This window comes from Nicotiana tomentosiformis, chromosome 4 (assembly GCF_000390325.3).
Source record: "Nicotiana tomentosiformis chromosome 4, ASM39032v3, whole genome shotgun sequence".
Classification (NCBI taxonomy): domain Eukaryota; kingdom Viridiplantae; phylum Streptophyta; class Magnoliopsida; order Solanales; family Solanaceae; genus Nicotiana; species Nicotiana tomentosiformis.
This window is the reverse complement of record NC_090815.1, coordinates 3,345,832-3,490,010: the sequence shown is the minus strand read 5'-3', so window position 1 is coordinate 3,490,010 and position 144,179 is coordinate 3,345,832. Positions and strand designations below refer to the sequence as shown.

The 144,179-nt window shown below is 39.0% G+C and overlaps 2 protein-coding genes and 1 long non-coding RNA gene across 4 annotated transcripts; 2 read left to right on the top strand and 1 right to left on the bottom strand.

Annotated features, from left to right (window-relative positions):
• Positions 1-71,494: 71,494 nt before the first annotated feature.
• Positions 71,495-76,592, top strand: LOC138908845 (MADS-box transcription factor 23-like). Its single transcript, XM_070199495.1, has 8 exons — positions 71,495-71,723; positions 73,598-73,676; positions 73,799-73,863; positions 74,332-74,431; positions 74,585-74,626; positions 75,209-75,250; positions 75,396-75,490; positions 76,257-76,592. Exons 1-8 carry the CDS (start codon positions 71,542-71,544, stop codon positions 76,342-76,344), a joined length of 693 nt encoding a protein of 230 aa, XP_070055596.1. The 5' UTR covers positions 71,495-71,541; the 3' UTR covers positions 76,345-76,592.
• Positions 76,593-77,945: 1,353 nt separating this feature from the next.
• LOC108948862 (uncharacterized) lies at positions 77,946-103,145 on the bottom strand. 2 transcript variants are annotated; one of them, XR_011415721.1, is made up of 3 exons: positions 103,033-103,145; positions 102,732-102,835; positions 77,946-78,121 (listed from the first exon to the last, which is right to left on the bottom strand). It is a non-coding gene; the product is annotated as an uncharacterized lncRNA (long non-coding RNA). The 2 variants fall into 2 exon arrangements; XR_011415722.1 differs by having other exon boundaries at positions 103,040-103,145.
• Positions 103,146-132,626: 29,481 nt separating this feature from the next.
• Positions 132,627-137,728, top strand: LOC138910583 (MADS-box transcription factor 23-like). The gene is made up of 8 exons (XM_070201825.1): positions 132,627-132,850; positions 134,731-134,809; positions 134,932-134,996; positions 135,465-135,564; positions 135,717-135,758; positions 136,337-136,378; positions 136,524-136,618; positions 137,420-137,728. The coding sequence occupies exons 1-8, from the start codon at positions 132,669-132,671 to the stop codon at positions 137,505-137,507; spliced, it is 693 nt and encodes a 230-aa protein (XP_070057926.1). The 5' UTR covers positions 132,627-132,668; the 3' UTR covers positions 137,508-137,728.
• Positions 137,729-144,179: the final 6,451 nt, after the last annotated feature.

The window sequence follows — 144,179 nt, the reverse complement described above, 5'->3', positions numbered from 1 at the left end:
TCAGAGGATGCTCAGGGTTTTCTGGAGAAATCTCACCGTATCTTTCGTACTATGGGTATTGTGGATTCCAGTGGGGTTTCTTTCACGACATTCCAGTTTAGAGGAGCAGCCTACCAGTGGTGGCAGGCATATGAGTTGGATAGTCCCGCTAAGGAATCTTCACTCACTTGGACTCAATTTTTAGATATGTTCTTAAGGTAGTATGTTCCTCAGAGTCTTAGAGATGCATGGCGCACAGAGTTGTGCAGCTGCGTCAGGGTTCTATGACTGTGTCAGAGCATGCGGTCCGATTCAGTGATTTGGTGAGGCATGCACCAGCCTTAGTTGCTACTATTCGAGAGCGGGTTCGCAAAGTTATTGAGGGTCTCAACCCTAATATCAGATATAGTATGGCTCGAGAGCTAGAGATGGATATTACATACCAACAGGTGGTGTCAATTGGTAGGAGATTGGAAGGTATGTGGACTCACGAGAGGGAAGCTAAGAGACCCCGAGATTCTGGCACATATAATAATTTTCGTTCCCCAGTTGCTGCCCATCATGGTAGAGGTTATGTGAGTCGTCCTATTTATTCAGCACTTCCAGCTTCTAGTGGTAGTCCGGCTACTCCCAGACCTCAGGTTCCATATTATGCACCGCCAGTGTCTTCTGTACCTCCTGTATAGGGTGCTTTTAGCGGGCAGTCTAGTCGATCAGGCCCGAGCCAGTCCTAAGACCCACGTCCTCTGAGGGCTTGTTTTGAGTGTGGTGACACTCGTCATATTATGAGGGATTGCCCAGATTTAGGAGGGGTGCACCTCCACTGATTTCTCAGGCCCCACCTATTCCACAGGGCCCTCAGGCTTCTCAGGCCATGATTACTACACCTGTTGCCACTCCACCTGCACAGCTAGCTAGAGGTGGAGGTCAGACAGGTAGAGGTCGCCCTAGAGGGGGATGCCAGGCCAGATATTATGCCCTTCCTGCTAGGATAGAGGTCGTTGCATCCGATTCTGTTATCACGAATATTATTCCGGCCTGTCATAGGGATGCATCAGTCTTATTTGATCCAGGCTCCATTTATTCTTATGTGTCATCTTATTTTGCCTCGTATTTGGCCGTATCATGTGATTCCTTGAGTTCTTCTATTTATGTATCTACACCCATGGGTGAATCTATTATTGTGGACCATGTGCATCGGTTATGTTTTATTGTTATCAGTGGTTTTGAGACCAGAGATAATTTATTATTGCTCAGTATGGTGGATTTCGATATTATTTTGGGCATGGACTGGTTGTCGCCCTATTATGCAATTCTTGAATGTTACGCCAAGACTATGACATTGGCTATGCCAGGTCTATCATGGCTAGAGTGGAGAGGTACCTCAGATGATGTTCCTAGCAGGGTTGTTTCATTTCTTAAAGCTCAACGAATTGTTGAGAAGTGGTGTGATGCGTATCCGGCCTATGTGAGAGATGTTAGTATTGATACTCCTACTGTGGAGTCAGTTCCTGTAGTAAGAGATTTTCCTGCTGTATTTCCAGCAGATCTTCCGGGTATGCCACCCGATAGGGATATTGACTTTGGCATTAATTTATTACCGGGCACTCAGCCCATTTCTATTCCACCATATCGTATGTCCCCAGCGGAGTTCAAAGAATTAAAAGAAGAGTTACAGGAGTTGCTTGATAAGGGTTTTGTTCGGACCTATGTATCTCCTTGGGGTGCTCCTATTTTTTTTTATGAAGAAGAATGATGGTTCTATGCAGATGTGTATTGATTACCGCCAGTTGAACAAAGTTACAGTAAGAACATGTATCCATTACCACGTATTGATGACCTATTTGATCATCTTCAGGGTGCCAGGGTGTTGCATTCAAGCTATGATCAGTTGATGATTCGGGATCCAGATATTCCGAAGACTGCTTTCAGGGCTCGGTACGGTCATTACGAGTTCCTTGTGATGTCTTTTGTGCTGACCAATGCCCCAACAACATTTATGCACTTAATGAATAGTGTATTTCATCCCTATCTTGATTCTTTTGTCATTGTGTTTATTGACGACATTCTAGTGTATTCCCGGAGTCAGGAAGATCATGAACAACACCTGAGGATCGTGCTTCAGATTTTGAGAGAAAAGAAGTTATATGCAAAATTTTCAAAGTGTGAATTCTGGCTTGATTCAGTGGGATTTTTGGGAGATATAGTTTCGTACGAGGGAATCAAGGTAGATCCGAAGAAGATTGAAATAGTGCAGAGTTGGTCCAGACCGTCCTCGGTTACGTAAATCCGGAAATTTCCTTGGTTTGGTAGGGTATTATTGCCGATTTGTAAAGGGTTTCTCTTCTATTGCTGCATCTATGACCAAAACTGACCCAGAAGGGTGCTCCGTTCAGGTGGACCGAGGAATATGAAGAGAGCTTCCAAAGGCTTAAGATAGCTTTGACCACAACCCCAGTATTGGTATTACCTACAGGTTTAGGGTCTTATACTGTGTATTGTGACGCATCGCGTATTGGTCTCGGTACAGTGTTGATGCAAGACGGTAGGGTACTTGCCTACGCGTCCAGACAGTTAAAGGTGCATGAGAAGAATTATCCTGTACACGACCTTGAGTTAGCAGCTACTGTTCATGCCTTGAAGATTTGGCGGCATTATTTGTACGGTGTCCATTGTGAGGTCTACACCGATCACCGGAGTCTATATCATCTGTTTAAACAGAAAGATCTTAATTTGCGGCAGCGGAGATGGTTGGAGTTGCTTAAGGATTATGATATCACCATTCTCTATCATCCTGGGTATGCCAATGTAGTGGTCAATGCCTTGAGTCGTAAGGCGGAGAGTTTGGGCAGCTTAGCATATTTACTGGTAGCAGAGAGGCCTTTAGCCTTGGATGTTCAGGCCTTGGCTGTTTGTTAGACTGGATGTTTCCGAGCCGAGTCGAGTTTTGGCTTGTGTGATTTCTCAGTCTTTTCTTTATGATCGTATCAGGGAAAGTCAGTATGATGACCCCCATTTGCTTGTCCTTAAGGATACATTTTAGCACGGTGATGCCAAGGAAGTCACTATTGGAGATGATGGTGTATTACGGATGTAGGGCAGGCTATGTCTGCCTAATGTATATGGTTTACGTAAGTTGATTGTCCAGGAGGCTCACAATTCGCAGTGCTCCATTCATCTGGGTGTTGTGAAGATGTATCAGGACTTGAGGCAACATTACTGGTGGAAGAGGATGAAGAAAGAAATAGTGGAATATGTAACTCAGTGCCTAAATTGTCAGCATATGAAGTATGAGCATCAACGACCTGGTGGATTGGTTCAGAAGTTGGAAATTCCAGAATAGAAATGGGAGCGGATCACTATGGATTTCGTTGTTGGGCTCCCACAGACTTGGAGGAAGTTCGATGCAGTTTGGGTAATTGTGGATAGATTGACCAAGTCAGCTCATTTCATTCCTGTGATTACTACTTACTCTTCAGAGCAGCTGGCTTATGTATATATTCGCGAGATTGTCAGACTGCACAGTGTACCGGTATCTATCATCTCTAACCGGGGTACACAGTTTACCTCACGGTTTTGGAGGGATGTACAGCGAGAGTTGGGTACTCGTGTGGAGTTGAGTACATCATTTCACCCTCAGACAGATGAGTAGTCCGAACACACTATTCAGATATTGGAGATATGCTTCGTGCGTGTGTGATGGATTTGGGGGGTGCTTGGGATCAGTTCTTACCACTTGCGGAGTTTGCTTACAACAACAGCTACCAGTCGAGCATTTAGATGGCTCCGTACGAGGCCTTGTATGGTAGGCGATGCCGGTCTCCAGTGGGTTGGTTCGAACCAGGCGTGACTAGGCTATTGGGTACAAACTTGGTTCAGGATGCCTTGGAAAAGATTAAGTTGATTCAGGATCGACTTCGTACAGCCCACTCTAGACAGAAGAGTTATGCAGATCGGGAGGTTTTTGATGTTGCATATCCCTAGGTATATTGGGCCTTTTGATATTCTTGAGAGAGTTGGAGAGGTGGCTTACAGACTTGCACTGCCACCTAGTCTCTCTGCGGTTCATCCGGTATTCCATGTTTCCATGCTTCAGAAATATCATGACGATCCGTCTCATGTGTTAGACTTCAGTTCGGTTCAGTTGGACAAGGATCTATCTTATGTTGAGGAACCAGTGGCTATTTTGGATAGGCAAGTTCGAAAGCTTTGGTCAAAGAACATTGCTTCCGTGAAGGTTCAGTGGAGGGGTCTTCCGGTCGAATATGCGATTTGGGAGACCGAGCATGATATGCGCAGCTGTTATCCACACTTATTCACCAGCTCAGGTACTTTTGTCTAACTCCGTTCGAGGACGAATGCTTGTTTTAGAGGTGGAGAATGTGATGACCCAAAATGTCATCTTTAAATTTAATAATTAATTTTGTGTTCTAAGACCTCGAAAAGCACTATTTATCATTCCTCGACTTGCGTGCGCAGTCCGTATAATTTTCTGTCACGACCCAATTTTACCTAAAGGTTGTGATGGCGCCCTACACTACAGCTAGGCAAGCCAACTAATAAATTAAACATATATCGATTAGATTTAAATCCAAGAAAATAATAAAAACATCAAATTCTACCAATGTGTATGCCAAGACTTGGTGTCACAAGTGTATGAGCATCTAGTAGATTATACAAAACTCCAAATACTGTCTGAAATGAAATAGACAGAATGTAAATATAAGAAGAGACACTGGTAGCTGCCGAACGGCTCAGAAAGGCAGCTCACCACTATACCTGTCTCAGAACCTGCACAAAAAGTGTAGCAAGTATAGTATGAGTACGTAAACAACGTGTACTATCAAGCCTAATCTCGGAGTGGTAGAGACGAGATGGCCAACTTTGACACTCACTATGGGTCAATAATAATAATTAAAATAAAGCTTGAATATCTAAATCAGCAAGATTCACAAAATATAACAATAACTTATTTAACCAACAGAAATAATTAAATTCCTTCAATTCCAACAAATTTCCAATTTTATCAATTAGTCTTATTTACAGTAATAACAATAATTCCTTAACAAGCAGGAATAGTAATTCTTTAAATTCCAAAGATTTCCAATTTATCAATCAGCTTCACAAGCTACAATAAACTATCAAAGTATCGTGTAATTATTATTATTAAGCATGATTTCTGCCGAGGTCGTACGACCCGATCCAGAATTTCGTATACACTGCCGAGGGACGTGCGGCACGATCCATAGATGCATCTATCCTGCCGAGGCGTTCGTCCCGATCCACAAGAAAGGAGGACATTTTCTTATGTACCTCCGGAATAAGAGTGTTTATTGTAAAATTTATTCGAGAGGATAACAATTTATTTCAACAATTAATTAATCCAAACAAAAATTAAGCCTATGGAAATTTCATCTTTTACTACATTTCATAACAATTCACAATATATACATCAAATAATTTAATTAATAAAGAATACAATTTATACAAGTAATTCATGCTTTGGGTCCTAAACTACCCGGACTTTAGCATTAATAGTAGTTATGCACGGACTCTCGTCACCTCATGCGTACGTAGCCCCCGCAATTAGCAATAATTATTTAATTTAATCACCTATGGGGTAAATTTTTCTCTCACAAGATTAGACAAGAGACTTACCTCGTCTTGCTCCAATTTAATCCACTAGTAGGCCTTTTCCTCGATTATCCAACTTCGATTGGCTCGAATCTGACCAAAAATAATTCGATACAATCACTAAAATTTATATGAATCAATTCTATAAGGAAATACTACATTTTCAATAAAAATCCCGAAATTAATTAAAACTTTGTCCCTGGGACCTACTTCTCAGAATCCGGCAAAAGTTACGAAATCTGACAACCCATTCAATTACGAGTCCACCCATACCAGTCTCACTCAAATCCGACTCCGAATCGATATCGAAATCTCAAAAATTCGTTTCTAAAAATTTTCCAAATTTTAATCTCAAAACACTAATTAAACGGTGAAAACAATGATATATTTGTGTATATAGACCAAATCCGAGTTAGAATCACTTACCCAATGTCTTTTCTTGAAAATCTATCCAAAATCGCCTCTGCTCAAGCTCCAATTTGAAAAAAATGGCAAATGGGACGAATGCCCTCTTTTTATAAAACTGCCCAGACAACCTTCGGAACTAGTCCTCGAACTGGGCCTCAATCGTGGCTTCGATCATAGGCTCGAGTCTGGACCTCGGCCATTGCCTCGACCATGGCATCGAGGCTGGGCCTTCGATCAGGGCATTGAGGCTGGCCTTCGATTAGGACATAGAGCATGCGCCTTCGATCAGGGCATCGAGCATGTGCCTTCGATTAGGGCATCGAGCATGTGCCTTCGATCAGGGCATCGAGCAAGGGCCTTCGATTAGGGCATCGAGCATGGGTCTCGATCCTAGCCCTCGAGCCTTACCTTCGATCATGTCCTCGAGCTGGACCTTCGATCGTGGCTTCAATCTCAAGCTCGAGCCTGAGCCTCGTCAACCCTGGGCTCGATACCTGGGCTTGATATCTGGGCTCGATCACAGCCCAAAATATTTAACAGAAGAGGAAAACTTGCAGCAACTTTTAAGTCTAACTTTTTGATCAGTTAACCATCCGAAACTCACCCTAGGACCCCGGGACCTCAACCAAATATACCAACAAGTCCTAAAATATCATACGAACTTATTTGAAACCTCAAATCACTTAAAACGACGCTAAAACCACGAATTACGCTCCAATTCAAGCTTAATAAAACTTAGAATTTCCAACTTCTACATTCGATGTCGAAACCTATCAAATCAACTCCGATTGATCTAAAATTTTGCATACAAGTCATAAATGACATAACGGAGCTATGAAAAATTTTGGAACTGGATTCCGACTCTGATATCAAAAAGTCAGCTCCCCGATCAAACTTCCAAACAAAAATTCTTGTTTTTAGCCATTTCAAGCCTAATTTCACTATGGACTTCCAAGTAAAATTCCGATCACGCTCCGGGAAATTTTGTCATTTTTGACATTTTCAAAAGCGGGTGAGGCGATTTTTGAGCAAGAAATCACGGGAAATCTTGAGGTAAGTCACATGTGATCATTGTTAGTCAATTATATTCGATTATCATTGAATATTTCGAATAGATTACATGGTTTTGAGGTGAAATTAGAGGATTTGTCCCTACGGATTTCAAAATGAGAATTTGAGATTTGGAGGTCAAGTTGATGTCAGATTTTAGTAAAAATGATATGGTTGGACTCGTAGTTGAATGGGCGTTCATATTTCGTAACTTTTGCCGGATTCCGAGACGTGGGCCCTACGGGCCATTTTTGAGTTAATTTTGACTTTTATTGAAAAATATAGTATTTTCTTATGGAATTAATTCTATAATATTTGTTGACTGTATCGAATTAATTATGACTAGATACGAGTCGACCGAAATAGGAATATCGAGGAAAAGGCATACTACTTGGTTAAATTGAAGCAAGTCGAGGCAAGTGACTGGTCTAACCTTGTGTGGGGAAAATTTCTCTTAGGATTGGTACTGATGTGATAATTGTAATATGTTGAAAGTCGTGTACACGATGTGACGAGTGTGTACATGGGCTAAATGTAAAAGATCATATTTTTAAATTGTGTAGAGCACTGTTGCGCATTAATTAAATTATTTTATCTTCTTATATTCTTCATCATTTATCTGAGTTGTATACTTTAAATTTGCTTGACCTTTTCCTGCTAATTGTTTTACTTGTTTAGTCGGAACTTGGTTTCTTTTATTTTGTGCATTATTTGAAGGTTGGTTTTCTTTAAATTAAATATTATTTTGCTGAATTATTTATTCCTGAATATTTTTGTAAGATTTTCGTACTCACTGTGATGGAGCCGTGAGCTCTTTATTGTGGAAAAATATTGTGTTGATTTATTTTGGCAAATTGATATATTTGGACACTTGAGGTGCAAATTGTGATATATTGTGATATTGATACGCATGCAGTGGTACAAGGTATGGGTATTGAAACGCATGTGGTGAGATAAGGATGGCTTGATACGCGTGGCTAGTAGGGGAAACTACTAGAAGTCATGCGGTGCGATAAGGATGGTTAAAACGCGGGATGCTATTTCGGAAAAAATATTTTCTTTAAAATAAATTGTGAAGGCTTCCGCGGTGAGATAAGGAAATGAGATATTGTGAATTTATTTATGATTTGGGACTACGAGGCGGTACCTCGGGAGTGCCCTTGTTGATATTGATTTATGGCCGCAGTTGCCTTTGATTATTTGTTGTGATTTTTCTTGAAGTTGAAAGGAAATTTTGTTTTGTTTCCACGAGATATTATTTGCCATTATTTTGTGTAATTAAATGGTAACATGCTACTTGATTCATTTCCATTGTCATTTTATTTTATTATATTGTTAAATATTTTACCATGCCAGTTATTAATTTCCAGTAGGGCCTGACCTGAACTCGTCACTACTCTACCGAGGTTAGGTTTGGAACTTACTGGGTACCGCTGTGGTGTACTCATACTACGCTTCTGCACATCTTTTTGTGCAGATCCAGGTATACCTTATCAGACCAGGCATCAGTAAACTAGCTATACGAGGAGACTTCAAGGTATATCTGCCAGCGTCCGCAGATTCCGGAGTCCCCTTATATCTTACTATGTTGTCTTCCTTATTTGCTTTAGACTCTGATGTATAGAGACATAGAGAATAAATTCTTAGAAGCTTGTGACTTATCTCTATCGGGTTTTGAGAGTTGAAATTGTTTGAATTGTAGTTTATTTATTTCAGATATTTATTATTATTCCGCATTGATAGGCTTACCTAGTCTTAGAGACTAGGTGCCATCACGAAATCCTACGGAGGGAATTTGGGGTCGTGACAACGATCCACACGCCAATGCAAGCCTAATGAAACTAAGAAATTCCAACTTCTACATTCGATCCCGAAACCTATCAAATCAAGTCCAGTTAACCTCAAATTTTGCACAAAGTCATAAATGGCATAACAGAGCTATTCTAATTTCCAGAATCGGATTTCGATCTCGATATCAAAAAGTCAACTCCCTGGTCAAACTCCCAAACTTAACTTCCTATTTTCGTCATTTCAAGCCTAATTAATTACGGACTTTCAAATAAATATCCGGACACACACCTAAGTCTAAATCACCATATAAAGCTATTGACATCATCAAAATTCCATTCCGGAGTCGTTTGCTCAAAAGTCAAACTGCGGTCAAACATTAGAAATTCAAACTTTATAAAATCAAACCTTTCATTTTATTTTAGTTATTTTTTCAAAAACTAGCGGAAAACGTGCCTACGCACCTCGGAATAATTTCAAATTTTGTACATAAGTTATAAATATTGTTACTGTCACGACCCAATTTTTCCTCCGTTGGGTATCGTGATGGCACCTAGTCTTAGGGACTAGGTAAGCCTAACAATAATTAAAATAACAATATTATTTAAATAGAATCTTTTAAAATTCACAAAACCGTTAGTACAAGTCATAAGATCTACAGAGTGTTTGCTAGAAAACTTCTAAATACAACTGTCCAGAAATAAGAATAAACAGTGTAAAACAAAAACTGGAAGGTAACTCCGAAGCCTACGAACGCAACAGCAGGTTTACCTTGAGTCTCCACAGCAATAGTCCACACAGCTAGCTAACGAACAAGTACTTGGATCTGCACAAAAATGTGCAAAAGAGTAGCATGAGCACACCACAGCGGTGCCCAGTAAGTATCAAGACTAACCTCGGTGGAGTAGTGACGAGGAACAGTCAAGACACCCACTGGTCTAATAAACTAAACAGATATAAGTACATGAATAACAGAAATATGATGTCTACATAAAGACTATGCAATATGGCTCACAATACAGTAATGGCATTAAAGCAAGAAATAACAAGTATCAGTGCAATATCATGAAAATGACGCAGACAAAGTGAATGGAACACAACCAAAATCCGGAAGCACGAATACAACAAGGACAAGTAATAACTCAGTAATTACAACCGCTTTTACATCAGGTTTTAGTCAACAACTCCACGAGGTACCGAACCTCGGACAATTCACAACTCACGGGTCTTAATACCTGAACCCTAACACTTGGCATCATGTGCCCTCATAACACCTCATAACCACACTGACGACTCGCGTGCCAATAGAGCCATTCTCACATTGAAGGCAAGTAAACCAGGGTGAGCATCTATACTCAACAATATCAAGAACACCTCTTATCCGATAAGAGTGCTTAACTACGTGTATGCTTGTGCAAGTGCCCTAACATAGTCCATACCAGCAAATAAGCATAAGGAAGAAGAAGAACGGACAACACATAGAATATTTTCTAACAGCTTTCACAAGATAAGGCTCATACAGGTACGTATACCACTACACAAATATCAACAACAAGAATAACCCCAGGCCATAAATCATCACAAATCAATCCCTGACACAGCCCACCTTGTCTCGCCACGTGTGCAATAGTAACATAAATGCTCGCCTTGTCTCGCCACACATGCATAATAATGTTTCTACCTTGTCTCGCCACATGCGCAACCCACACATATATATATATATATATATATATATATATATATATATATATATATATATATATATATATATATATATTTCGCCTTGTCATGCCGCATGTGCAAATATCAATAATAACAATAGCACGGCAGAAACCTCGTACAACCCCATAATAACAACCGCACGGCAGAAACCTCATGCATCACAATAATAACAATCGCACGGCAGAAACCTCGTGCATCACCATAATGAATACAACAACAACAATGGCAATAATACAAAGTACGGCAAGTAAATCAACTCAAGAACCTTTAAATCACAGTCTGAAATGCTAGGCGTAAAGGGAACAACTCAACAAGAGAAAACTAATGTGTAGCAACGATCCCACAATATACACCTCAACAACAGGGAAGCTAATATGAGTCAAATAATTCCAAATAAAACAAGTCGACTGAAATATAGGATATCTAAACTTCTTTTAAGGTTGAGGAAATTACGAAGGATATTCAACAATTCACTTAAGGATAAGCAGCGGAAAAACAATCATAACCTCAATTAAGACTGAACAATTATAGGATGAAATAATATAAATTCCAAATAAAGATAAGCAGTTATGAAAAGATAGCATGGCTATAAAAGAGATAATAGTTTCAGTTAAGGCACATATGAATCAAGTAACAATAATAGTGGATCATGAAGCAATTGATTCTAATTAAGCAGGTATATGTGAATCTAGTAATTAAGATATATAATCATAACAAGAACAACTGCATATTCAATGAATACAAGGACCTAAGAACCCTAAAAGGCCAATTTTCCACAAATAAGTCCGTGCACGCACTCGTCACCTCGTGTACACGGACTACAATCAACATAGAAGACTCAAATCATAAGGGGAAGTCCCCCACACAAGGTTAGGCAAAACACTTACCTCGAACCAAGCTCAAACACTCCGTAAGAATGCCCTTTCCTCAATTATCCGACTCTGAATGGTCCAAATCTAACCAAACACAATTGCATATCATGAATACAACAATAATAGACTCATCTAATTAATGAAATCAACATTTTAACAAAAAATTCCGAAATTTGCCCTAAACAGTCCACCCGGGGCCACGCCTCGGAATCGGGTAAAAATCACAAAATATGAACACCCATTCACTCACGAGTCCAACCATATAAGAATTACTCAAATCCGACCACAAATCCCCTTTCAAAACTCAAAATCTTTATTGAAGAAATTCTTCCAATTGTTTTCCAATTTCAACCCCAAAAATCCAAAACTAAATGGAGAAAACAACTACATATTAATGCAATAAAACCAAATTCGAGTAAGAAATCGTTACCCACAAGATTCCTCTGAAAATCCCTCAAAGAATCGCCTTCTCCCGAGCTCAAAATCAAAAATGGAGTGAAAAATGAAATAACCCTCGATTCTAACCCCTTTCTGCCCAGCGATCCTCGCACCTGTGCCTATCGCACCTGCGATCTAACTAGTCGCACCTGCGGAAGTCACTAACTCCCACAGCCACCGCACCTGCGAGTCTTCTGCGCATATGCGGGCATCGCAGATGCGAAACTTCCTCGCACCTGCGATCCCAGGCCAACTCTCAAATTCTCGCATCTGCGCTTCCATCTCCGCACGTGCGAGTCCGCTGATGCACACAAATTCTCCACACCTGCGGAGACTGCTAAGTCCAGCTCTTCCCGCACCTGCGCCTCATTCTTCGCACCTGCGACCATCGCACCTGCGCCCAAGGTCCACATGTGCGATTACACCAGAACTCAGACCTCCCCAAAACCATGGAAATCATCCGCAACTCGCCTGAAAAACACCCGGGGCCCTCGGGACCCCGTCCAGACATACCAACAAGTTCTATAACCTAACACAGACTCGCTTGAGGTCTCAAATTACATCAAAAAAGGTCGAAACTACGAATCGCACCATGAATCGAACTTATAAATTTCAAATCTTTCAACTTCTAAAACCCGTGCCAAAACCTATCAAATCAACCCGGAATGACGTTAAATTTTGCAGGAAAGTCCCAAATAACTTAACGGAGCTGTTCCAACTCTCGGAATCGCATTCCGACCCCGATATCAAAAAGTTCACTTCCGGTCCAAATCTCCAAAAATTTGACTTTTGCCATTTCAAACCTAAATCAGCTATAGACCCCGGATTCACAGTCCGGACACTCCTAAGTTAAAAATCACCCAACAGAGCTAATGGAACCGACGAAACTCCATTCCGGAGTCATCTTCACATAGTTCCAACTACGGTCAAAATCGTAAGACTTAAGCTTCCGTTTTAGGGACTAAGTGTCCCAAATCACTCCGAAACAACCGGTAACCAAATTCAACCATGCACGCAAGTCAATACACATAATATGAAGATGATCAGTGCCTTATGCTGCCGAATGAGACTTAAATTCTCAAAACTACCGACCGGGTCGTTACATCCTTCCCCTCTTAAACAAACGCCTGTCCTCGAACGTGCTAAGCATCACCTCGAAGTCTTGAAATCACTTAAAGTACATACCCAACACACACCCGTGGGTGACCCCACGTCACCCCAAATCCGCATAAGCCTGACGACACCATCTCAACTGTAATTTATCCTTTCTGCCAACACCGATAAACTTTAGAGTCAAAAATTCTCACCTTCTATTTATCTTCAAAAGATCCGATTGTAAATCCATAACCGATATCAGTCTCAACCAGCGGTAATAACTCATGCCTACACCCACAAGGTACGACCACACAACAAAACACACCACATATAGGCCCATAATAACATTTCTGATCATAATAGCTGCCCGAAATCCAAACCAGCACCGGAAATTAGACTCATATCCATTAGTAACCCGTTTCAAAGCTCCATAATGCTGACAATAATGCAAGAAACATGAAGACCTCATAACTATACTCCCGAATCAGAAAGTCACAACTAACACCATCGGGCACACACCCGCAAGCCAAAACTTAAGAAGCACATAATGACAATGACTGAATATGTAAAGAGAAACACATAAGAGAAATATCAAACAAGCCCGTCAGGCACAACTTTCTAACAATACCCTACTACAAATCAATTAAAAAGGAAAAATGAAAGTACATGAACAAATCATAAGGATCTCATCCTGGTATCACCCTCCACCGCGGCACGCAGCCCGACTCAAATATATCAAATCGCATGGAGTCGCGAGGGTCTCGCCCTCAACTTTGAATCACAAGTCAAATACACATCATACCAATGGAAATCCTCCACTAACTCAATTCTGCCAATAAAATCTCAACACTTGTTAAATTCTCACCCCGGTAGAGTATCAAATCACAAATTATAACCAATTTACTCAGGAATCACATCAAACCTGCCATAATGGACAACATGAATTCACGTATAGTCTCGTAACTTTCAATAATGGATAGAAACAAATGATAGACACGGCTATCACTCATAGAATCTCCCAACGGGGTAAACATCTAAACATAATACTAAGTCATAAACTCACCCATAGGTGGGACCACAAGTAGGGGAACTCGCCCCGATAAGCAGGATCGAATCAAAACACGAATGGTGCCCCTCTGTAACAAATCAAAAGCATATCTACATGACATCATATGGCGCAGTGGCCTCAAGCCTACTATATGAAACACATCAACGAGTCGGGCTTTCCCCTCTTGGGCACCCTCTACTCGCCTGAATACTCCGCTGTGACACACCTGTCCAGAGTCTAGGACAATCTCTCACCCTGTGGCTGGTATCTCCACACTCGAAGCAACCTCTCTGCTGACGTGGCTGTGGGAAATGTGTGATACGGGTACTCTGAGACCCATGAGCACCTAAAACACTGTGCGAAGCCTGAAGTGCAAACTGAACTGGCTGACCCACAAAACCTCTACCATGTCGTACCCTGCGTCCAAAATAAGGACCAGTAGATCTCTCCGGTCTATGAGGCCTCCTCACCTCCCTGTCCTCTCTCTCCTGATCTCGCCTGTACTCTCTCTTATGGCCCCGCATGTCCTCTCTCTCCTGATCCCACATCCCCTCTACACAGCGAGCGATACCTACCACCTGCTGAAACGAAACATTTGCCTCTAACTCCCGAGCCATGCTGAACCTAATATCATGTCTAAGTCCCTCAATGAATCTACGGACAAGCTCTCTAACTGTGGCGAACAAAGCAGGTGCATGCCTGGCCAAATCACTGAATCTCATGGCATACTCTAACACTAACATAGTGCCCTGGCGCAGCTGCTCAAACTCCGCGCGCCATGTATCTCGAAGGGACTGAGGTACAAACTCTCTCAGGAACATCTCTGAATACTGAACCCATGTAAGTGAAGCTAACTCGGCTGGGCTACCCAACTCATAAGCCCGCCACCACTGATAAATCGCTCCCCTGAGCTAGAACGTAGTAAAAGCAACCCCGCTTGTTTCCACAATACCCATAGTATGGAGAATGCGGTGACACTTCTCCAGAAAACCCTATGCCCTCTCTAAAGCCAAACCACTAAATGTAGGAGGGTCAAATTTCTTGAACCTTGCAAGTCTAAGCTACTCTTCCTCAGATGTTGCTGCCCTGACCACGGGCTGAACTGGGACCACGGGCTGTGTCGTCATGACACCTGGAACCTGACCAACATGAACTCACTGCTCTGGGGTGTGGGCGGCAGGAGTCTGGGCTCCTCCCCCGATCTGTGAAATAGCTGGTGCAACCGGAATCAACCCTGCCTGAGCCAATGTACCAAACATGCTCAGGAACTGTGCTAAGGTCTCCTAAAGTCCGGGGGTAACAACAGGCGCCTCCTATACCTGCTCCCCAACTAGAACTACTGGCGGCTCCTCAACTGCTGCCCTGGTAGGTGATCTGGCTGTGGCACTTACTCCTCGTTGGCCTCTACCTTTGCCTCTTCCTCTAGCAATACTTGCTCCGGGAGCAGCGTCGTCGATAACTGCAGCTTTTGTCCTCACCATTTGTGAGAGAATGGAATGATAAAAGTTCAAACTCCGAGATCAATAAGCTCGCACGATAGGAATGAAAGAAGTGAAATTGTCCTAATAATTCTGTAGCCTCTCGAAGATAAGTACAGACGACTCCGTACCGATCCGCAAGACTCTACTAAACTCGCTTATAACTTGTAGCACCTATGAACCTAGAGCTCTGATACCAACTTGTCACGACCCAATTTTCCCTCCGTTGGGTATCGTGATGGCACCTAGTCTTAGGGACTAGGTAAGCCTAACAATAATTAAAACAACAACATTATTTAAATAGAATCTCTTAAAATTCCCAAAAACGGTAGTACAAGTCATAAGCTCTACAGAGTGTTTGCTAGAAAACTTCTAAATACAACTGTCCAGAAATAAGAATAAATAGCGCAAAACAAAAATTGGAAGGTGACTCCGAAGCCTGCGAACGCAGCAACAAGTTTACCTTGAGTCTCCACAGCAACAGTCCACATAGCTAGCTAATAAACAAGTACCTGGATCTGTACAAAAATGTGCAGAAGAGTAGCATGAGCAGACCACAGCGGTGCCCAGTAAGTATCAAGACTAACCTCGGTGGAGTAGTAACGAGGAATAGTCAAGACACCCACTGGTCTAATAAACTGAACAGATATAAGTACATGAATAACAGAAGTATGATGTCTACATAAAGACTATGCAATATGGCTCACAATACAGTAATGGCATTAAAGCAAGAAACAACAAGTATCAGCGCAATATCATGAAAATGACGCAGACAAAGTGAATGGAACACAACCTAAATCCGGAATCACGAATACAACAAGGACAAGTAATAACTCAGTAATTACAACTGCTTTTACATCAGGTTTTAGTCAACAACTCCACGAGGTACCGAAACTCGGATAATTCACAACTCACGGGTCTTAATACCTGAACCCTAACACTTGGCATCATGTGCCCTCATAACACCTCATAACCACACTGACGACTCGCGTGCCAATAGAGCCATTCTCACATTGAAGGCAAGTAAACCAGGGTGAGCATCTATACTCAACAATATCAAGAACACCTCTTATCCGATAAGAGTGCTTAACTACGTGTATGCTTGTGCAAGTGCCCTAACATAGTCCATACCAGCAAATAAGCATAAGGAAGAAGAAGAACGGACAACACATAGAATATTTTCTAACAGCTTTCACAAGATAAGGCTCACACAGGTACGTATACCACTACACAAATATCAACAACAAGAATACCCCTAGGCCATAAATCATCACAAATCAATCCCTGACACAGCCCACCTTGTCTCGCCACGTGTGCAATAGTAACATAAATGCTCGCCTTGTCTCGCCACACATGCATAATAATGTTCCTACCTTGTCTCGCCACATGCGTAACCCACATACATATATATATATATATATATATATATATATATATACATATCCCGCCTTGTCACGCCGCATGTGCAAATATCAATAGTAATAATAGCATGGCAGAAACCTCGTGCTACCCTATAATAACAACCGCACGGTAGAAACCTCGTGCATCATAATAATAACAATCGCATGGCAGAAACCTCGTGCATCACCACAACGAATACAACAACAACAATGGCAATAATACAAAGTACGTCAAGTAAATCAACTCAAGAACCTTAAAATCACAAGAAAATATGGAACCAATTCACAAGGAATAACCACATTCTGAAATGCTAGGCGTAAAGAGAACAACTCAACAAGGGAAAACTAATGGGTAGCAACGATCCCACAATATACACCTCAACAACAGGGGAAGCTAACACGAGTCAAATAATTCCAAATAAAACAAGTCGACTAAAATATAGGATATCTAAACTTCTTTTAAGGTTGAGGAAATTACGAAGGATATTCAACAATTCAATTAAGGATAAGCAGCGGAAAAATAATCATAACCTCAATTAAGACTGAACAATTATAGGATGAAATAATATAAATTTCAAATAAAGATAAGCAGTTATGAAAAGATAGCATGGCTATAAAAGAGATAACAGTTTCAGTTAAGGCACATATGAATCAAGTAACAATAATAGTGGATCACGAAGCAATTGATTCTAATTAAGTAGGTATATGTGAATCTAGTAATTAAGATATATAATCATAACAAGAACAACTGCATATTCAATGAATACAAGGACCTAAGAACCCTAAAAGGCCAATTTTCCACAAATAAGTCCGTGCACACACTCGTCACCTCGTGTACACGGACTACAATCAACATAGAAGACTCAAATCATAGGGGGAAGTCCCCCACACAAGGTTATGCATGATACTTACCTCGAACCAAGCTCAAACAGTCCGTAAGAATGCCCTTTCCTCAATTATCCGACTCTGAATGGTCCAAATCTAACCAAACACAATTGCATATCATGAATACAACGATTATAGACTCATCTAATTAATGAAATCAATATTTTAACAAAAAATTCCGAAATTTGCCCTAAAACGTCTACCCGGGCCCACGCCTCAGAATCGGGTAAAAATCACAAAATATGAATACCCATTCACTCACGAGTCCAACCATATAATAATTACTCAAATTCGACCACAAATCCCCTTTCAAAACTCGAAATCTTTATTGAAGAAGTTCTTCCAATTTTTTTCCAATTTTAACCCCAAAAATCCGAAACTAAATGGAGAAAACAACTATAGATTAGTGCAATAAAACCAAATTCGAGTAAGAAATCGTTACCCACAAGATTCCTCTGAAAATCTGTAACAACCCGGCCGGTCGTTTTGAGAGTAATAGCCCTGATCCCCTATTAACTTCTTTCCCCAAATCTTTTTCTGCTATTGTGACTTGCCGGGATGATTGATTTTGAGTTTTGGAGTGTTTTGGGACACTTAGTCCCTAAATGAGAGCTTAAGCCTTAGGATTTGGACCGTAGTCGGAACTGTGTGAAGACGGATCCGAAATGGAATAATGTCAACTTCGTTAGCTCCGTTGAGTGATTTTGGGATTAGGAGCGCGTCCAGAATGTGTTTTGGGGGTCTGCAGTAGATTTAGGCTTGAATTGGCGGAAGCTAGTTTTTTTCAGCGATTTCGGCCGATAGTGGAAATTTTGATATCGAGCTCGGAATGGAATTACGAAAGTGGATGTAGGTTCGTAATGTCATTTTTGACCTGTGTGTAAAATTTGATATCATTCGGACTAGATTTGATGTGGTTCGGCATCGTTTGTAGAATTTGGAAAACTTTAAATTCTTAGGCTTGAATCCGTGATTAATTCATGATTTTGGTGTTGTTCGACGTGGTTTAAAGGCTCGACTAAGTTCGTAAGGTGTTTTAGGATTGGTTGGTATGTTTGGTTGAGGTCCCAGGGGCCTCAGGTGTGTTTCAGATGCTTAACGGGTGAAAACTTGAACTTAGAGGAATTTCTGAACTTTGTTGGTTCTGGTGTTTTCGCACCTGCGAAAAAGAGACCGCAGGTGTGTGAGCTGCACATGCGGAGATGGAAGCGCAGATGCGATAAATTGAGAGTTGGCCTGGGGTCGCAGGTGCGAGGAAGCTTCTGCATCTGCGATGCCCGCAAATGAGCAAGGATTTTCGCACATGCGCAAGATGCGCAGAAGCGGAAGGGCCTCCGCAGGCGCGAGTGCACAGATGCGTCCCTTTCGTCGCAGGTGTGAAAGCAGAGGGGGGCAAGTGAGTTGCGCAGATGCGCATGTTTTCTGCACAAGCGCACCCGCAGGTGCAGAAATACCTGGGTAGTGATTAAAACCGAAGGGCTTCGCGATTTTTATCATTTTTTGGCTTTGCAAACTCGGGTTGGGGCGTTTTTTGAGAGCATTTTCGAGGTATTTCTTGAGGTAAGTTCCTTGTGCTTATTTTTTGGTCAATAGTCTTGCCTTGCCATGTATTTTCCCACCTAGATAATGTGTATTTAAGGTGGAAATTAGAAGTTGGAGGCTAGGGATTTGGAAGTTTGAATTGTGGATTGGAGGACCATTTGGTGTCGGATTTTAGTAAATTTGATATGGTTAGACTCGTGAGTGAATGATCTTTCTAGTTTTGTGAATTTTATCGGATTTCGAGATGTGGGCCCGGGGGGCGGGTTTGAGCCAATTTCGCGTTTTGGCCTAATTTTGTAGTTTTTCTTGTGGGATTCATTCCATTAGCGCGTATTGATGGTATTGTATTGTTTTGAATAGATTCGGGTCATTTGGAGTCGGATACTCGTGGCAAGAACGTGATATCAAGTTGATTTGAGCGGTTCGAGGTAAGTGGCTTGCCTAACCTTGTGTTGGGGACTTTCCCTTTATGATATCTTGATATTATTTGGTGTGTGGGCGCCGTGTACGTGAGGTGACGAGTACGTACACGGGATATTATTGCAAAAATCATGTTTAACCTTTTTAAATCATAAATTGCTTCTCTTATTAATTTTACTAATATGTTTAATTGTGTAGTTTAGACTAGAAAAGCATGCTTACGTGTTTTAACTGCCTAATTGACATTCTGTGCGTCATGTTCAGTTAAGTCCTTATTTGCCTTATCTGTGTCCAGTATAAACTGTATAACTCGATGTGATACCTGTAATTTTATCTTGCATTGCATATTTAAATTGGGACTACGGACGTATTCTGGGAGATCCCCATGTACTGCATATTTACTTTGGGACTACGGACGTATTCCGGGAGATTCCCCAGCACCGCATATTTACTTTAGGACTACGGACGTATTCCGGGAGATCCCCCTATACTGCATATTTACTTTGGGACTACGGACGGAGATCCCCCTGTACTGCATATTTACTTTGGGACTACGGGCGTATTCCTGGAGATCCCCCAACACTGCATATTTACTTTGGGACTACGGATGTATTCCGGGAGATCCCCCTGTACTGCATATTCATTTGATACTACGGGACGGTATCCCAAGAGATTTCCCACTGTGTTTACCTTATTTTGAGCCGAGGGCTCCCTTAACTGTTAAATTTTTGAGAAATTCTTTAACTGTGTTACCATAAATTCTACTTATATCTTTTACTATTTAAATTTATTATATTTACTCCGGTAGGGCCTTGACCTGACCTCGTCACTACTCGGTCGAGGTTAGGCTTGGCACTTACTGGGTACCATTGTGATGTACTCATGTCCTTTCCTGCACATGTTTTTCGTGTGCAAATCCAGGTACGAACTATCAGCCTCGGAGTTAGTGCGTGCTGCTGATTCTAGGAGACTTCAAGGTATTTCTGCTTGCGTCCGCAGATCTTCGGAGTCCCCTTCTACTCCCTCGTCTAGAGACTTTCCTTATTATCTTCAGACTTTTGCATAGAGCTACATAGATTATAACAGCTTGTGACTTAGTGATATTCCGGGTCTTGGGAAATTATTTTGTATATGCCGAGTGGTGCTACTCTTGGCTATTTATAATATGCTGTTTATCCTTAAAATGTTGTGTTTTCTTTATATTTTTCGCAATAGTAGGCTTACCTAGTCGTAAAGACTAGGTGCCATCACGACACCTTACGGAGGGTTAATTTGGGATCGTGACGAGTTGGTATCAGAGCACTAGGTTTGTAGGAGTCGCGAGTCACAAGACGGTTTATTAGATTCTCACGGATCGGTGCGGAAACGTCTGTACTTATCTTCGGGAGGCTGTATAACTGTTAAGAACAATCACATTTCTTTGATTTCCTTGTCGTGCGAGTTATTGACACAAAAAAAAACTAAGATTCTATTCTATTCTTTCTCATAGATGGTGAGGACCCGCAATGGGAGGACCGACGATCAGGCACCCAAGCCCCCTTCCAAAGCCGCCAGAGGCTGGGGTCGGGGTAGAGGACGACCCCGCAGTGCAGCCCGAGCACCTGCGAGAGCTGCGTCAGAGGAGCCCCCAGCAGTTCTAGCTGGAGGGCCAGCGCTAGAGATCCATATTGCTACTCCAGCCCTCCAGGAGACTTTAGCTCAGTTCTTGAGCATGTTCAGCACTCTGGCTCAGGCTGGACTATTTCCGATAGCTCCCGCTACATCTCAGGCCGGGGGAGGGGCACAGACTCCCGCAGCCCGCACCCCTGAGTAGAGGGTCTAGGTTGATCAAGCCCCAAAGTATATTCCTATGCCCCCAGTGGCTCCGGTTCAGCATGAGATCAGGGTAGCTGCTTCTGAGGTAGAGCAGCTCAGACTTGAGAGGTATAAGAAGTACCACCCACCTACTTTTAGCGGACGAGCTTCAGATGATGCTTTGGGTTTTCTTGAGTAGTGTCAACGTATTTTTCGCACTATGGGCATTGTGGAGACGAGTGGGGTTCCTTATTTTACCGCTTTCCAGCTGAGGGGAGCAGCATATCAGTGGTGGCATGCCTATGAGCTGAGTAGTCTGGACGAGGCAGCCTCACTCACTTGGACTCACTTTTCAGAGATGTTCTTGTGTGAGTATGTTCCTCAGAGCCTCAGGGATGCTTGGCGCGCAGAGTTCGAGCAGTTGCGTCAGGGTTCTATGACTGTGTCGAAGTATGCAGTCCGTTTCAGTGGGTTAGCTTGCCATGCACCGGCTCTAGTTTCTACAGTCAGAGAGAGGGTTTGTCGCTTTATTGAGGGACTCCACCCTAGTATTCGGACCAGTATGGCCAGGGAGTTGGAGATAGAGATCACTTATCAGTAGGCAGTGAGCATTGCCAGGAGAGTGGAGGGCATGTTCGCCCAGGACCGAGAGGAGAAAGAGGCCAAGAGGTCTCGAGAGACTGGTCATTATTCAGGAGCTCGTGCACCAGCAACACGCTATGGTAGGGGTTTTGTGAGTCGCCATGTTCATTCAGCTCTTCCAGCAGCCAGCAGTGTCCCAGCTCCTCCTAGACCTCAGGAGCCCTATTATGCACCGCCAGTATCCAGTATGCCTCCTACTCGAGGTGCTATTACCGGCCAGTCCAGCAGGCCAGGTCTGAGTCAGTCTCAGCCGCCGCGTCCTCCGAGAGGTTATTTTGAGTGTGGTGACACTCGCCACCTGGTTAGAGATTGCCCCAGAGCCAGGAGGGGTGCACCTCCATAGGCTTATCAGCCTCTACATGCTCCACCGGGTCCTCCGGCCCTTTTTCCAGTACCAGCTGCTACCCCACCTCCTCAGCCAGCTCGAGGTGGAGGTCAGGGAGGTCAAGGTCTCCCTAGAGGGGGAGGCCAAGCCATGAACTATGCCCTTCCAGCCCATTCAGAGGTCGTTGCTTCAGATTCTATTATCACAGGTATCGTCCCCGTCTGTCATAGGGATGCATAAGTATTATTTGACCCAGGCTCTACGTATTCATATGTGTCTTCTTTTTTTGCCCCACATTTGGGATATCTCGGGATTCATTGAGTTCTTCTGTTTATGTATCTACTCCCGTGGGAGATTCTCTCATTGTGGACCACGTATATCGGTCGTGTTTGATTGCTCTTAGTGGTTTTGAGACCAGAGCCGATTTGTTATTTCTTAGTATGGTAGATTTTGATGTTATCTTAGGCATGGACTGGTTGTCACCCTATTATTTTATTCTTGATTATCACGCTAAAACCGTGACGCTGGCTATGCTAGGTTTGCCGAGATTATAGTGGAGAGCTACCTTAGAGTATACTCCCCGTAGGGTCATTTCATTTCTTAAGGCTCAGCGAATGGTTGAGAAGGGGTGTGATGCGTATTTGGCCTATGTGAGAGATGTCAGTATTGATACCCCTACAGTCGAGTCAGTTCCAGTAGTGAGGGACTTTCCAGATGTGTTTCCAGCTGATCTTCTGGGTATGCCACCCAATAGAGATATTGATTTTGGCATTGATTTGTTGTCAGGCACTCAGCCCATCTATATTCCTCCATATCGTATGGCTCCTCCTGAATTAAAGGAGTTGAAGGAGCAGTTGCAGGAGTTGCTTGATAAGGGCTTCATCAGGCCCAGTGTATCACCTTAGGGTGCTCCGGTCTTATTTGTGAAGAAGAAGGATGGTTCTATGCATATGTGTATTGATTATCGGCAGTTGAACAAGGTTACAGTGAAGAACAGGTATCCTTTGCCTCGCATTGATGATTTATTTGATCAGTTACAGGGTGCCAGGGTGTTTTCCAAGATTGACTTGCATTCTGGCTATCATCAGTTGAAGATTCGGGAGCCGGATATCCCGAAGACTGCTTTCAGGACCAGATATGGTCACTATGAGTTTCTTGTCATGTCATTTGGGATGACCAATGCCCCAGCAGCCATTATGCATTTGATGCACAATGTATTCCAGCCTTATCTTAATTCCTTCGTTATTGTGTTTATTGATGACATCCTGGTATATTCCCGGTCTCGGGAAGATCATGAGCAGCACGTGAGGACTGTGCTTCAGACTTTGAGGGAGAAGAGGTTGTATGCAAAATTTTCTAAGTGTGAATTCTGGCTTGATTCAGTGGCATTCTTGGGCCACATAGTGTCTTGTGATAGGATCAAGGTAGATCCGAAGAAGGTGGAGGCAGTGCAGAGTTGGCATAGACCGCCATCAGCTACGGAGATCCGCAGTTTCCTTGGTTTGGCGGGGTATTACCGTCGCTTTGTGGAGGGATTTTCATCCATTGCAGCACCTATGACCAGGCTGACCCAGAAGAGTACTCCGTTCAGGTAGACCGAGGAGTGTGAGCAGAGCTTTCAGAAGCTCAAGACAGCTTTGACTACAGCCCCAGTATTAGTATTGCCTACAGGTTCAGGGTCATACACTATCTAATATGATGTCTCGAGGATTGGCCTTGAAGCAGTATTGATGCAGGATGGTAGGGTGATTGCCTACGCGTCTAGGCAGTTGAAGGTACATGAGAAGAATTATCCAGTTCATGATCTCGAGTTAGCAGCTATTGTTCACGCCCTGAAGATCTGGCGTCATTATTTGTACGGTGTTCCCTGTGTGATTTACAGTGATCATCGGAGTTTGCAGTACTTGTCCAGGCAGAAGGACCTTAATTTGCTTCAGCGGAGGTGGTTGGAGCTACTTAAAGACTATGATATCACTATATTATACCATCCGGGGAAGGCCAATGTAGTGGCTGACGCCTTGAGTTACCGAGCAGAGAGTTTGGGGAGCTTGGCATATCTTCCGGTAGCTGAGAGGCCCTTAGCCTCAGATGTTCAAGCCTTAGCCAGTCAGTTCGTGAGATTGGATATTTTAGAGCCTAGCCGAGTATTAGCTTGTGTGGTTGCTCGGTCTTCTCTTTATGACCGTATCAGGGAGCGCCAGTATGATGATCCTCATCTTTTAGTTCTTCAGGATAGGGTTCGGCGAGGTGATGCCAGAGATGTGACTATTGGTGATGACGGTGTGATGAGGATGCATGGCCGGATCTGTATGCCCAATGTAGATGGGCTTCGGGAGTTGATTCTTGAGGAGGCCCATAGCTCGCGGTACTCCATTCATCCGGGTGACGCGAAGATGTACCAGGACTTGAGGCAGCACTATTGGTGGAGAATAATGAAAAAGGACAGTTGGGTTTGTGGCCAAGTGTCTCAACTGTCAGCAGGTTAAATATAAGCATCAGAGACCGGGTGGATTACTTCAGAGGTTGGAGATCCCAGAGTCGAAGTGGGAGCGGATCACCATGGACTTTGTGGTTGGACTTCCTCGGGCTTTGAGGAAGTTTGAGGCTATTTGGGTGATCGTGGATCGGCTGACTAAGTCAGCCCATTTCATTTCGGTGCTGACTACATACTCTTCATAGAGGTTGACTGAGATTTATATCAGAGAGATTGTCTGCCTTCATGGTATTCCAGTATCCATCATTTTAGATAAAGGTACACAGTTCACATCAAGGTTTTGGAGAGCCGTACAGTAGGAGTAGGGTTCTAGGGTGGAGTTGAGCACAGCCTTTCACCCTCAGACGGACGGGCAGTCCGAGCGCACGATTCGGATTCTTGAGGATATGCTCCATGCCTGTGTGATGGAGTTTGGAGGGTCATGGGACCGATACTTGCCACTTGCAGAATTCGCTTACAACAACAGTTATCAGTCCAGCATTCAGATGGCACCATATGAGGCTTTGTATGGTAGGCAGTGCCGGTCCCTAGTGGGATGGTTTGAGCCAGGCGAGGCCCGATTGTTGGGTACAAATTTGGTCCAGGATGCCCTGGATAAGGTGAAGGTGATTCAGGAGAGACTTCGCACAGCCCAGTCCAGGCAGAAGAGTTATGTAGACCGTAAGGTTCGCGATTTGGCATTTATGATTGGTGAGCGGGTCTTGCTTTAGGTATCGCCTATGAAGGGTGTCATGAGGTTCGGGAAGAAGGGCAAGCTGAGCCCGAGGTTCATTGGTCCTTTTGAGATATTGCGGCGAGTTGGGGAGGTTGCTTATGAGCTTGCCTTGCCTCCCAGCCTAGCAGGAGTTCACCCGGTATTCCACGTGTCCATGCTCCGGAGGTATCACGGTGATCCGACTTATGTATTGGATTTCAGCTTAGTCCAGTTGGGCAAAGATCTATCTTATGTTGAGGAGCCAGTAGCCATTTTGGACAAGCAGGTCAGAAAGCTTAGGTCAAAGAATATTGCTTCAGTAAAGGTCCAGTGGAGGGGTCAACCGGTCGAGGAGGCGACTTGGGAGACCGAGCAGGATATGCGTAGCCAGTACCCTCATCTTTTCACAGTTTCAGGTATGTCTTTATACTCGTTCGAGGACGAATGATTGTTTTAAGAGGGGGAGGATGTAACGACCCGGCCAGTCGTTTTGAGAGTAATAGCCCCGATCCCCTATTAACTGCTTTCCCTAAATCTTTTTCTGCTATTGTGACTTACCGGGAAGATTGGTTTTGAGTTTCAGAGTGTTTTGGGACACTTAGTCCCTAAATGAGAGCTTAAGCCTTAGGATTTGGACTGTAGTCGGAACTGTGTGAAGACGGATCCGGAATGGAATTTCGTCGACTCCGTTAGCTCCGTTGAGTGATTTTGGGGTTAGGAGCGCGTTCGGAATGTGTTTTGGGGGTCTGTAGTAGATTTATGCTTGAATTGGTGGAAGCTAGTTTTTTTCGGCAATTTCGGCCAATAGTGAAAATTTTGATATCAAGCTCGGAATGGAATTCCGAAAGTGGCTATAGGTTCGTAATGTCATTTGAGACCTGTGTGTAAAATTTGAGGTCATTCGGACAAGATTTGATGTGGTTCGGCGTCGTTTGTAGAATTTGGAAAACTTTAAATTCTTAGGTTTGAATCCGTGATTAATTCATGATTTTGGTGTTGTTCGACATGGTTTAAAGGCTCGACTAAGTTTGTAAGGTATTTTAGAATTGGTTGGTATGCTTGGTTGAGGTCCTGGGGACCTCGGGTGTGTTTCGGATGCTTAACGGGAGAAAACTTGGACTTAGAGGAATTTCTGAACTTTGCTGGTTCTGGTGTTTTCGCACCTGCGGAAAAGAGACCGCAGGTGCACGAGCCGCACATAAGGAGAAGGAAGCGCAGATGCGATAAATTGAGAGTTGGCCTGGGGTCGCAGGTGAGAGGAAGTATCAGCATCTGCGATACCCGCAAATGCGCAAGGATGTTCGCACATGCGCAAAAGCGGAAGGGCCTCCGCAGGCGCAAGTGCGCAGATGCGTCCCTTTCGTCGCAGGTGCGAAGGCAGAGGGGGGTAAGTGAGTTGCGCAGACGCGCAAGTTTTCTGGACAAGCGCACCCGCAGGTGCGAGCCCAGGTTCTGCAGGTGCGGAAATACCTGGGCAGTGATAAAAACCGAAGGGCTTCGCGATTTTTATCATTTTTTGGCTTTGCAAACTCGGGTTGGGGCGATTTTTGAGAGCATTTTCGAGGAATTTCTTGAGGTAAGTTCCTTGTGCTTATTTTTTGGTCATTAGTCTTGCCTTGCCATGTATTTTCCCACCTAGTTAATGTGTATTTAAGGTGGAAATTGAAAGTTGGAGGCTAGGGATTTGGAAGTTTGAATTGTGGATTGGAGGACCATTTGTTGTCGGATTTTAGTAAATTTGATATGGTTAGACTCGTGAGTGAATGAGCTTTCTAGTTTCGTGAATTTTGTCTGATTTCGAGATGTGGGCCCGGGGCCCGGGTTTGAACCAATTTCGCGTTTTGGCCTAATTTTGTAGTTTTTCTTGTGAGATTCATTCCATTAGCGCGTATTGATGGTACTGTATTGTTTTGAATAGATTCGGGCCATTTGGAGTCGGATACTCGTGGAAAGAATGTGATATCAAGTTGATTTGAGTGGTTCGAGGTAAGTGGCTTGCCTAACCTTGTGTTAGGGACTTTCCCTTTAGGATATCTTGATATTATTTGGTGTGTGGGCGCCGTGTACGTGAGGTGACGAGTACGTACACGGGATATTATTGCAAAAATCATGTTTAACCTTTTTAAATCATAAATTGCTTCTCTTATTAATTTTACTAATATGTTTAATTGTGTAGTTTAGACTAGAAAAGCATGCTTAAGTGTTTTAACTGCCTAATTGACATTCTGTGTGTCATGTTCAGTTAAGTCCTTATTTGCCTTATCTTTGTCCAGTATAAACTGTATAACTCGATGTGATACCTGTCATTTCATCTTGCGTTGCATATTTAAATTGGGACTACGGATGTATTCCGGGAGATCCCCCTGTACTGCATATTTACTTTGGGACTACGGACATATTTCGGGAGATCCCCCAGCACCGCATATTTACTTTGGTACTACGGACGTATTCTGGGAGATCCCTCTGTACTGCATATTTACTTTGGGATTACGGGCGTATTCCGGGAGATCCCTCAGCACTGCATATTTACTTTGGGACTACGGACGTATTCCGGGTGATCCCCCTGTACTGCATATTCATTTGAAATTACGGGACGGTATCCCGAGAGATTTCCCACTATGTTTACCTTGTTTTGAGCCGAGGGCTCCCTTAACTATTAAATTTTCGAGAAATTCTTTAACTGTGTTACCGTAAATTCTACTTATATCTTTTACTATTTAAATTTATTATATTTACTCCGGTAGGGCCTTGACCTGACCTTGTCACTACTCGACCGAGGTTAGGCTTGGCACTTACTGGGTACCATTGTGGTGTACTCATGCCCTTTTCTGCACATGTTTTTCATGTGCAGATCCAGGTACGAACTATCAGCCTTGGAGTTAGTGCATGCTGCTGATTCTAGGAGACTTCAAGGTATTTCTGCTTGCATCCGCAGATCTTCGGAGTCCACTTCTACACCCTAGTCTAGAGACTTTCCTTATTATCTTCAGACTTTTGTATAGAGCTACATAGATTATAGCAGCTTGTGACTTAGTGATATTACGGGTCTTGAAAAATTATTTTGTATATGCCGAGTGGTGCTACTCTTGGCTATTTATAATATGTTGTTTATCCTTAAAACGTTGTGTTTTCTTTATATTTTTCGCAATAGTAGGCTTACCTAGTCGTAAAGACTAGGTGCCATCATGACACCATACGGAGGGTTAATTTGGGGTCGTGACAAAATCCCTCAAAGAATCGCCTTCTCCCAAGCTCAAAATAAAAAATGGAGTGAAAATTGAAATAACCCTGCGATCATTTCTCGCACCTGCGATCATTCCTCGCACCTGCGATCATTTCTCGCACCTACGCCTACCACACCTGCGGTCTAACCAGTCGCACCTGCGGAAGTCACTAACTCCCACAGCCTCCGCACCTGCGAGTCTTCTGCGCATATGCTGGCATCGCAGATGCGGAACTTCCTCGCACCTGCGACCCCAGGCCAACTCTCAAATTCTCGCATCTGCGCTTCCATCTCCGCACGTGCGAGTCCGCTGATGTGCACAAATTCTCCACACCTGTGGAGATTTCCAAGTCCAGCTCTTCCCGCACCTGCGCCTCATTCTTCGCACCTGCGACCATCGCACATGCGCCCAAGGTCCACAGGTGCGATTACACCAGAACTCAGACCTCCCCAAAACCATGGAAATCATCTGCAACTCGTCTGAAAAACACCCGGGGCCCTCGGGACCCCGTCCAAACATGCCAACAAGTTCTATACCCTAACACGGACCCGCTCGAGGTCTCAAATCACATCAAACAACGTCGAAACTACGAATCGCACCATGAATCGAACTTATAAATTTCAAATCTTTCAACTTCTAAAACCCGTGCCGAAACCTATCAAATCAACCCGGAATGACGTGAAATTTTGTAGGCAAGCCCCAAATAACATAACGGAGTTGTTCCAACTCTCGGAATCACATTCCGAACCCGATATCAAAAAGTCCACTTCCGATCCAAATCTCCAAAAATTTGACTTTTGCCATTTCAAGCCTAAATCAGCTACAGACCCCGGATTCACAGTACGGACACTCCTAAGTCCAAAATCACCCAACGGAGCTAATGGAACCGACGAAACTCCATTCCAGAGTCGTCTTCATATAGTTCCGACTACGGTCAAAATCCTAAGACTTAAGCTTCTGTTTTAGGGACTAAGTGTCCCAAATCACTCCGAAACAACCGGTAACCGAATTCAACCACGCACGCAAGTCAATACACATAATATGAAGCTGCTCAAGGCCTTATGCCGTCGAACGAGACTTAAATTCTCAAAATGACCGACCAGGTCGTTACAGTTATAAAGTTGATCGAACTCTCGGAATCCAAATCGGGACTTGGTATCAAAAAAATCCAATTATGGCCAAATTTAAGAATTCTTTAAACCTTTAAATTTTTAATATCCGTCAAATGGCGATAATTCAAGCTAGTGACTTCCAAATTTGATTCCGGACACACGTCCAAGTTCCAAATCACGATACGGACCCACCGAAACCGTCAAAACATTGATCCGGATCCGTTTGCTCAAAATATTAACCGAAGTCAACTCAAATAAGTTTTAAAGGCAATATTTCACATTTTGCTTTGTTTTTTCACATAAAGATTTTCTGAAATAAAGATGCGGATTGCGCACGCAAATCGAAAAAGGTTGAATGGAGCTATTCGAGGTCTCGAAATATATAAATAAAAGTTAAAATTAAAAATGACATATCAGGTCATCACATAACCTATTACTATTCATACTTTGGAGTAAGTTAAAATATAAAATTAAACTATAATTTACTTAAGATATTAAAGACTTATTAAGTTTAAAAGTTAAATAAATTCAAGCAACAAAATATGATCTTACATAAACTATACAAATTAGTTATAAGGTAAGAAAAAAATTAAATAATCAGTACAAAATATTTTAATAACAAGAATAATATTATTACAACATTTAGATATAATGTGTTCAAACAATTAAGAAATATATTTTACTTTGATTAATATTTAAATTGAGTGCAGTTAGTTTAAGTTTGAAAGCATAACTTAATTTTTGAAAATGCGGTCCAATTTAGAAAATAGAATGATAAATATTATTTGAATTTGAGAAGAGAATTATTTTTAATTTTTATCTATATTATATTAGAATGAGAGTGGTAAAAATAGATATTAAATTCAAACAATGTAATAATATTAGGTATTGAATAATATAATATCAAAATAAAATAATAAATTGAGGAAAAATAAAAATTCAGATTTTTTATCATATAAAAAAGGGTAAAACGTATTTAAATTTGAGATGAGAAAGGTTTTTTGTATTATGATAAGAGAAGTCATAATATGGATAACTCTACATAACTTAAGTCTAATAGATAAAATCAAAATATTAAAAATATTGAATAATAAAAATAAATTAGAGATAATGTGAGGATATTAATAAATCATAAGTTTAGAAAAGAATTATATTAAAGAATTATATATTTATCTATATTATATTAAAGAATAGTAGTTGATAATGATATTAAATAAAGTGAAAAGTTAATGAAAAGCCAAGACTATATATTATATTAAAAAATAGCAAAATTATGTTAATTATTAAATATTTACTATTAAAAATGAAAGGGAAAGTCTATTTGAATTTGAGATTAGAAAGTTCTTAAAGCTATGATGAGAATGTTCAAATTATGTATAATACCACAAAATTCAAGTCTTATTTATGAAAAACAAAAATTTAAAAGTACAAAATATATTTCTAATATTGGTAATTTTACTAATAAAAATAAAATATTAATTTGTATCTTAAAACTAAAAAAGATAGAAAATTTATGTAAAGAAATAAAATGACAGTGAAACTGTTACTACGACATTTAGATATAATGTGTTCAAATAATTAAGAAAATATTTTTGTATGATTAAAATTAAATTTTAAAAATACAAATAATTTCTAATATAGGTAATTTTACTAATGAAAATTAAAAAAATAAATTTGTATCTTAAAGCTAAAAAAAGAAAAATATTTAACTGCATCTAATACAAAAATAATTATAAGAGAACTCAATACATTTGGAACATAATATTCAAATAACTTATGTATTTTAGACTAATTCGAAGTTAAAATTTAAAATAAAATATTATATTATTTTGGTTATAGGCAAAACATTAATATAAAAACTAATTAAAATTTATAGTAAGGAAGAGAATGTATGAAAAATAGAGGTAGTGTTAGGATAATTATACTTAAATTAATTTATAAATATTACTGATAGATTTAAATGATTAAAAAATTCCGAATAAGAGGATACAAGCATAAAAATATACAAATTTTCAAGAATAAAACATTTATATTTATTAAAGACTATTAAAAAGATAATAAGAAAGATATTATTTTAATTATTAAGCTAATAAAAAATTATATAATAATATTAAATAATAAACAATACAATAACTATAAGAAAAGAATAAAAAGAAAAATTATTTTTGTGTAAAAATGATGTGATGAGTAAGACATATTTGACTTTCAGATAAAAAGAAAGTGATAGTAAGAATTTTGTTAAAATAATATGATATAATGTGCTCAAACAAAACAGATTAGAACATTACATGTTTAGTGTTCTTAAAATTGACAGCGAAACGAAATGCATGTACTAAAATCAAGGGGTTAGGTTACTACAAATATATAAAAAAAAATAGGTGTTCACTACGAGATTTGAATAATAATTCCATATCGTGCTTTATAGTTAATATCTAATGTTATATAATTTTTATCTAAGATGTTTATATTTTAAGGTTATTCGCACATGATTCAAACAACATACATCACCATTTGATATGATTTATGTCCGCGCATCGCGGGGTACTAATACTAGTACCTTATTATTACATATTTATATGCTGCCATCCACAAAACAATTCGTTTGTTTTTAATTTTAACTGATTTACACCCCATTTTTAATAGGACAAAGACAAATAGCTTTTGGCAAAGGGAGTTTTATAACTTTACACACAAAAACCAAGCTAATTACCCTTATCTACCCATTAATATTTCTACCCATTAAACTAAATACTCTTCCTACCCATTGTAGCTTTTGTGTGTAATTACCTCTATTTCTCGTTTATTCTCTATGTATCACGTCCCAAAACTTAGCATGTCCTGATGACGCCTAACATGGTACTAGGCAAGCCAACAACTCAAAATATTTCCCACTTTTGAATGAAAAATGAATTAAAACAGGTTTAAATAATTAAAGCTATCATAAACTGGATAGAAGATCAAAACTCAATACGGAAGTTCCCAAAACCAGGGTGTCACTGAGTACATGAGAGTCTATACAACACAAGTCTGAAATACTGTCTATGAAAAACTGAATCTAAATACATAAAGCTGAGAGATAGGGAAGGAGAGTCAAGGTCTGCAGACACCGACAACTACCTCGAAGTCTCCAAATGACTAAGCTGCTCAGATAATCGGCACCCACCGTGTCCCGAAATACATGGATCTGCACACGAAGTGCAGGGTATAGCGTGAGTACAACCAACTCAGTAAGTAACAAGACTAACTATTGGACTGAAAGTAGTGACGAGCTTCACGGGTACAGTTCAACTACATAATTTCAGTTCAGGAAAGTAAGCATGCTTTTAACAGATAAAGCCAAAAATAGTTAAATCATGTCAAGTTCAATTGAAACAGGATATTGCACATCTCAGTAACTACATTATACATTATATATATATATATATATATATATATATATATATATATATATATATATATATATATATATATATATATGTACATACAGTAATGAAATCATATGTATACTCTAAGAGCATCAGCCACTCCAACCTCACAGTCACTCCATCCTCCCAGTCGCTCAACATTCGGCACTAACACTCGCACTCAGTAGGTACCTGCGCTCACTGTGGATGTGTAGAATCCGAAGGGGCAATTTCAGTCCAAGCGCTATAATAAGCCAATCATGGCATGAATCAAATAAACATGTTGCGGTGTGCAGCCCGCTCTCGTAAATATCCTCACAATCAGTCCCTCGACATCACTCGGTCATCAATCTCTCCAGTCTCTCGGGCTCTCAAGAATCATGATAATTAGTCTAAACAACGATGATATAATATATCAATAAAGGACAACAGAGACTCAGATATAATATGCAAGTAAAAACTGTGACTGAGTACAAAATGAAATTTAACAGATAATTCAACATGTAACACGATCTCTGTGGGTTCCTACAGTACCGACACATAGCCTAAACAAGATTTCTAACATAACAACAGCTCAATTTCTCTAACACATGGTGGAATACGGGTAACGTCAAGATTAATCAACTATATGGTTCCATGGAATCAACCAAGTCACAATTCTTAAGGTGCACGCCCACACGCCCGTCACCTAGCGTGTGCGTCACTTCAGCACCAATCAGATAAAATGTAATTTAGGGTTTCATACCCTCAGAACCAAATTTATAAGTCTTACTTACCTCAAACCGTGCAAATCTCTACTCCAACACGCCTTTGCCTCGCGAAACAGGCTCCTAATGTCTTGAATCTAACCACAAATAGTTCGATACAATCAACACGAGCTAAAGGAATCAATTCCATAAGAAAATACTAAGTTCTTAGTCAAAAGTCAAAAAGTCAACTCAAAAGTTTGCCCCCAGGCCCACGTCTCGGAATTCAATAAAAGTCACAAATCCGACATCAAATCGTCACTCAAATCCCCAAATTAAACTCTCCAAACCCCTAGCCTCAAACTCCCAAATTCCACCTAAAAAATACACAAACTAGGTGGAAAATGCAATGGGGAAACATAATTATTGAATAAAAATAACTACAAGTGATTACCTCAAGAATCCCTTCGAAATCCCTCCCAAAATATCGCCTAAGCCCGAGCTTGAAATATCCAAAATGATGAAAATCTCGAAAACCCTCTAATTTATACACTGCCCAGGCATCTCCGCACTTGTGGAGTTTGGGCTCGCACCTGCGCTTCCCTTTTTGTGGAGAAAACCTCGCTCCTGTGGAACCCACTTAACTGGCAACCTCTCGCACACACTATCCCTGCCTCGCACTTGCGGGACCTCATCTGCGAAACTTCTTCGCTTCTGCGACGTCCGTGTTGCCTATCCAAAATCCGCTTCTGCGGTCGCCCTCGCGCAGATGCGTATCCGCATCTGCAGAACCTCTTCCGCGCATGCGACCACTATACAATCCTCTCATGGTCGTACCTGCTCTCCCCTGCTCGCACTTGCGATCAGAGCTCCGCAGTTGCGATTGCACCAGAACTAGTGAGCTTCAGCAGTCACCCAACTCCAAACTTGATCCAATAATAATTTGGACTCCACCCAAGGCCCCCAGGACCTCAACTGTCATAACCCTGAATCCACTATAGATTGTGATGGCACCCAACGTTGCCGTCAGGCAAGCCAATGATAATTTGCTAATTTAATTACTCATTTCTATTACTTTTTAAATCATAATTTCCATTAATTAAATAGTATGAAATAGAATTTACAGGGTGACACAATGATAATTACGTGAACTACCATACTAACATCCAGTAGGAACCCCCAAAACCCGGTGTCACAAGTACATGAGCATTAACTAGAAAATATTATAAAAATACAACCTCTGTCTGGAATACAAATTAGACAGGAGAATGTAAATAACTTTGATGGAGACTCTATATGTTGTAGATTCGTAACATGGAATGCAGCTCACCGTAAGTTCCCGCAATAGTCGTGCCTCTGCGCCTAAAAGACCACTAGACATATGTGATCCAGCACAAAATGTGCAGCAAGTGTAGTATGAGTACGTAAATTAACACGTATCCAGTAAGTATCAAGTCTAAACTCGAAGAAGTAGTGACGAGAGGTCGACATCGACACTTACTAAAGGTCCAATAAAATAATATAACAAAAGCGTAAGCAGACATGAACTGTACATCAATAGTGGGGTAAATCTGTAAGGTTTAAAATCTTCCAATTATTTCTTTTAAAGTATAAATTTCTCGATCTTGTATTCTACATTTATATCTCAGAAGAATGGCAAGTGTCAATACCAATTTAAGTAAGAAATACCATAAAATATCGGGCTTCAGTGGAAGGTTTATCTTGTGAATATTCGAACTACTAGTGATAACGCACGATTCTTCTAAGGTCGTTCGGCCTGATCCAAAAAAACATGTACACTGCCGAGGGACGTGCGGCACGATTCATAGATGCATCTATACTGCCGAGGCGTTCGGCCCGCTCCACAAGAAAGGAGGACATTTTATGAACCTCCGGAATGAGAAGCTATCAGAAGGCTAACACATAAGGATGAACAATTTCTATTAATGGTCGAGTAATTTGCACAAAAATTCAAGTATGTGAAATTTCGGTCTTTTACTATTTCCTCAAATAATTCCCAATATGATTCAAGTACTTTAATTAATAATGGATGCAAACATTACAAGTAATCATTGATTTGGGTCCTAAAATACCCGGACATAGCATAATTAGTAACTACGCACGGGCTCCCGTCACCTCGTGTGTACGTAGCCCCCACAATTAGCAACAAATATTAATTTAAATCACATATGGGGTAAATTCCCTCTTACAAGGTTAGACAAGAGACTTACCTCGCTCCGAAGTTCCATAGCCGGCTCCAACGCCACTCTAGCACCTCAAACCGATGCTTGTCGATCCAAAGCTATGCAAACAATGTGCAAATAAATCAATATGTGTTTTAATACCCATAACTAATCAATTTAAACAATTTCCAATTTCGCTCGAAAAATTGGTAGTGGGGCCCATATCACGGATCCCGACGAAATTCATAAAATCCGATAACCCATCCACTTACGAGTTCAACCATACTAATTTCACTCAAATCCGACTCTGAATCGGCATTCAAAACTCGAAAATTCATTTTTATGAAATTATAGAAATTTCCTTCGATTTATCTTGAAGATTCGATAATCATGCACCAAATATGAATATTAATTCATTAAACAAAATTACAAGGGAGTCAAGAACACTTACCCCGAGTTGTGTGATGAAATTCCTCTCAAAAGTCTCCCAAACCGAGCTCCAAAATCCGAAAAATGGGTGAAAATATCGAACCCTCGAACTTAAAGGGTTCTGCCCAGTCGCGATTTCTGCTTCTGCTGCCTGGAAGGTAACTCCTGCGATAGCCGCTTTTGCGGCTCTAAGTCGCACACCTGCAAGAACCCAAGTCCAGGTCGCCCGCCGCTTCTGCGGCCCGAATGCACATGTGCACACTTGCTTCTGCGCTGCCCACTCCACAGGTGCGGTCTCGCTTCTGCGGCGAGATGACCGCATCTGCGATCCCAGCACTGCCCATGGAAACCCGCTCCTGTGCTTGCCTAGCCCCTTTGCGGCATCACACCTGCGGCCCTTTTTCTGCAGGTGCGATTGCACCAACAACCAAAAAAATCCCAGCATTCCCTTAGTTCAAAAATCGATCTGTTAACCCTCCGAAATCCACCTGAGGCCCTCGGGACCTTAACCTAATATACCAACATGTCCCAAAATATAATATGAACTTAGTCGGAGCCTTAAACCATGTCAAACAACATCAAAAATCATGTATCGCTCCTCGAATCAAACTTATAAATTTCCAAATTCTATAACTTGTGCCGGAGCGTATCAAATTAAGTCCGAATGACCTCAAATTTTGCACACAAGTCATAATTGACATTATGGACCTACTCCCACTTTCAGAATCAGAATCTGACCCCGGTATCAAAAACTTCACTCCCTGTCAAACTTCCTAAAATCATCCAAATTTCCAACTTTCACCAAATGACGCCGAAATGACCTACAGACCTCCAAATTAACATCCAGATACGCTCCTAAGACCAAAATCACCATACGGAACTATTCACAGGCTCGGAATCCCTAACGAGCATTGATAACTTCAAAATCCACTTCAACTCAAACTTAGGAAATTCTTAAACTTTCAAAATGTTAACTTTCCATAATAAGCGCCAAAATAATCCCGGGCCACCCGATACTTGACCCGAATATACACCCAAGTCCGAAATCATCATAGGAAACTATTGGAACCTTCAAATCACGATTCCGAGGTCGTTTACTCAAAAGTCAACATTTTCTCAACTCTTCCAACTTAAAGCTTCCAAATTTAGAATTTTATTTCCAAACCAACTCTGAACTTCCCGAAATTAAATTCCGACCACACGTACAAGTTATAACACCTGAAGTGAAGCTACTCAAGGCCTCAAACCGCTGAACGACGTGCTAGATCTCAAAATGACCGGTCAGGTCGTTACATTCTCTCCCACTTAAATATACGTTCATCCTCAAACGTGCTAAGAACTGCTCCAGAGTTGTCCAAAATCATTGTTTAACACATCGTGCACCTGCCCGTGCTACCACAATCCAATTGCACATATTAGCTTGAGACAGACTAAAAATCAGCTAACTAGCTTTAGAACCAAATTCCAACTTTTGAATTTCTTTACAAGACCAGATTCTAACACACGAACACAATTCAAATCCCCACATGCTGAATCCATACATAATCATGCACCCAGGCTGACATCACAAAATGCACCGTATAACTCGTTTGCCCAAGGCAACATCTTCCAAGAACAACAGCTGAAACTTCAATGACCCAGCGCCCGAAGCATTCCTCATAACACCTATAAGCCCGGTTCCAATCCTCCAATGCTTCCATGAAGGACGAGGTGTGTAGAAACTCATAACCACCCATCGAATCGACAAATCTTGGAGTCTCTCCTCCTGGCAGAAACCATTTCCTTATTCTGAACTGAATCACGATATTTGATCGTACTGATCCCAGGTCCAATAATCTCGTCTCACCCAGTACAAGCTGTTGAGGCAATAAGCAATCTCAACCACTAACCAAAATCTCATATGACGCCATCAATGTGCCGACAAGCCACAACTCGAATATGATATATAAGGAAAAAGGAACTCTGGAAAAGAACTACCCAGCCCACGTTGCTAATACCACAACCGAAAAGATCTTATGAACCTTTCTCAGAAAATGAGAAACAAAATAACAAGAGTAGATATAGGGAATCGTACTCAACATCTCATTATTGCGGCGAGCAATGCAATCCACACATAATACCATTGCGGCGTGCAACCCGATCCAAACAACATACCCGTGGCGGCGTGCCACCCGATCTGCACAATAACAATCAAGAATAAAACACACACATCAAGCTGTAATACTTATACTTACGAAATGCCCGAATATCGACCACAAGCACGCCCAGTGCATAATACAAATCCTGGGAAGGCGAATAGCACCACACACTACAAAACTCAAGCATAACTAAGGTGCGATAAATGACTTGCATCTTGAGAGCTATCCTGCTCATATAACACCGCAAGCTACACGGGACCTCAACACATGTGTGAATAATCAATCCATCTCACAGCCCACGTGGCACAATATATGCTACACCGAATAGCTGACGACGAAAATAACATCCAATGCCCGATGACTCCTTCGTAAGCAATGTTATGACGAATGAACACGTCCGACCTTACTTAGAGCACACATTCACAATAAACCCACCAACGGACCTCAAACCGATTCTGATCATACCATACTGGGATAACAACCTTTCAAGGATCCATAATGGCCCTATTCATGACACATACGAGCAACCGTCCCAATCCGGAACAAACTCCCACATTAACAATAGTACCCCAAATATCTCCATACTTGGTTTTAATCTTTAGCAATCAAGTGACTAACATATCACACTTATACATATTTCCCCGTGGGGTATGCTCTCATAACTTTCCGCTCAGGTAACAAAGTCCGCACATCCATACCACCAATCTTTAAAATTCCGTAAAATAAATTAAGAATCCGCAATTCAATACACAAGGCCTCTTACACAGTACGTCATCCTTAGGTGACACTAAAGAAAATGATAGCTTACTCGGAACACCGGCTCATCCGAGCTCGTGACATTCTAATCAACATCGAACCGCAACCTTGATCTTCAACTTCCAGTTCCCATGCCGCTCACCGCACCTATCATTATGTTATGAGATAATACACGTATTCACTATAACCTTTGAACTACTAGTGGAATAAGTCACTCCATTGGCTAAGAACATTCCACTTAGCTCATTTTCGAAGAACCAATGCAACACGCAACTGAATTCCCCGACCTCGAAGATATACCAACCTCAAGTCGTGACCTAAACTGCCATGACTTTGTTTTTTCCAGAATCCGTTTACACAACAAGACCGTTTGAATTAAATACCTCCCGTATCAATCAATTTATGGTGGCTGTCAAGCCCACGAGTACAACTACAAACCATATGTATAACTTTACGCTGAAGGAACTGATCACTGCCACAATCATGTTGATTCAACCATTACTAACCGACCCAACTTCTTGAAATTCACTCTTGACTTGCCTTAGAAATACTAACAGCTCCATTCAAACATAACGAACTAAATTCGCACTTTTACCGAGTGACCCGCATCACGAGACCACATCGTCTCAATACCCATAACTCATCTCATACCTTCCTCATATACACAATGGCATTTCCAACTGGTATACCTATTCCGCAAGACCCCCCGCAAATCCGAAGCTATTTCTTCCTTTCCTCCAATACCGCACCGCATACCCGATGATAACATAAAACACTCCAAGTCCCTTTCATAATCCCCTGCAGAAACTCGATCCTTAACCACGTAACGGACCCGAAATCCTTAGGTACTGGACTTAAATTCTTGAACTCACTGGACCATTGTTAAGAGTCACCTACTCTGACCTGGTCTCGAATATAACCAAACTTTATTCCTCTTCCAGCACATGAATACCCTCTCAAAGAAGAAACCAGCTGAATTCTTTTCCTTGTACATTACACCCATAAGAAGCATAAACTCTGAGACTTCCCAAAACCTGCACCCGAATCAATAAGACGAAGTTTGGAACACATTCATCAAGTTTCGTGCTCGAATTACTCCTGATGTTTTCTTTTCTTGGTCATGAATAGTTCACCAATGCACTGATAGCCAGAACACCCACAAACAGACAACCACGCGATCAAATCGTAGATGGTGGGGCTCCTCCACTTAGCTTTAGGCTACCATCACATAATGTAGAGCGTGCAATGATTCCTCCTTCTCAATTACCGTGATCTCGCACCATTAACCCGCCAAATTTCTCGAAGTGTTTTGTTAAATTTCTTCATGAGCATTCTGATTCATCAGCCACGATCTCATATCCGACCTCTTTCCACGACGTTGTATAAGTCCGTTCCTTCCTCATTAACATTTACTAAGAGTTTAACAATATCATCCAAACTCAAGTCATATCGCATCTGAAACGATAGTCAAATCTTCACACCCCTCTTCATTTCAAGCAACTCCTTTCGGCTATATTAAATCTTTCTCTGTACAGTAACCATTATTCCCAATAAGATATGTAGACCAAATCACCTTCCATCACGATTTCCAAACTGTTCAACACTTTCTCAAGGTACGTGGCTATCCTACCACAGAATCCATATGCTACTCTACTTTTCCCACTTCGGTCAAACCATCTCCTTTAAGCAACTTCCCGACTTTCGCTTCTCATACTTGACCTGCTAGTAAATTAACCACCGCAAGACACCTCCCACATGTCCTTCCTCATTCTTCGTTACCCATTATTGTATAAAACAAAAATCCATCTCTGTAAACTTGAGCTAATGAATCGCTACCATCTTTAAGCCTTCTGGAAGATTATCTTCCTCGAGCTGTCACATTAGAAATACCAATTTGACCCTGAACAACTACGCACCGTAGCTCAGGCACTATTTCACAACACCCCGCCCTGAAGGAAAAAATCAAAAAGACCCTAGCACCGGCAAACTAAAAATGCATTCAAACAAGGACGCCGCCGTCACATCACAATGAAAATTCCATCACGCTTGAAAATATCAAGTCTCGTTACTCCATCAAACCAAACCTGAACATTCATAGTCCGATCGCATTTCCTTTTTTGGAATTAAATACTGAACCTTTAAATCGTACACTGAGATATCCTCCTTTCGAGTCATTCACTAGCTTGACACGTAGACAGGCACCCTACCATTACACCAACACCATAAATAGCCTCAAAACTGTAGGAATTACCGATACTGAGCTGCAATGACAGAACCTCATTTTTCAAGAAGACGATAATAACTTGTTTGAATGCGCAGGTAGAAACATCCTGCCCACTTCTGTAGTACCACTGAAACTCCTCGATTCCTAATTGACAGGAGCGCTCAACATCATATAAGAATGAGTAGGAAGAAAATAAAGGTGCAAGCCTTAATGGAATCAAACCGCACGATAAAGGAATCAAGAAGCAAAATGCTCCTAACATCCCTCTAGCCTCTCGAAGATAAGTAAAAACGTCTCCGCACCGATCTGCAAGACTCTACTAGACTTGCTCATGACTCATGAGACCTAAGTAAACCTAGAGCTCTGATACCATATTGTCATGACCCTGAATCCACTATAGATCGTGATGGCGCCTAACGTCGCCGTCAGGAAAGCCAATGATAATTTGCTAATTTAATTACTCATTTCTATTACTTTTGAAATCATAATTTCCATTAATTAAATAGTATGAAATAGAATTTATAGGGTGACACAATGATAATTACGTGAACTACCATACTAACATCCAATAAGAACCCCCAAAACCCGGTGTCACAAGTACATGGGCATCAACTAGGAAATATGATAAAATACAACCTCTGTCTGGAATACAAATTAGACAGGAGAATGTAAATAACTTTGATGGAGACTCTGTATGCTACAGATTCATAACAGATTCATAACAACGCCTCTACGCCCAAAAGACCACTAGACATATGTGTTCCAGCACAAAATGTGCAACAAGTGTAGTATGAGTACGTAAATCAACGTGTACCCAATAAGTATCAAGTCTAACCTCGAACAAGTAGTGGAGAGAGGTCGACATCGACACTTACTAAAGGTCTAATAAAACAATATAACAAAAGCTTAAGCAGACATGAAGTGCACATCAATAGAGGGGTAACTCTGTAAGGTTTAAAATCTTCCAATTATTTCTTTTAAAGTATAAATTTCTCGATCTTGTATTCTACATTTATATCTCAGAAGAATTGCAAGTATCAATACCAATTTAAGTAAGAAATACCATAAAATGTCGCGCTTCAGTGGAAGGTTTATCTTGTGAATATTCGAACTACTAGCGATAACGCACGATTCTGCCAAAGTCGTTCAGCCCAATCCGGAATAATGTGTACACTGTCGAGGGACGTCTGATGTCGTGCCATGGTCGCATCCGACCATACCCTGCCATGTCCTGCAGCGTCCAGCGTCGTGCCATGGCCACATCCGACCATGCCCTTCCATGTACTGCATTGTGCCATAGCCATGTCCTGCCATGTCCGACGTCGTGCAATGGCCATTCCCTCCCACGTCCGACGTCGTGCTATGGCCGCGTCCGACCACGCCCTTCTATGTCCTGCATCGTGCCATGGTCATGTCCTGCCACGCCCGACGTTGTGCAATGGCCACACCCTGCCACGCCCGACGTCGTTCCATGGTCACGTCCGACCATTCCCTGCCATGTCCTGCAGCATCCGACGTCGTGCCATGGCCACGTCCTACCACGCCCTTCCATGTCCTCCGTCGTGCCATGGTCATGTCCTGCCATGCCCAACGTCATGCAATGGCCACGCCCTTTCACGTCCGACGTCGTGCCATGGTCGCGTCCGACCACGCCCTTCCATGTCCTGCAGCATCCAACGTCATGCCATGGCCATGCCCGACCAAGCCCTTCCATGTCCCGTGTCATGCCATGGCCATGTCCTACCACACCCAATGTCATGCCATGGCCACGCCCTACCACGTCCGACGTCGTGCCATGGTCGCGTCCGACGTCAGGCCTTGGACACAACTGGATCGATGCCACACCATGGCCATGTACGACGCCGTGCCATGGCCACGCCCAGGATCACGACCCATATGGGTAGTGTGCTAAACGGTCCTAACCGTTTAAGACCAGGGGAGGTGGGCCTGGCAAGTGGGCCGGTCCCTTGTGCGAGCCCTGCGAGACCGGACCGTTTGGGACCGGGACCAGACCGGTCCTAGCGGGCCTAAACGGTCCCAAACAGTCCCAATGGCTCTAAATTTAAAAAAACATTTGTCTGTTGGGGCATTTAAAATGCAGTCGTTTCCTTTGCCAAAATAGCCATTTAACCCTCCCAACTTTGTTTTAACCCCAAACGTTTTATAATTACACTTTTTCCCTATTTTCAACTATAAATACCCTCTCATTCTTTTATTTTCTCACAAAATCATCAATCTCTCTCAATTTCTCTCTAATTTTCTTTTATAATTGCTTACTTTATTGTTACAATTTGTGCAAAATTGTGAAGTTGGTGAATTGAAGTCTTCAAGTCTTCAACGATAATTAATTTTCAACAAGTTATTCGTCAATTCGGTAAACTCGTTCCAACTCTTAAGTTTTAATATTATAGTTTTGTTTGTTTTATTTACTTTGTATTGCTTGATTAATTAAGATGGCTTATTCCTTAAAAAAATATTTAGTAAAAATAAGGAAAAATCCAAGAGTGGTGAATCTAGTGGCCAATTTGTTCCTCCTCCACTTCCCCAGGCTCCCCAACCCAAACCTGTTACCTGTCCTACACCTGCTATTCTTGATAGAGATAATAGTTTATTACAATTTATTGAGATTCAATTTTGCCATAATATTGCACCCGGTGAACAATTAAACCATGAATATATGAATGCTCTTTCTAGTAATTCAACTATTGATGAAAATGATGATGAAGAAATAGATTTTGATGAAATGCAACCGGGTGACGATACACCCAGTAGTCCTGCTCCTGAAGTTAACCCAACTAATAATAATCCAAATGATTCCCCGTCTGACCCTCTTGTTACTGCCCCCACTTTTTCTAGACAACCTTCTAAACGGACAGAAACATCTGTTGTTTGGCCATTCTTTACTCAACTAAGAGAAAAAAATAGGGCTAAGTATAAAACTTGTGGCAAAGAGATAGTTTTTAAATATGTTGGAGGTCGGGAGGGGGGGGGGGGAATTTGACTAGACACATATTACTACACCCTCATGATAAAGCTAGATATTTTCGTATGAAAGCTTTGGCCGAGAGGACAAGTGTACCTAGTCAGGCTGACCTTAGTACCGTCAAATCAATTTCAACCAGGAATTAACACTGTTACCAGTGGTATTTTATATTATGATCCAAAACAATATCGGGAAGAATTGGCAAAAATGGTTACTGTTATGTGCTTACCCTATAGTTTTCCTTCTAACCCTCACTTTGTGTATTATATTAGAAACGTTTATAATCCTACTTATAAAGGTTTTCCTCGCACAACCGTAAAGAGCGATATTTATAAATATAAACATGAATATGAACAATATTTGAGCTATTTATTTACTCATATAAATTGTCGTGTTGCTATTACAACTGATATTGGTAGAAGTGGTAATGACTGTGATTACCTTACTATTACTAGTCATTGGATTGATGAGGATTGGATAATGCAAAAGCGCATTACTGCTTATAGAATAATTAATTAACGTCACATATGGCAGTTTATTTCTTATACGGTTACGGATATTTGTAGATATTTTTGCATTAGTGATAAAATAATGTCAGTTTCAATGGATAATGCTACTAGTAACACAAATGTTGTAGCCTTGCTTACCACTACACTAAGCCCTGCATTTAGTAACATTTTTCATGTTAGATATATTTGTTATATTTACCATTTAATTGTGGGTGATGGTATGTGAATTTTAAATGTTAAAATTGAAAAGGTTAAAATGGCTCTTAATTGGCTTTTTTATTCAAACCGTAGAAGTATACTTAGAGAATATTTTAAAAGATGCGATGAATTTGGCCTAAGAGAAAGAAAGGTTCCTAACTAGATGGAATTACATGTATGAAAGTTTAGTTGTTGCATATGAATATAGAAACCCCATAAACTCAACGTTTAATGCTCATGTAAGTGATGATGATGAGCACCTTACAAATGCAGATTGGGCTAATGTTAAAATGCTTGTAGACTTTTTAGAAAAATTTCATATTGCTACAAATGAATTTTCTGGGCAATATTATCCGACTATTTCTAACTATTTAGTTTATATTGCAGAACTTGCAAATTTGGTTGATCATTTTTCAGAGGGTGGGAAAATTTATCAACTTGCTATTGATTCTACGAGAAAAAAGTTTAAAAAATATTCTTTCCTTATTCCCCCTATTTATGGTGTTGCTGCATTGTTAAATCCTGCTATGAATCTAGGAGCTCCTTAATTTTGGTATGAAACTGTTTATAATGGTTTAGCACTTGAAGATGAGGAGTTATCTAAACTTTCAGACGCAATAGCCTCAATTAAAATAAATGTTCAAACTATTTATAATGCTTATCAAGTTGCATTAGATCATGCTAGACCAAATGTTCCAACTCCTTCTTCTTCTAGTTCTCAATCATCTAAAAGAACTGCGAGAGTAAGAGCACTTAGTGCTTGGGCGGGGTTCTCAAGGTTCTAGTACTAGTGATTTTTCACAACTAAATGAGCTTGAAGTTTATTTGTCACAGGGAATTGAGGAAATGAATCTGGACGGCTCCTTTAATATTTTGGAATGGTGGAAGGACAAAGAAAAACACTTTCCGATTCTTTCGAGGATGGCCCGAGACATTTTAACTATTCAAGCTTCAACAGTGGCATCGGAGAGCGCTTTTAGTCAAGAAAAGACTTCAACTCGGTGATTATAGAGCGTCTATGAGGGAGAGCTTGAAAAAATCAGTACTTTTCAAAGATTGGATCCGTTCGGAAAGAAGAAATTTTGGACTTGTTGAATCACAACCAGAGGTAGACGAAGCTTACGAAGAAATGCTAGTTGAACTTGCGGAGGATGTTGCTTCACCCGGAAGCGATGATGACCAAGCTTCTTTTCCTCCGCCACCAACGGAAATTCCTCCGAATCTTGAAGGATTTATGAAATTTGTAAGAGATACCATATAACTTGTATTTTGGCACATCTTGATTAGTTTCTTTTTCTTCTCAATGGTGGTATTAGCACCTTGTTGTGCTCATTCCATAGTGGGAGGGGGGGGGGAGGGAGGGGAGACTAAGAAAGATATTGCCATGTTGTTTTAATGCTATAATAAAATTATAACGCATTACTTTAAATATCTCTTTACAATATTTTTGTCTTTAAATTTGAATTAAAAACTTTAGGTCACAATTCTATAATATAATTTACAAGGAATTGCCTTAGATATTTTTATTACCATTTTTGTTTCTCTAACTTTTATAAAAGTTTTAAAAAAAATAGAAAGTATTTGTTGGGCCCACTTAGCCCCGGACCATTAGTTCGTGGTCCCGGTCCCGGGCTGGTTCCAACAAGAAGCCGACGAAGCCCAGGCCCACTTAGGACCGCTTAAGTTGGGACAGGACCCATTTAGGACCGGCCCACGAAGCCCACTTAGGACCGGGCCCGGCCCACATGACACCCTTATGCGGCACGATCCATAGATGCATCTATACTGCCGAGGCATTTGGACCGCTCCACAAGAAAGGAGGACATTTTATGAACCTCCAGAATGAGAAGCTATCACAAGGCTAACACATAAGGATGTACAATTTCTATTAATGGTCGAGTAATTTTCTCAAAAATTCAAGTATGTGAAATTTTGGTCTTTTACTATTTCCTCTAACAATTTCCAATATGATTCAAGTACTTCAATTAATAAAGGATGCAAACATTATGTCACGCCCCCAAAATCCCTCCGTAGGATGTCGTGATGGCACCTAGTCTCTAAGACTAGGTAAGCCTATCAATGCAGAATAAAAATAGAAATCTGAAATAAATAAATCTGAAACTTTACATAACTACAACTCCCAAAACCTGATAGAAATAAGTCACAAAATTCTAAAAATTTATCCTCAATGTCTCAATATAACAGAGTCTAAGAAAATAAGGAAGCCACATAACAAGAATAGAAGGGGACTCCGGAGTCTGCGGACGCTGGCAGATATACCTCTAAGTCTCCGTGCACAGATACTCACTGATGTCTGGGCTGGTAAGAAGTACCTGGATCTGTACAAAAATATGTGCAGAAGCATAGTATGAGTACACAACAGCGGTACCCAGTAAGTGCCAAGCCTAACCTCGGTATAGTAGTGACGAGGTCAGGTCAGGCCCTACTAGAAAAATAATAATAAATGGCATGGTAAAATATTTCACAATATAATAAAATAAAATGACAATGGGAATGAATCAAGTAGTAGGTCACCATTTAATTACACAAATAATGTCAAATAATACCTCGTGGAACAAAACAGATTTTCTTTTCAACTTTAAGAAAAAGCACAACAAAAATCAAAGGCAACTACGGCCATAAATCAATATCAACAAGGACACTCCCGAGGTACCGCCTCGTAGTCGCAAATCATAAATAAATTCACAATATCTCATTTCCTTATATCACCGCGGGAGCCTTCACAATTTTATTTTAAAGAAAATATTTTTTTCGAAATAGCATCCCGCGTTTTAGCCATCCTTATCATACCGCATGACTTATAGTAGTTTTCCATACTAGCCACGCGTATCAAACCACCCTTATCTCACTGCATGCGTTTCAATACCCAGACCTTATACCACCGCATGCGTATCAATATCACAATATATCACAATTTGCACCTCAAGTGCTCAAATAATTTAACTTGCCAAAATAATTCAACAACAATATTGTTCTACAATAAAGAGCTCACGGCTCGTGCCAAAACAAATCATCAATAATATTTTTCCATAATAAAGAGCTCACGGCTCCATCACAATGAGTACGAAAATCTTACAAAAGTATTCAAGAATAAATAATTCAGCAAAATAATATTTCAAAATCTTTAATACGTTGCTTCAATATCAAATTTAAAAATGTCAAATACTTCATATTAATAATATTTAATTTAAAGAAAATTAACCTTCAAATAATGCACAGAATAAAAGAAACCAAGTTCCAACTAAACAGGTAAAACAATTAGCACGAAAAAGGTCAAGCAAATTTAAAGTAAATAACTCAGATCAATGATGAAGAATATAACAAAATAAAATAATTTAGTTAATGCACAACAATGATCTACACAATTTAAAAACATAATATTTTCACATTTAGCCTGTGCACACACTCGTCACCTCGTGTACACGACTTTCAACATATTACAATTTATCACTTCAATACCAATCTTAGGGGAAATTTCCCCCACACAAGGTTAGACAAGTCACTTACCTCGACTAGCTCCAATTTAACCAAGTATTATGCTTTTTTCTCGATTTTCGGACTCCGATCGACTCGAATCTACTCATAATTAATTTGATATAGACATCAAAATCTAAAGGAATTAATTTCATAAAGAAATACTACATTTTCAATAAAATCCGAAATTAACTCAAAACTCGTCCGTGGGGCCCACGTATTGGAATCCGACAAAAGTTACGAAATATGAACGCCCATTCAACCGAGTCCAACCATACCATTTTTACTAAAATCCGACATCTACTTGACCTCCAAATCTCAAATTCTCATTTTGAAATCCCTAGGCCCAAATCCTGTGATTTCACCTCAAAAACATGTAATCTATTCGAAATATTCAATGATAATCTAATATAATTGACTAACAATGATCACATTTGACTTACCTCAAGATTTCCCGTGATTTCTCGCTCAAGGATCGCCTCACCCACTTTTGGAAATGTCATAAATGACAAAATTTCTCGAACCCTTCTGTTTTGTACACTGCCCAGTGCTTTCGCACCTACGGACATAATTCCCGCACATGCGGTCCCGCTTCTGCGGTGAAACACCGCATCTGCGGAAATTACTCAACCCAGCTGCCTCCGCTTTTGCGAGCCTTGGACTGCATTTGCGCCTTCACAGGTGCGGAAAATTACTTCGCACCTGCACGCTTGCCCGCACCTGTGTCTTCCTCTCGCTTCTGCGCAAGCGCTTCTGTGCAACATGAGCCGCATCTACGGCATCGCACCTGCGGCCAATTTCTCGCAGGTGCGATTACACCAGAAGACAGAAATTTTCCCAGATTTCTTCTAATTCCGAATTTGATCCGTTAACCATCCGAAACTCACCCGAGACCCTCGGGACCTTAACAAAATACACCAACATGTCCTAAAACATTATACGAACTTGCTTGCACGATCAAATTGCCCAAATAACACCTAAAACTACTAATCAGACACCAAATCAAATGAAATTTTCAAGAAAACTTTAAAACTTATATTTTCACAATCGGATGTCCGAATCACGTCAAATCAACTCCGTTTCTCACCAAATTCGGAAGACAAGTCATAAATATTATAGTGGACCTATACCAGGCTCCAGAACCAAAATACGGACCCGGTGTCAATAAATCCAACATCAGTAAATTCTTAAAAATCATTAAGCTTTCAAACTTTTAATTTGTCATCAAAATTCCATATCTCGGGCTAGGGACCTCGGAATTTGATTCCGAGCATACGCCCAAGTCCCAAATCACGATACGGACCTACCGGAACTGTCAAAGCATTAATCTGAGTTCGTTTGCTCAGAATATTGACCAAAGTCAACTCAATTGATTTTTAAAACGCTAATTCTCATTTTAATCCATTTTTCACATAAAAGCCTTCTAGAAAATTTTACGGACTGCGTACGCAAGTCGAGGAATGATAAATAGTACTTTTCGAGGTCTTAGAAGACAAAATTAATTATTAAATTTAAAGATGACATTTTGGGTCATCACATTCTCCACCTCTAAAATAAACGTTCGTCCTCGAACGGAGTTAGAAAAAGTACCTGAGCTGGTGAATAAGCGTGGATAACAACTGCACATATCATGCTCGGTCTCCCAAGTCGCCTACTCGACCGGATGACCCCTCCACTGAACCTTCATGGAAGCAATGTTCTTTGACCTCAACTTTCGAACCTGCCTATCTAGAATAGCCACCGGTTCCTCAACATAAGATAGATCCTTATCCAACTGAACCGAACTGAAGTCTAACACATGATACAGATCGCCGTGATATTTCTGAAGCATGGAAACATGGAATACCATATGAACCGCAGAGAGACTAGGTGGTAGTGTAAGTTTGTAAGCCACCTCTCCAACTCTCTCAAGAATCTCAAAAGGCTCAATATACCTAGGGATCAACTTTCCCTTCTTCCCGAATGTCATCACACCCTTCATAGGCAAAACCCGGAGCAATACCCGCTCACCAACCATGAATACAACATCACGAACTTTCGGATCCGCATAACTCTTTTGTCTAGATTGGGTTATATGAAGTCGATCCTGAATCAACTTAACCTTTTCCAAAGCATCCTGAATCAAGTCTGTACACAAAAGTCTAGCCTCGCATGGTTCAAACCAACCCACTGGAAACCGGCACCGCCTACCATACAAGGCCTCATACGGAGCCATCTGAATGCTTGGCTGGTAACTGTTGTTGTAAGCAAACTCCGCAAGTGTTAAGAACAGATCCCAAGCACCCCCAAAATCTATCACACACGCACGAAGCATATCCTCCAGTGCCCCGTTCGTCTGAGGGTGAAATGTTGTTCTCAACTCTACCCGAGTACCCAACTCACGATGTACTGCCCTCCAGAACTATGACGTAAACTGCGTACCCGGGTTAGAGATGATAGATACCAGTACGCCGTGAAGTCTGACAATCTCGCGAATATAGATTCGAGCCACCTGCTCAGAAGAGTAGGTACTCATCACAGAAATGAAATGAGCTGACTTGGTCAGCCTATCCACAATCAGCCAAACTGCATCAAACTTCCGCTGAGCCCGTGGAAGTCCAACAATGAAATTCATAGTGATTCGCTCCCATTTTCACTCCGGAATCTCTAACTTCTGAAGCAACCCACTTGGCCGTTGATGCTCATACTTCACCTACTGACAATTTAGGCACTGAGCTACATATTCCACTATGTATTTCTTCATCCTCCTCCACCAGTAATGTTGCCTCAAGTCCTGATACATCTTCGCGGCACCCAGATGAATGGAGTACCGCGAACTGTGAGCCTCCTGGAGAATCAACTAACGCAAACCATCTACATTAGGCACACATAATCTACCATGCATTCGTAATACACTGTCACTTCCAATAGTGACTTCCTTGGCATCACCGTGCTGAATTGTATCCTTAAGGACAAGCAGATGGGGGTCATCATACTGACGTTCCCTGATACGATCATAAAGAGAAGACTGAGAAACCACACAAGCCAAAACTCAGCTCGGCTCGGAAACATCCAGTCTAACAAACTAGTTGTCCAAGGCCTAAATATCCAATGCTAAAGGGCTCTCTGCTACCGGTAAATATGCTAAGCTGCCCAAACTCCCCGTATTACGACTCAAGGCATCGGCCACTACATTGGCCTTCCCAGGATGATAGAGAATGGTTATATCATAATCCTTAAGCAACTCCAATCGTCTTCACTGCCGCAAATTAAGATCCTTCTGTTTAAACAGATGTTGTAGACTCCGGTGATCGGTGTAGACCTCACAATAGACACCGTACAAATAATGCTGCCAAATCTTCAAGGCATGAACAATAGCTGCTAACTCAAGGTCATATATAGGATAATTATTCTTATGCACCTTTAACTGTCTAGAAGCGTAGGCAATCACCCTACCATCTTGCATCAACACTGCGCCGAGACCATTACGCGATGCATCACAATACACAATATAAGACCCTAAAACTGTAGGTAATACCAATATTGGGGTTGTAGTCAAAGTTGTCTTGAGCTTTTGGAAGCTCTCCTCACATTCCTCGGTCCACCTGAATGGAGCACCCTTCTGGGTCAATTTGGTCATAGATGCAACAATAGAAGAGAAACCCTTACAAATCGACGATAATACCCTGCCAAACTAAGGAAACTCCGCATTTCCATAACTGGGGATGGTCTGGACCAACTCTACATTGCTTCAATCTTCTTCGGATCTACCTTGATTCCCTCGCACGAAACTATATGACCCAAAAATCCCACTGAATCAAGCCATAATTCACACTTTGAAAATTTTGTATATAACTTTTTTTCTCTCAAAATCTGAAGCACAGTCCTCAGGTGTTGTTCATGATCTTCCCGACTCTTTAATTCACACTTTAAGTGCATAAATGTTGTTGGGGCATTGGTCAGCCCAAAAGACATCACAAGGAACTCGTAATGACCGTACCGAGTCCTGAAAGCAGTCTTCGGGATATCTGGCTCCCGAATCTTCAACTGATGATAGCCTGAACGCAAGTCGATCTTAGAGAACACCCTGGCACCCTGAAGCTGATCATATAGGTCATCAATACGTGGAAATGGATACATGTTCTTTATTGTAACGTTGTTCTGCTGGCGGTAATCAATACACATCCACATAGAACCATCCTTCTTCTTCACAAATAAGACAGGAACACCCCAAGGCGATACACCGGGCCGAATGAAACCCTTATCAAGGAACTCCTGTAACTATTCTTTTAATTCTTTCAACTCTGTTAGGGCCATACGATATTGTGGAATAGAAATGGTTTGAGTGCCCGGTAATAAATTAATGCCAAATTCAATATCCCTGTCGGGTGGCATACCCGGAAGATCCGTTGGAAATACATCAGGAAAATCCCTTACTACAGGAACTAACTCCACAGTAGGAGTATCAATACTAACATCTCTCACATAGGCCAGATACGCATCACACCCCTTCTCAACTGTTCGTTGAGCTTTAAAAAATGAAACAACCCTACTAGGAACATGATCCGAGGTACCTCTCCACTCTAGCCGTGGTAGACCTTGCATAGCCAACGTAGCTGTCTTGGCGTAACAATCATGAGTAGCATGATAGGGCAACAACCAATCCATGCCCAAAATAATATCTAAATCCACCATACTGAGCAATAATAAATAAGCTCTGGTCTCAAAACCACCGATAATAATTAAACACGACCAATACACACGGTCCACAATAATAGATTCACACACGGGTGTAGATGCATAAACAGAAGAACTCAAGGAATCACGTGATATGCCCAAATACGGGGCAAAATAAGATGACACATAAAAATAAGTGGAGCCTGGATCAAATAAGACCAATGCATCTCTATGACAGACCGGAATAATACCTGTGATGCCAGAATCGGATGCAACGGCCTCTGTCCTAGCAGGAAAGGCATAATATATGGCCTGACCTTCCCCTCTAGGGAGACCTATACCTGTCTGACCTCCTGTCACGACCCAAAACTAACCTCTGTCATGATGACGCCTATCGTGGAACTAGGCAAGCCGACTCATTTCCAAAACAAACCGATATTTTTATTTCAAAGAAAATTTCAAGGTTATTTAACATAAAACCTCCATTTAAAGAGTTCAAATCAAAGAAAAATAGAAGTGCGGAAAAGAAAAGCCCGACATCAGGGTGTCACTAGTCATGAGCATCTACTACAATCTGTCTAACAATATCAAGGCTAACTCAGCCTGAAAAATAGCTAAATACAACTAGAGGAAGATAAGAGGGAGAAGAGCAGGGGCTGTGATCGCCAAACAGCTACCTTACTATCTCCAAGAAAAATCTGCAACCAGAACACTCAATAACTGCTACCGTGTCCAGCTACACCTGAATCTGCACACAAGGTGCAGGGAGTAATGTGAGTACGCCAACTCAGTAAGTAACAACAATAAATAAAGACTGAGCAGTAGTGACGAGCAATAAAGCATATAACGTTCATATCATGAAATCTCAGTAAAGTACAACATGCTTTAAAAATCAGTGTTTGAATCGAATCATCTCGTTTAAACCCGCTTCTAGTAAAAAATCATTTAAAGATATTTTTCCAACAATTTTTCAAACCAAGGCTCAATGCAAAGGTGAGCAAAAGAAATGATGAAATCACAAACAGCCCCTCGGAAAAACATCACTCATAAACAGCCCCTCGGGCAAACCTCACAGTCACTCGTGCCACTTGGGCATACCTCACAATCACTCTTGCCACTCGGGCATACCTCACAATCACTCATGCCTCCCAGTCACTCAGCATTCGACACTCGCACTTAGTAGGTACCTGCGCTCACTGGGGGTGTGTATAGACTCCGAAGGGGCTCCTTCAGCCCAAGCGTTATAATCTGCACGGACAACTCACGTGCTATAATAATAAAGTATGCTGCAGGCGGGCAGCCCCGATCCACACTCATCCTTACAAATCATGCCCTCGGCCTCACTCAGTCATAAATATACTGTAGGCGGGCAGCCCCGATCCACACTCATCCTCATAAATCAGGCCCTCGGCCTCACTCAATCATAAACCTCTCAAGCCACTCGGGCATTTCAGTAAAACAGTACATTCAGCCCAAAACATTTATATGCATCAAAATAGAGTCATAAAACTGAGTTATGCGGTAAACAAGTATAAACATGACTGAGTATAGATTTTCAATTGAAAATAGTGAGAGGATGGTAAGAAACAACCCCTAAGGGTCCAAACAGCATTGGCGCAAGGCCCAAACATGGCATTTAGCCCAATTTACATAAATTCTTTCTAAAACATATAAGTATCAAATGGTTTCAACAAAGTATGCAACTTTACAGTTGCTACGGGACGGACCAAGTCACAATTCCCAATAGTGCACAACCACACATCCGTCACCTAGCATGTGCGTCACTTCAAAATAGTAGAATGATACGAAATCTGGGGTTTCATACCCTCAGGACCAGATTTACAATCGTTACTTACCTCAAACCGCGAAATTCTTATTCTGCAATGTCCTTTCCTCGTGAATTGGTCTCCAAACGCCTCGAATCTGGTCATAAATAATTCGTTTCAATCAATAAAATTCATTGAAATTAATTCCACAAGATAATAATGATTTTCCATAAAAATCCAAAAATTAGCTCAAAAATTACCCGTGGGGCCCACGTCTCGGAACTCGACAAAAGTTACAAAATCTGAAAGCCCATTCAACCACGAGTCTAACCATACCAATTTTACCAAAATCCGACCCCAACTCGACCCTCAAATCTTCAATTTAAACCAAGAGGGTTTTAAAATTTTCCCAACTCAATTCACCAATTAAATGATAAAAACAACCATGGATTCGGGTAATTTAACCAATATTGAGTTAAGAACACTTACCCCGTTGTTTCCTCTGAAAATCACCCAAAATCGCCTCTCTTCCGAGCTCCAAATCGCCAAAAACTAAAAAAATCCATTTTTAGAACTTAAACTCACTGCCCAGACTTTTCTTCTTCGCGAACGCGGTCAATGCCTCGTATTCGCGAAGCACAAAATAGCTCTCTTCCAAATTCCTCCTTCGCAAATGCGATATCACCCTCGCGTTCGCGAAGCACAAAAATGCCTCTGCCTCAATGCCTTCTACGCGAACGTGTTCAACCCATCACGAACGCGATGCTTCGTTCCCTCTCACTACGCGAACACGACACCCCCTACGCGAACGACCAATTGCCTGGGGTCTTCGGCTGCTTCCTCTCTTCTTCGCGAACGCGTAACACCCCTCGCGTTCGTGATGCACACCCAATCCACCCTTCGTGAACGCGTGCTTCTCTTCGCGAACGCGAAGAGCAAATATGCCAGCCTCTCAGTTCCTCTTCGCGAACGCAAGGCTCCACTCGCGAACGCGATGAAGGAAACCAGATGGTGCATTAGAAAAATTCCAGCAGAGTTCCAAGTCCAAAATCCAACCCGTTAACCATCCGAAACTCACCCGAGCCCCTCGGGACCTCAACCAAATATACCAACAAGTCCTAAAACGTCATACGGACTTAGTCGAACCCTCAAATAACCTCAAACAACACTAAAACCATGAATTACACCCCAATTCAAGCCTAATGAACTTTGAAATTTCTAATTTCTACAAACAACTCCGGAACCTATCAAATCACGTCCGATTGACCTCAAATTTTGCACACAAGTCATAAATAACATAATAGAGGTATTCTAATTTTCAGAATCGGATTCTGACCCCGATATCAAAAAGTCAACCCCCGGTCAAACTTCTCAAAAATAAAACTTTCGGCATTTCAAGCCTAAATCCTCTACGGACTTCCAAATAATATTTCGGACACCATACGGAGCTATTGGAATTATCAAAATTCAAATACAAGATCATTTACACATAGGTCCATATCCGGTCCACTTTTCTAACTCAATTTTTTAATTATGAGACTAAGTGTCTCATTTCACTCCGAGTTCCTCCCGAACCCGAACCAACTAACCCGATATAACATAATATAGCTAAATAATACAAAAGAAGTAGAAATGGGAAAATGGGGCTATAACACCCGAAACAACCGGCCGGGTCGTTACACCTCCACCTCTGGCTGGCTCTGCAGGTGGAGTGGCAACTGGTGCAGTAATCATGGCCTGAGAAGCTTGAGAGCCCTGTAGAATAGGTGGGGCCTGAGAAATCTATGGAGGTGCACCCCTCCTAAATCTAGGGTAATCCCTCATGATATGACGAGTGTCACCACACTCAAAATAAGCCCTCGGGAGGATGTGGCAGCTGGGACTGGCTCGGGCATGATTGACTAGACTGCCCGCTAAAAGCACCCATGTACAGGAGGTACAGAAGACATTGGTGGTGCATAATATTGAACCCGAGGTCTGGGAGTAGCCAGAATACCACTGGAAGCTGGAAGTGCTGAATGAATAGGACGGCTTGCATAGCCTCTATCATGACGGGCTTCAGCTCGGGCACGAGAATTATTATACGTTCCAGCATCTCGGGGTCTCTTAGCTTCCCTCTCTTCCCTCTACCGGATCCTCATACCTTCCAATCTCCTGGAAATTGACACCACTTGATGGTATATGATGTATATCTCTATCTCTAGGGCCATACCGAATCTGATACTAGGGTGGAGACCCTCAATAAATCGGCGCTAAGGTTGGTGCATGCCTCGCCAAATCACTGAATCGGACCGCATACTCTGACACGGTGGTCATAGAACCCTGGCGCAGCTGCTCAAACTCTGTGCGCCATGCTTCTCTAAGACTCTGAGGAAGATACTCCCTTAAGAACATATCTGAAAATTGAACCCAAGTGAGTGAAGCTGCCTCAGCCGAACTATCCAACTCATATGCCCGCCACCACTGGTAGGCTGCTCTTCTAAACTGGAATTCCGTGAAAGAAACCCCATTGGAATCCACGATACCCATAGTACGAAGGATATGGTGACATTCCTCCAGAAAACCCTGAGCATCCTCTGAAGCTAAACCGCTGAAACTGGGAGGGTGGTACTTCTTGTATCTCTCAAGCCTGAGTTGCTTCCCCTCTGAAACTGTTGTCCTAATCTCAGGCCGAACTGGGACAACTGGCTGTACTGGTATAACTTCTTGTGCATGGTCAACTTGGGCCCGTGGCTCTGGAGTACGGGCGGCGGAAGTCTGTGCTCCTCCCCCGGCCTGAGATGTGGCAGGAGCAAGTGGAATTAGCCCTGCCTGAGCTAGAGTGCCAAACATGCTCAAAAACTGGGCAAGAGTCTCCTGAAGTGCAGGAGTAGTAATAGGGTCTCAGGTTCCTGCTCTCCAATTGGAGCTACTGGTGGCTCTGGTGCAATAGCTCGTGCAGGTGCTCTGGCTGCACCACGTGGTCTTCCTCGGCCTCTGCCCCAAACCCGGCCTCTTGCAGCTCCAACAAGGGGCGTGAGTGTCTGATCATCGGACCTAGTTGTGCGTGTCCTCACCATCTGTGAGAGAATAGAAAGACAATGGTTTAGAACTTTAAAATCAACAAATGCGCACGATAAGGAATCAAAGAAGTGAATATTTTCATAACAGTTCCATAGCCTCCCGAAGATAAGTACAGACGTCTTCGTACTTATTCGCAAGACTCTACTAAACCTGCTTGTGACTCATAACACCTATGAATCTAGAGCTTTGATACCAACTTGTCACGACCCTGAATTCCATCCGTAGGATGTCGTGATGCCACCCAATCTCTAAGACTAGGTAAGCCTATCAATGCGAAATAAAAATAGAAATCTGAAATAAATAAATCTGAAACTTTACATAATTACACCTCCCAAAACCTGATAGAAATAAGTCACAAGCTTGTAAGAATTTATCCTCAATGTCTCTATATAACAGAGTCTAAGAAAATAAGGAAGCCACATAACAAGAATAGAAGGGGACTCCGGAGTCTGCGGATGCTGGCAGATATACCTCGAAGTTTTCGTGCACAGGTACTCGCTGATGTCTAGGCTGGTAAGAAGTACCTGGATCTGCACAAAAATATTTGCAGAAGCGTAGTATGAGTACACCATAACGGTACCCATTAAGTGCCAAGCCTAACCTCGGTAGAGTAGTGATGAGGTCAGGTCATGCCCTACTGGAAAAATAATAATAAATGGCATGGTAAAATGTTTCACAATATAATAAAATATAATGACAATGGGAATGAATCAAATAGTAGGTCACCATTTAATTACACAAATAATGTCAAATAATACCTCGTGGAACAAAACAGATTTTCTTTTCAACTTTTAGAAAAATCACAACAAAAATCAAAGGCAACTACGGCCATAAATCAATATCAACAAGGGCACTCCCGAGGTACCGCCTCGTAGTCGCAAATCATAAATAAATTCATAATATCTCATTTTCTATATCACCGCGGGAGCCTTCACAATTTTATTTTAAAGAAAATATTTTTCCCGAAATAGCATCCCGCGTTTTAGCCATCCTTATCACACCACATGACTTATAGTAGCACCCCCTGCTAGCCACGCGTATCAAGACACCCTTATCTCACCGCATGCATTTCAATACCCAGACCTTATACCACCGCATGCGTATCAACATCACAATATATCACAATTTGCACCTCAAGTGCTCAAATAATTTAACTTGCCAAAATAATTCAACAACAATATTTTTTCACAATAAAGAGCTCACGGCTCATACCAAAACAAATCATCAATAATATATTTCCAAAATAAAGAGCTCACAGCTCCATCACAATGAGTACGAAAATTTTCCAAAACTATTCAGGAATAAATAATTCAGCAAAATAATATTTCAAAATCTTTAATACGTTGCTTCAATACCAAATTTAAAAATGTCAAATACTTCATATTAATAATATTTAATTTAAAGAAAATCAACCTTTAAATAATGCACAGAATAAAAGAAACCAAGTTCCAACTAAACAGGTAAAACAATTAGCACGAAAAAGGTCAAGCAAATATAAATTATATAACTTAGATCAATGTTGAAGAATATAACAAAATAAAATAATTTAGTTAATGCACAACAATGATCTACACAATTTAAAAACATAATCTTTTCACATTTAGCCCGTGCACACACTGGTCACCTCGTGTACACGACTTTTAACACATTATAATTTATCACTTCAATACCAATCCTAGGGGAGATTTCTCCCACACAAGGTTAGACATAACGAGCAGAAGAGCAAAATGGAGCAACCTTGATGTTGAAGTTGATGCATATGGTGTTAAGGAAGAAACAAGCATCTGACAAGGCAACTTTGACTACTAACTTAATTGTATTTGTCCCAAGCATTATGTACTTATTATAAAAGCACAAGTTAAATTCTTAGAAGAGGAGGCGGCGGACTCACTGGATTCAGCGCCAGAGCCAGCGCAAAATGCTGCGGTTGCGGGATTTTTCTATTTTGCCCGGGACAAGGTTATTTCGATCCTACACGGTCCCAACTCGTATAAAAGGGGTCCTAAACCTAATTTGAAAGGGATCTAACATACTTTGAAGGAGAATTCACGTGGAGGAACACACACCACGCTTGGAGGAGGCTTCCAACTAGTTTTTCTTCTCTTCTCTTCTCTTCTCTTCCTTTAATCTCATAGTTTGTTAGTTCTAGAGTTTTGAGTGCTACATGAACATTGTAGTTTGAAACTTGAATTGTTTTTATTATTTTATCATATGGGTTTATTTATTCAATCTTTTGCTTAATTATTTGATTGTTTGATCATCAATTGAATACTATCTACGAATCTAGGATTGAACTCGGGAGAGGGAATTCTAGATTGCATATAAGATTGAGTAGAGCGAGATCTTGAACCTGATTAACGGGGAACAGATTTGTGGCTAGGATAGGAATATACATAATCGCCTTGCTTGGTTACTATACATGATTTATTAATGCGTTCTTGTTAATTCTAATTCCATAGGAATATAGGTGTTAGGTTAGCTTGAATAGGCGAGTAGTACTTCGAGAGAAGGCTACGAGCAATATTAACCCTATCAATCAATAAACCAGATAAATTAATTAGACAATTTAAGTGGAAGACTCAACGATATTATTAGCTAACCCATAGCTCTATAATATCGGCTCTCATTGAATTCGTATCTAATTTAGCCAACTTGTTCCTTTAATCTCTTAGTTTGCTACTCTAGATTAGTTTTAGTTAAATATTCATACTTTAGAAAATCACTTGAATAGATTAATTATCTTAGTTTAATTTAGTAAATAGTTAATCATAAGTCCCTGTGGGTACGATATTTAGACTTACAATCCTATATTACTTGTCGACAACGTATACTTGCGTGTGCGTTTGGGAGCAACAAATTTTTGGCGCCGTTGCCGGGGACTTAGAAATTAACTAGTCTACTAGATTAGATTTTTACTTTTTGTCTATTCAAGTTTAAATTTTAGCTTATTTTTAATATTTTATTATCTTTATTTACATGGCATCTTGGAACGAGAATTGATCGAATATTGGTTATTTTTATTTTGGTGATTCATGTCCATATTGTGGAGGACCACACTTGTGGCAAAATTGTGAATCTCAATCTTATGTGTGGAAGTTTTGTAATGTGTGTGGTTGTTTGTCCTAATTCTAATTATCCGTCTCAAAGTTCTTATTATAATATTTCTAATAATATTTATGAGTTTGATTAGAACAATGAAGTGGAGGATATGGAATGTGTTGCTCGTATTATGGACATGATGAGGCAAGTAGTCGAGCAACATGACATGATGATGAGGCAAGTAGCCGAACAACAAGATGAAAATCAAAAGGCTATACAAAGAATTAGTGCATCAATCATGAGAATGAAGGCCGAGGCGGAAGAATTGGCTAAAGAGAGCGAGTTCCCACCAGAAGATAATTTTGAAGAAACAGCTATAGTGAGACAATCTTGGCTAGAGGAACAAGTTCAGCTAATAAAATTTCATGAGTCTCTCTGTGATGGTCTTTCAAATATAACAGAACAACTGATAGAAGGAAGAACTGAGCTCAGGCAAGAGATAGACCAATTTGGCTTAGATATCCATGACTTGGAGGCTCAATTGAGTGCAAAGGTTGATGCGTGTAGCGCCCAACAATTTAGTGATGAGTTGTGTGAAGTTCAAAAAGATCTAGGCCAAATTGAGGAGCTAAAACGAGAATACCATTCATTAGACCATGTTCTTGCGGATGATGATGAGGTTGAGGAAGTATATATTATTGAGAATGTCAAAAATAATACAGTTTTGGAGTTGAGGCGTGTTGGTCCTCATTCTAATCATTTTTCTACATTATGTTTGGATGGAGACATGGAGATCAAGCCTTTGGAGAGATGTATAGATGAAGAACAAGACTCTTATATTCTAAAATTTGCAACACCAAAAAGGCAAAATGACATTCCTCACTTAAGGGCCAAGAAGTGCAAGATGCGATATTTATTGCTTGGTTCCTTTATTTTCACACCACCACCCCATGAACGTGACAAAAAAATTGATGCAAAATTAGGGGCGCAATTCATATTCTCAAAGTGGAAGGAAAAGTGGTGAAAGTGATGGTGTCGTGTCGTGACGTTAAATCAAGCGCTTGTTGGGAGGCAACCCAATTTTATTTTTTATTTTTATTTTTGTTTTTAAATTATTTTTTTAATTGTGTTATCTTTGTAGTGCTTTTTATGTATTTTGTAGGAGTAGGAGCATGGAGTCAAAGGCAATAGGCGAGTGCAAAAGCGAGCAGGCGGTTGAAACTGAGTGTGAGGTACCCGCACAATGGGACCATACCTGAGAGAAGTCTGAGTATCCCGTGAGCTGCTAATTCTTCGGCATGTGGCCTACCAGGGAGTTTCTTTTACCCTCTTGTTATTTACAGTGTGCATTGAGGACATTGCACAATTTTAAGTGTGGGATAAGGAGATTGTCTGGGTGATTTTTTGTGCTATCGTAGCTTAATTGTAGTATTCTTTATAACTGTAGTGATTTTTGTAAAAGAAAAAAAAAGATTTTAAAAAACGAAAATTGAAAAAAAAAAAAAAAGAAGAAAATTTAGACTTTTCCCGATGATGGATTTTCTTGGACAGTTTTCTTTAGGGATTAAGGTCCAATGAAAAAAAATTCAAAAATATTTTCTTTTTGTTCTAGTTAGTTTTAGTTAGGTAATAATCCCCCTTGATTTTTCTTTGTGCATCGATTCTTTTTCTAGGGATGTAACTTGAACCGGGTAAACTTTTTTTTTTTTTTTAGGATTAGATTTTTTTTTAGGAGTAGAAAAAGAGGGAGAAGAAAAAAAAATTTGACTTGTTTGATACTAGCATATTTAGGCCTGAGTTTGAGTAGTACTTTCCTCTGAGTGCTTGAGTAATGAATAAAACAACAGACTTTCTAACACCTAGGCTAGGGTTTATGACTCTGTATATAGCTTATTTTGTTGTTCGCTATGATCCTGTCTGTCTTAGAGTAGAATTGATCCATCTTGATTGGTATTTATGTCATGTGGTGAGGATTTCTTACATATATTTCATGTTTTGCATCTTAGTCTAGAACTTGCCCTGCATGTTATTGAGTAAAATAAAAGTGTTGCTCTATTTAGAAGATGATAACAGGCTTTCTTTGATATGTCTTATGCATTTTAGCCTTTTCAGATATTGTACCACTAGTTAGTCCTTTGAGCCAGTAACCTTTTATTTGGAAGCTGTATTTTTGCCTTGATTCTTTTGTTGAATCTCTAGTTTTTGCACCTTGCTTCCTTGAGCATTGTTGCTTAGACTGTGATACTAATTGATAAATTTAAAGAAAGGGATGATTAACTGAAAAATGGTGACCAAATGATAGCTGCAAAGTGATGAAAGGGCCCTCTTGAAAAGAATGTGACATGAAAAAAAAGAGAATGAAAAAATAATTGGTTTGAAAAAAAAAATGAAACGTTATTGATATGGAGTTAGAACTCACGAGCTTCTAAGATTTTCTACAACAGAGTCTGAAAGAAATACAATTGTTCTTAATGAAAAGAAACAGTAAAATAGGGGAGATAGAAGGGGACTTCAAGGTCTGCAGACGCCAACAGATCTGCCTTGAGTCTCCAATAAGCAAGTCCAGGCTGCTAAGCCTCACGATCAGCTAGGACCGGTACCATAATCTGCACAAGAAGTGCAGAGTTTAGTATGAGTACAACCGACCTCATGTACTCTGTAAGTACCGAGCCTAACCTCGACGAAGTAGTGACGAGGCTAAGGCGGGTCACTCACACTACAACCTGTACGCAATATAAATAATATAGACAGAAAAAGGAAATACAGAACGAAATAAAGCAGTCAATTGAAAGTAATAGCTACAGCTTCAGGAATAAGTCAGCGACGTTCAAAATTTACCAATCCTTAAGTGCAAAAAGGAAATACCGTAAAACTATCACAGCTCGGAGGAATATAAACACACAGGTTGTTGCGGCGCGCAACGCGATCCCACCGAACATCACATAATCCTCTCTTATTTCCTCGTAACAATATTAACAACAATAAGTACATATATAAGTGTTGCGGCGCGCAACCCAATCCCACCATATCACAATATCATAATCATAGTTCACCTTTATTCTACAAAAACAATCCACCCTTATTACACCTGTTGTGAGTGCAACCCAATCCCACCGTACAGTATAGATTCACATTTATTCCACCTCATCATACCACCCTTATTTCACCTGTTGCGGCGTGCAACCAGATCTCACTATATCAATATCAAGTACTCAATATGCACAGTAAAACTTACAATTCAAATCACGGAAAAGCCTTTAAAATCCCTAAACACCAAACTGAAACAAATAAAAAACCTTGTACAACATGATAATCCGCATAAGTAATACTACACAGCGAGGCCAATCCAGAATTTCACCACTAGAAGATACAAATAAACCAACTTGAGCAAACAGAAGGAGATCATGAAACTATAAAAAGATCTAATATCATAAACATGATGAAACACTGACTAACAAGTAGCAATTAGGCATGGAAACACATTTAGAGCATATAAAAATTAAGACATGGAAAGAGATAATTTAAGAAAAGCAGAAAAATAGGGAAAATAGATAATTCGGTGGCGCATAAGCACCCGTCACCTCGCATATACGCTACTCACATAAAATCCACATAGCACATAGTCAGAGGGTTCCCAATTCCCTCAAGTCAAGGTTAGACATAACATTTACCTCTCTCCAAAGACCACTCAATGCGCAATCACAACTTTGCCTTTCAAACGAACCTCCGAACCAATAGAATCTAGAAAATTACCAACTAAACGATTCAAATTAAGCCTTAGGAACTACCCACGATTGCAAAGGATTTAATTTAGGCCATTTTTGAAAAAGTCAACCCCTGAGCCCGCTTGGTCCAATCCCGAAGTTCGGACCAAAACTCGTTTACCCATTCACCCTCGAGCCCGGTTAAGTAATTTGCTTTGGAATCCGACCTCAATTTGAGGTCTAAATCCCCAATTTACAAAAATCCCTATTTCTACCCAAAACCCCCGATTTCCACAATGAAAACAAAAGATTTTTGGTTGAAATCTTAGGAAATGTAGTGAAAAATTGAAAGAAACTAGTGTAGAATCACTTACTAATGATTTGGGGAAGAAACGTTCTTTAAAAAATTGCCTCTAGGGTTTTCTTGTTTTGACAATTTGAAGAATGAGCAACCAGTTGCATATGTCGCAATTGCGATATCATGTTCGCAATTGCGAGGAAGAGGTCGCAATTGCGAACTGCTTCAGAAATCCCAGTGATCGCAAATGCAATAAAACAGCTGCAAATGCGAACCCTGCAACCCTCGCAAATGCGGCCCTACCTTCGCAAATGCGAAGATTCTCAAAACATTGATGAGTCGCAAATGCGACTCTGCCTTCGCAAAAGCAGAATAGACAAGTTTGCAAATGCGAGTACCCCCTGCCATGCCCTGGCTCGCAAATGCGATGGTCTCTTCGCAAATGCGAGCCAGATCTCGCAAATGCGAGATCTGCAGTAAACACCAGAAAACAAAAATGCGTTAGCTATATTTTCTAAGTCCATTTCACTCTGTAGCCTATCCGAAACTCACCCGATCCCTCGGGGCTCTAAACCAACTATGCACACAAGTCTAAAAATATCATACGAACTTGCTTGAGCGGTCAAATCACTAAAATAACACCTAGAACTATAAATCGGACACCAAAATCAAATGAGATTTTCAAGAAACTTCAGAATTGCTATATTATCAACTGGACGCCCGAATCACGTCAAACCAACTCCGTTTCACACCGAATTTGACAGATAAGTCATAAATATAGTATTGGACCTATACTGGGTTTCGGAACCAAAATATGGACCCGATATCAATAAAGTCAAACATTGGTCAAACTTTCAAAATCATTAGGCTTTCAAACTTTCAAATTTCAACAAAGTCCGATAACTTGGGTTAGGGACTTTCGAATTCGATTCTGGGCATATGCCCAAGTCCCAAATTACAATGCGGACCCATCGGGACTGTCAAAATACGAATTTGGGTCCGTTTGCTCAAAACGTTGACCGAAGTCAACTCAAATGGATTTTTAAGGCAATAATTTCATATTTTATCAGTTTTTAACATAAAAGCTTTTCGTAAAAACACTCGGACAGCGCACACAAATCGAGAAAGTTTAAAATGAGGTATTTAAGGCTTCAAAGCGCATAATTAGGTTCTAAAACATAAGATGACCGATCAAGTCATCACATGATCCAAAAATGAAAGTTGTAGTCCCTTGTGTCTATTTTTCAGAAAGTTAAACCATTTGTCATTTGGAGTTGTGTATAAAAAGTTATGATGGATACACTACAGGCTGTCTGGGAAGAGTTTGGAAATCTCTGTTACACAAGGCCGACTTTGGAAGCTTATATCTCGCAATCTATAAGGAATTGGGAGATGATCAACAAATGAAAGTTATATATCTTGGAGTCTAGTTTTCAGAAAGTCAAACCATTCATCATTTGGAGTTTTGTACAAAAGGTTATGACTATTATACTAGACGCTATCTGAGAAGAGTTTGAAAATGATTGTTGAAGAATTTGTTCATCGCGAACGTGAGGGTAGGGTCGTGAACGCGATAAACAAACCCCAAGGAAGCAGAATAAAGTCCAAATTTGTCTCATTCTTCCATTTTTGGATCAAGGAAGCTTGGGTAAGGCAAATTTGAGAGTTTTTCAAGGAAAATATTGGGGTAAGAATTCCTAACTTGATTTTTGGTTAAATTACATGAATCTATTATTGTTTTTATCACTAAATTAGTGAATTGGGTTGAAAATGGCGAAAATCTTCTAGATTTTAATTTAAGATTTGAAGGGCGATCCGTTATTGGAATTTGATAATTTTGGTATGGTTGAACTCGTATCGGAATGAGTGTTCGGATTTCGTAAAATTTCTGTCGGGTTCCGAGGGGCGAGCCGCTCGTTGACTTTTTAGAATAAAATTTTAAGTTGGTGTTTATTATCCGGAATTGTTTCCGATGAATTTTAATGAAGTTATACAATTAATTTGGATAGATTTGAGCTGTCCGGAGGTCAATTCAAGCAAGAAGGCTATTCTGGAATATCGGCCTAACTTCAAAAAGGTAAGTATCTTGCCTAACCTTGAGTGAGGAAAATTTTCCTTAGGCATTGAGTCTTATGTGGAAATTGTGTAATTGAAAACCATGTATGCGAGGTGACTAGTACGTACTTGATTTATATGTGCAAATTATATCGGTTTAAATTCGTAGACACCCTTATATATTAAATTGGAAAATTGTTGGAACATAGTAAATCCTTTATTGTCATGTTGTATTCCTTGTTTGTCGAGTCTGTATTTTATATGATAATTTGGGATGATTGCCACTTGGATTTTTATGTGAATTCTGTGTGTTTGTTGATTTGATATTTCTTGGAATTAATTTCATTATGGATTTTTCATTTGCAAATAATTAATTAAATAAGTTTAAAAAGAGGCGTTAATATATTTATCAAAAATTTAGATTAAAGAAGGTGTTGTCCTATACTGAGTTATGTTTCCATCTTTGTTGTTGTTTTTGAGGTTTTATAGCCTTGGGCTATTTGCTTTGAAATTAATTGATTTTTGTTTTATCTTTGGAGTTGGTTGTGGCCGGTGGAAAAATTGTGATATGAATTGTTGTATTGTGTTGTCGTTTAAACACTCTCCTTGATATTATTTATGCTTCCTACCCGGCTTGTTAATGATATACATATGCTTGGTAAGGAAGAGTGTAAAGCACGAAGGGTGATGCCGTGTCATTTCATATACATTATCATGTGAGGGAGAGTGTAAAGCACGAAAGGTGATGCCGTGCCATTTGAGAGTGTAAAGCACGAAGGTGATGCCGTGCCATTTGTGAGTGCAAAGCACGAAGGGTGATGTCGTGCCATTCTTAATATGCATGAAGGATAATGCCGTGCCATTTTATTTATATTATTATGTGAGGATGAGAGTAAAAGCACGAACGGTGATGTCGTGCTATTATTTTTATATTATCATATGTTCATGGCACGAAGGGTGTTTCCGTGCAGTTGAGGACAAGAGACATACATTATATTGTGATATCTTTTCGTTGTGTATACATTCATGCCTTTATCTTGAGCTGTTATTGTGCACCTATGTTTTCTATGTGTCTTGTAGTCATTGTTGCTTCATGTGTGTTTCCCACTTTATTTCTTTTATTGTCATTAGAATTTCTCTCACCTAGTTGGTAATGTTATATGTATGCACGGTGAGAAATAGATAAATGCATAAAGTGTTGCCGTGCCAATTGATTTGATCTACATATATATATATATATATTGGGTGAGAATGAGAAAAGTGCATGAAGGTATTGCTGTGACATTTGATGTGATATGTTGAATATATTTCTCACACCAGGAAAGTTAAATGAGGTGTCACATGGTGACTTTTACTTGAAAGAATTATATTCGAAAGGTATTTACTTGAAAGAATTATATTCGAAAGATATTTATTTGAAAAACTTTTAGATAAAATATGTATATTTTGAATGACTTGATTAATTAGTTATACTTGTGTTTATTATTCGTTTGAGTAACATTTATGGTGTTCTTGCTGCCTTGTTGTTTATATCACTAGTTGATTGGTGATTCTATTACTTCTATTTGTTTTCTATTATTTTGTATGCTATATTGCATAGGTTATTAGACTGGTGAGTGTCTTGACTGTACCTCGCCACTACTCCACTGAGGTTAGTCTTGATACTTACTGTGTATCGATTGTGGTGTACTCATGCTACAATTCTACACATTTTTTGTGCAGAGCCAGGTATTGAAGATATCGGACTCGGACAAAGTTAGAGTGTGATCGCAAGGACTTAAGGTAGAGTTGCTTGGTCGTCGCAATCCCTTGGAGTCTTTCTATTTTTATTGTATTGTTAATTTCTTATTCGAACAGTACTGTATATTGGGTCCTCGAGATCATTCCATGTATTTAGTTAGAGTTCGTGACTCAGTATTATCAGTCTTGGAAGGTTGTTTGTAATTATTTTCGTTGTTGGTTTCGATTATCTATTTTTTTTAAAAAAAATTGGCTTGAATTATAATTAGAATCGGCTTACTTAGTCTTAGAGACTAAGTGTCATCATGACGCATGTGGTGGAATTTTGGGTCGTGACAGGTTATCTCAATTTACATCTTTCTATTATTTTTATTTTTTTCTATTATAGTTTTTAATTAATTTTTTACGTTCATATTTCTAGTTAATATAGAAGAAAATCTATGAGTGGATCAATATATATATATATATATATATATATATATATATATATATATATATATATATATATATATATATATATATAAATATAGATATATAGATTAGATTTGTCTAATATCTATTTAGATTATGTATAAGATTCATTAAACTACTTCCATTAATTATGTTTCCATTTATAATTTCTAATTATTAATATTGTCCTAAAATTGCCAAGTGTCTTCATTTTAGCTTGCCACTTGGCTTAACCACAATGCATACTACCCTCATTTTAATATAATATAGATAGATATAAATTATATACACTTAAAATTTAGTACAACCTTTCTTTTGCTAGAAATGAAAGAAATTAAATTTAAAAAAATTCTATATAAATGTTCGAATTTTCAGAATTCCACTACGTATAGGAAAATAATGATTAGTATCTTATTTCTTAAAATGTTGTCAATAACTTTCACTCATATCAGTTTAGAAAGTGGCAAACTGGACATGAGATGCCCAACCTAAATGCTAATCCAAACATGCCATTTATAGAAACATTCCAGAAGAGGAAAACCCCCTAACCAACAAGGAAAAATGGGAAAGCCATATTAAAATTACTTTACTACACACGGGAAAACCATTATTCCCTTTCCATATTTCCTTTCTAAATTTGGTAATACTTTCTATTATTACACCCTTTAACAATTCAACATAACTATATAACATACGAGTCTTTCCTTCATTACCAATCACCCCTTTATTAGAGATAAAGAAATTTAGAGTAAAAAAAAAGGGAAGATAAAATAGAGAAAAATAATTGAGAAAATGACTATTAGAGTTTTAATTTAGTGCGCCAAAGTCACTAACTATTTTTTGTAATGAAAATATTAGTCAGCTTTACCAGCTAAGTATTACGGAGTCACTACATATATTTTGGCAACCAAATCCCACATTTTCTGAAAAATATTTTCTATTATACTAAACATACTTAATCAATTTAGGAACATAAATGAAAATGTTAGCAAATTGGACAATAGATGACCAACAATGCAAAAATGCCTTTTAATAGAACTATCCCAAAGAGTAATTTACTTTATTGCACCGTAGTCACTAACTATTTTTTTAACGAACACGTTAGCCAATTTCATCTAAGTATTACGAAGTCACTAAATATTTTTTAGCAACCAAATCCCGCTTTTTTTTCTGGAAAATATTTTCTATCATATCAAACACACTTAATCAATTTAGGAACATAAATGAAAATGTTAGCAAATTGGACAATAGATGCCTAACCAATATACTGAACCAAAAATGCCTTATAATAGAAAGTCCCAAATAGTACTTTCATTTTATTGCTCCAAAGTCACTAATAAGTTAGCCAATTTCGCCTAAATATTACAAAGTCACTAAATATTTTTTAGCAACCAAATCCCGCGTTTTTTCTGAAAAATATTTTCTATCATACTAAACGCACTTAATCAATTTAGGAACATAAATGAAAATGTTAGCAAATTAGACAATACATGACCAACTAAAATACTAAGCCAAACATGCCTTTTAATAGAAACATTCCAAAGAGTACTTTGCCCCACATAGAAAAACCATCATTTCCTTTCCAAATTTCCCTTCCAAATGTAGTAACACTTTCCATCCTTAGACCTTTCAAGAATTCAACATAACTATATAAGACATGACTAATTTCTCCATTATCATTCACCCCATTGTTATTAGAAGGAAAAGAAAAGAAAGGGAAAATGGGGAGAGGGAAAATTGAGATTAAGATGATTGAAAATACAAATAGTAGGCAAGTTACTTTTTCAAAAAGAAGGCAAGGATTGATGAAAAAAGCTAAGGAATTGGCTATTCTTTGTGATGCTGAGGTTGGTGTTCTTGTTTTCTCCAACACTGGAAAGCTTTATCAATTTGCTAGCTCCAGGTAAAATTTAATTTAATTAATTCATCTTTATCTTTTATATATAAGATTTGTCATATCTGTGTGTCTGTGTGTGTATGTATTTTTTTTAATGTAAACAAAAACGCATTCTGATGCACAAACCATTTCATATTCACGCCGGGTTGGGGGAAGGGTCGGCCCCTAAGGGGTGTATATAGGCAGCCTACCCTAACCTAGGCGTTAAGGGCTGATTCCACGGCTCGAACTGACCTGTAGGTCATCCATAGATAATTTTACTGTTATTCCAAAGCTCCCTTCCAGATTGGTTAATTATGTATTTATATATAAGAGTTTATTTCTTGTGTTGTTCAACTCTGTTGTGAGACTCCAGTTAGTACAAAGATGGATTCTTTTTTTAATTCTTTTTTTTTTCTTTCTGATTGTGGGGTATGTTTGATTGATTTAATCATTTTCCTGATTTTTTAATAATAAAAGTTGAGAAATGAGAAAAATTTGGGTTTTAGATGAAGTTGTTGTACCACTTCTCAATTGTGCTTGTGATCCTTGAAAGTTACAATAGTGTTTTAACTTAATATGGCGTTTGTTTTAGAGTTGCAAAATTAGTTTTTTAATTTTTAGAAAGAAGAAAAAAAATTGTTTGAATAGCAAAAGAATTGCTAACTTTTTTCTTTAGGATTTTCAAACAATTAATACTTCTATTTTTCGTCAATTGTTTTTCTACTGTAAACTGGGACAATTAAGATGTAATTCGAATTATTTCTAAATTATGAAAACCTTTATTTGTAGCTTGGAAATGATGGTAAAAGGAAAGGATTAAAAATACATTTTCTTACTATTTTTGTCCTTTGCGTGATCAAATTTGATAGAAAACGAAAAAAAAAAAACAGAACTAAAATGGTTGATTATATTTGAATGAATAGAAGGTGTTCTAGGAGTGGAAGATTCTAAAAATGCTTAACAAGTACAGTAAAGAGCCCAAAAATGGATTGAAATACTTTTATTTATGCAATTAATTTCTAAAAGTTGATAGGTTGTTCCATTAATAGAATGAATTCTTGTTGGGATGGGCCATAAATAGTAGGTTAGGTTTACAAAAGGAGTATTATCACTTTTAACTCGCGCCAGAAACTATTTACATTTGGTAGTCGAAAAGTGTATAAAACTTGTCTAATTTTTGTATATAACATACATAATATATATCTATACAAAAAATATATACTTTTTATATATTTTTTCGCTTATTATTTTTATATCGGCTATTCAGTATCATTTTTCCTTTACAAAAGTATAAGTAATGAAATAGCCCAACAAAAGATATGGGCTTTCACTTATTTCACAACCATTTTTTTGAACCATCAATCGCCCATACCGAGTGGCCCAAATAAAGCCCAATAAGTCGATGTTCTTCTTTCTTCTTTTGTTTTTTGGAGCGGTTGGGAGGGTTGTACACGTTTGTAGCTCGATAAATTATACACTATTTATATATATATTATACATCTTACGATTAATTTTTTAATGGACGGTTATAAAGTATAAAATTATTTTTTTAAAATGAGGATCTAGGAAGGGAAAGGGCAAAAGAGAGAAAGAAAATTAAACTCAAGTTCATTTTGAAAGATCTAACCGATACTATTAGACTATAAGTTTTGATGGTGCCGAGATGTCGATATTCGTCTTTCTTTTGAACCCTTGAAACTCAAGTACATTGTTAAATATAGACATACATATAGCGAAATATATGTCTATATTTCCAAGTTATAATCTCGCTTGTCGCAAACGATTACTTATATTTATTTCTTAGATAACTAAACTGTGTATAAAAGTTAAACTATTTTAATATTTCTCTTTTATTGTAATATCTTAGATTAATAAAATTTTCACTTTGTATTTTGAAGCATGGAAAACATACTGTCAAGGTATAACAAGGCTCCAGAGTCTTCTGAGCTTACCACAATCGAAAATGTGGCAGCAGAGGTAGTAATTAAACAAATATTTATCACATAAATTAATTAATCGCATGAATTATTTAAATAAATCATTTCCAATTTAATCTTTTCAATTGATTAATTTAAAAGATCTTGATTTTGTTAAATAAGCATGAGTCGCAGCCTGAAGTGAATGAATTAAGAGCTGAAGTTGCTTTGCTGCGTCAGGTGCAAAGGTAAGTTTTTCTTTTAATTTTCTACAATATTTTCCTTTTGCATAAAATAAATAGGAAAAAATTCACTTTAGTCTCTTAAGTTTAAATAATTTGCGTTTTGGTCCTTGTGGTATTTACTTATGCACATATAACCTTCAATTAATTAAAATGTACTATTGGTATAAAAATCAGATATAATTTCTAACCCTATGCGCACCCCTCCCCCAAACAATAACAACAATCAAGTGGGATCCCACGAGTAGTGAAAAAGAAATTTTGCAAAATATGGAAGCGTATATTTTAAACGTGCTTTACTAAGATAGTTTATTTATATATACTGACTCTTTAAAGAATTCTTATACTGTCAAGTTACTTATAAGCTAGTTATACTAAAATATATATAGTAATAAATGTGATTGATATAATATTAATTATTGATGATATTGATAATATTATTCTCTATATTTTTGCATATTATATAATGTGAAGTCGGTTAATGGGGAAAGAACTTGAAGGTCTGAACTTCAAAGACTTGCAGCAATTAGAGCATCAGCTAAGTGAAGGCATTTTAGCAGTTAAAGATAAAAAGGTATATATTAATTTCATTTTATTAATTAAGGAGTAGTTATTATATGTACTTCAAAAATTAGTCCTATTTAATACTCAAAAAAAAAAGAAAGAAAAGGAAGGAAGCATATTATATTGCTCTTGAATTTATTTATTTTGCTATATATATTTTCAGGAACAAGTATTGTTGGGAAAAATTGAAAAATCACTGCTGCAGGTATACATTTGTGTTAAAATTTAAAAAACCCTGTATTTTGATTTTTTTATTGACTTATTTCACTTTTTTTAATTAGAAATTTTAAACTATATCACCATATTGTTCTATGAAAGCGGATGATTTAGAAGTTCGGTCCAGTTTTTTGGTGTCGTGGGGGAGGGATTGACCTTTCTAAACATCGGTCTATCGATATCACATAGTCTACTAAAATAGATTTCGTAAAAACCGGCTATATCCGATCTTAGTTGGCCTTTCACCCCTGGCCATAAATCATCCACGAATTTTGCCACGTATACTTGGGTTGGGTCATTCAAGGCTTGTTAAAACTTTTTTCAACGTGCTTATGTTTAGATTGATCAGTGTGGGTTTTATCGCTTTTTCATTTAAAATTTCATTTCCTCTCACAAAATTGCAATACTTTTTCAAGTAAAATGCATGTTCAAATACAATTTCAAATACCTTTTATCAATCTAACTCCAAAAACTTTTTTTTTTTTTTTTAAATCACATTTTTTCTGTCCAAATACCTACTAAAATACTTTTTCATTTTCATTTTCTTTTTCTTTGTTTTTCTGCATGGCAGGAGAAAAAGGTTTCACTAGAAAATGAAGCTCTGCGTGAACAGGTATGCCCTTAAGTCTATATTCTAATTCTACATTTAATTGTATTTTAATATTATAATTGTGGTTTTATAGTTATTTTTCTTAATTTTGGTATATTATATACCTTTTTATTTGTTAAATCTGTAAAATTATTTTTTGTTTATTCAGATTGAGGAACTAAGACGCAGCTCCAGGCACTGTCAAGAAAGAGCTTTAGGTTTGGAGAATTCAGTTTGTGATTCAGACACTTGTTTGCGCTTAGGGTAATTATAATCTGTAATTACATTTTTATTTAATTAAAACTACTTATGTTACTAGTTACACACACAGGTATTATTAGTCTTCGCCTAATAATTATTATATTATAATCCTTGTATAACTCATTTATGAACCAAACGACCCATAATGGTACCATTTTTAAAATTTTCTACTCCAAATTATCGTGCCAAACTAAAATTTGTACAAAACTACTTAAAATATGATGTTCCTCCTTTAAAATATTTTCAATTTATTTTATGAAAACTAACTTAGAGGACAAATTTAAAATTTCTTATTCTTATTTGAGATCTTTACAGAAATAGCTGGTCAGATTCACTATTTACTTTTCATAGCCGGTATACATAGATTATATACGATTATATACATATATATATATATATATAACGAGAGACAAGAAAATATCTTTGATTACGATTAAAAGGAACAATCTCAAATAGACCAAGATCCAATTTCGGGTCATTTCTTGGTGAATATAACTCGTTTATGAACCAAACGACCCATAATCCTTTTGCCGCCGCAAGGCTGGTTAATCGTACGTAGCAGGCTCGAATACCCCTGGTTCTAGAAGGCACATGAGTCTGAACGCTTTGTTGAATGCACGATATATATATATATAATATACCTGCTGATTATTTTTTGTTTAAGCGAGTAAATGGACAAATATATATATAATACACCTGCTGATTATTTTTTATTTAAGCGAGTGAATGGACAAGTATTTAAGTTAATTATTTTTATTTTTTCTTACAGGCTACCAGTTAATACAAGTCAGAATATGATAATACCAAAGATGGAAAGTACTTCCAATGATGCTCAAAATCCAATGGTTTTGGAGTGATATTTTCTTGCATTAGACTCATTTCTCTATCACAGTTTTACATTAAGACTCTTTCTTATATTACTGTTGCTTAGCTTAGATTTATCTAAGTTTTAATTATCAAGTTAATTTTTTTCATACATTTCTTGTTGTACTAAGTCAATGTTATGACCAGAACTAGTTGCAAAAGTTGGTAAGGCTCAGACCTATCAAGAATAGAGAGGACTTAAATTAATTTTCTTGAATTTTATTTTACTCTTTCATGTCAATTTTTGTGTTTGAAATGCTATTTGTGGTTGTGCAATGGCCACTTCATCTGCTCTGATAATTTCCAAGAATTATTTTTTTGGGTTCGAGATTGTAAATAAAGAACTTCTTGGTAAATAGGGCATTACTCCCTTAGTAGACCTACTCGAAACTGATCAGTTGAACCAATGAGTTTCGAATATCGAATGTTTAAATCTTTCATAAATATCAATATGTATTTAATTAATTCTCGTTGTTAGATCAATAATTATTTTGCAGATTCCAATTTTTAATTTCCTTATTTTGACCAATGAAATCTTATTTTCACACAGAAAATTATTTTAAAAAAGAAAATAATGATATGACATCATTTTAGCAACTAATCCACAATTAATGTCATTTTTAGATGTATGTTTTTAATATTTTGAGTTGCATCAACGCATGTCCTAGTGTCACCCTTTCCTCTATTTCCTTGACGTTATTTATACATATTTTTTAAGGAAAAAGAACATCCCAAAAATAATGTTATTTTGGTGGTCACCCCTTCTTTTAAAGTACACATCATTCTTTAGTAACCAACTAGTATACGCACCCGTGCGATGCGTGGATCGATTAAAAAAAAAGAGTGGAGAGAGATAATAAAAATATATGTATATTACAGATTAAATTTATCGATCACAATCAAAACAATTAAAACAAAAAACAAAGAGAAGAATTCCATCGGGTTGTCTCTATATTATTGTTGTCAAGGACTACCATCCCAAGTGACTTGTTAAAAAAGGGTCTGACCATGAAATATTTGGTCTTCTTGTTGATCGGTAAAGGATTTGTTCCTCATTACGAGTTAAAAACTTAGCAGCAAGAGAAGAAGAAGAAGAAAAATTAACCTCAAAAAATTTAATTTCTTGATATGGCGAAAAATCAGCTAACTCATTTAGATTTGCTAATATATCCAACGGCTTGCCACTTCCTTTTAATACTCCTTAAAATACTCCTACTAATCCACACGGACTTAAAGTATGCTTCTACATTAGTTGATCACATAAATCGACGAACTTACTTGAATTACCATCAATAATGTTTTTAAGTACCTCATTTATTAAGGGTTAAATTGGATAAGAACTACTTCATTATAGTCTGCTCTATTGAAGGCCATAGTCTGCTTAGAATCTTGTAACCACAAAAATTGCTAGTAGCGTATGGAGTCTATCCGATGTCAAAGAATAGATGTGATTTACTGGAGAAGATGAATTCCATTAAATCATTAACATTTACAATTGTCTTTCCGATCCATTCTTCATCAAGGATATCGACTAACTCTGAAAGAATAGTACTTATTTGCAAAAAATACTCTGCAATTTGTGAAGAACAAAAATATGATTAAAGGACAAATAATATAAGACCACAATTTGCAATCCAGTCTAGAAGTAACATAATTTTAGAATGAAAAAGTAATATTTTTAGTACCTGTCCAGATCAAGGATTGTACTGTACACAAGTATTTTCGAAGTAGCTATAATAAAATGCCACGCTTGATTGTAGTAAAGTGATTCTGCAAACCAAAACATTCTTGTATATATTTCTAAGAAGATAAAAGAGGATGATAAAGAACGCTGCAACTTTTCTTTAAAAAGTTAGTTAGGAGAATTGTGTGTAATGGCTGCTATAAACATTTTTGTATTGATTCTACAAATCACAAGAAAAAAGAAAGAAAAAAAAGAGGAAAAAGAACAACCCTTTTTTGTACTGTTGTACTTACTAATAGTAATAATGCAAGCTAAAACACTAAAGAGATTCACAAAGGACACCTAAAGTTAAGCAACATTCAATAGATTACTCCACAAATCAAAAAGAACCTGTGGAATAGTCATAGTTTCCATCATTATATTGATAAATATGCTAATGAACTGAGCACAAACAGTAATGCATATACATGTAAAAGAGCACAGATGGGAAAGGAGCAGAGTTCTAGACATATGACTCATAGCAGAAAAGCAGATAATAGATTTGAAACTTGACATTGGAGGAGCAGTCACACATCGAAGAGTGCATATACGTCCATGAACATTTAGTCACTTCTTTTCTTACTAAGAGTGTGAGTGAACATTCTAAACATAAGCATTCCTAGTGAAACATTCCCCCTGCACGACAATGAAACTACACATGAGGGCGAGAATAAATAAAACAATCATATCAGCTCCAAAGAATTTGATGATAAGGAAGAGTATATCGTGATTGGTCAAAGTGTACGGGGGTATACCGCACAATAACATGCTGGATAGGATAGTGATCACGCCCAACTATGCCTTATAAAAAGGATTAAGCGGTCGTTGCAAATATAATCCAGTTTACAAGTCCTGAGTCGAATCCCACAGAGAATTAACGTACTAATCACAACTTTTAGTTTAGCAAGAATCCACGTAATCAACTTCCAAAAATATTGAATAATGAATTGAGTGTTACTGACTAACTAACAACAAGGTAATTAAAAAGCTGTAAAGTTTTATTTTTAATACTGACAAAGCGAATGTTGTAGACAAGGTTGAAAAGGTCTAGGGTTGCGATTTCCCCTCTTATCGGAATCCTCTCTGTTGCTTCTCCTATAAATTCACCTAGATACTCTCTTCCGATCGTGAGCACTTTAGGTGCCGTAATTCTCTTCCGAGCAAATACAATTATTTACTAAACGTATTCTTTCGAACTACGCTAGCTAGCACTCGTTTACCGCTCACTGCGATCGCACCAAGGTTTCGTTATTCCTAATCCCACCTTTAAACCCTCCGTATTGATCCCTCATATACGTTAGGAGTGATGTTGTTCAACAACTACCTAAATATGTACCCTTTTTCCAAGTAATACACACTAAATAGGTATAGCCGATTGAGGGCCCTTCAATCAACCATAATAATCACGTAGTTGAACACATAGGAAAAATTCAATGGAAAATTTATATTAAATGCAATAAAGATTCATCCTCCAAGAGGTTCCATCAAACCCTAGAATAAAGAGTTTAGCTACTCATAATTATTTTAACAATCACAACATAAGAATTCAACATCAATGATAAAAAAAAGGGAGAAAGAAAGATAAAAACTCGTTTCCGAATCTTCCGTCTTGCTCCTTACCAGTTCTTGCCTTCAAAATTCTCCTAAGCTGGGCTTCATATAGGTCAAGGACAGTCGCCTCTAAAATTATAATTTTAGCCCTGGAATAATTTTTATCGGAAGGACGTGCGCGGCCGCACACCTGGGCAGGTGACCGCGCATCTGGCCGCTCACTTTGGCCAGTTTCTGCCTGACTTGCGCGGTCAATGCGCGGCCGCGCACCTGGGCGATTTTCTGCACTCTTCTTTGTTCTTCTTTTTAAATGCACTAACCTTCTTCGATCCTCGAACAAACTCCTAATTTACTCCATAAGCCTTTACTTGGCCTTCAACGCTCCATATTATCTCAAAACACTCCTTAACCTCATTGTAGCCTGGAATTGCTCCTGCAAAGCATAAAAATACTCAATCAGAGCAATTTACTATCATTTAACGCTCAAACATCAGTGAAGTGCAGCCAATTTAGAGTGCAAATAATGGCCAAACTATATAGTTATATCCTACTATCAATACTCCACACTTAAACCATTGCTCGTCCCCGAGCAAACAAATCACACTTTACATAGACACAACCTTACTAAGCGACTTTCCTAACTCATCATACCAAGAATATTTCAAATAGACCAAGCACAGTAGTGTAACATCTTCACCTCAGATATTGACTCACAAGCATCATGCATTATTCACAATTTACTCACTTACTCTAACACAAAGGTCTAGAATTACCTTTCATTCATGAATCAAGTGCCCTCCCACAACAAAAGAGAATCGTTCCACAATTAATAGAATTCATGAACAATTAGGAAGTTCAAGATAGACAGAATTTACTCACTCTCAGCAACGGCATTCATGTGCCACAAAAGATGCACCATAGGCTTTCCCGTAGTGTACTACTCTACTAATTGCGTTCATTCAGTCAAGGATCAAGTAGGACTTTTAACTGGTTGTAATGTAGGCTACGGGACGGGTAGGATACATTTAGATATAAGAGTGACTACACCTCCCTAAGCACTTTAATACATACACTTCAGCAGTCGGAACCCCACACTTATGTCAAACCATACTCCGCCTTCAAATCAATATACATTAACTCTTAATTATTTAAGCACAATTATATCAAGAGTCACCACTTATCAAGGAATATTTATTTATTTATTTATTAATTTTTTGTTTTCCACAGCAATACAACTATTTTGTTTTCTTTTCTTTCTTTTTCAATTCAAGTGGCTCTTACTTTTTCAAAATAGTGCACCTTTCTCCTTATTTCAAAAGCCAAACCAACCACCACACACTTTAACTTTTACAAAGTTCATAACAATTTAAGTGCTCATGAGAGGTTAAAAGGTTCAAATAGATGGTTAATTCAAACAAAAGGGTAACGCTTGTAATGTGGTTGCCAAAGAAACAGGATTGCAGGCTCAAAGGGTTTAACCACGATACATAATAATTAGGCGGGTAAAATATACATATCTGGCTCAACAAAAAAACGCCTATATCACTTTCAAGACTGAACAAAACTACTATTTCGCTTTGCAAACACACGGGGCAAGTTCTAGACATCAAATGCAATGCACAGAATACAACAAACCTCACACACACATGGCACATGACTCACTCAAGATTGGATCATCAAAACACTCTAGTCAAAGCACTTAAGCCAAGTTAAGAATATACAATTTAAGGCACATATACAAGAGTCAAAAACTGAGCCTAAGCGTCACACTACAACACTCGCTATTCTCAAGGCATAACGAAGTTGAGAGACCCTGTTTTCATTTTAGCCCATAGCCTACGGGTTCCTACTTCTAAAAAAATAAAACTAACTACACCCGGTTCAAACGAAACCCTTGAAAAAGAACCGCGGCCCAAAGAAAAACCAAGAAAAAATTGATACACTACCAACAAAAGAAAATCTTTTTATCTTTTTTTTCTCTCGACTTTAATCCCTCAAGAAACCCGTCGAATGATATCCATCGTCGGAAAAAGTTGAAACTTTTGAATTTTTTTTAAAATTCAACTAACCAAAGAAACTAACACTAATCTACATTACTATATATATATATATATATATATATATATATATATATATATATATATATATATATATATATAAGATACAAGATATCCCCCTACCCCACACCTTAAATGGCGGCATGTCCCCATGTCACACAAAGAAAAAAATGCAAGGTAAAGGAAACTTCCCTGATAGAGTCAGTCCTGGTCGGAGACAGTGCCTGGGTCGAGATGGCAAGCCCTGCCAAATGCACACAGCCATGCCATGACCATTCTCTTTGATTTTGCATTATGGGTAGCAAGGACATCCACTCTAGCTCCAAAGTCCATGACAGACGTACCCAACCCTGCCATTTACTTCTCTAAGATTGTCATTCTCATGTCCTATCTGACAACTGATGTTCCCTCAGCAACCTGGTCGTGTGGGGGCGAAGCAGCTACAACCTCAGCTTGCCCTTCATTACCCTCATTTGGAGCATCAGACTCATCGCTATTTGCCTCAACGGGTGCAACAAGATTCTTCCCAATTACCACTTTATCAGCCCGAAACTTCTATTCTTTTTTTACTTTCCCATCCAAGTTCTTGTTTTTCGGTACACGTGCCGCACGACATAATCTAGTGATTAAGGAAGGAAAGAAGAACCCATACCTTTGCACCGGACAACGAATGAATATTTTATCATGAATAATCTTAGCTACATCAAAATCATGGCCATTGATAAAACACCAGATCAGTGCTGCCCGGGGACCATTCACCTCAGTGGTATTAGAAGAAGGCAGCAGGCAGCTATTGATGACATAGATCCAACACTTCCCTTCAAAGGTAAGCGATGCCGAATGAAACTTTCGCCCCTGCTTAATCCACACTACTTCCTTGTTGGGCACACATATTGTTCTAAAGAACAAATTCCACGAGGTTGGTTCTATGCTATAGGTGTCATAATAGTCCTCTGCTTCAGGATTTATCCCAAACACTGGCAACCGGTAAGCTCTCCTAATGGCCTCGATGGATGTATCCACACTCTTATGTCGTACCGTGCAAACATGGTTCACATATTCCGGGCAGTTCGTGTAAAACTCCCGCACAATTATTAAATTGGATTCATCAGGTTCTTCAAAGAATATACCCAGCCCGTACCGAACCAATTCACGATACATATTGGGACAGTTATTTTGGAGGGACCCCATATCAATTCCCCTCTCCGGTATGGGTTTCTTGGGAGCCTTATGACCAAAACGTTCCTGGACCGCGCTTGATGCGAACTTGATACTATCATACTGGGGAGCATTGGCCGAGGCCCATGGCCGGGAGGAGCTTGCGTGACCACTGGAGGATGCACCTGTGGTTCTTCGTTTCTTGGATGGCACCATACTACCTAAAATAAATACCACTATCAGCAAAAGGCATGATGTGTAAACCAAGAGTGGTTACTCAGACTTCACCAGCACACTTGGTCACAAAATTCTATTCTCTAACTCATTGTGGCATTTATACAAACAGCTGATGCGCAAGTTTACCCGAACTCCCAAACATCAATTTTTATACCCCCAATTCAACCACAGATATATCAAAGCCGAATCTAACCCAACATGGTGAAATTCCACTATTACCTCAACATGCAAACAAGTATACTAAAAAAAATAAAGAAATCTACTACAATACAAGAAAAGAAAAATAGAGAAACTAAACTAAACTAAGACGGAAACAAAAACAATGGCACTTACCTAAGAGAACTTGTGAGGATTTTGGGTTGGGAAGTTATGTAAGAGGAGAGACGAGGGGAAGGGGGTAGGGTTTGATTTTAAAATTGGGGGAAGGGGTAAGGGTTTGTGCGTTTGTTTTCTTATGTTTAGAGAGGGGGCATTTTAGATTAGAAGAGGAGAATTGGTGTAACGACCCGGCCGGTCATTTTGAGAGTTATAGCCCCATTTTTTTCTCCATTTCTGCTTCCTTTTGTGTTTTTAGTGATATTATGATATATCAGATTAGTTGTTTTGGGCCCGGAGTGGTTTCAGAGTGAATTGTGACCCTTAGTCTCTTATTTATAACCTTAAGTTGGAAAAGACAATTGGATATTGACTTATATGTAAACAATCTTGGATTTGAATTTTGATATTTCCGTTAGCTTTGTTAGGTAATTTTGGACTTGGGAGCGCGTTCGAAATGCAATTTTGAGGTCCGTAGTGGAATTAGGCTTGAATTGGCGAAAGTTGAAAATTTGGCGATTTCGGTCGATAGTGAAAAAATTTGATATCGGGGTCAGAATGGATTTCCGGAAGTTGGAATAGGTTCGTGGTGTCATTTGTGACGTATGTAAAATTTAAGGTCATTCGGACATATTTTGGTAGGTTTCGGCATCGTTGGTGGAATTCAGAAGTTTAGAAGTTCTTAGGCTTGAATCCGGGGGTAATTTGGTGTTTTGATGTTGTTTTGAGTTATTCGAAGGTTCGACTAAGTTCTTATGATATTATGGGATGTGTTGGTATGTTTGTTTGAGGTCCCGAGGGTCTCAGGTGAGTTTCAGGTGGTTAACGGACCAATTATGGCCTTTGAGAGATAACTGATCTGCTGGTTTTTGTTGTTGCTGGTTTCCTATTACGCGTTCGCGAGGTAGGTCTCACGTTCGCGAAGAGTATCTGGAGATTGAGAAAGAATTTTTCTTCACGTTCGCGAAGTAAGGGACGCGATCACGAAGTTTTAGGAGTAAAGTGCATCGCGGACGTGAGATGAGTAACGCGTTCGTGAAGAAGAGAAGAGGCAGTTGGGGACCCCATTCATTTGGTCTACGCGTTCGCGAGGGTGAGGTCGCGTTCGCGAAGAGAAGGTTCAGTAAAGGTTCGCGTTCGCGAGTGGTAGATCGCATTCGCGTAGAAGGAATTTCTGGGCAGAGGCAGTTGTGCTTCGCGAACGCGAGGGCACTTCCGCGTTCACGAAGAAGGAAATCTGGGCAGAAGTGTTAAATTTCAAAATCAGGGGTTTGAACCCATTTTTCATATTTTGAGCTAGAGACCACGGGTTTAGGCGATGTTTGAAGGGATTTTCAGGGAGTTGATTGGGGTAAGTGTTTCTCACTTGCTTTTGGTTAAATTTCATGATTATATCATGATTTGTATCATCTAAATTGTGATTTGGGGCGAAAAATTGGGGAAAAGGTGGAAGAATTCTTGAGATGGAATTTTGAGGTTATGAAAGGGATTTTGTTTTTGGATTTTGGTAAATTTCATATGACTAGACTCGTGAATGAATGGGCTTTCGGATTTTGTGACTTTTGTCGGATTCCGAGACGTGGGCCTGTGGGCCGGGTTTTAGCCAATTTCGGTTTTGAGTCTAATTTAGTAGTTTTCTTGTGGAATTGATTCCTCGAGCATATATTAATGGTATTGTACTGCTTGTGGCTAGATTTGGGATGCTCGGAGGCAGATTCGAGAGGCAAGGTCATTGCGGAGTAGAGATTTGCTCGGATTGAGGTAAGTAACAATTATAAATCTAGTCCTCAGGGTATGAAACCCCAGATTTTTGTGTCATGTAACTATTTGGAGGTGACACACATGCTAGGTGATGGGCGTGTGGGCGCGCACCATTGGGGATTTATGACTTGGTCCGTCCCGTAGCAACTGTAAAGTTGAACAACCTGTTGTAGCTATATGCTCTTTATGTGCTTTAGAAAGATTTACTGTAAATCATGCTAGATACCATGTCTAGGCCTTATGCCAGTATTATTTGGACCCTTAGAGGTCGTTTCTTACTATCCTCTCACTGCTTTAGTTGATATCCCGTAATTAGTCATGTTCATGCATTCTTACATCATATCTCAGTCTCTGTTATCCTATTTGTTGCATCATGTTAATGTTGTTTGGGCTGATTTCTTTGATTTCTGAGAGCCCGAGAGACCGGAGAGGTTTATGATTGAGTGAGGACGAGGGTCTGTTTGTGATGTATTATACCTTAGCACGTGAGTTGTCCGTGCGGATTCTGATATGATATTAGAGCACGTGAGTTGTGCGTGCAGTGCGTGACTTATCCGTGCAGATTATAGCGCTTGGGTTGTAGGAGCCCCTCTGCAGTCGGAACACCCCCAGTGAGCGCAGGTACCTACTGAGTGCGAGTGCCGAGTGTTGAGTGATCGTGAGGCGTGAGTAATGGTGAGGCATGAGTGATTGTGAGGTTGGAGTGATTAGGAGGACTGAGTGATGTTAGCCCGAGGGCAGTATATTATTTCATCATCCATGCTCATAGTTGCTTTGAGTCCTTGTTTGAGAACTGTTGAAAGATATTTCTAATTGATTTACTTGAACTTGATTTAAACAAGCTGATTTGACTTAAACTCTGGTTACAAAGCATGCCGCACTTTATTAAATTTTTGTGATATGAACGGTATTTGCATTTAGCTCGTCACTACTTCTCAGCCTTTATTTATTTCTGTTACTTGCTGAGTTGGTGTACTCACTTTACTCCCTGCACCTTGTGTGCAAATCCAGACATATTTGGTCATGGTAGCGGCTGCTGATATTCCTATAGCTGATCATTGAAGTTAGCATGGTAGTTGCCTGGTGATCATAGCCCTGTTTTCTCCTTCTTTATCTCCCCCTTAGTTGTATTTTGAATTTTTCCCAGACTTTGTTAGTCTTATTGTTGTCCGACCAGTTTTTAGTAGTTGCTCTTGACTCGATGACACCCCGATGATTGGGGCTTTTTATTCCGCATTTCTATTTTTTTGAGTTCAACCCTTTTTTCTTTTATGAAATTCTGCTATACAAGACGCCTTTTGGCATATCTTTGAATGAATTGTTGTAGTATTGTAGGAGTTGGCTGGCCTAGTACCATCGATAGGCGCCATCACGATAGGTTTGAGTTTAGGGTCATGACAAGTTGGTATCAGAGCCTAGATTATGTGGTTCCTGCTATGCCTGAGGATGATCAGCATAGGTTAGAGAGGTTTGGGAGACTCCAGCCTCCACCTTTCAGTGGAACAGAGAGAGAGGATGCCTAGGACTTCTTGGACAGGTGTCAGAGGATACTCCGTACAGCTGGTATTCTGGAGACTTGTGGGGTCTCATTTACTACTTTTCAATTTTCTGGGGCTGCATTCAGATGGTGGGAGACTTACGAGAGGCGTAGGCCTGTTAGCGCAGCATCCCTTACTTGGCAGAAAGTTCTCTGTGGTCTTTTTGGAGAAGTTCGTGCCTCAGTCCCGCAGAGAGGAGCTGCATAGACAGTTTGAAAAGCTTCGCCAGGGTGATATGTCTGTGACGCAGTATGAGATGTGATTCTCGGAGTTGGCCCGTCATGCTATCTGGTTGGTTACCACAGACAGGGAGAGGATCATGAGGTTTATAGATGGTCTCACTTTTCAGCTACGGTTGCTTATGACCAGAGAGAGGGTGTCTGATGCTACTTTTGATGAGGTTGTCGACATTACTCGGCAGATTGAGATGGTTTGCGGTCAGGAGAGGATTGAGAGGGAGGCCAAGAGGCCTCGAGGACAGGGAGGATTCAGCGGTGCTCCTTTTGGGGGTCAGTTCCAGCACGGTAGAGGTCGTCATTTTAGACAGGCTCAATCAACTCGGCCAGTTCACCGTGGTGCATAATCGGGCCATGGTTCTCATAGTTCTCATCAAGGCCACTCATCACTCAGTGCCTTTCCAGCCCAGAGTTCGTCCCGTGCTCCATCAGTTCAGGGCTCCTCTATGCCAGGTTCTTCTACCAGTTATCCTGGTACTCGGGGCTCCCTTCAGTCCCCGCCACCAGCACCAGGGAGTTATTTTGAATGTGAGGAGTTCGAGCATATGTGGAGGCAGTGTCCTCGTCATCATGGAGGTCTATCTCAGTAGAGGAGTCAGCCTTCAACTTCAGCACCAGTTACTTTACCACCCGCCCAGTCAGCTCGGGGTGGAGGTCAGTCAGCTAGGGGTCGCTCTAGAGGGGGAGGCAGATCAGGGGGTGGCCAGGCCCGTTTCTATGCCCTCCCTTCTAGACCAGATGCTATTGCTTCAGATGCTGTGATTACATGTATTGTCTCAGTTTGTCACGGGATGCCTCTGTATTATTTGAACCTAGTTCCACTTATTCATATGTTTCCTCATATTTCGCTCATTTTCTGGATATGCCCCGTGAGTTTTTAGTTTCATCTGTTCATGTATCTACTCCTGTGGGCAATACTATTATTGTGGACCGCGTATATCAGTCATGTGTGGTGACTTTTTGGGGTCTAGAGACCCGAGTGGACCTTTTGTTGCTCAGTATGGTTGACTTTGATGTGATATTGGGTATGGATTAGTTATCTCCATGTCATGTAGTTCTAGATTGTCACGCTAAGACCGTGACATTGGCGATGCCGGAATATTCGAGGGTTGAGTGGAGCGGTTTTATAGATTATGTACCTAGTAGGGTAATTTCATATTTGAAGGCTCAGCGTATGGTTGAGAAGGGTTGCCTATCTTATTTGACGTTTGTGAGGAATGTTAGTACAGAGACTCCTACCACTGATTCTGTTCCGGTGGTATGTGATTTTTCGGATGTGTTTCCTGCAGACCTGCCAGGTATGCCGCCTGACAGGGATATTGACTTTGGTATTGATTTGGTACCGGACACTTAGCCCATTTCTATTCCACCGTATCGTATGGCACCGGCAGAGTTGAAGGAGCTGAAGGAATAGCTTCAGGAACTCCTTAATAAGGGGTTTACTCGGCCTAGTGTGTCACCTTGGGATGCACTGGTTCTATTTGTAAAGAATAAGGATGGTTCCATGAGGATGTGCATTGATTACAGGCAGTTGATTAAGGTCACAGTCAAGAACAGGTATCCTTTGCCTCGTATTGATGATTTATTTGACCAGCTTCAGGGAGCGAGTGTATTCTCCAAGATTGATTTAAGGTCCGGGTATCACCAGTTGAAGATTCGGGATTTGGATATTCTTAAGACAGCTTTCGGGACCCGATATGGCCATTATGAGTTCTTAGTGATGTCTTTTGGGGTGACCAATGCCCCAGCAGCATTCGTGCATTTGATGAACAGTGTATTCCAACCCTATTTGGACTTATTCATTGATGATATCCTGGTGTACTCTCGTACCGAGGAGGAGCATGCTCAACATCTGAGGATTGTATTACAGAGATTGAGGGAGGAGAAGCTTTATGCAAAGTTCTCCAAGTGTGAGTTTTGGCTCGGTTCAGTAGTATTCTTGGGGTACGTGGTGTCCAGTGAGGGTATCCAGGTGGATCCAAAGAAGATAAAGGCGGTGCAGAGTTGTCCTAGACCGTCCTCAGCCACGGAGATTAGGAGTTTCCTTTGTTTGGCGGGCTATTACCATCGCTTCGTGGAGGGATTTTCATCTATTGCATCGCCCTTGCCCAAATTGACCCAAAAGGGTGCTCCATTCAGGTGATCAGATGAGTGTAAGGAGAGCTTTCAGAAGCTCAAGACTGCTTTGATCACAACTCTAGTGTTGGTTCTACCATCAGCTTTAGGTTCTTTACACCGTGTATTGTGATGCCTCGAGGGTAGGTATTGGATGTGTTCTGATGTAGGAGGGCAGGGTGATTGCCTATGCCTCGCACCAGTTGAAGACCCATGAGAAGAACTATCCTGTCTACGATCTTGAGTTAGCATCCATTGTTCATGCCTTGAAGATTTGGCGTCATTATTTGTATGAGGTTCATTGTGAGATCTATACTGATCACCAGAGTTTGCAACATCTGTTTAAGCAGAAGGATCTTAATTTTTGTCAGCGGAGATAGTTAGAGCTTCTCAAGGACTATGATATCACTATTTCGTACTATCCGGATAAGGCCAATGTGGTGGTCGATGCCTTGAGTCGACGGGCGGAGAGTTTGGGAAGTTTAGCATATCTCCCAGCAGGAGAGAGACCCTTGGCGTTGGATGTTCAGGCCCTAGTGGGCCATCTTGTTAGATTGGATATTTCGGAGCCGAGTCGGGTATTTTCTTGTGTGGTCTTTATGACCGTGTCAGGGAGCGTCAGTATGATGACCCCTACCTGCTCGTTCTTCAGGACAGGGTTCAGCGAGGTGATGCCAGCGATGTGACTATTGGTGATGATGGCGTGTTGAGGATGTAGGCCGGGATATGTGTGCCCAACGTGGATGGGCTTCGGGAGTTGATTCTTGAGGAGGCCCACAGCTCGTGGTACTCCATCCATCTGGGTGCCGCAAACATGTACCAGGATTTGAGACAACACTATTGGTGGAGGCGGATGAAGAAGGATATAGTTGGGTTTGTGGCTCGGTGTCTCAACTGTCAGCAGGTTAAGTATGAACATCAGAGATCGGGTGGCTTGCTTCAGAGGTTAGATATCCCAGAGTGGAAGTGGGAGCGGATCACCATGGACTTCGTAGTTGGGCTCCCACGGACTTCGAGGAAATTCGATGCTATTTGGGTTATTGTGGATCGGATGACCAAGTCCGCGCACTTTATTCCAGTTGGCACTACTTACTCTTCAGAGCGGTTGGCTGAGATTTACATCCGAAAGATTGTTCGCCTGTATGGTGTCCCAGTTTCCATCATTTCAGATAGGGACACTCAGTTTACATCGCAGTTTTGGAGGGCCGTGTAGCGAGAGTTAGCCACTCAGGTTGATTTGAGCACAACTTTTCACCCTCAGACAGACGGCCAGTCCGAGCGCACTAATCAAATATTGGAGGACATATTACGCACTTGTGTCATTGAGTTTGGGGGTTCATGGGATCAGTTTCGGCCGCTCGCGGAGTTTGCATATAACGATAATTATCAGTCGAGCATTCTGATGGGTCCGTATGAGGCTTTATATGGGAGGAGGTATAGATCTCCAGTAGGATAGTTTGAGCCGGGTGAGGCTAGGCTCTTGGGTACAGACTTGGTCCAGGATGCATTAGATAAGATGAAATTGATTCAGGAGCGGCTTCGCACGGCGTAGTCTAGGCAGAAGAGCTACGCGGACAGGAAGGTCCGTGATGTGTCTTTTATGGTTGGGGAGAAGGTTTTGCTGAAGGTATCACCCATGAAGGGTGTTATGAGGTTTGGGAAGAGGGGCAAGTTGAGCCCCCGATTTATTGGGCCTTTTGAGGTGCTTCAGAGGATAGGGTAGGTGACTTATAAGCTTGCCATGCCACCCAGCTTGTCGGGTGCACCCATGCTCTGGAAGTATATTGGAGATTCGTCCCATTTTTTGGACTTCAGCACGGTTCAGTTGGAGGGTGATATGACTTATGATGTGGAGCCGGTGGCTATTTTGGATCGACAGGTTCTGAAGTTGAGGTCAAAGGACATAGCTTCGGTGAAGGTGCAGTGGAGAGGTCAGCCTGTGGAGGAGGCCACCTGGGAGACCGAGTGGGAGATGTGGAGCATATATCCATACCTATTTGAGACTCGAGGTATGTTTCTAGACCCGTTCGAGGATGAACAATTATTTAAGAGGGAGATGATGTAACAACCCGGCCGGTCGTTTCGAGAGTTATAGCCCTGTTTTCTCCATTTCTACTTCCTTTTATGCTTTTTAGCTATATTATGATATATCAGGTTAGTTGGTTCGGGCTCGGAGTGGTTTCGGAGTGAATTGAGACACTTAGTCTCTTATTTAGAACCTTAAGTTGGAAAAGTCAACTAGATGTTGACTTACGCGTAAACGATCTCGGATTTGAATTTGGATGTTTCCGTTAGCTCCATTAGGTGATTTTGGACTTAGGAGCGCGTTTGAAATATGATTTGGAGGTCCGTAGTGGAATTAGGCTTGAATCGGCGAAAGTTGAAAATTTGGCGATTTCGGTCGGCAGTGGAAAAATTTGATATCGGGGTAAGAATAGATTTTCGGAAGTTGGAGTAGGTTTGTTGTGTCATTTTTGGCGTGGTTGTAAAATTTGAGGTCATTCGGACGTGGTTTAGTAGGTTTCGGTATCGTTGGTGGAATTCGGAAGTTTAGAAGTTCTTAGGCTTGAATCCGGGGGTAATTTAGTGTTTTGATGTTGTTTTGAGTGATTCGAAGGTTCGACTAAGTTCGTATGATGTTATGGGACGTGTTGGTATGTTTGGTTGAGGTCCCAAGGGTCTTGGGTGAGTTTCGGGTGGTTAACGGACCAATTATGGCCTTTGAGAGATAGTTGATCTGCTGGTTTTTGATGTTGTTGGTTTCCTCTTACACGTTCGCGAGGTAGGTCTCATGTTCGCGAAGAGTATCTAGAGATTGAGGAAGAATTTTTCTTCACGTTCCCGACGCGTTCGCGAAGGTTTAGGAGTAAAGTGCATCGCGAACGCGAGATGAGTAACGCGTTCGCGAAGAAGAGAAGAGGCAGCTGGGGACCCCATTCATTTGGTCTAAGCATTCGCGAGGATGAGGTCGCGTTCGCAAAGAGAAAGTTCAGTAAAGGTTCGTGTTCGCGATTGGTAGATCGAGTTCGCGTAGAAGGGATTTCTGGGCAGAGGCAGTTGTGCTTCGCGAACGCGAGGGTACTTCTACGTTAGCGAAGAAGGAAATCTGGGCAGAAGTGTTAAATTTCAAAATCGTGCGCTTGGACCCATTTTTCATATTTTGAGCTAGAGACCACGGATTTAGGCAATTTGTGAAGGGATTTTTAGGGAGTTGATTGGGGTAAGAGTTTCTCACTTGGTTTTGTTAAATTCCACGATTATATCTTGATTTTTATAATCTAAATTGTGATTTGGGGTGAAAAATTTGGAAAAACGTAGAAGAGTTCTTGAGATGGAATTTTGAGGTTTTGACAGGGATTTTTTTGTCGGATTTTGGTAAATTTTGTATGACTAGACTCGTGAGTGAATGGGCTTTTGGGTTTTGTGACTTTTGTCGGATTCCGAGACGTGGGCCCGGGGGTCGGGTTTTAGCCAATTTCGGGTTTTGAGTCTAATTTAGTAGTTTTCTTGTGGAATTGATCCTTTAGCATATATTAATGGTATTGTACTACTTGTGGCTGGATTCGGGACGATCGGAGGCAGATTCGAGAGGCAAGGTCATTGTGGAGTAGAGATTTGCTCGGATTGAGGTAAATAACGGTTGTAAATCTAGTTCTGAGGGTATGAAACCCCGAATATTTGTGTCATGTGACTATTTAGATGTGACACGCATGCTAGGTGATGGGCGTGTGGGCGCGCACCATTGGGGATTTGTGACTTGGTCCATCCCGTAGCAACTGTAAAGTTGAACAACCTGTTGTAGCTATATGCTCTTTATGTGCTTTAGAAAGATTTACTGTAAATCATGCTAGATACCATGTCTAGGCCTTATGCTAGTATTGTTTAGGCCCTTAGAGGTCATTTATTGCTATCCTCTCACTGCTTTAGTTGATATCCCGTATTCAGTCATGTTCATGCATTCTTACATCATAGCCCAGTCTCTGTTATCCTATTTGTTGCATCATGTTAATGTTGATTGGGCTGATTTCTTTGATTTTTGAGAGCCCGAGAGACCAGAGAGATTTATGATTGAGTGAGGCCGAGGGCTTGTTTGTGAGGTATTGTACCTTAGCACGTGAGTTGTGCGTGCAAATTCTGATATGATATTATAGCACGTGAGTTATCCGTGTAGATTATAGCGCTTGGGTTGTAGGAGCCCCTCCGGAGTCTGAACACCCCCAGTGAGCGTAGGTACCTACTAAGTGTGAGTGTCGAGTGTCGAGTGTTGAGAGATCGTGATGGTGAGGCATGAGTGATTGTGAGGTTGAAGTGATTGGGAGGACTGAGTGATGTTAGTCCGAGGGGCAGTATATGATTACATCATCCATGCTCATAGTTGCTTTGAGTCCTTGTTTGAGAACTGTTGAAAGATATTTCTAATTGATTTACTTGAATCTGATTTAAACAAGCTGATTTGACTTAAACTCTGGTTACAAAGCATGCCACACTTTATTAAATTTTTGTGATATGAACGGTATTTGCATTTAGCTCGTCACTACTTCTCATCCTTTATTTATTTCTGTTACTTACTGAGTTGGTGTACTCACGTTACTCCCTGCACCTTGTGTGCAAATTCAGGCATTTTTGGTCATGGTAGCGGCTGCTGATATTTCTGTAGCTGCTCATTGGAGTTAGCAAGGTAGCTGCCTGGCGATCGGAACCCTGTTTTCTCCTTCTTTATCTCCCCCTTAGTTGTATTTTGGATTTTTCCCAGACTATGTTAGTCTTATTGTTGTCGGACCAGTTTTTAGTAGTTGCTCTTGACTCGGTGACACCCCGATGATTGGGGCTTTTTATTCCGTATTTCTATTTTTTTGAGTTCAACCCTTGTTTCTTCTATGACATTCTGCTATACAAGACGCCTTTTGGCATATCTTTGAATGAATTGTTGTAGTATTGTGGGAGTCGGCTAGCCTAGTACCATCGATAGGCGCCATCACGACAGGTTTGAGTTTAGGGTCGTGACAATTGGGGGGCGGGGGGTATTTTTAAAGGAAAAACAAAGAAAGTAAAAAAGAAAAGAAAGAAAAAATAACTAATTCAAAACCCTACAAAATGGCGCTTAGTGCGCGGCCGCGCACGTGTGGCAGTGAGGGTATAAAAATGCGTGGCCATATGTGCGGTCGCACATGTGTGGCAGTGAGAGTCTGAAAATATGCAGCCATATGCGCGGCCGCACATGTTTGATAATGTGTGTGTGTGTGTATATATATATATATATATATATATATATTTTTTTTTTTTCTAATATTGGGTTGCCCCTCAAGAAGCGCCTGATTTAACGTCGCGGCACGACTCGGGTTATCCTTAATCAAGGATCTTTCAAGTAGAAGGTCGAGATCATTTTATCTTCCTCAACCATGCCCTGATAATGTTTTAGCCTTTGCCCATTAACTTTGAACTTGCAGGATCTATCTTCCGATGTAATCTCGACGGCTCCAGTTGAATGCATCTCTACCACACGAAATGGTCCTGACCATCTTGACTTCAACTTGCCCGGACACAACCTTATTCTTGAATTGTACAGCAATACCATATCTCCAGGTTTAAAGTTCTGCTCAAAAATATTTTTGTCATGCATCCTCTTCATTCTCTCCATATATAGTCTTGGGCTTTCAAAAGCATGGTAGCGAAACTCATCAAGCTCGTGCAACTCAGTGAGTCTACTTGTACACGCCTCTTCTATGTCGAGATTCAACTGCCTCAATGCCCACCAGACTCTATGCTCTAACTCCACTGGTAAGTGGCACACCTTCCCAAATACCAATTATACATCGACATGCCAATCGGCATTTTGAAAGCGGTATGATAGGCCCAGAATGCATCATCTAACTTTCTCGCCCAATCCATTCTTGTAGCATTCACGGTCTTTGTCAAAATGCTCTTTATCTCTCTGTTCGAAACTTCCACTTGCCCACTCATTTGTGGGTGATATGGGGTGGCAACCTTGTGGCGTACACCATATTTTTCTAACAACTTTGCAAAGGCTCGGTTGCAGAAATGAGTGCCTCCATCACTGATTATTTCCCTTGGAGTGCCAAATCAGGTGAAGATGTTCTTTTTCAAAAAACCAATGACCCCATTTGCATCATTTGTAGGGAGCACTGCAGCCTCTACCCATTTTGACACGTAGTCCACAGCTACAAGTATGTACTTGTTTCTATATGAGCTGACAAAAGGCCGTATGAAATCGATTCCCCATACATCAAACTCTTCTACCTCCTGAATTGGGTTCATGTGCATCTCATGTCGGCGGGAAATGTTCCCGGTTCGTTGGCATTCATCATAACCCTTCACCCAGAAGTGTGCATCTTTGAACAATGTCGGCCAGCAAAAGCCCGACTCCAACACTTTTGCAGTTGTCCTTACTCTCCTGAAATGGCCGCCATATGGGGATGTGTGACAAGCCTACAAAATAGAAGATTGGTCTATCTCGGGGATACATCTCCTGATTATGTTATCAATACAAATCCTGAACAGATAAGGCTCATCCCAATAATACATGCGACAGTCACGAAAGAACCTTTTCTTTTGGACAAAGGAAAGGTCATAGGGGACAATACCGCTTGCCAGGTAGTTTGCAATATCTGGATACCATGGCGCTACCTCCAGGCTCGTAGCCAACAGTTTTTCATCCGGGAAAGTCTCCACAATCTCTTCCGTCTCAACCTTCTTCTCTACTCCTTCCAGCCTAGACAAGTGATCAGCCACTTGGTTTTTCGTTCCCTTTCGATCACGGATTTCCAAGTCAAATTCTTGCAGCAGTAGAACCCATCGAATTAGGCGCGACTTTGATTCCTTCTTCTCAATTAGGTACCTGAGTGTAGCATGGTCAGTATAAACAATTACTTTCGAGCCTATCAGGTATGACCTGAACTTGTCAAATGCGAACACCACTGTTAGCATCTCCTTCTCAGTCACTGTGTAATTTAGTTGGGCACAACTCAAAGTTCTACTTGCGTAGTATATTGGATGCATGACTTTATCTTTCCGCTGCCCAAGGACTTCTCCCACCGCATAGTCGCTTGCATCACACATCAGATCAAACGGTTGCTCCCAGTCAGGTGCAACTATGATAGCGTGCTGACACCAGCCTCTTCTTCAATTCCTCAAAAGCTACCATGCAATATTCAGAAAACACAAAAGGGTGATCTTTTTCAAGTAATTTACACAAAGGGTTAGCAATTTTGGAAAAATCTTTTATAAACCGCCTGTAGAAACCGGCGTGGCCAGGGAAACTTCTTATTGCCTTAACAGAAGTAGGTGGTGGCAACTTTTCTATTATATCAACCTCTGCGCAATCCACTTTAATGCCCTTGCTTGACACTAGGTGCCCCAAGACTATACCTTCTTGTACCATGAAATGGCACTTTTCCCAGTTTAATACTAGATTACTCTCCATACACCTTTTCAATACTCTTTTCAAGTTCATAAGGCAGTCATCGAATGAGTTCCCCACCACTCATAAGTCATCCATGAAAACCTCCATTATTTCCTCTACCATATCTGTAAAGATGACCATCATGCACCTCTGGAATGTGGCGGGTGCGTTGCATAGACCAAACGGCATTCTCCGAAAGGCATAGATGCTATATGGACAGGTGAATGATGTTTTCTCTCTATCATCTAGGGCAATAGAGATCTGATTATACCCTGGGTATCCATCCAAAAAGCAAAAGTGAGACCTCCCTGCCAATCTATCTAGTATCTGATCAATGAATGGCAGTGGGAAATGGTCTTTCCGGGCGGCCTAATTCAACTTTCTGTAATCCATACATATTCAACATCCTGTGACTGTTCTTGTTGAGATCAACTCATTATTCTCATTTTGCACTACAGTCATTCCACCCTTCTTTGGCACATACTGAACTGGGCTGACCCAGTTACTGTCAGAGATGGGGAAGATGATTCCTATATCTAACCACTTGATCACTTCTTTCTTCACCACTTCTTTCATGTTGGGGTTTGGCCTTCTTTGATTTTCTCTGGAAGGTTTGTGCCCATCTTCCAGTAGAATCTTATGCATACAAAATGCCGGGCTGATACCCTTAATATCTATAATGGTCCAACCAATTGTAGTGTTGCATTCCATTAACACCTGCAAAAGTTGTTGTGCCTGCACATCTAACAAACTGGATGAGATAATAACAGGTAAAGTTGAGTTAGGTCCCAAGAAGGCATACCTGAGGTGAGCCGGTAACGGTTTTAGCTCCAACTGTGGTGGTTCTTCAATTGATGGCTTAGCTGGAGGGGTTTTTCTTTCTTCTAAGTGTAAAGGCTCGAATTCGAGCTCTCTTTTCCAGTGCCCTTGCCCTTCAAGGGCCAAAACCCACTCCTCCAAGTCCTCACCATCCACCTCTTCTAAGTTCATGAGGCAGGCCGCTAGAGGGTCTTTTGCATTCAGAGTCTCATCTTCCTCCTCCAATATCATATCCACAGCTTCTATCAGAGAGCAGTTAGCAAACTCACTGGGTCGCCACATAAATTTTTGCACATTGAACGTTATCTCTTTATTGTTCAGTCTCATTTTTAGCTCCCCAGTTTCACAATTAATTAGAGCTCTCCCAGTGGCCAAGAATGTCCTTCCCAAAATTATGGGAATCTCCTCGTCAACCCGGCAGTCTAGAATGACAAAATCTACCGGAAACACAAACTTTCCAACCTGCACCAGCACATCATCAAGTATACCTGATGGCCTCTTCACTGTTCGGTCGGTTAGATGTAGTAACATGGATGTGGGTCTTGCTCTTCCAATGCCTAACATTTTATAGATAGCCAAGGGCATCAAGTTTATGCTTGCCCCTAAATCACAAAGTGCTTTAGCAAAAGCATAGTTGCCTATTGTGCATGGGATTGTGAAACTCCCTAGGTCGGACAGCTTCTCAGCTATGGGTCTCGTCACGACAGTACTACATGTCTGATTCAGTGTAACCATGGCCAAGTCTTGAAAGTCGAACTTACGAGACATCAAGTCCTTCATCATTTTTACATAACCAGGTATCTCCTTCAAAGTGTCAATCAATGGAATATTCACCAGATTTGCTTCAACATTTCTATGAATTATTTATACTGCTCATCTTTCTGATATTTGGCCAATCTCTGGGGAAAGGTGCTGAAGGCCACTTGTTTCCTGTGATTTGAGTTTGAACCTGCTCGGGCACTATTTCTACTGCCTTCTCTTGCACTAACTCAATTTCCTTCGCAACCTCCTTTTCTTTTCTTGATTCAACTGGTGCATGTTGTACCGTTACCTCTGTCAACCCTGTTCAATCATCAAACTCGATTGGTACTGGCACAAATGTTTCCGTTGGTCAGATTTTGCGAGCAATTTCTTGCTCTAGATTAAGATCTCTACCATTTCTTAGACTCACCGCCATAAGCTACTTCGGGCCCTGCTTTTTTGGATTGATAGGCATGTCTGCGGGCAACGTCCCTTGAGGACGATTATTCAGAGCCATGGATAACTGTCCTAATTGTATATCAATGCCTTTTATCACTGAGTCATGTGCTTCGACTTCCTCTTGCATTTTCACATTGGACCCAATCAGTTATTGCAGCATTCCTTTAATTTTGGACAACCCGTCTTCTTGTCTAACTATTTGTTGTTGTTGAGGCTGTTGATAAGCTAGATATTGATTTTGCTGATTGTACCCATGTTGCCTTTGGTAAGGCATAACTTGACCCTGTAGTTTCATAGCTCCAGGATTGTTGCCATTATTATACTGTTGATGTGCTGGTCTATATTACTAATTCTGCTGCCCCCAATTCTGACCACCTTGCCTCGGTCCTCCATAGTTGGCCACATAGTTCATATTTTCCTGATAGTTCTGGTAATCACTTTTCGCACTCCATGAGCATACATATGGTTGGTTAATCCATTGTGTACACAAGTCCCCATTAGTCGCGTCAACTATATGTACCTGCTACTTCTGGCCTGATTCATCAATCTTTTTGGTAAGGATGCTCATTTTTGTCATTAGAGTGGCCATATTCTCGGCTATGGAGTTGTTTGGGTCTAAAGCCACTGAGTGAACGACAAGAGTGATCGTAGAGTCTCTTGTCATCCATCCTAAGTTTTGAGCCATTTTATCAAGTAAGATCTTGCATTCTCTGAATGATTTGCTCAAAAATGCTCCTCCTGCTGAAGCATCAATATTGACATTTAAGCTGTCTGCCAATCCCATGTAGAACCTTTTCCTCAACATCTGATCTGGAATGCCATGATGAGGACACTTAACCAGCATACCTTTTAACCTCTCCCACATTTTCTGTAGTGTTTCTGTTGGTCTCTGCCTGAAGCTAAATATCTCATCAACTTGTTTGGCAGTCTTATTAGGTGGGTAGAACTTGTTCAAAAATTACTTGACTAATTCCTCCGAAGTAGTGATGGAGTTTATGGGGAGTGAATTAAGCCAAGTCTGAGCCTCTCCCGTCACCGAGAATGGAAACAACAATAGCCTTATTGCTTCTGGTGTCACATTTGGTTGCCTTTGCGTGACACATATCGACAGGAAATTTTTCAGATGTTGCTAAGGATCTTCAATGTATGACCCTGAGAACAGTCCCTTGTTCTGCAACAAATGTAGCACGTTGTTTGTAATTTGAAATGATTCTGCTTTTATCTGAGGGACTGCAATTGTGGTTGCTATATTTTCGGCGGTGAGTTGTGCCCAATCATACAAGGCTGCTTCTGGCATAAGAGGCGCCACACCCTGGTTGTTTGGGTCATTCGCATTATTTTTGTTGTTTGAATTTACTATTACATCTTCCATGTCTGGTTCGATTCGTTCTGTTGAGTTTTGTTGATCTTTGTCTTTCTTGTCTGCACGATTCAATGCCTTGAAAAGTTTCTCAGGATCTGATAATGCTTCGAACAATTCATCAGTTCTTGAGGAGTTTCTAGGCATGCACCTGTAGCACCCAAGACTACAAACGTTAGAATTTCAATGTATTTAGTTTAAAATGAAGAAAATTGACTACACTAAGAATTCTAGCACTTCTTTTTGCTGCAATTAATAACACCGTTAAATTTCACGGCAACGGTGCCTAGGGGTGGGTATCAGTTGGTTCGGTTCGGTTTTGTAGAATTTCGGTTCAATTTTCGGTTTGTGATTTTAATAACCAAAAGCGAACCATAATAACTTCGGTTCGGTTTGGTTTTTTCATGTTCGGTTCGGTTTAATCGGTTCGGTTTTCGGTTCAAATTTATATAATTCCCTTTATGATAATCCTTGACTAAGCTAAGACAAAACAGGAGCAGATGCAGTGGCAGTGGCAGCACTATAGAAGCATTGGGTGTTCAGCAATGCAGATAAGAGAGGTGGAAATTTGCTACAAAAAACGTTCAGAAATTCGAACCATTCCTATACACGGTACACATATTGCTACAAAGAATATCCAACATGTACTATTAGCTAATAAACTATATTAGTGATGGTGAAAATAACAATCTTATAATGTGATTTTGTTCCAAGGCTAATGTACAAATATATTGACTATTTTGACACTTGGTTTCTTAATCTGTTTTTCGATTTTTTCGGTTTAACCAAAAACCGAACCATTAAAACCGACCACTGAACCGAACACCGAAATTTTTAAAAGAATAAATCGCAAACCGACCGAATAAACCGAAAAATTAAAATCGAATAAACCGAAATTTTCGGTTCGCCAGTTTTTTCGGTTCGGTCGGTATTATGCCCACCCCTAACGGTGCCAAAATTTGATCACGCCCAACTATGCCTTATAAAAAGGACTAAATGGCCGTTGCAAATATAATCCGATTTATAAGTCCGGAGTCGAATCCCATAGAAAATTAACAATCTAATCACAACTTTTTGTTTAGCAAGAATCCACGTAATCAACTTCCAAAAATATTAAATAATGAATTGAGTGTTACTGACTAACTAACAACAAGGTAATTAAAAAGCTGTAAAATTTTATTTTTACTACTGACAAAGCGAATGTTGTAGATAAGATTGGAAAGGTCTAGGGTTGCGATTTCTCCTCTTATCGTAATCCTCTCGGTTGCTTTTCATATAAATTCGCCTAGATACTCTCTATCGATCCTGAGCACTTTAGGTGTCGTAATTCTCTTCTAAGCAAATACAACAATTTAATAAATGTATTCTTCCGAACTACGCTAGCTAGCACTCGTTTACCGCTCACTGCGATCGCACCAAGGTTTCGTTATTCCTAATCCCACCTTTAAACCCTCTGTATTGATCCCTCATATATGTTAGCAATGATATTGTTCAATAACTATCTAAATATGTACCCTTTTTCCAAGTAATACACACTAAACAGGTATAGCCGATTGAGGGCCCTTCAATCAACCACAATAATCACGTAGTTGAACACGTAGGGAAAATTCAATGGCAAATTTATATTAAACGTAATAAAGATTCATCCTCCAAGAGGTTCCATCAAACCCTAGAATAAAGAGTTTAGCTACTCATAATTGTTTTAACAATCACAACATAAGAATTCATCATCAATGATAAAAAAGGGAGAAAGAAAGATAAAAACTCGTTTTCGAATCTTCCGTCTTGCTCCTTGCCTGTTCTTTCCTTCAAAATTCTCCTAAAAACCAAGATACCCTCTTTTTGGGCGAGCTGGACTTCATATAAGTCAAGGACAGTCGCCTCTGAAGTTATAGTTTTAGTACTGGAATAATTTTTCTTGGAAGGACGTGCGTGGCCGCGCATCTGGCCGCTCACTTTGGCCAATTTCTGCCTGACTTGCGCGGTCAGTGCGCGGCCGCGCACCTGGGTGATTTTCTGCACTCTTTTTTGTTCTTCTTTTTAAATGCGCTAACCTCCTTCGATCCTCAAACAAACTCCCAATTTACTCCATAAGTCTTTACTTGGCCTTCAACGCTCCATTTTATCTCAAAACACTCCTTAACCTCATTGTAGCCCGGAATTGCTCCTGCAAAGCATAAAAATACTCAATCAGAGCAATTTACTATCATTTAACGCTCAAACCTCAGTGAAGTGCAGCCTGTTTGCACTGCTAATTTAGAGTGCAAATAGTGGCCAAACTACATAGTTATAGCCTACTATGAGATAGCCGGATAAATGCACCAAATTGAAAGGAAATAATAGCTCTTCCGTTGGTTGTAGTCCTTTCAGGAAATAAAAGCACTCGGGGAAATTGGTTCTCTGTTTTCAGATCCTTGAAAGCATATTTTTGTATCAAATAGCTATATTGCTCTACACTCTATATTTATAATTTGTCCTAATTTAATTGATTAAGAGAGTACATAGAGTTTATAGAATTCCGGAGATATAAAGATAGACCAAACTCATTTGCAACCTTAATTGGCCATCTGCGAAATACATATCTCTGTTTTGTGTACCGGTATGACAAAAAGGTAAAGCAGGCAGGTTGTTTAGTATAACTTACAAATTGATGGATCGATTACTCCCTATATTATTTATTGATTGCATCAAGTAGCTAATTTGATAATCATTTACTTGTAAGCTTTTGGATTAGATGAACTCAAACTCATTTTATGCATTTGAGTCTTAAATTAGTTAGCTTGGATCAGACTTCAAAGCAAACCTAAACATGATAATTACAGAACTAAAAAGTGTAAACAATAATAAAGTAGTCAAAATGTTTGGTAAAGCCTTAATATATATATGCTACCTCCATTATCAGCATTCGAACTTAATTCTCCTTCATATGTACTTGGTTAAAAATTAGTATTTGCATCCCTCATGTTGCACTTTATAGCAGTCTTATCGTACGCCCTGGGCCAAAATCGTCATATCAATGTTGAAATAAAAGGGAGGGGGAGAGTGAGGTTATGATCATTATACCTTAGCAACTTCCATATCGTTGTCAATCAGTCCAAGATAAATATACTGCAGTATATATCCAATTACACGATATTCTTTCTTCTTTCTAAAATCTGTATAATGATATGATAATATAAGTGGTTAGTTACTTCTTACTGAGAAAGTGCAAAATCTGAGCTTCCCATCGTCCACATTTGTGCATCGTGACTCCCCTGTTTTTCGTGCTTACTCTAGAGAACCCAATGCTTAGATGTCAAAGTATGGAGTTCATTTCTCGTAACGTCATTGAACTAATGAAAATTGTTTATGAAAGTCATTTTAGTTTGTTTTGTAACCGGAAAGTCATCAACTTCCCTCGACTTGCTCCAATTTAATCAAGTAGTATGCTTTTTCCTCTATTTTCCGATTTCGATCGACTCGAATCTAGTTATAATTAATTCGATATAGTCAACAAAATTAAAGGAATAAATTTCATAAGAAAATACTACATTTTCAATAAAATCCGGCGAAAGTTACGAAATATGAATGCCCATTCAACCACGAGTCCAACCATACCATTTTTACTAAAATCCGACATCAACTTGACCTCCAAATCTCAAATTCTCATTTTGAAATCCCTAGGCCCGAATCCTGTGATTTCACCTCAAAAACATGTAATCTATTCGAAATATTCAATGATAATCTAATATAATTGACTAACAATGCGCAATATTCAATGAATAGATAATCTAATATAATCTATTCGAAATATTCAATGAAAACTCCATCGCACCTGCGCCTTCCTCTCGATTTTGCGCAAACGCTTCTACGCAACATGAGCCGCATCTGCGGCATCGCACCTACGGCCAATTTCTCGCAGGTGCGATTACACTAGAAGATAGAAATTCTCCCATATTTCTTCTAAGTTCGAATTTGATCCGTTAACCATTCGAAACTCACCCGAGACCCTCGGGACCTTAAGTAAATACACCAACATGTCCTAACACATTATACGAACTTGCTCACGCGATCAAATTGCCGAAACAACATCTAAAACTACGAATCAGACACCAAATCAAAGGAAATTTTCAAGAAAATTTTAAAACTTTTATTTTCACAACCGGACGTCCGAATCACGTCAAATCAACTCCGTTACTCACCAAATTCGGCAGACAAGTCATAAATATTATAGTGGACCTATACCGGGCTCCAAAATCAAAATACGAACCCGGTGTCAATAAATCTAAAATCAGAAAATTCTTAAAAATCATTAAGCGTTCAAACTTTTAATTTTTCATCAAAATTTCATATCTCGGTCTAGGGACCTCGGAATTTGATTCTGGGCATACGCCCAAGTCCCAAATCATGATACGGACCTACCGGAACTATCAAAGCACTGATCTGAATCTGTTTGCTCAAAATATTGACGAAAGTCAACTCAGTTAAGTTTTTAAATCTCTAATTCACATTTTAATCCATTTTTCACATAAAAACTTTTTGGAAAATTTTACGGACTGCGCATGCAAGTCGAGGAATAATAAAATGTGCTTTTCGAGATCTTAGAACACAGAATTAATTATTAAATTTAAAGATGATATTTTGGGTCATCACGCATTACAAGTAATTCATCATATGGGGTCCTAAAATACCTGCATATAACATAATTAGTAGCTACGCACGGACTCTCATCACCTCGTTCGTACGTAGCCCCCACAATTAGCAGAAAATATTAATTTTAATCACCTATGGGGTAAATTCCCTCTTACAAGGTTAGACAAGAGACGTACCTCGCTCCAAAGTTCCATAGCCGGCTCCAGCGCCACTCTAGCACCTCAAACCGATGCTTCGCGATCCAAATCTATGCAAACAATGTGCAAATAAATCAATATGTATTTTAATACCCATAACTAATCAATTTAAACAATTTTCAATTCCGCTCGAAAAGTTGGTAGTGGGGCCCACATCTCAGAACCCGACGAAACTCACAAAATCCGACAACCCATCCAATTACGAGTTCAACCATACTAATTTCACTCAAATCCGATTCTGAATCGCCATTCGAAACTCAAAAATTCATTTTTATGAAATTATAGAAATTTTCTTCGATTTCTCTTGAAGATTCGATAAGCATACACCAAAAATGAAGATAAATTCATGAAATATAATTACAAGGGAGTCAACAACACTTACCCCAAGTTTTGTGGTGAAATTCCTCTCAAATATCGCCCAAATCGAGGTCCAAAATACTAAAGATGGGTGAACATATCGAACCCTCGATCTTAAAGGGTTCTGCCCAGTCGCGATTTCCGCTTCTGCGCTACGGATCCAAGGCTCGCATTCTGCGAGGACACAAGTCCAGGTCGCCCGCCGCTTCTGTGGCCCGTATGCGTATGTGCGCCCTCGCTTTTGCGCTGCTCACTGCGCAGGTGCGGTCCCCCTTTTGCGGCGAGATGACCGCATTTGCGATCCCAGCATTGCCCATGGAAACCCGCTCCTGCACTTGCCTGGCCCCTTTGCGGCATCGCACTTGCGGCCCTTTTTCCGCAGGTTCGATTGCACCAACAACCAGAAAAATCCCACCATTCCCTTAGTTCAAAAATCGATCTGTTAACCCTCCGAAATCCACCCGAGGCCCTTAGGACCTTTACCCAATATATCAACATGTACCAAAATACAATACAAACTTAGTCGGAGCCTTAAACCACGTCACAGAACATCAAAAATCATGAATCGCTCCTCGAATCAAACTTATAAATTTCCAAATTCTATAACTTGTGTCGGAACGTATCAAATTAAGTCCGAATAACCTCAAATTTTGCACACAAGTCATAATTCACATTATGGACCTACTCCCACTTGCGAAATTGGAATCCGACCCCGATATCAAAAAGTCCACTCCCGGTCAAACTTACTAAAATCATCCAAATTTCCAACTTTCGCCAAATGACGTCGAAATGACCTACGGACCTCCAAATCAAACCGGACATGCTCCTAAGACTAAAATCACCATACGGAACTATTCACAGGCTCAGAATCCCTAACGAGCATTGATAACTTCAAAATCCACTTCAACCCAAACTTAGGAAATTCTTAAACTTTCAAAATGTTAACTTTCCATAATAAGAGCCAAAATACTCCCGGGCCACCCAATACTTGACCCAAATATACACTTAAGTCTGAAATCATCATAGAAAACTATTGGAACCTTCAAATCACGATTCCGAGGTCGTTTACTCAAAAGTCAAAGTTTGCTCAACTCTTCCAACTTAAAGTTTCCAAATTTAGAATTTTCTTTCCAAACTAACTCCGAACTTCCCGAAATTAAATTCTGACCATACGTACAAGTTATAACACCTGAAGTGAAGCTAATCAAGGCCTCAAATAGCCGAACGGTGTGCTAGAGTTCAAAATGACCGGTCACGTCGTTACATCAACCAAATATACCAACAAGTCCTAAAATATGATACGAACTTAGTCGAGCCTTCAATATCATCAAACAACGTTAAAACCAAAAATCGCGCATCGTTTCAAGCCTAATGAACTTTTGAACTTCTAACTTTTATATTCGATGCTGAAACCTATCAAATCACGTTCGATTGACTTTAAATTTTTCACAAAAGTCACAAATGACACGACGGACCTACTCCACATAATTTCCCTTTAAATTATACATCATCCAAGAAATAATATTCCTAGACTAATTCATGCACTATAATCAATGTATTATTGCAATATTATCCCTAAATTACAATCCATGTTATTCCCTGCATATTTAATCAAACTGGCCCCAAGGGCATGTGGAGGAAGAATTTTATTCATAGCATAAACTTTTAGACGTCGTTATAGATTTTGTTTTTTCGGAACTTTTTTTCAAAAACGTATTTATCCATAAAATTTTGTAAGTTTTTAGAGATTATTCGAAAATATGTTTTCCAAAAACCAAAATGTGATTTTGAGCACTCTTTCGGATTTTTCGGAAAAACTCTTTTTCCCACTCACAAAACTACAATACTTTTTTATGTGAAATGTATGTCCAAATAAAATTTAAATTCCAAAATATTATTTTTCAACTTAACTCAAATATTACTTTTTTAAAAATTATAATTTTTATATCCAAAGGCCTACGCCTCATTTTTCTTTTTAAGAATAAGACACCTGAATCTGAATACAGGTCTATATCAAGATGTGTATTAAGATTAAGACATTTGAATCTGAATACACATCTGAATGTTAAGATGTGTATTAAGATTTGAATACTAAATGATTGACCTGGCAGGAATAGCATAGAATCGGGCCTGACCGCCACCTGATTGGCCTCCCCCTCTAGGGAGACCTCTAGCTTCCTGGGACCCACATGGAGTTGGCTAGGTAGGTGGTGAAGTAATTGGTGTGGAAGTCGCAGTCTGACTCCTCTGTTGAACTGGACCTCCCGAGCGATGGGGACACTGTCTCCACATATGCCCAAACTCCCCGCACTCGAAGAAACTCCCCGATAATGGTGGTGGTGGGGACTAAATCGGGCCCCGAGTACCAGAGTAACTGCTAGAAGGACCTGGCATAGCTGAACCATGAACCGATGGAGCACGGGATGAACTCTGAGCTGGGAGAGCACTGAGAGATGACTGACCTGGACGGGCTGTCACGACCCCAAAATCCAACTAGCCGTGATGGTACCTAACCCAACCTGTTAGGTAAGCCAATTTACAATTATCCGATTCAATTAATATTTAACTGACTTTAATACACTCCCCAAGGATTGGTAGTACAAATCATGAGCTTCTAATATTTAGTATTTATAAAGTTAGTATAAAATGAAATAAAACATTTGTTTGAAATATACATGAATAGATTAAAATTCTAAAGCTACCAGGAACAAAAGGCAGCAATGACTGGAATGCAGGTACATCTTCAGATCTATCTCCCGCCATGTACAGCAACACCAACATCCAAAATCTGCACGCAAGGTGCAGAAGTATAGTATGAGTATAACCGACCCCATGTACTCAATAAGTAACAAACCTAAACTAAGGTTGAAAGTAGTGACGAGCTCGTACCAAGGTCAGAGTCCAATTCCAATAACCAACAACAATTCATAACAATATAATTTAAACATCATAAGTAATAACTCAGAGGTAAGACGCTCAGCTCGTGTGGAGCCTTCGGCTATTTGTTGTGAAATTAACTTAGTTGTACACATTGAGTAATTGCCTTGGTTGTATCTTTGGAATTTTGATTGTAGCCATTGGGCAAATTGTAATATGAATTGATTTTATTATGTTGCCGTTATAATTTTCGTGTAAATTATTGTGTTGTGTTAATTATTATTTTGAAGATATAAGGGTAGCATTTCACTGTTGATATATGTGGGTATAAGGGTGGCATTTCACTGTGGTTGTGTTTGTTAGAATATTGTCTGTACGGAGCGATAAGGGTGGCAATAGGAGCAATAAGGGTGGCTATTGATATTGTCTAGGCAGAGCGATAAGGGTGGCTATAGGAGCGATAAGGGTGGCTATAGGAGCGATAAGGGTGGCAATAGGAGCGATAAGGGTGGCAATTGTCAGGGGGACTCCAAAGGACTACGACAATAAAGCAGCTCTACCTTGAATCCTTACGGTCCCGCTTTAACTCTGCTCAAGTCTGATATCTCCAATACCTGGCTCTGCACAAAAATGTGCAGAAGTATATTATGAGTACACCACGGTTGGTACCCAGTAAGTATCAAGACTAACCTCAATGGAGTAGAGACGAGGTACAGTCAAGACACTCACTAGTCTAATAACCTGTGCAATATAATACACAAAATAATAGGAAACAAATAATAATAAGGGCAACATAAAACAACCAATGATATGCACAGTAAGACAATAAAATCACCATTTAATTTCGCTCAACAATTAATAAATATAATTACACCCAGTTAACTCAAGTTCTTCAATTAAATATCTTTCACATATAATTCTTACGAATAAAACTCTTTTTCAAATATATTTTCGTCGAATAAATATCTTTCAAATATAATTCTTTCATATAATTCTTCTTGAATAAAAATCCTTTCAAATAAACATTTTGAATATAATTCTTTCGATTAAAGAGTCACCATGTGACACCTCATTTCAAAATCATAAAAACACGGGTCTCAGCCCATTTTCATATTTTTCGTAAACACGAGTCTCAATCCATTTTCATATTTTTCGAAAACACGGGTCTCAACCCATTTTTTATATTTCCACGGCACGTCATGCCCATAATTAAATCATCATATTTTTCCGGCACCTCGTGCCCTCATTTCATATCACAACTGCACGGACAATTCATGTGTCAAATATCATTATCATTTCATCACAGCACCTCGTGCCCACATTTCCTATCACAATTGCACAGACAATTCACATGCCAAATATCCTCATTATTTACTCACGGCACCTCGTGGCCACAATTCATTTTATAATCCGCCTGGCAATAGCCATAGTGTCACGACCCAATTTCCCCCTCCGTTGGGTATCCTAATGGCACCTAGTCTCAGGGACTAGGTAAGCCTAACATTTACCGAGTAATATAAATAACAAAGGAAATCTAACAGTCTCGATATAGAAATCGTTACAAAATTTACAATTTCCCAAAACCGGTAGTACTAATCATAAGCTTTACAGAGTTTGCTATCACTTCTAAATACAACTGTTCAGAAGTAAGTAAAAACAGTGTAAATACAAAATAGGAAGGTGACTCCAAAGCCTGCAAACGCAGCGGCATGTTTACCTTGAGTCTCCTCAGCAAGGATCCGCACAGCTACTAACGATCGATACCTAGATCTGCACAAAAATGTGCAGAAGAGTAGCATGAGCACACCACAGCGGTGCCCAGTAAGTATCAAGACTAACCTCGGTGAAGTAGTGACGAGGACTAGTCAAGACACCCACTGGTCTAATAAACTGATCAAGTATAAGTATAGGGATGACAGAACATGACATCTATCTGAGGACCCCACGATATGGCTAACGCCATAACAACTGCAATAAGGAAGGAAAGACAACAAGTAACATCGGAACACTAGAATAAGACACAGAAGAATGAACGAAGGCACAACCCAAATCCAAAAATCACAATACAGTAAAGGCAAGTAGTAACTCAGCAACTGCAAAAATTTTCACATTAGGACTCAGCCAACAAACCCCAATAAATTAGTCAAATCCTTCAAGTGTAAATATTCACCCGTAAGTATTTAAATTGGGACTACGGACGTATTCCGGGAGATCCCCCAGCACTGTAGATTTAAATTGGGACTACGGACGTATTCCGGGAGATCCCCCTGTCTTGCATATTTACTTTGGGACTACGGACGTATTCCGGGAGATCCCCCAGCACTGCATATTTAAATTGGGACTACGGACGTATTCCGGGAGATCCCCCTGTCTTGCATATTTACTTTGGGACTACAGACGTATTCTGTGAGATCCCCCAGCACTGCATATTTAAATTGGGACTACGGACGTATTCCGAGAGATTCCCCTGTCTTGCATATTTACTTTGGGACTACGGACGTATTCAGGGAGATCCCCCAGCACTGCATATTTAAATTGGGACTACAGACGTATTCTGGGAGATCCCCTGTCTTGCATATTTACTTTGGGACTACGAACGTATTCCGGGAGATTCCCCAGCACTGCATATTTAAATTGGGACTACAGACGTATTTCGGGAGATCCCCATGTCTTGCATATTTACTTTGGGATTACGGACGTATTTTGGGAGATCCCCCAGCACTGTATATTTAAATTGGGACTACAGACGTATTCCGGGAGATCCCCCTGTCTTGCATATTTAATTTGGGACTACGGGACGGTATACCGGTAGATCCCCTGTGGTTATATCTGTATTCGGAGCTGCTAATCTTCCATGCTTAAGTGTCACAGGGTGAGTTATACTCGAAAGATATTACTAGAAAAGTTTATATTTGAAAGGTTTTTATCTTGAAAGAACTATATTTGAAAGATATTTATTTGAAGGAAGAATATGTCAAAAAAAAAAAAAATTTCTTATTGGAAAGGATTATATTCTAAAGACCTCAATTTAAAAACTTACGGGTGAAAGTTTACACTTGAAGGATTTGACTAATTTATTAGGGTTTGTTGGCTGAGTCGTGATGTGAAATTTTTTGCAGTTGCTGAGTTACTACTTGCCTCTACTGTATTGTGATTTTCGGATTTGGGTTGTGCTTTTGTTTATTCTTCTGTGTCTTATTCTAGTGTTCTGCTGTTACTTGTTGTCTTTCTTTCCTTATTGCAGTTGTTATGTCATTAGCCATATCGTGGGGTCCTCAGATGGATGTCATGTTCTGTCATCCCTATACTTATACTTGTTCAGTTTATTAGACCAGTGGGTGTCTTGACTAGTCCTCGTCACTACTTCACCGAGGTTAGTCTTGATACTTACTGGGCACAGCTGTGGTGTGCTCATGCTACTCTTCTGCATATTTTTGTGCAGATCCAGGTATCGATCGTTAGTAGCTGTGCGGATCCTTGCTGAGGAGACTCAAGGTAAACCTGCCGCTGCATTCGCAAGCTTCGGAGTCACCTTCCTATTTTGTATTTACACTGTTTTTACTTACTTCCAAATAGTTGTATTTAGAAGTGATATCAAACTCTGTAGAGCTTATGACTAGTACTACCGGTTTTGGGAAATTGTAAATTTTGTAAAGATTTCTATATCGAAACTGTTAGATTTCCTTTGTTATTGTTATTACTCAGTAAATGTTAGGCTTACCTAGTCCCTAAGACTAGGTGCCACGATACCCAATGGAGGGGGAAATTGGGTCGCGACACACAGGCTCTCAATTTTAACATAAATCAGATTGTTATCAATTTACCAACAACAAGACAAATTGCACAAGGTTTAAAAATAAACACAAGAAAATCACAACATCACATGAAAATCATCAACGCCACAACCCTAATAAGCGTGGATAACAACTGCACATATCATGCTCGGTCTCCCAAGTCGCCTACTCGACCGGATGACCCCTCCACTGAACCTTCATGGAAGCAATGTTCTTTGACCTCAACTTTCGAACCTGCCTATCTAGAATAGCCAGCGGTTCCTCAACATAAGATAGATCCTTGTCCAACTGAACCGAACTGAAGTCTAACACATGAGACGGATCGCCGTGATATTTCCGAAGCATGGAAACATGGAATACTGTATGAACCGCAGAGAGACTAGGTGGTAGTGCAAGTTTGTAAGCCACCTCTCCAACTCTCTCAAGAATCTCAAAAGGCTCAATATACCTAGGGATCAACTTTCTCTTCTTCCCGAACCTCATCACTTCAAAGGCAAAACCCGGAGCAATACCCGCTCACCAACCATGAATACAACATCACGAACTTTCAGATCCGCATAACTCTTTTGTCTAGATTGGGTTATATGAAGTCGATCCTGAATCAACTTAACCTTTTCCAAAGCATCCTGAACCAAGTCTGTACACAAAAGTCTAGCCTCGCATGGTTCAAACCAACCCATTGGAGACCGGCACCGCCTACCATACAAGGCCTCATACAGAGCCATCTGAATGCTTGGCTGGTAACTGTTGTTGTAAGCAAACTCCGCAAGTGGTAAGAACAGATCCCAAGCACCCCCAAAATCTATCACACACGCACGAAGCATATCCTCCAGTGCCCCATTCGTCTGAGGGTGAAATGTTGTACTCAACTCTACCCGAGTACCCAACTCACGATGTACTGCCCTCCAGAACTGTGACGTAAATTGCGTACCCCGGTTGGAGATGATAGATACCAGTATGCCGTGAAGTCTGACAATCTCGCGAATATAGATTCGAGCCAACTGCTCAGAAGAGTAGGTACTCATCACAGAAATGAAATGAGCTGACTTAGTCAGCCTATCCACAATCACCCAAACTGCATCAAACTTCCGCTGAGCCCGTGGAAGTCCAACAATGAAATCCATAGTGATTCGCTCCAATTTCCACTCCGGAATCTCTAACTTCTGAAGCAACCCACTTGGCCGTTGATGCTCATACTTCACCTACTGACAATTTAGGCACTGAGCTACATATTCCACTATGTATTTCTTCATCCTCCTCCACCAGTAATGTTGCTTCAAGTCCTGATACATCTTCGCGGCACCCAAATGAATGGAGTACCGCGAACTGTGAGCCTCCTGGAGAATCAACTAATGCAAACCATCTACATTAGGCACACATAATCTACCATGCATTTGTAATACACTATCACCTCCAATAGTGACTTCCTTGGCATCACCGTGCTGAATTGTATCCTTAAGGACAAGCAGATGGGGGTCATCATACTGACGTTCCCTGATACGATCATAAAGAGAAGACTGAGAAACCACACAAGCCAAAACTCGGCTCGGCTCAGAAACATCCAGTATAACAAACTGGTTGGCCAAGGCCTAAATATCCAATGCTAAAGGCCTCTCTGCTACCGGTAAATATGCTAAGCTGCCCAAACTCTTCGTATTACGACTCAAGGCATCGGCCACTACATTGGCCTTCCCAGGATGATAGAGAATGGTTATATCATAATCCTTAAGCAACTCCAACCATCTTCACTACCGCAAATTAAGATCCTTCTGTTTAAACAGATGTTGTAGACTCCGGTGATCGGTGTAGACCTCACAATAGACACCGTACAAATAATGCTGCCAAATCTTCAAGGCATAAACAATAGCTGCTAACTCAAGGTCATGTATAGGATAATTATTCTTATGCACCTTTAACTATCTAAAAGCGTAGGCAATCACCCTATCGTCTTGTATCAACACTGCGCCGAGACCATTACGCGATGCATCACAATACACAATATAAGACCCTGAAACTGTAGGTAATACCAATATTGGGGTTGTAGTCAAAGTTGTCTTGAGCTTTTGGAAGCTCTCCTCACATTCCTCGGTCCACCTGAACGGAGCACCCTTCTGGGTCAATTTGGTCATAGATGCAACAATAGAAGAGAAACCCTTTACAAATCGACGATAATACCCTGTCAAACTAAGGAAACTCCGTATTTCCATAACTGGGGACGATCTGGACCAACTCTGCATTGCTTCAATCTTCTTCGAATCTACCTTGATTCCCTCGCACGAAACTATATGACCCAAAAATCCCACTGAATCAAGCCATAATTCATACTTTGAAAATTTTGCATATAACTTCTTTTCTCTCAAAATCTAAAGCACAGTCCTCAGGTGTTGTTCATGATCTTCCCGACTCTTTAATTCACACTTTAAGTGCATAAATGTTGTTGGGGCATTGGTCAGCCCAAAAGACATCACAAGGAACTCATAATGACCGTACCGAGTCCTGAAAGTAGTCTTTGGGATATCTGGCTCCTGAATCTTCAATTGATGATAGCCTGAACGCAAGTCGGTCTTAGAGAACACCCTGGCACCCTGAAGCTGATCACATAGGTCATCAATACGTGGAAATGGATACATGTTCTTCATTGTAACGTTGTTCTGCTGGCGGTAATCAATACACATCCACATAGAACCATCCTTCTTCTTCACAAATAAGACAGGAGCACCCCAAGGCGATACACCGGGCCGAATGAAACCCTTATCAAGGAACTCCTGTAACTATTCTTTTAATTCTTTTAACTCTGTTAGGGCCATACGATATTGTGGAATAGAAATGGTTTGAGTGCCCGGTAATAAATTAATGCCAAATTCAATATCCCTATCGGGTGGCAAACCCGGAAGATCCGTTGGAAATACATCAGGAAAATCCCTTACTACAAGAACTAACTCCACAGTAGGAGTATCAATACTAACATCTCTCACATAGGCCAGATACGCATCACACCCCTTCTCAACTATTCGTTGAGCTTTAAAAAATGAAACAACCCTACTAGGAACATGATCCGAGGTACCTCTCCACTCTAGCCGCGGTAGACCTTGCATAGCCAACGTAACTGTCTTGGCGTAACAATCATGAGTAGCATGATAGGGCAACAACCAATCCATGCCCAAAATAATATCTAAATCCACCATACTGAGCAATAATAAATAAGCTCTGGTCTCAAAACCACCGATAATAATTAAACATGACCAATACACACGGGCCACAATAATAGATTCACACACGGGTGTAGATGCATAAACAGAAGAACTCAAGGAATCACGTGATATGCCCAAATACGGGGCAAAATAAGATGACACATAAAAATAAGTGGAGCCTGGATCAAATAAGACCAATGCATCTCTATGACAGGCCGGAATAATACCTGTGATGCCAGAATCGGATGCAACGGCCTCTGTCCTAGCAGGAAAGGCATAATATATGGCCTGACCTTCCCCTCTAGGGAGACCTATACCTGTCTGACCTCCTGTCACGACCCAAAACTAACCTCTGTCATAATGACGCCTATCGTGGAACTAGGCAAGCCGACTCATTTCCAAAACAAACCGATATTTTTATTTCAAAGAAAATTTCAAGGTTATTTAACATAAAACCTCCATTTAAAGAGTTCAAATCAAAGAAAAACAGAAGTGCGGAAAAGAAAAGCCCGACATCAGGGTGTCACTAGTCATGAGCATCTACTACAATTTGTCTAACAATATCAAGGCTAACTCAGCCTGAAAAATAGCTAAATACAACTAGAGGAAGATAAGAGGGAGAAGAGCAGGGGCTGTGATCGCCAAACAGCTACCTTACTATCTCCAAGAAAAATCTGCAACCAGAACACTCAATAACTGCTACCGTGTCCAGCTACACCTGAATCTGTACACAAGGTGCAGGGAGTAATGTGAGTACGCCAACTCAGTAAGTAACAACAATAAATAAAGACTGAGCAGTAGTGACGAGCAATAAAGCATATAACATTCATATCATGAAATCTCAGTAAAGTACAACATGCTTTAAAAATCAGTGTTTGAATCGAATCATCTCGTTTAAACCCGCTTCTAGTAAAAAATCATTTAAAGATATTTTGCCAACAGTTTTTCAAACCAAGGCTCAATGCAAAGGTGAGCAAAACAAATGATGAAATCACAAACAGCCCCTCGGGAAAAACATCACTCATAAACAGCCCCTCGGGCAAACCTCACAGTCACTCGTGCCACTCGGGCATACCTCACAATCACTCATGCCTCCCAGTCAATCAGCACTCGACACTCGCACTCAGTAGGTAACTACGCTCACTGGGGGTGTGTACAGACTCCGGAGGGGCTCCTTCAGCCCAAGCGTTATAATCTGCACGGACAACTCACGTGCTATAATAATAAAGTATGTTGCAGGCGGGCAGCCCCGATCCACACTCATCCTTACAAATCAGGCCCTCGGCCTCACTCAGTCATAAATATGCTGTAGGCGGGCAGCCCCGATCCACACTCATCCTCATAAATCAGGCCCTCGGCCTCACTCAATCATAAACCTCTCAAGCCACTCGAGCATTTCAGTAAAACAGTGCATTCAGCCCAAAACATTTATATGCATCAAAATAGAGTCATAAAACTGAGTTATGCGGTAAACAAGTATAAACATGACTGAGTATAGATTTTCAATCGAAAATAGTGAGAGGATGGTAAGAAAAAACCCCTAAGGGTCCAAAAAGCATTGGCGCAAGGCCCAAACATGGCATTCAGCCCAATTTACATAAATTCTTTCTAAAACATATAAGTATCAAATGGTTTCAACAAAGTATGCAACTTTACAGTTGCTACGGGACGGACCAAGTCACAATTCCCCAATAGTGCACGCCCACACGTCCGTCACCTAGCATGTGTGTCACTTCAAAATAGTAGAATGATACGAAATCTGGGGTTTCATACCCTCAGGACCAGATTTACAATCGTTACTTACCTCAAACCGCGAAATTCTTATTTTGCAATGTCCTTTCCTCGTGAATTGGTCTCCAAACGCCTCAAATCTGGTCATAAATAATTCGTTTTAGTCAATAAAATTCATTGGAATTAATTCCACAAGATAATAATGATTTTCCATAAAAATCCGAAAATTAGCTCAAAAATTGCCCGTGGGGCCCACGTCTCGGAACTCGACAAAAGTTACAAAATCCGAAAGCCCATTCAACCATGAGTCTAACCATACCAATTTTACCAAAATCCAACCCCAACTCGACCCTCAAATCTTCAATTTAAACCAAGAGGGTTTTCAAATTTTCCCAACTCAATTCACCAATTAAATGATAAAAACAACCATGGATTCGGGTAATTTAACCAATATTGAGTTAAGAACACTTACCCCGTTGTTTCCTCTGAAAATCACCCAAAATCGCCTCACTTCCGAGCTCCAAATCGCCAAAAACTGAAAATCCATTTTTAGAACTTAAAATCACTGCCCAGACTTTTCTTCTTCGCGAACGCGGTCAATGCCTCGTATTCGCGAAGCAAAAATAGCTCTCTTCCAAATTCCTCCTTCGCGAACGTGACATCACCCTCGCATTCGCGAAGCACAAAAATGCCTCTGCCTCAATGCCTTCTACGTGAACGTGTTCAACCCATCACGAACACAATGCTTCGTTCCCTCTCACTACGCGAACACGACACCCCCTACGCGAACGACCAATTGCCTGGGGTCTTCGGCTGCTTCCTCTCTTCTTCGTGAACGCGTAACACCCCTCGCGTTCGCGATGCACACCCAATCCACCCTTTGCGAATGCGTGCTTCTCTTCGCGAACACGAAGAGCAAATATGCCAGCCTCTCAGTTCCTCTTCGCGAACGCAAGGCTCCACTCGCGAACGCGATGAAGGAAACCAGATGGTGCATTAGAAAAATTCCACCAGAGTTCCAAGTCCAAAATCCAACCCGTTAACCATCTGAAACTCACCCGAGCCCCTCGGGACCTCAACCAAATATACCAACAAGTCCTAAAACGTCATACGGACTTAGTCGAACCCTCAAATAACCTCAAACAACAGTAAAACCATGAATTACACCCCAATTCAAGCCTAATGAACTTTGAAATTTTTAATTTCTACAAACAACTCCGGAACCTATCAAATCACGTCCGATTGACCTCAAATTTTGCACACAAGTCATAAATGACATAACAGAGGTATTCCAATTTTCAGAATCGAATTCTGACCCTGATATCAAAAAGTCAACCCCCGGTCAAACTTCTCAAAAATAAAACTTTCGGCATTTCAAGCCTAAATCCTCTACGGACTTCCAAATAATATTTCAGACACGCTCCTAAGCCCAAAATCATCATACGGAGCTATTGGAATTATCAGAATTCAAATACGATATCGTTTACACATAGGTCCATATCCGGTCCACTTTTCTAACTCAATTTTTCAATTATAAGACTAAGTATCTCATTTCACTCCGAGTTCCTCCCGGACCCGAACCAACTAACCCGATATAACATAATATAGCTGAATAATACAAAAGAAGTAGAAATGGGAAAAACAGGGCTATAACTCCCGAAACGACCGGTCGGGTCGTTACACCTCCACCTCTGGCTGGCTCTGCAGGTGGAGTGGCAACTGGTGCAGTAATCATGGCCTGAGAAGCTTGAGAGCCCTGTGGAATAGGTGGGGCCTGAGAAATATGTAGAGGTGCACCCCTCCTAAATCTAGGGCAATCCCTCATGATATGACGAGTGTCGCCACACTCAAAACAAGCCCTCGGAGGACGTGGCAGCTGGGACTGGCTCGGGCATAATTGACTAGACTGCCCGCTAAAAGCACCCATGTACAGGAGGTACAGAAGACACTGGTGGTGCATAATATTGAACCCGAGGTCTGGGAGTAGCCAGAATACCACTGAAAGCTGGAAGTGCTGAATGAATAGGACGGCTTGCATAGCCTCTACCATGACGGGCTGCAGCTCGGGCACGAGAATTATTATACGTTCCAGCATCTCGGGGTCTCTTAGCTTCCCTCTCTTCCCTCTACCGGATCCTCATACCTTCCAATCTCCTAGAAATTGACACCACTTGATGGTATATGATGTATATCTCTATCTCTAGGGCCATACCAAATCTGATACTAGGGTGGAGACCCTCAATAAATCGGCGCTAAGGTTGGTGCATGCCTCGCCAAATCACTGCATCGGACCGCATACTCTGACACGGTGGTCATAGAACCCTGGCGCAGCTGCTCAAACTCTGTGCGCCATGCTTCTCTAAGACTCTGAGAAAGATACTCCCTTAAGAACATATCTCAAGATTGAACCCAAGTGAGTGAAGCTGCCTCAGCCGGACTATCCAACTCATATGCCCGCCACCACTGGTAGGCTGCTCCTCTAAACTGGAATGCCGTGAAAGAAACCCATTGGAATCCACGATACCCATAGTACGAAGGATATGGTGACATTCCTCCAGAAAACCCTGAGCATCCTCTGAAGCTAAACCGCTGAAACTGGGAGGGTGGTACTTCTTGTACCTCTCAAGCCTGAGTTGCTCCCCCTCTGAAACTGTTGTCCTAATCTCAGGCCGAACTGGGACAACTGGCTGTACTGGTATAAATTCTTGTGCATGGTCAACTTGGGCCCGTGGCTCTGGAGTACGGGCGGCGGAAGTCTGTGCTCCTCCCCCAGCCTGAGATGTGGCAGGAGCAAGTGGAATTAGCCCTGCCTGAGCTAGAGTGCCAAACATGCTCAAAAACTGGGCAAGAGTCTCCTGAAGTGCAGGAGTAGTAATAGGGTCTCAGGTGCCTGCTCTCCAACTGGAGCTACTGGTGGCTCTGGTGCTATAGCTCGTGCAGGTGCTCTGGCTGCACCACGTGGTCTTCCTCGGCCTCTGCCCCAAACCCAGCCTCTTGTAGCTCCAACAAGGGGCGCGAGTGTCCGATCATCGGACCTAGTTGTGCGTGTCCTCACCATCTATGAGAGAATAGAAATACAATGGTTTAGAACTTTGAAATCAACAAATGCGCACGATAAGGAATCAAAGAAGTGAATATTTTCATAACAGTTCCATAGCCTCCCAAAGATAAGTACAGACGTCTTCGTACCTATTCGCAAGACTCTACTAAACCTGCTTGTGACTCATAACACCTATGAATCTAGAGCTTTGATACCAACTTGTCACGACCCTGAATTCCATCCGTAAGATGTCGTGATGTCACCCAGTCTCTAAGACTAGGTAAGCCTATCAATGCGAAATAAAAATAGAAATCTGAAATAAATAAATTTGAAACTTTACATAATTACACCTCCCAAAACCTGATAGAAATAAGTCACAAGCTTGTAAGAATTTATCCTCAATGTCTCTATATAACAGAGTCTAAGAAAATAAGGAAGCCACATAACAAGAATAGAAGGGGACTCCGGAGTCTGCGGATGCTGGCAGATATACCTCAAAGTTTTTGTGCACAGGTACTCGCTGATGTCTAGGCTGGTAAGAAGTACCTGGATCTGCACAAAAAGATTTGTAGAAGCGTAGTATGAGTACACCACAACGGTACCCATTAAGTGCCAAGCCTAACCTCGGTAGAGTAGTGATGAGGTCAGGTCAGGCCCTATTGGAAAAATAATAATAAATGGCATGGTAAAATATTTCACAATATAATAAAATATAATGGCAATGGGAATGAATCAAGTAGTAGGTCACCATTTAATTACACAAATAATGTCAAATAATACCTCGTGGAACAAAACAGATTTTCTTTTCAACTTTTAGAAAAATCACAACAAAAATCAAAGGCAACTACGGCCATAAATCAATATCAACAAGGGCACTCCCGAGGTAACGCCTCGTAGTCGCAAATCATAAATAAATTCACAATATCTCATTTTCTTATATCACCGCGGGAGCCTTCACAATTTTATTTGAAAGAAAATATTTTTCCCGAAATAGCATCCCGCGTTTTAGTCATCCTTATCACACCACATGAATTATAGTAGTTCCCCCTGCTAGCCACGCATATCAAGACACCCTTATCTCACCACATGCATTTCAATACCCAGACCTTATACCACCGCATGCGTATCAACATCACAATATATCACAATTTGCACCTCAAGTGCTCAAATAATTTAACTTGCCAAAATAATTCAACAACAATATTTTTTCACAATAAAGAGCTCACGGCTCATACCAAAACAAATCATCAATAATATATTTCCAAAATAAAGAGCTCACGGCTCCATCACAATGAGTACGAAAATTTTCCAAAACTATTCAGGAATAAATAATTCAGCAAAATAATATTTCAAAATCTTTAATACGTTGCTTCAATACCAAATTTAAAAATGTCAAATACTTCATATTAATAATATTTAATTTAAAGAAAATCAACCTTCAAATAATGCACAGAATAAAAGAAACCAAGTTCCAACTAAACAGGTAAAACAATTAGCACGAAAAAGGTCAAGCAAATTTAAAGACAAGGTTAGACGTAACGAGCAGAAGAGCAAAATGGAGCAACCTTGATTTTGAAGTTGATGCATATGGTGTTAAGGAAGAAACAAGCATCTGACAAGGCAACTTTGACTCCTAACTTAATTGTATTTGTCCCAAGCATTATGTACTTAGTATAAAAGCACAAGTTAAATTCTTAGAAGAGGAGGCGGCGGACTCACTGGATTCAGCGCCAGAGCCAGCGCGAAACGCTGCGGTTGCGGGATTTTTTTATTTTGCCCGGGACAAGGTTATTTCAATCCTACACGGTCCCAACTCGTATAAAAGGGGTCCTAAACCTAATTTGAAAGGGATCCAACATACTTTGAAGGAGAATTCACGTGGAGGAACACACACCATGCTTGGGGGAGGCTTCCAACTAGTTTTTCTTCTCTTCTCTTCTCTTCTCTTCTCTTCCTTTAATCTCATAGTTTGTTAGTTCTAGAGTTTTGAGTGCTACATGAACGTTGTAGTTTGAAACTTGAATTGTTTTTATTATTTTATCATATGGGTTTATTTATTCAATCTTTTGCTTAATTATTTGATTGTTTGATCATCAATTGAATACTATCTACGAATCTAGGATTGAACTCGGGAGAGGGAATTCTAGATTGCATATAAGATTGAGTAGAGCGAGATCTTGAACCTGATTAACGGGGAATAGATTTGTGGTTAGGATAGGAATATACATAATCGCCTTGCTTGGTTACTATACATGATTTATTAATGCGTTCTTGTTAATTCTAATTCCATAGGAATATAGGTGTTAGGTTAGCTTGAATAGGCGAGTAGTACTTCGAGAGAAGGCTACGAGCAATATTAACCCTATCAATTAATAAAATAGATAAATTAATTAGACAATTTAAGTGGAAGACTCAACAAGATTATTAGCTAACCCATAGCTCTATAATATCGGCTCTCATTGAATTCGTATCTAATTTAGCCAACTTGTTCCTTTAATCTCTTAGTTTGCTACTCTAGATTAGTTTTAGTTAAATATTCATACTTTAGAAAATCACTTGAATAGATTAATTGTCTTAGTTTAATTTAGTAAATAGTTAATCATAAGTCCCTGTGGGTACGATATTTAGACTTACAATCCTATATTACTTGTCGACAATGTATACTTGCGTGTGCGTTTGGGAGCAACAAATTTTTGGTGCCGTTGTCGGGGACTTAGAAATTAACTAGTCTACTAGATTAGATTTTTACTTTTTGTCTATTCAAGTTTAAATTTTAGCTTATTTTTAATATTTTATTATCTTTATTTACATGGCATCTTGGAACGAGAATTGGTCGAATATTGATTATTTTTATTTTGGTGATTCATGTCGATATTGTGGAGGACCACACTTGTGGCAAAATTGTGAATCTCAATCTTATGTGTGAAAGTTTTGTAATGTATGTGGTTGTTTGTCATAATTCTTATTATCCGTCTCAAATTTCTTATTATAATATTTCTAATAATGTTTATGAGTTTGATTAGAACAATGAAGTGGAGGATATGGAATGTGTTGCTCGTATTATGGACATGATGAGGCAAGTAGTCGAGCAACATGACATGATGATGAGGCAAGTAGCCGAATAACAAGATGAAAATCAAAAGGCTATACAAAGAATTAGTGCATCAATCATGAGAATGAAGGCCGAGGCGGAAGAATTAGCTAAAGAGAGCGAGTTCCGACCAGAAGATAATTTTGAAGAAACAGCTATAGTGAGACAATCTTGGCTAGAGGAACAAGTTCAGCTAATAAAATTTCATGAGTCTCTCTGTGATGGTCTTTCAAATATAATAGAACAACTGATAGAAGGAAGAACTGAGCTCAGACAAGAGATAGACCAATTTGGCTTAGATATCCATGACTTGGAGGCTCAATTGAGTGCAAAGGTTGATGCGTGTAGCGCCCAACAATTTAGTGATGAGTTGTGTGAAGTTGAAAAAGATCTAGGCCAAATTGAGGAGCTAAAACGAGAATACCAATCATTAGACCATGTTCTTGCGGATGATGATGAGGTTGAGGAAGTATATATTATTGAGAATGTCAAAAATAATACAGTTTTGGAGGTGAGGCGTGTTGGTCCTCATTCTAATCATTTTTCTACATTATGTTTGGATGGAGACATGGAGATCGAGCCTTTGGAGAGATGTATAGATGAAGAACAAGACTCTTATATTCTAAAATTTGCAACACTAAAAAGGCAAAATGACATTCCTCACTTAAGGGCCAAGAAGTGCAAGATGCGATATTTATTGCTTGGTTCCTTTATTTTCACACCACCACCCCATGAACGTGACAGAAAAATTGATGCAAAATTAGGGGCGCAATTCATATTCTCAAAGTGGAAGGAAAAGTGGTGAAAGTGATGGCGTCGTGCCGTGACGTTAAATCAAGCGCTTGTTGGGAGGCAACCCAATTTTATTTTTATTTTTATTTTTGTTTTTAAATTATTTTTTTAATTATGTTATCTTTGTAGTGCTGTTTTTATATTTTGTAGGAGTAGGAGCATGGAGTCAAAGGCAATAGGCGAGTGCAAAAGCGAGCAGACGGTTGAAACTGAGTGTGAGGTACCCGCACAATGGGACCATACCTGAGAGAAGTCTGAGTATCCCGTGAGCTGCTAATTCTTCGGCATGTGGCCTACCAGGGAGTTTCTTTTACCCTCTTGTTATTTACAGTGTGCATTAAGGACATTGCACAATTTTAAGTGTGGGGTGAGGAGATTGTCTGGGTAATTTTTTGTGCTATCGTAGCTTAATTGTAGTATTCTTTATTACTGTAGTGATTTTTGTAAAAGAAAAAAAAAGAGTTAAAAAAACGAAAATTGAAAAAAAAAAAAAAGAAGAAAATTTAGACTTTTCCCGATGATGGATTTTCTTGGACAGCTTTCTTTAGGGATTAAGGTCCAATGAAAAAAAATTCAAAAATATTTTCTTTTTGTTCTAGTTAGTTTTAGTTAGGTAATAATCCCCCTTGGTTTTTCTTTGTGCATCGATTCTTTTCCTAGGGATGTAACTTGAACCGGGTAAACTTTTTTTTTTTTTTAGGATTAGATTTTTTTTTAGGAGTAGAAAAAGAGAGAGAAGAAAAAAAAATTTGACTTGTTTGATACTAGTATATTTAGGCCTGAGTTTGAGTAGTACTTTCCTCTGAGTGCTTGAGTAATGAATAAAACAACAGACTTTCTAACACCTAGGGTAAGGTTTATGACTCTGTATATAGCTTATTTTGTTGTTCGCTATGATCCTGTCTGTCTTAGAGTAGAATTGATCCATCTTGATTGGTATTTATGTCATGTGGTGAGGATTTCTTACATATATTTCATGTTTTGCATCTTAGTCTAGAACTTGCCCTGCATGTTATTGAGTAAAATAAAAGTGTTGCTCTATTTAGAAGATGATAACAGGCTTTCTTTGATATGTCTTATGCATTTTAGCCTTTTCAGATATTGTACCACTAGTTAGTCCTTTGAGCCAGCAACCTTTTATTTGAAAGCTGTATTTTTGCCTTGATTCTTTTGTTGAATCTCTATTTTTGCACCTTGCTTCCTTGAGCATTGTTACTTAGACTATGATACTAATTGATAAATTTAAAGAAAGGGATGATTAACTGAAAAATGGTGACCAAATGATAGCTGCAAAGTGATGAAAGGGCCCTCTTGAAAAGAATGTGACATGAAAAAAAAAAGAGAATGAAAAAAAAATTGGTTTGAAAAAAAAAATGAAACGTTATTGATATGGAGTTAGAAATCATGAGCTTCTAAGATTTTCTACAACAGAGTCTGAAAGAAATACAATTGTTCTTAATGAAAAGAAACAGTAAAATAGGGGAGATAGAAGGGGACTTCAAGGTCTGCAGACGCCAACAGATCTGCCTTGAGTCTCCAATAAGCAAGTCCAAGCTGCTAAGCCTCATGATCAGCTAGGACCGGTACCACAATCTGCACAAGAAGTGCAGAGTTTAGTATGAGTACAACCGATCCCATGTACTCTGTAAGTACCAAGCCTAACCTCGACGAAGTAGTGATGAGGCTAAGGCGGGTCACTCACACTACAACCTGTATGCAATATAAATAATATAGACAGAAAAAGAAAATACAGAACTAAATAAAGCAATCAATTGAAAGTAATAGCTACAGCTTCGGGAATAAGTCAGCGACGTTCAAAATTTACCAATCCTTAAGTGCAAAAAGGAAATACCATAAAACTATCACAGCTCGGAGGAATATAAACACACAGGTTGTTGCGGCACGCAACCCGATCCCACCGAACGTCACATAATCCTCCCTTATTTCCTCGTAACAATATTAACAATAATGAGTATATATATAAGTGTTGCGGCGCGCAACCCAATCCCACCATATCACAATATCATAATCATAGTTCACCCTTATTCTACCAAAACAATCCACCCTTATTACACCTGTTGTGAGTGCAACCCAATCCCACAGTACAGTATAGATTCACCTTTATTCCACCTCATCATACCACCCTTATTTCACCTGTTGCGGCGTGTAACCAGATCCCACCATATCAATATCAAGTACTCAATATGCACAGTAAAACTTACAATTCAAATCACGGAAAAGCCTTTAAAATCCCTAAACACCAAACTGAAACAAATAGAAAACCTTGTACAACATGATAATCCGCATAAGTAATACTACACATCGAGGCCAATCCAGAATTTCACCACTAGAAGATACAAATACACCAACTTGAGCAAACAGAAGGAGATCATGAAACTATAAAAAGATCTAATATCATAAACATGATGAAACACTGACTAACAAGTAGCAATTAGGCATGGAAACACATTTAGAGCATATAAAAATTAAGACATGGAAAGAGATAATTTAAGAAAAGCGAAAAAACAGGGAAAACAGATAATTCGGTGGCGCATAAGCACCCGTCACCTCGCATATACGCTACTCACATAAAATCCACATAGCACATAGTCAGAGGGTTCCCAATTCCCTCAAGTCAAGGTTAGACACAACATTTACCTCTCTCCAAAGACCACTCAATGCGCAATCACAACTTTGCCTTTCAAACGAACCTCTGAACCAATAGAATCTAGCAAATTACCAACCAAAGGATTCAAATTAAGCCTTAGGAACTACCCACGATTGCAAAGGATTCAATTTAGGCCATTTTTGAAAAAGTCAACCCCTGAGCCCGCTTGGTCCAATCCCGAAGTTTGGACCAAAACCCGTTTACTCATTCACCCCCGAGCCCGGTTATGTAATTTGCTTTGGAATCCGACCTCAATTTGAGGTCTAAATCCCCAATTTACAAAAATCCCTATTTCTACCCAAAACCCCCGATTTCCACAATGAAAACAAAAGATTTTTGGTTGAAATCTTAGGAAATGTAGTGAAAAATTGAAAGAAACTAGTGTAGAATCACTTACCAATGATTTGGGAAAGAAACGTTCTTTGAAAAATCGCCTCTAGGGTTTTCTTGTTTTGACAATTTGAAGAATGAGCAACCAGTTGCATATGTCGCAATTGCGATATCATGTTCGCAATTGCGAGGAAGAGGTCGCAATTGCGAACTGCTTCAGAAATCCCAGTGATCGCAAATGCAATAAAACAGCCGCAAATGCGAACCCTGCAACCCTCGCAAATGCGGCCCTACCTTCGCAAATGCGAAGATTCTCAAAACATTGATGAGTCGCAAATGCGACTCTGCCTTCGCAAAAGCAGAATAGACAAGTTCGCAAATGCGAACTTTAGCCTAGCAAATGCGAGTACCCCCTGCCATGCCCTGGCTCGCAAATGCGAAGGTCTCTTCACAAATGCGAGCCAGATCTCGCAAATGCGAGATCTGCAGTAAACACCAGAAAACAAAAATGCATCAGCTATATTTTCTAAGTCCATTTCACTCTGTAGCCTTCCGAAACTCACCCAATACCTCGGGGCTCTAAACCAGCTATGCACACAAGTCTAAAAATATCATACGAACTTGCTTGAGCGGTCAAATCACCAAAATAACACCTAGAACTATAAATCGGACACCAAAATCAAATGAGATTTTCAAGAAACTTCATAATTGCTATATTATCAATTGGACGCCCGAATCACGTCAAACCAACTCCGTTTCACACCGAATTTGACAGATAAGTCATAAATGTAGTATTGGACCTATACTGGGTTTCGGAACCAAAATATGGACCCGATATCAATAAAGTCAAACATTGGTCAAACTTTTAAATTTCAACAAAGTCCGATAACTTGGGTTAGGGACTTTCGAATTCGATTCTGGGCATATGCCCAAGTCCCAAATTACGATGCGGACCCATCGGGACCGTCAAAATACGAATTTGGGTCTGTTTGCTCAAAACATTGACCGAAGTCAACTCAAATAGATTTTTAAGGCAATAATTTCATATTTTATCAGTTTTTAACATAAAAGCTTTTTGTAAAAATACTCGGACAGCGCACACAAATCGAGAAAGTTTAAAATGAGGTATTTAAGGCTTCAAAGCGCATAATTAGGTTCTAAAACATAAGATGACCGATCGAGTCATCACATGATCCAAAAATGAAAGTTGTAGTCCCTTGTGTCTAGTTTTCAGAAAGTTAAACCATTTGTCATTTGGAGTTGTGTACAAAAAGGTTATGATGGATACACTACAGGCTGTCTGGGAAGAGTTTGGAAATCTCTGTTACACAAGGCCGACTTTGGAAGCTTATATCTCGCAATCTATAAAGAATTGGGAGATGATTAACAAATGAAAGTTATATATCTTGGAGCCTAGTTTTCAGAAAGTCAAACCATTCATCATTTGGAGTTTTGTACAAAAGGTTATGACTATTATACTAGAGGCTGTCTGAGAAGAGTTTGAAAATGGTTGTTGAAGAATTTGTTCATCGCGAACGTGAGGGTAGGGTCGTGAACGCGATAAACAAACCCCAAGGCAGCAGAATAAAGTCCAAATTTGTCTCATTCTTCCATTTTTGGACCAAGAAAGCTCGGGTAAGGCAATTTTTGAGAGTTTTTCAAGGAAAACATTGGGGTAAGAATTCCTAACTTAATTTTTGGTTAAATTACATGAATCTGTTGTTGTTTTTATCACTAAATTAGTGAATTGGGTTGAAAATGGCGAAAATCTTCTAGACTTTAATTTAAGATTTGAAGGGCGATCCGTTATTGGAATTTGATAATTTTGGTATGGTTGAACTCGTATCGGAATGAGTGTTCGGATTTCGTAAAATTTCTGTCGGGTTCCGAGGGGTGAGCCGCTCGTTGACTTTTTAGAATAAAATTTTAAGTTGGTGTTTATTATCCGGAATTGTTTCCGATGAATTTTAATGAAGTTATACAATTAATTTGGATAGATTTGAGCTATCCGAAGGTCAATTCAAGCAAGAAGGCTATTCTGGAATATCAGCCTAACTTCAAAAAGGTAAATATCTTACCTAACCTTGAGTGAGAGAAATTCCCCTTAGGCATTGAGTCTTATATGAAAATTGTGTAATTGAAAATCATGTATGCTGGGTGACAAGTACGTACTTGATTTATATGTGCAAATTATATCGGTTTAAATTCGTAGACACCCTTATGTATTAAATTAAAAAATTGTTGGAACATAGTAAATCCTTTATTGTCATGCTGTATTCCTTATTTGTTGAGTCTGTATTTTATATGATAATTTGGGATGATTGCCACTTGGATTTTTTTGTGAATTCTGTGTGTTTGTTGATTTGATATTTCTTGGAATTAATTTCATTATGGATTTTTCATTTGCAAATAATTAATTAAATAAGTTTAAAAAGAGGCGTTAATATATTTATCAAAAATTTGGATTAAAGAAGGTGTTGTCCTATGCTGAGTTACATTTCCATCTTTGTTGTTGTTTTTGAGGTTTTATAGCCTTGGGCTATTTGCTTTGAAATTAATTGATTTTTGTTGTATCTTTGGAGTTGGTTGTGGCCGGTGGAAAAAGTATGATATGAATTGTTGTATTGTATTGTCGTTTAAACACTCTCCTTGATGTTATTTATGCTTCCTACCTTGCTTGTTAATGATATACATATGCTTGGTAAGGAAGAGTGTAAAGCACGAAGGGTGATGCCGTGTCATTTCATATACATTATCATGTGAGGGAGAGTGTAAAGCACGAAAGGTGATGCCGTGCCATTTGAGAGTGTAAAGCACGAAGGGTGATGCCGTGCCATTTGTGAGTGCAAAGCACGAAGGGTGATGTCGTGCCATTCTTAATATGCACGAAGGATAATGCCGTGCCATTTCATTTATATTATTATGTGAGGATGAGAGTAAAAGCACGAAGGGTGATGTCGTGCTATTATTTTTATATTATCATATGTTCATGGCACGAAGGGTGTTTCCGTGCAGTTGAGGACAAGAGACATACATTATATTGTGATATCTTTTCGTTGTATATACATTCATGCCTTTATCTTGAGCTGTTATTGTGCACCTATGTTTTCTATGTGTCTTGTAGTCATTGTTGCTTCATGTGTGTTTCCCACTTTATTTCTTTTATTGTCATTAGAATTTCTCTCACATAGTTGGTACTGTTATATGTATGCACGGTGAGAAATAGATAAATGCACTAAGTGTTGCCGTGCCAATTGATTTGATCTACATATATATATTGGGTGAGAATGAGAAAAGTACATGAAGGTATGGCCGTGCCATTTGATGTGATATGTTGAATATATTTCTCACACCAGGAAAGTTAAATGAGGTGTCACATGGTGACTTTTACTTGAAAGAATTATATTCGAAAGGTATTTACTTGAAAGAATTATATTCGAAAGGTATTTACTTGAAAGAATTATATTCGAAAGATATTTACTTGAAAGAATTATATTCGAAAGATGTTTACTTGAAAGAATTATATTCAAAAGATATTTACTTGAAAGAATTATATTTGAAAGATATTTATTTGAAAGGATTATATTCGTAAGATATTTATTTGAAAGAAGTATATTCGGGATATAATTAATTGTATTGATTACATTCTAAAGATTTTTATTTGAAAAACTTATAGATAAAAGATGTATATTTTGAATGACTTGATTAATTGGTTGTACTTGTGTTTATTATTCGTTTGAGTAATATTTATGGTGTTCTTGCTGCCTTGCTGTTTATATCACTAGTTGATTGGTGATGCTATCACTTCTATTTATTTTTTATTATTTTGTATGCTATATTGCATAGGTTATTAGACTAGTGAGTGTCTTGACTGTACCTCTCCACTACTCCACTGAAGTTAGTCTTGATACTTACTGGGTATCGATTGTGGTGTACTGCTACTACAATTCTGCATATTTTTTGTGCAAAGTCAGGTATTGGATATATCGGACTCGGACAAAGTTAGAGTGCGATCGCAAGGACTTAAGGTAGAGCTGCTTGGTCGTTGCAATCCCTTGGAGTCTTTCTATTTTTATTGTATTGTTAATTTTTTTATTCGAACAGTACTGTATATTCGGTCCTCGAGATCATTTTATGTATTTAGTTAGAGTTCGTGACTCTGTATTATCAGTATTGGAAGGTTGTTTGTAATTATTTCCGTTGTGGGTTTCGATTATCTATTTTTTTTAAAAAAAATTGGCTTGAATTGTAATTAGAATCGGCTTACTTAGTCTTAGAGACTAAGTGTCATCATGACGCCTGTGGTGGGATTTTGGGTCGTGACAGATTATCTCAATTTACATCTTTCTATTTTTATTTTTATTTTCTATTATAGTTTTTAATTAATTTTTTACGTCCATATTTCTAGTTAATATAGAAGAAAATCTATGAGTGGATCAATATATAGATATAGATATAGATACAAATATACATATAACTATAGATATATAAATTAAATTTGTCTAATATCTATTTAGATTATGTATAAGATTCATTAAACTACTTCCATTAATTATGTTTCTATTTATAATTTCTAATTATTAATATTGTCCTAAAATTGTCAAGTGGCTTCATTTTAGCTTGCCACTTGGCTTAACCACAATGCACACTACCCTCCTTTTAATATAATATAGATAGATATAAATTATATACACTTAAATTTTAGTACAACCTTTCTTTTGCTAGAAATGAAAGAAATTAAATTTAAAAAATTTCTATATAAATGCTCGAATTTTCAGAATTCCACTACGTATAGGAAAATAATGATTAGTATCTTATTTCTTAAAATGTTGTCAATAACTTTCACTTATATCAGTTTAGAAAGTGGCAAACTGGACATGAGATGCCCAACCTAAATGCTAATCCAAACATGCCATTTATAGAAACATTCCAGAAGAGGAAAACCCCCTAACCAACAAGGAAAAATGGGAAAGCCATATTAAGATTACTTTACTACACACGGGAAAACCACTATTCCCTTTCCATATTTCCTTTCTAAATTTGGTAATACTTTCTATTATTACACCCTTTAACAATTCAACATAACTATATAACATACGAGTCTTTCCTTCATTACCAATCACCCCTTTATTCTGATAAAGAAATTTAGAGTAAAAAAAAAAGGGAAGATAAAATAGAGAAAAATAATTGAGAAAATGACTATTAGAGTTTTTATTTAGTGCGCCAAAGTCACTAACTATTTTTTGTAATGAAAAAATTAGTCAGCTTTACCAGCTAAGTATTACGAAGTCACTAAATATATTTTAGCAACCAAATCCCGCGTTTTTTTCTGGAAAATATTTTCTATCATATCAAACACACTTAATCAATTTAGGAACGTAAATGAAAATGTTAGCAAACTGGACAATAGATGACCAACAATGCAAAAATGCCTTTTAATAGAACCATCCCAAAGAGTAATTTACTTTATTGCACCGAAGTCACTAACTATTTTTTTAACGAAAACGTTAGCCAATTTCACCTAAGTATTACGAAGTCACTAAATATTTTTTAGCAACCAAATCCCGCGTTTTTTTCTGGAAAATATTTTCTATCATATCAAACACACTTAATCAATTTAGGAACATAAATGAAAATGTTAGCAAATTGGACAATAGATGCCCAACCAATATACTAAACCAAAAATGCCTTATAATAGAAAGTCCCAAATAGTACTTTCATTTTATTGCTCCAAATTCACTAATATGTTAGCCAATTTCGCCTAAATATTACAAAGTTACTAAATATTTTTTAGCAACCAAATCCCGCGTTTTTTCTGGAAAATATTTTCTATCATACTAAACGCACTTAATCAATTTAGGAACATAAATGAAAATGTTAGCAAATTAGACAATACATGACCAACTAAAATACTAAGCCAAACATGCCTATTAATAGAAACATTCCAAAGAGTACTTTGCCACACTTAGAAAAACCATTATTTCCTTTCCAAATTTCCCTTCCAAATGTAGTAACACTTCCCATCCTTAGACCTTTCAAGAATTCAACATAACTATATAAGACATGACTAATTTCTCCATTATCATTCACCCCATTGTTATTAGAAGGAAAAGAAAAGAAAGGGAAAATGGGGAGAGGGAAAATTGAGATTAAGATGATTGAAAATACAAATAGTAGGCAAGTTACTTTTTCAAAAAGAAGGCAAGGATTGATGAAAAAAGCTAAGGAATTGGCTATTCTTTGTGATGCTGAGGTTGGTGTTCTTGTTTTCTCCAACACTGGAAAGCTTTATCAATTTGCTAGCTCCAGGTAAAATTTAATTTAATTAATTCATCTTTATCTTTTATATATAAGATTTGTCATATCTGTGTGTGTCTGTGTGCGTATGTGTTTTTTTAATGTAAACAAAAACGCATTCTGATGCACAAACTATTTCATATTTACGCCGGGTTGGGGGAAGGGTCGGCCCCTAAGGGGTGTATATAGGCAGCCTACCTAACCTAGGCGTTAAGGGATGATTCCACGGCTCGAACTGACCTGTAGGTCATCCATAAATAATTTTACCGTTACTCCAAAGCTCCCTTCCAGATTGGTTAATTATGTATTTATATATAAGAGTTTATTTCTTGTGTTGTTCAACTCTGTTGTGAGACTCCTGTTAGTACAAAGATGGATTCTTTTTTTAATTCTTTTTTTTTTCTTTCTGATTGTGGGGTATGTTTGATTGATTTAATCATTTTCCTGATTTTTTAATAATAAAAGTTGAGAAATGAGAAAAATTTGGGTTTTAGATGAAGTTGTTGTACCACTTCTCAATTGTGCTTGTGATCCTTGAAAGGTACAATAGTGTTTTAACTTAATATGGCGTTTGTTTTAGAGTTGCAAAATTAGTTTTTTAATTTTTAGAAAGAAGAAAAAAAATTGTTTGAATAGCAAAAGAATTGCTAACTTTTTTCTTTAGGATTTTCAAACAATTAATACTTCTATTTTTCGTCAATTGTTTTTCTACTGTAAACTGGGACAATTAAGATGTAATTCGAATTATTTCTAAATTATGAAAACTTTTATTTGTAGCTTGGAAATGATGGTAAAAGGAAAGGATTAAAAATACATTTTCTTACTATTTTTGTCCTTTGCGTGATCAAATTTGATAGAAAACGAAAAAAAAAAAACAGAACTAAAATGGTTGATTATATTTGAATGAATAGAAGGTGTTCTAGGAGTGGAAGATTCTAAAAATGCTTAACAAGTACAGTAAAGAGCCCAAAAATGGATTGAAATACTTTTATTTATGCAATTAATTTCTAAAAGTTGATAGGTTGTTCCATTAATAGAATGAATTCTTGTTGGGATGGGCCATAAATAGTAGGTTAGGTTTACAAAAGGAGTATTATCACTTTTAACTCGCGCCAGAAACTATTTACATTTGGTAGCCAAAAAGTGTATAAAACTTGTCTAATTTTTGTATATAACATACATAATGTATATCTATACAAAAAATATATACTTTTTATATATTTTTTTCGCTTATTATTTTTATATCGGCTATTCAGTATCATTTTTCCTTTACAAAAGTATAAGTAATGAAATAGCCCAACAAAAGATATGGGCTTTCACTTATTTCACAACCATTTTTTTGAACCATCAATCGCCCATACCGAGTGGCCCAAATAAAGCCCAATAAGTCGATGTTCTTCTTTCTTCTTTTGTTTTTTGGAGCGATTGGGAGGGTTGTACACGTTTGTAGCTCGATAAATTATACACTATTTATATATATATATATTATACATCTTACGATTAATTTTTTAATGGACGGTTATAAAGTATAAAAATTATTTTTTTAAAATGAGGATCTAGGAAGGGAAAGGGCAAAAGAGAGAAAGAAAATTAAACTCAAGTTCATTTTGAAAGATCTAACTGATACTATTAGACTATAAGTTTTGATGGTGCCGAGATGTCGATAATCGTCTTTCTTTTGAACCCTTGAAACTCAAGTACATTATTAAATATAGACATACATATAGCGAAATATATGTCTATATTTCCAAGTTATAATCTCGCTTGTCGCAAACGATTACTTATATTTATTTCTTAGATAACTAAACTGTGTATAAAAGTTAAACTATTTTAATATTTCTCTTTTATTGTAATATCTTAGATTAATAAAATTTTCACTTTGTATTTTGAAGCATGGAAAACATACTGTCAAGGTATAACAAGGCTCCAGAGTCTTCTGAGCTTACCACAATCGAAAATGTGGCAGTAGAGGTAGTAATTAAACAAATATTTATCACATAAATTAATTAATCGCATGAATTATTTAAATAAATCATTTCCAATTTAATCTTTTCAATTGATTAATTTAAAAGATCTTGATTTTGTTAAATAAGCATGAGTCGCAGCCTGAAGTGAATGAATTAAGAGCTGAAGTTGCTTTGCTGCGTCAGGTGCAAAGGTAAGTTTTTCTTTTAATTTTCTACAATATTTTCCTTTTGCATAAAATAAATAGGAAAAAATTCACTTTAGTCTCTTAAGTTTAAATAATTTGCGTTTTGGTCCTTGTGGTATTTACTTATGCACATATAACCTTCAATTAATTAAAATGTACTATTGGTATAAAAATCAGATATAATTTCTAACCCTATGCGCACCCCTCCCCCAAACAATAACAACAATCAAGTGGGATCCCACGAGTAGTGAAAAAGAAATTTTGCAAAATATGGAAGCGTATATTTTAAACGTGCTTTACTAAGATAGTTTATTTATATATACTGACTCTTTAAAGAATTCTTATACTGTCAAGTTACTTATAAGCTAGTTATACTAAAATATATATAGTAATAAATGTGATTGATATAATATTAATTATTGATGATATTGATAATATTATTCTCTATATTTTTGCATATTATATAATGTGAAGTCGGTTAATGGGGAAAGAACTTGAAGGTCTGAACTTCAAAGACTTGCAGCAATTAGAGCATCAGCTAAGTGAAGGCATTTTAGCAGTTAAAGATAAAAAGGTATATATTAATTGCATTTTATTAATTAAGGAGTAGTTATTATATGTACTTCAAAAATTAGTCCTATTTAATACTCAAAAAAAAAGAAAGAAAAGGAAGGAAGCATATTATATTGCTCTTGAATTTATTTATTTTGCTATATATATTTTCAGGAACAAGTATTGTTGGGAAAAATTGAAAAATCACTGCTGCAGGTATACATTTGTGTTAAAATTTAAAAAACCCTGTATTTTGATTTTTTATTGACTTATTTCACTTTTTTTAATTAGAAATTTTAAACTATATCACCATATTGTTCTGTGAAAGCGGATGATTTAGAAGTTCGGTCCAGTTTTTTGGTGTCGTGGGGGAGGGATTGACCTTTCTAAACATCGGTCTATCGATATCACATAGTCTACTAAAATAGATTTCGTAAAAACCGGCTATATCCGATCTTAGTTGGCCTTTCACCCCTGGCCATAAATCATCCACGAATTTTGCCACGTATACTTGGGTTGGGTCATTCAAGGCTTGTTAAAACTTTTTTCAACGTGGTTATGTTTAGATTGATCAGTGTGGGTTTTATCGCTTTTTTATTTAAAATTTCATTTCCTCTCACAAAATTGTAATACTTTTTCAAGTAAAATGCATGTTCAAACACAATTTCAAATACCTTTTATCAATCTAACTCCAAAAACTTTTTTTTTTTTTAAATCACATTTTTTCTGTCCAAATACCTACTAAAATACTTTTTCATTTTCATTTTCTTTTTCTTTGTTTTTCTGCATGGCAGGAGAAAAAGGTTTCACTAGAAAATGAAGCTCTGCGTGAACAGGTATGCCCTTAAGTCTATATTCTAATTCTACATTTAATTGTATTTTAATATTATAATTGTGGTTTTATAGTTATTTTTCTTAATTTTGGTATATTATATACCTTTTTATTTGTTAAATCTGTAAAATTATTTTTTGTTTATTCAGATTGAGGAACTAAGACGCAGCTCCAGGCACTGTCAAGAAAGAGCTTTAGGTTTGGAGAATTCAGTTTGTGATTCAGACACTTGTTTGCGCTTAGGGTAATTATAATCTGTAATTACATTTTTATTTAATTAAAACTACTTATGTTACTAGTTACACACACAGGTATTATTAGTCTTCGCCTAATAATTATTATATTATAATCCTTGTATAACTCATTTATGAACCAAACGACCCATAATGGTACCATTTTTAAAATTTTCTACTCCAAATTATCGTGCCAAACTAAAATTTGTACAAAACTACTTAAAATATGATGTTCCTCCTTTAAAATATTTTCAATTTATTTTATGAAAACTAACTTAGAGGACAAATTTAAAATTTCTTATTCTTATTTGAGATCTTTACAGAAATAGCTGGTCAGATTCACTATTTATTTTTCATAGCCGGTATACATAGATTATATACGATTCCAGTCACCCGGAGTTCAAGTTCGATCCATTAGGTTCTTTTTTTTTTTCAGAAAAGAAACGAGAGACAAGAAAACATCTTTGATTACGATTAAAAGGAACAATCTCAAATAGACCAAGATCCAATTTCGGGTCATTTCTTGGTGAACATGATCTGCCATAATCTCTTCGATCCCTTCATTTATGTGCCAGAATAGAGAGAGATTTGGTAGGAAAGTGGAAGAGACCTTTTTGTATATGATAATCAAAGGGAGTGGGAAAGCTGCAGTTGAATGCACGATATATATATATATAATATACCTGCTGATTATTTTTTGTTTAAGCGAGTAAATGGACAATATATAGAAATAATACACCTGTTGATTATTTTTTATTTAAGCGAGTGAATGGACAAGTATTTAAGTTAATTATTTTTATTTTTTCTTACAGGCTACCAGTTAATACAAGTCAGAATATGATAATACCAAAGATGGAAAGTACTTCCAATGATGCTCAAAATCCAATGGTTTTGGAGTGATATTTTCTTGCATTAGACTCATTTCTCTATCACAGTTTTACATTAAGACTCTTTCTTATATTACTGTTGCTTAGCTTAGATTTAGCTAAGTTTTAATTATCAAGTTAATTTTTTTCATACATTTCTTGTTGTACTAAGTCAATGTTATGACCAGAACTAGTTGCAAAAGTTGGTAAGGCTCAGACCCATCAAGAATAGAGAGGACTTAAAAAAGAAAATAATGATATGACATCATTTTAGCAACTAATCCACAGTTAATGTCATTTTTAGATGTATGTTTTTAATATTTTGGGTTGCATCAACGCATGTCCTAGTGTCACCCTTTCCTCTATTTCCTTGACGTTATTTATACATATTTTTTAAGAAAAAAGAACATCCCAAAAATAATGTTATTTTGGTGGTCACCCCTTCTTTTAAAGTACACGTGATTCTTTAGTAACTAACTAGTATACGTACCTGTGCGATGTGCGGATCGATTCAAAGAAAAAAGAGTGGAGAGAGATAATAAAAATATATGTATATTGCAGATTAAATTTATCGATCACAATCAAAATAATTAAAACAAAAAACAAATAGAAGAATTCCATCGGGTTGTCTCTATATTATTGTTGTCAAGGACTACCATCCCAAGTGACTTGTTAAAAAAGGGTCTGACCATGAAATATTTGGTCTTCTTGTTGATCGCTAAAGGATTTGTTCCTCATTACGAGTTAAAAACTTAGCAGCAAGAGAAGAAGAAGAAGAAAAATTAACCTCAAAAAGTTTAATTTCTTGATATGGCGAAAAACCAGCTAACTCATTTAGATTTGCTAATATATCCAACGGCTCTGCAATTTGTGAACAACAAAAATATGACTAAGGACAAATAATATATGACCACAATTTGCAATCATCTAGAAGTAACATAATTTTAGAATGAAAAAGTAATATTTTTAGTACATGTCCAGATCAAGAATTGTACTATACACAAGTGTTTCCTAAGTAGCTACAATAAAATGCCACGCTGGATTGTAGTAAAGTGATTCTGCAAACCAAAACATTCTTGTATATATTTCTAAGAAGATAAAGAGGATGATAAAGAATGCTGCAACTTTTCTTTAAAAAGTTAGTTAGGAGAATTTTTTTTAACCACAGGACTCGAACCCGATATATCTAATTAAGGTAAGTTGGATCATATACATTTCACAACAATCTTTAGAGGAAGGGTCTACATATATTAGGTATATTAAAAGAAAAAAATAAAATATTTTATAAAAAGTAAAGATAACTTTTCGTATTGATGTAACCGTTTGAGCAAAAATTGGGGAAAGAGAATCACTCCCCCTAAATCCTTGTCGCGAATTTAAAATTTTTCATTATTTAAATTTTACGATTGATATCATTAGTGAGGTACATATATTATTATTCTCCTTTTACATTTCTCATTAAAAACGTGTAATAAACTTTTAGAATCCGTTTTTTGGAATCTTCAATAGTCCAAGTCTTATTTTTTATCTTTCTCATCAGAAAATGTATGCTACATTCTAATATTCTTTTTCTTAGTTTCTGCAAAAAAGCTTAAGTTCTCGATAAGTTATATTGTTCTTTGTAGAAAGAAAAGAGTTTTATTTTTTCTATTAAAAACAAGAGTTGAAGAGTATCGTTGAATAAAACTATATTGCGCATTCTTTTTTTCCCTTTTTACCCCCTCAGGTTTCAAGCGTTTCAACAAGTATATTAGTACATCAAAAATTATTTCGATATCAAGTTATAAACTTCTTGAATCTGGTTCTATTATCTAAGATCAACAATATCTTAGGAAAGATTAAATTATTTATAAAAGAAACTATTAGCAACTTTACATCTTAAAAAGCTAGAAAAATAATATAAGTAGTTAGTTACTTCTTACTGAGAAAGTGCAAAATCTGAGCTTCCCATCGTCCACATTTGTGCATCGTGACTCCCCTGTTTTTCGTGCTTACTCTAGAGAACCCAATGCTTAGATGTCAAAGTATGGAGTTCATTTCTCATAACGTTATTGAACTAATGAAAATTGTTTATGAAAGTCACTCAACATATTTAGGCCATATTAAATATTATTTTTCATATTTTTTTTAACTCAATCATTTAAACAATAAAAAAATACCCATTTAAATCGCGACTAAACCCATTCTTTGACCCGACCTACTTTTTCTTATTTTTATTACAAAAAATATAAATATTACTTTACTGTTAATTATCTTGGTTTTTAACATACTGATTTAAGCAAAGTATTAAATCAGTTAGATCTACATGTTAATCACAGACATTGAAATTGTTATTTGCATCCGGTCCTATAAATTTAATTGCAGCAGGATCATATGCCATGAAATTAACATGTTGAAGTTGATGCATATGGAGTTAAGGAAGAAACAAGCATCTGACAAGGCAACTTTGACTCCTGACTTAATTGTATTTGTCCCAAGCATTATGTACTTAGTATAAAAGCACAAGTTAAATTCTTAGAAGAGGAGGCGACGGACTCACTGGATTCAGTGACTCACTGGATTCAGTGCCAGAGCCAGCGCGAAACGCTGTGGTTGCGGGATTTTTTTATTTTGCCCGGGACAAGGTTATTTCGATCCTACACGGTCCCAACTCGTATAAAAAGGGTCCTAAACCTAATTTGAAGGGGATCTAACATACTTTGAAGGAGAATTCACGTGGAGGAACACACACCACGCTTGGAGGAGGCTTCCAACTAGTTTTTCTTCTCTTCTCTTCCTTTAATCTCATAGTTTGTTAGTTCTAGAGTTTTGAGTGCTACATGAACGTTGTAGTTTGAAACTTGAATTATTTTTATTATTTTATCATATTGGTTTATTTATTCAATCTTGTGCTTAATTATTTGATTGTTTGATCATCAATTGAATACTATCTACGAATCTAGGATTGAACTCGGGAGAGGGAATTCTAGATTGCATATAAGATTGAGTAGAGCGAGATCTTGAACCTGATTAACGGGGAACAGATTTGTGGTTAGGATAGAAATATACATAATCGCCTTACTTGGTTACTATACATGATTTATTAATGCGTTCTTGTTAATTCTAATTCCATAGGAATATAGGCGTTAGGTTAGCTTGAATAGGCGAGTAGTACTTCGAGAGAAGGCTACGAGCAATATTAACCCTATCACCCATAGCTCTATAATATTGGCTCTCATTGAATTCGTGTCTAATTTAGCTAACTTGTTCCTTTAATCTCTTAGTTTGCTACTCTAGATTAGTTTTAGTTAAATATTCATACTTTAGAAAATCGCTTGAATAGATTAATTATCTTAGTTTAATTTAATAAATAGTTAATCATAAGTCCCCGTGGGTACGATATTTAGACTTACAATCCTATATTACTTGTTGACAACGTATACTTGCGTGTGCGTTTGGGAGCAACAAATTTTTGGCGCCGTTGCCGGGGACTTAGAAATTAACTAGTCTACTAGATTAGATTTTTACTTTTTGTCTATTCAAGTTTAAATTTTAGCTTATTTTTAATATTTTATTATCTTTATTTACATGGCATCTTGGAACGAGAATTGGTCGAATATTGGTTATTTTTATTTTGATGATTCATGTCCATATTGTGGAGGACCACACTTGTGGCAAAATTGTGAATCTCAATCTTATGTGTGGAAGTTTTGTAATGTGTGTGGTTGTTTGTCCTAATTCTTATTATCCGTCTCAAAGTTCTTATTATAATATTTTTAATAATATTTATGAGTTTGATAAGAACAATGAAGTGGAGGATATGGAACGCGTTGCTCGTATTATGGACATGATGAGGCAAGTAGTCGAGCAACATGACATGATGATGAGGCAAGTAGCCGAGCAACAAGATGAAAATCAAAAGGCTATACAAAGAATTAGTGCATCAATCATGAGAATGAAGGCCGAGGCAGAAGAATTGGCTAAAGAGAGCGAGTTCCCACCAGAAGATAATTTTGAAGAAACAACTATAGTGAGACAATCTTGGCTAGAGGAACAAGCTGAGCTAATAAAATTTCATGAGTCTCTCCGTGATGGTCTTTCAAATATAACAGAACAACTGATAGAAGGAAGAACTGAGCTTAGGCAAGAGATAAACCAATTTGGCTCAGATATCCATGACTTGGAGGCTCAATTGAGTGCAAAGGTTGATGCGTGTAGCGCCCAACAATTTAGTGATGAGTTGAAAAAGATCTTCTAGGCCAAATTGAGAAGCTAAAACGAGAATATCAATCATTAGACCATGTTCTTGTGGATGATGATGAGGTTGAGGAAGTATATATTATTGAGGATGTCAAAAATAGTACAATTTTGGAGTTGGGGCGTGTTGTTCCCCATTCTAATCATTTTTCTACATTATGTTTGGATGGAGACATGGAGATCGATCCTTTGGAGAGTTGTATAGATGAAGAACAAGACTCTTATATTCTAAAATTTGCAACACCAAATAGGCAAAACGACATTCCTGACTTAAGGGCCAAGAAGTGCAAGATACGATATTTATTGCTTGGTTCCTTTATTTTCACACCACCACCCCATGAACGTGACAGAAAAATTGATGCAAAATTAGGGGCGCAATTCATATCCTCAAAGTGGAAGGAAAAGTGATGAAAGTGATGGCGTCGTGCCGTGACATTAAATCAAGCGCTTGTTGGGAGGCAACCCAATTTTATTTTTTATTTTTATTTTTGTTTTTAAATTATTTTTTTAATTGTGTTATCTTTGTAGTGCTGTTTTTGTATTTTGTAGGAGTAGAAGCATGGAGTCAAAGGCAATAGGCAAGTGCAAAAGCGAGCAGGCGATTGAAACTGAGTGTGAGGTACCCGCACAAGGGGACCATACCTAGGAGAAGTCTGAGTATCCCGTGAGCTGCTATTTCTTCGGCATGTGGCCTACCAGGGAGTTTCTTTTACCCTCTTATTATTTACAGTGTGCATTGAGGACATTGCACAATTTTAAGTGTGGGTGAGGAGATTGTCTAGGTGATTTTCTATGCTATCTTAGTTTAATTGTAGTATTCTTTCTTACTGTAGTGATTTTTGTAAAAGAAAAAAAAAAGAGTTTAAAAAAACGAAAATTGAAAAAATAAATTTAGACTTTTTCCGATGATGGATTTTCTTGGACAGCTTTCTTGAGGGATTAAGGTCCCATGAAAAAAAATTCAAAAATATTTTCTTTTTGTTCTAGTTAGTTTTAGTTAGGTAATAATCCCCCTTGGTTTTTTTTTGTGCATCGATTCTTTTCCTGGGGATGTAACTTGAACCGGGTAAATTTTTTTTATTTTATTTTTAGGATTAAATTTTTTTTAGGAGTAGAAAAAGGGGAAGAAGAAAAATCTTTTTGACTTGTTTGATACTAGCATATTTAGGCCTGAGTTTGAGAAGTACTTTCCTCTGAGTGCTTGAGTAATGAATAAAATAACAGACTTTCTAACACCTAGGCTAAGGGTTATGACTCTGTATATAGCTTATTTTGTTGTTCGCTATGATTCTGTCTGTCTTAGAGTAGAATTGATCCATCTTGATTGATATTTGTGTCATGTGGTGAGGATTTATTACATATATTTCATGTTTTGCATCTTAGTCTAGAACTTGCCCTGCATGTTATTGAAGTAAAATAAAAGTGTTGCTCTATTTAGAAGATGATAATAGGCTTTCTTTGATATGTCTTATGTATTTTAGCCTTTTCAGATATTGTACCACTAGTTAATCCTTTGAGTCAGTAGCCTTTTATTTGGTAGCTGTATTTTTGCCTTGATTCTTTTGTTGAATCTCTAGTTTTTGCACCCTGCTTCCTTGAGCACTGTTGCTTAGACTGTGATACTAATTGATAAATTTAAAGAAAGGGATGATTAACTGAAAAACGGTGACCAAATGATAGCTGCAAAGTGATGAAAGGGCCCTCTTGAAAAGAATGTGACATGAAAAAAAAAAGAGAATGAAAAAAAAATTGCTTTGAAAAAAAAAAAAAACGTTATTGATATGAGGAAAATACTTGCAAAATAATTAATGAAAAGAGGACTGAAAAATTAAGTGAAAAGTAGAAAATAATGGGTGATGAAGTCAAAAAGTGCAAAGTGCTTAGGGAAGTGTAAGTCACTATTATATAATTCTCCTATATATCCCATAGCCAACATTACAAGCCGTTAAAGTCCTATTTGATTTTATTCTAGTACACTTAATTAGTAGAGATGTACATAATGGGCAAGCATATGGTTCTTTGTACATACATGTGAATTCGTTTGTGAGTGTGAGAGTTGTGCTTTGATGCCAAGCCCTTAAATTATATCCATTCTTTGATTTGAGTGTATGGACTATTTATTCTTGTGAGGGTACTAGTTTCATAATAGATAGGTGATATTATTGGCTTTATTTGACAGAGTAGGTGAGCGAGCTTAAATTTGATGAGTTAGAGTCCCTTTCTAAGGTTAGGAGGCTAGAAGTTTGTTGTTTGTTTGTGACTTGTATATCTTGCACGATGATTAGGAAGTGTATTTCTGATGGTTTGAGTTGCTATAGGGCCTAATTGTTAGTATCAACCGAAGTGATAGTGTTTCTAGGCTTGATTTATTAAGAGTGATTTTAACGCTTACTCGAGGACGAACAACGATTTAAGTGTGGGGTGATGATGTTGGGCATATTTTCATATATTTTGATAATATTTACTCTAT

Coding starts and splice junctions, on each gene's coding strand:
- LOC138908845 (XM_070199495.1), top strand. CDS start 71,542: ATGGGGAGAGGGAAAATTGAGATTAAGATGATTGAAAATACAAATAGT. Junction 71,724..73,597: donor TATCAATTTGCTAGCTCCAG/GTAAAATTTAAT, acceptor TGTATTTTGAAG/CATGGAAAACATACTGTCAA. Junction 73,864..74,331: donor TTGCTGCGTCAGGTGCAAAG/GTAAGTTTTTCT, acceptor TATAATGTGAAG/TCGGTTAATGGGGAAAGAAC.
- LOC138910583 (XM_070201825.1), top strand. CDS start 132,669: ATGGGGAGAGGGAAAATTGAGATTAAGATGATTGAAAATACAAATAGT. Junction 134,810..134,931: donor TCGAAAATGTGGCAGTAGAG/GTAGTAATTAAA, acceptor TTGTTAAATAAG/CATGAGTCGCAGCCTGAAGT. Junction 134,997..135,464: donor TTGCTGCGTCAGGTGCAAAG/GTAAGTTTTTCT, acceptor TATAATGTGAAG/TCGGTTAATGGGGAAAGAAC.